The 122,785-nt window shown below is 53.8% G+C and overlaps 3 protein-coding genes, 1 long non-coding RNA gene and 1 pseudogene across 4 annotated transcripts in view; 3 read left to right on the top strand and 2 right to left on the bottom strand.

Annotated features, from left to right (window-relative positions):
- The first annotated feature begins 17,108 nt into the window (after window positions 1-17,108).
- On the top strand, window positions 17,109-24,873 carry LOC122172589 (serine protease 27-like). The gene is made up of 6 exons (XM_065590978.1): window positions 17,109-17,157; window positions 17,702-17,728; window positions 19,512-19,674; window positions 19,965-20,236; window positions 23,276-23,445; window positions 23,911-24,873. Exons 1-6 carry the CDS (start codon window positions 17,109-17,111, stop codon window positions 24,190-24,192), a joined length of 963 nt encoding a protein of 320 aa, XP_065447050.1. The 3' UTR covers window positions 24,193-24,873.
- Window positions 24,874-34,787: 9,914 nt separating this feature from the next.
- Window positions 34,788-100,114, bottom strand: LOC101946103 (prostasin-like). Its single transcript, XM_065590977.1, has 12 exons — window positions 99,533-100,114; window positions 97,288-97,314; window positions 46,825-46,969; window positions 46,307-46,515; window positions 45,389-45,540; window positions 44,190-44,413; window positions 39,760-39,764; window positions 38,263-38,473; window positions 37,799-37,825; window positions 36,846-37,117; window positions 36,180-36,349; window positions 34,788-35,504 (listed from the first exon to the last, which is right to left on the bottom strand). Exons 1-12 carry the CDS (start codon window positions 99,597-99,599, stop codon window positions 35,241-35,243), a joined length of 1,773 nt encoding a protein of 590 aa, XP_065447049.1. The 5' UTR covers window positions 99,600-100,114; the 3' UTR covers window positions 34,788-35,240.
- On the top strand, window positions 57,819-61,766 carry LOC112058853 (serine protease 33-like; annotated as a pseudogene).
- Window positions 71,728-79,645, bottom strand: LOC135982848 (uncharacterized). The gene is made up of 3 exons (XR_010600343.1): window positions 79,398-79,645; window positions 73,782-79,179; window positions 71,728-73,628 (listed from the first exon to the last, which is right to left on the bottom strand). It is a non-coding gene; the product is annotated as an uncharacterized LOC135982848 (long non-coding RNA).
- A 20,081-nt stretch (window positions 100,115-120,195) lies between the features above and the next one.
- The window catches only part of LOC101946388 (RING finger protein 112-like), an 8,207-nt gene continuing 5,617 nt past the window's right edge, over window positions 120,196-122,785 (top strand). Inside the window, exons 1-4 of the mRNA XM_005314086.3 lie at window positions 120,196-120,414; window positions 121,014-121,151; window positions 121,484-121,588; window positions 121,808-121,858. Of these exons, the coding sequence (XP_005314143.2) occupies window positions 120,217-120,414; window positions 121,014-121,151; window positions 121,484-121,588; window positions 121,808-121,858 (492 nt within the window). The 5' untranslated portion in view covers window positions 120,196-120,216. The remainder of the gene's footprint in view (window positions 120,415-121,013; window positions 121,152-121,483; window positions 121,589-121,807; window positions 121,859-122,785) is intronic.

Here is a 122,785-nt window from a genome sequence, read left to right as displayed (position 1 = left end):
GAACTATCCCTCCCCATTCAGCAGCATGATTATTGGGTAAGATCTGAGTTATAGATTGTTAGCTATCAAGGTAACCCCTGCTTGTCTTAAAGGCATATTTCAGTTTACCAATCATACAGCATCCTTAAATGGTTTTTCCCCTGCTTGAAATTCTGGTGGTAATGTACTCTGCAAAGCCATGTCCATAGTTAACTGTAAAATCCTAACCAAGTCCTCTTCATCTAGCTGAAATGATCTTACTACTGTTTCTAAATGGGCTGCATGGGCTGCCACTGAATCTCCTTTTTTCACTGGGCCTACCATCTTTGAAAGGGCACCTAGGGTGTTGGCATTTGTTACCACTGCTACTGGAGAGGCATCACTATCTGATCCTGAAGGTTCCAATTGGAAAGTTGATTTTCTTTCTTGCTCTGAAAATTCGAATTCTTCCTTCTTTAAGGTCTCAGTGGGGTGCGCCTGTTCCTCCTCCTTGAAAGGAGCTGGTGTCTCCCAAGTTTGGACAGCTGCCACAGAAGACAATTTAGGTGGTGAATCCAGTTTTAACCTTGTAAACTCCCTTTTGTCTGGGGTAGGCACCCTCACCTTTTTGAAGACATAGCATTGGCGGGTCTCCCTGTGGGCATTCTGTTCTTGGCCTCCTGATTTAAGATGGGCCTATGGGAATCAGAATGAAGTAAGTAGTATATACCTCAATAGCATTCATCACCATGTATTTTTGACAGGTTTCCGCGCCCCATTTAGGGCTTATGTCCCACTCTCCAACCCCATTTCCATTGGCATTGAAGTTTGGCCCTGTTGGCCATTTTGAAAAAAATGTTTGAATAGGGGATTTTTGTTTTTAAAGGGTTAGTTTGAAAGAATAGATGCAAGGGCTAGTTTGAAAAGTGTGTGTGTGTGTGGGGGGAGACTCCTTATCTCTGGTAAAAAAAAAAAAACTAACTTTTTTTACATAAGCTAATTTTTTCTTGTGTTTTTTGTGTAAATCCAAACTTTAAAAAGCAATCTTGTTAATTTTTTTGTTAATTTTGTTTTTTTATTAACACATCTGTAAACTCCCCTCAATGGCCAATTTTCATATTCTTACCCAGTTGCTGTTTTGGTACTTTAGAAACACTGTTTTTAAAAGGATAGGCTAGTATCTTAAGCCTTTTTAGTTCACTAAACTTCTACAAAATATCCCTAAGAGGGGCCTTGTTTTGTTACAGCTCCGTCAATACTGCTTTTTCATGTTGAGCTTTTTAAACAAAAAACAAACAAACATAATGCTTCGAATAGGTCTCACTGCATACAGAATAGCCTTTAAAAAAGGTCATGTTATGTTACATCTTAGTCAATGCTGTATTTTCATGTTAAATGTTAAAAAAAGCCTTTATATAACGAAACACTGCATGTTTAGCAAGTGTTAAAAGTATGGGGGAACAGTCGAGGGGTGAGGGTATTCGTCAGATAGGCTATCTCTGAGCGTCATGCAGTCACAAAGTGACAGTTTTTGTCTTTTACAATCAAGTAAATGGAATAAAATACTTGTTATAACTTTCACAAAGTATCGTTCAATGCAATCTCACCATTTGTTAAAACTTTAACAGCATTTAAAAAGTCAGGAAAGAAGTCTGTATGAAAAAACAAGCAAACTGAAGGGGTGACCCCTAGAGCCTTGCTAAGGCAGACTATAGTGCAAGGATCACTGGCTAGCCTAACTAGTCTGTTTTTAAAATATAGAGAAAGCCACAGCTCCAGCCTGTGCTGTATTATTTTAATAAAATCTATGGACCCAAAACAAACTCAGGAGCTTGTACCTGTGTCTCAGCACACGGGTGGCAAACATTTAAAAACAAAGACATTCTGATAATGCGACAGAAAAATTCATACTTAAATCTAAAAGCCCTAAGAAAAGGAAAGCTTAAGATAACTTTCACATGGATTTGTTAAAAAGTGGGGAGGAAAATAAACTTCTCTTTGTTTCACTGGATTACAGAATAAGGGGAATATAAACTGGCTGTTACTAAGGTTCTGTGGTTTTCACTCCGGGGTGTTTTCTGCGTGCTCATTTTTTAAAAATTGAAACACACATGTAAACATGTTAAATTAAAGGCTCTGTCTTCATACAGGCTTGTCTTTTAAAGTGTTTATTCCTTTACAAAACGTAATATCACTTTCACTTGTATTTGTTAAAAAGCAGGCGAAGAAGCAGCCTTCTTCTCTCTGATCCACTGGCTTACACAGGTTGTTTTTGCTGACAGTGGCTTTGCTGCAAAAGAATGTTGTTTCAAAGTGTCCTTACTAAAAGACGACCAGTGCTAGTCTAAAACATGGGGGGGGGGGGGGGGGAGGACTTTTGTATCACTATAAATTACTTTTATAAACAGGTTTTCTGTTTTTTTAACCCTGGTTTGTTTCTGCATGCTCACTTTTTATTGAAACACATGCAAACGGGCTAAATGAAAAATTGTTTCTTCAAATAGACTTGTTTTTCAAAGTGGTCTTTTTTAATCCACTAACTTAAAAAGGCTGCTTCAGATTGTTCTCACTAAAAACATAGGGAAAAGCTTTTAAAAACATTTCCTTAGTAAGGGTTTGTGGGTTTAGGCCTGGGGTGCTTCTGTATGCTCTTTTATTTATTGAAACATATGCACAAGTGCTAAATGAAGGGATGTGTCTTCACATAGGGTTGTCTTTTAAAGTGTTTATCCCTTTACAAGCCTTTCACCTCTATTTGTCAAAAACTTTAACAAATCACTTTTATAAACTAACTGGCTGTGGTTTTAACCCTGAGGTAATTTCTTTTTTTTATTTTACATTGTTAATAAGATTAGTTACAAAGCAATGTCTTCTTCACATAACAAAAGGAAACGTTTATTTCAACAAACTTTGTTTTAGAAGCAGGCCTAGGGCTTTCTTGTTATGTTCTGTCCTTATCTCTGATCCACTGACTCACAGACACTGTTTTTGCTAACAGTAGCTTTGCTGAAAAAGCATGCTGCTTCAACTTATCCTTATTAAAAAAATGACCCACGTAAGTCTAAAACATAGGAGAAAACTTTTTTATCTCTATAATTTACTTTTATAAGCAGGTTCTCTGTGTTTTTAACCCTGGGGTGTTTCTGCATGATAATTTTTTATTGAAACACGTGTAAAAGTGCTAACTAAAGAAATGTGGCTTCAGGTAGGCTTGTTTTTTAAAGTGTTTATTCCTTTACAAAACTTAATATAACATTCACTTGTGTTTGTTAACAAGTGGGGGAACAAGCAATCTTCTTCTCTCTGATCCACTGGTTTACAGAATAAGGGGAATATAAACTGGCTGTTACTAAAGCCCTGTGGTTTTAAACCTGGGGTGTTTCTGCATACTCTATTTTATTGAAACACATATGTAAAAATGTTAAATCTTCTTCTCTATGATCCACTGGCTTACAAAGGCTGTTTTTGCTGAAAAACCACGCTGCTTCAAATTGTGCTTACTAAAAAATGACCCATGTTAGTCTAAAACATAGGGGGAAACTTTTTTATCACTATAATTTACTTTTATAAACAGGTTCTCTGTGTTTTTAATCCTGGAATGTTTCCGCATGCTCACTTTTTATTGAAACATGCAAAAGTGCTAAATGAAGGAACGTGTCTTCAGATAGGCTTGTCTTTTAAAGTGTTTATAAAGCAGAGCTTTTCACTGGCTTGCTGTTGTGTGGCATCGCTGTGTTGCTGTTCCCCAGCTGCCCTGCCCCAGAGGTGGCTGCATCTCATTGCCAAGTGAGCCATCCCTTTGTGGTGTTATGTGTGGCTGTTCTCCAGGTGCACCACTCCAGACATGTCTGCTTCCACGTGCCAGGCAAGCCATCCATGTATGGCACTGCTGTGTGTCTGTTCCAAACTGCAGTGGGGTGATAGATGGAACGCATATCCATATTTTGGCCCCAGACCACCTTGCAATGGAGTATATTGACAGAAATGGCTACTTTTTTATGGTATTGCAAGTGCTGTTGGATCACCGGGGTTATTTCATTGACATGGGCTGGTCTGGGAAGGTGCATGATGCACGCATCTTCAGGAACACAGGTTTGTATAGAAAGCTGCAAGCCGGGACTTTCTTTCCAGACCAGATTACCACCAATGGGGATGTGGAAATGCCAATAGTGATCCTGGGAGACCCAGCCTACCTCTTACTCCTGTGGCTCAAAGCCATACACCAGCCACCTTGCTGTCAGCAGCAAGGAGCATTTCAACGACAGGTTCAGCAGGTGCAGAATGACTGTTGCGTGTGCCTTTGGTCGTTTGAAGGGTCGCTGGCGTTGCCTACTCAGGTGGCTAGCCCTCAGTAAGGACAATAGACCCACGGTCATAGCTGCTTGGTGTGGGCTTCATAATATGTGTGAAGCAAAGGAGGAAATGTTTCTGCAGGAGTGGCGCGTGAAGGTGCACGACTTGCCTGCTGATTTTGAGCAACCAGATACCAGGCCTATAAGAAGAGAGAAACCTTGGGGGGTGGGGGGCACTAGTTGGCTCAGAGAGGCCTTGAAGGAGCATTTTAATACTGAGCCACAGTAATGTGTGTTCCTGTAGGGTGCTGAGCCTGGCATTGTTTGTTTGCACCGTACTATGACCCTTGTAAGAATTACTGTGTGTGCCTGACTATAATGATGCCCATGCACCTAATGCTATTGTCTGTGAATGTTAGCAGCCACCACCCTGTGATGGAGAATAATAAAGATAAAATCTACTTACGGAAACTGAATTTAATTCCACACTCATGCAAACCTACCTATGTAGTGTTGAGGTAAACTTCATAAACACAGGGGAAAGTATCTTTAAAGGGGAAAGGACAAGGAATTCACAAGCACATATACCACTGAGGCTCTCACAGGTGGATGTATGTGTGGCTGTTTAATCTCCCATGGGCTGGAGTGCTGGGGTATAGCTGTGGCCCCAGAAGATACATGGAATAGGGGGGGCAGGGGGACAGTGTAGGGATGTCCTGGAATGCAGTTCTGTATGGGCTGCAGCAGGAGTTGAGCATGGACGTGTTCAGCTTGAAGTTGAATCGGAGACGGCAGCATGTCTGTTTGCTCCCTGAGCAGTGCTGTCATCTCTTGCTGCCCGTTTCTGCTCTCCTGACTATCCCTTTGCATTTTGTGATTGATTGCCACCCTCCATGCCCTCTGCTCAGCCTCCAACGCATCAGAGGCTTGCAGAACCTCCTGGAACACGTCTTCCTTTCAGAGCCATAACAAGGAATTTTTGTGCTTGAGGTAAGGGCTGGCTCCAGGCTCTTCATCAGCAATTCAGCGGTGGGTCCTTGAGTCCCTCTCAGAGAAAAGGACCCACCGCGGAATTGCCGCCAAAGAATGAATGAAGACTCAGGGCCCCATCGCCAAATTGCCACCAAAGAAGTGGCAGCTTTTTTTGGTTTTCCTCCACCCTGCTCGGGCAGTACAGCTGCACCCCTTCGCTTTGCGCACCCGAGGCAAGTGCCTCACCTTTGTTACAGCACTGCTTCCTTTGTCCTCTTCTTCCTCCTCTTCCTCCTTATCTGGCCGAGCCGCTCTGCCGACGTGCATGAAGAGACCCTCAAGGCCACCTCTGCAGCTGCTAAAGCAGCAATGGACAGAGCAACTATTGTCAGTGCACTTACACCCCTTGATCCAAACAACTTTCTCACTCTCCTTCGGGACTCAGAGCGTGGTGGCAGCGCCAGCCATGGGGAGTACGGCCTGGGGGGAGGAGGGGGGAGTTGGGATGTGGGGGTAGCATTGGGTTATCAGTACAAGCACATAGGGCTATTGTACTGAATATTGGCACTATTTTCCACAGGCAGTGGTGATTGTAGCGGATAACTCACGCCTGAGGGAAACCGAGGCTGCACGAAGCAGCCCCTGCATGCATCTTGCTGCACACCGGGTCCACATGCTACTAGCCTGTATGCTGCAATGGGGCCTGCCCAGTGGCATGGCAACATGTCCTACCCGGGGGGAAGAAACAAGGCAGCCCTCTGTAGACGGGCAGACTCACCCCTGCGGCACCTCCTGCTGGTCTCTTCTGGGAATTAGCTCATCCCAGCTCCAGAGCACCCTCTGCAGGCCAGTGATCCACCTGTCCTCTGGCCCCCCATGTCCCTCCCTGGACCCCGGTGCACTTTTATCTGGGATGTTGCCCCCTGGCAGTACACCCCTCAGTACTAGGGTCTCCCCTCCCACTTTCCCTACCTCACCTCAGAAGAAGGCCACTGCTAGTCACCAACTAGCCCCCGCTCCCTGGGGCAGACTGCAGTAAAGGCCACTCATCACAGGCAAGGTTGGGTTTGGACCTGCTGCCTTGGCCTAGCCCTGGGCTGCCCTCTGTAACCCCCGGTACCCCCTTGGCCTCCTACTAGGCCACAGTCTGGGGCTATCCAGGCTGGAGCTCCCCAGCCCTGCTCCAGGCAGGTACCCTGTGTCTAGCTCCCTGCAGCCAGGCCCTTCTCTCTCTGTATGCAAAGAGAGACTCTGAGCTCCTGGCTCCCAGCCTTTCTATACAGGCCAGCTGTGGCCTGATTGGGGCATGGCCCAGCTGTGGCTACTTCTCCAATCAGCCCAGCTTTTAGAGTTGCAGCCCTCTGCCAGGGCTGTTTTACGCCCTTCCAGGCAGGAGTGGGATAACCACCCCACTACATCCTCCCAAGAAACCTTTGGCAGAGCACTGCAGATTACTTCCAGGAGAGTTCCCTAGCAACCTCTATGGAGGATTCACGGAACATCCCGGGGCACATAAACAAACTATTCTGCAGGGTTCCCCTCTACTGACCTTTACTGGGGAATGAGACACAGATGGTGAGTGTACCTCTATTGGTTATTTCCTCATTAGCCTAATTAACAAAGTAGTAAATGAACAGAAGTGTCCCTGCAATATTGAAGCAAACTGAGTACTTACCAGATGTTCCCTCCCCTGCATCAGACTTGCCAGAGCTGCACTGCTGGGAGTGGCTAGACTGCTCGGGACTTAGGATCTCCCTGTTGCCTGTCCCTCCTCCTCCTCCTTTTCCTCGTCGAGCACATTGTCCTCAGGGTTCACTCCAGGCCCCCGAAGTATCCAGGGGGTGCTTGACGATAGGGATGGGGTCGCCGCCAAGGATAGCACGCAGTTCCTAGTAGAAGCAATACGTATGTAGCTCCACACCGGAATGATGGTTGGCCTCCCTTGCCTTCTGGTGTGCCTGCTGCTGCTCCTTGATTTTTACGCGCCACTGCTATGCGTCCCTACCGAGCCCTTCTCCGCCATGCCCCGAGCAATCTGGCCATAGATGCCAAAGCTCCTGTGGCTGGAGCAGAGCTGTGATTGCACAGACCCAGGCCGATCCACCCCCTCCTGTGTAACCCAGGCAGGAGCACATTTCCCGCATGGAGCCGGCGTGCTCAGCGGGGCAGCAGCTAGGGGAGTCTCCACACCGAGCAAACAGGTGCATGCCAGTGTACCTGGCCCCCCGGCAGCAGAGTTCAAAACCGTGACCAGAGTTGTCACAGTGGGGCATTATGGGATATCTCCTGGAGGCCACTTAGGTTGACATAAGCAACGCAGTGTCTACACTGACACTGCATTGCCCTAAGAAAACCTAACCGCTACACCTCTTGCCGAGGTGGTTTTATTAGGTCGGCATAAGCCGCCTTACATTGACCTAACTCTGTAGTGTAGACTAGGGCTAGCTTGAATTTCCAGTCATTGAATCTTGTTAGGCCTTTGTCTGCTAGAGTGAAGAGCCCATTATCAAATATTTGTTCCTACAGACTGGGATCAAGTCACCCTGTAACCTCTTCCCCACCAGACCAGGGACAATCTAAACCCAACACAGGAAGCTTTGGGTTCCTAGGAAGGGGAACGCATGCTGCAGGAGGAGAGCAAGCCACAGAGGGCAGCTGAATGCCAGGAATTACTCTGGCCTACACCCAAACAACTCTTCAGAGCAGTGAGGAAACTGAGGCAGGGAACTGCATGGAGCTGTGTTTGTGCCTTTGTCTCGTTCCATGTACCTCTGGCCCTGCCTCAGTCAAGAGCAACTTGTTTCAGAATGCTGTGCCACGTCTGTCTGCGTGTCTGTCTGCTTCCCATGACCCTAAGGAGTTAAACTGGAAACTCACAGTGTCCACACAGAGGGGGCACCAGCAGAAAGTGGGTTTAAGCTACAGGGGAGTTTGAGAGCTCAGTATTGGCCCCAGGGGCTGGGCAGTGGGACTGCTGGCTCTCAGCTAGACAGAGGCTCTGCCCCCTGAGGTGCACCTGGACTCTGTTCAACCACAGGAGGATTAAAGCACATGGTGCCTGGTGTCTTGAGACCCTCAGCATCACAGCAATATTTAATGGTGGAAGAGCAAACCTCTTCCTTTATCTCCACTTACTCGTCACATTGCATGTGCGGGACATTGCATCACCCGTCTGGGGATTGACAAGGTTATAATAATAATAATAATTAATGGAGATATCCCATCTCCTAGAACTGGAAGGGACCTTCATTGAGTCTAGCCCCCTGCCTTCACTAGCAGGACCAAGTACTGATTTTGCCCTAGACCCCCAAGTGGCCCCCTCAAGGATTGAACTCACAGCCCTGGGTTTAGCAAGCCAATGCTCAAACCACTGAGCTATCTGTCCCTCTGTTTATGTTACAGAATCATTCCCTGGGCAACATGCCGTGCCCAGGCCTATTCGTGTGGACTCTAATCTCTACGGTCTGGTTTATCTTGTCCGTTGTCCCCAGCGTCAGAGTGTTGCTGCTTATCTTGGCTAGCACAGACACCCTGGCTCCAGCACGCTGCTTGGGGCAATCTCCTACTTACAACTCACCCTCCCAGTCACCTTCCCTGACACGGCCACTAAGGCAAGTTCCTTATGGCTTATACCCAGGGGCGGGATCCTTCCCTCCCATCGATTGCCTGCTCCCCAGGGGGCAGAATGGTGCCCTCCAGTTGATTTCCCCCCCCACCCCCCCAAGGGATCAAGATTGTCCCCTCCTGTTGATTAGGGTTACCATATTTTGTGCCTCCAAATGGAGGACACTCCACGGCCCCCGGCCCCGCCCCCAGCCCCGCCCAACCCCGCCCCCTCCCCAAAGTCTCCGCCCCCTCCCCTGCTTCCCGCGAATATTTGATTCGCGGGAAGCCTGAAGCAGGTAAGGGGGGTGTGGGGGGAGGAGGCGCGGCCCAGGCTGGCCCCCCGGCGTTTCCAGCCTGGGTCAGCTCAGGCCCTGGGGTGCCGGCCCCGGCCGACCACCCCCGGCCCGCCCAGCACTGCCGGCCCCCGGCGGCCCGGCGCACCCCCCGGCTCCCGGCTCCCCGCCGGCCCGGCTCCCCGCGGGCCCGGCCGACCCGGCTCCCCGCCGGCCCGGCTCCCCGCGGGCCCGGCCGGCCCGGCTCCCCGCCGGCCCGGCTCCCCGCCGGCCCGGCTGACTGGCTCCCCGCCGGCCCGGCTCCCCGCCGGCCTGGCTCCCCCGGCTCCCCGCCGGCCTGGCTCCCCCGGCTCCCCGCCGGCCTGGCTCCCCCGGCTCCCCGCCGGCCCGGCTGACTGGCTCCCCGCGGGCCCGGCTGACCTCCCGATTTTCCCGGACATGCCCGGCTTTTGGGGATTTCCCCCCGGACGGGGATTTGAGCCCCCAAAAGCCGGACATGTCCGGGAAAATCCGGACGTATGGTAACCCTACTGTTGATTCTCCATGGCTGTGAACCTCTCTGAGAGGCTCTTCTTTCAGGGTAAGCCATGCAGCTTCACCACTGCCTTAAACTGAACCTCTGGGCCTTCAGCACCCCTGCTTCCCACCATGACCTCCGTTCAGGGAGCCCCACTGAGAGAGACCCCTGAGGGAGACATGGCCACCCCTCAGGGATTAATGCCCCTCGCCCAGCATTCGCAGCGACGCTCACCCAGCAGTGTCAAACCAGTCAGGTTTGTTCGTTAGCGGGCACACAGCACAGGACGTCCTTAGGCTGGCCTAGAGGAATGAAGGTGGAAGCTCTGTCCATTCTGGTTAGCCCAGAGCCCAGCCAAGTTCAGGTCAACCCCTTGGTTAAAGCTCTGTCTGTCCGTCTCGCTGTCTGACCTCCTCCACCGGACTGCAGGTGAGAGCCCGGACTCCTTCCAGCAGCCAGTTCTTATCCGCACCACACACCTCCCCGCCCTTTGGAAGAGAAGAAATCCTTTCGTTGCCAGTGCACCAAAGTTAGGAGCCTGCTTAAAAAACAAGAGAAATTGGAATTGTTCATTTTTGATTGTATTCGAATCCTGGTGGGATGATTGACATGATAGTAACGTTAAAGTCTACTGGGGAAAGATCAAGTGGGCAAAAGGGGAGGGGCAGTGTATAGTCACTGATTACTTAGAAGAAAATTATCTTGAATGTTTATGGATCAAGGTCCTAACAGATAAGAGGACAAGATAGGGTACTAGTTGGTGTCTGTTACCAACTGTCACATCACACTAGGGAACAGGACGACTGCTTCCTTATGGACCTATCTACAACGTATAGGGAAAACCCCTGTGTGATCATGGGGGATTTCAGTGTGCGTGGCATATGTCACAGAGTCTCCGGGCGATGCTCTGGAACTTCTTCCTACGAAGCCAGTCAGGATTCTGGGGGAGCCTCCTCTCTCTGAGCAGATTGTCTCCAGGGCAAGAAGTTTACACAGCTTCCACCTTCCTGGCTCTGACCTCAGAGCATTCAGCCTCCCCTTCCACACCGTGTGCTTCATGCAAAACAGTAGAACTCACATACAACGTAACGAGGGGAAATTTCCACTTTGTCACATCTCTCCCCCTTACACGACTGAACTGAGCCGGTGACCTGGGGAAGTTCAGGCCCCCCTCTCCGGGACAAAGCATCAGCTATAACATTTGCACTCCCCTGAACGTGGACCACTTCCATCTCATGCTGCTGGAGGGACAGACTCCACCTCGGGGGCTTGGCATTGGCCCCTTTCATCTGGTGCAGCCACGGCAGGGTGAGTGGTCCTGGGGCACAGTGAAGCGCCACCCAGATAGATCTGTCTGCAGCCGTTTAGGACCCCAGGCACCTGGCCAGGCACGCCTTCTCCATGGCTGCATAGCTCTGCTCCCGGGATAGCAGCTTCCTGCTCGGGTACATGACAGGGTGTTTCTCCCCCTTTGCGTTGGCCTGCCTCAGCACCGCGCCCAGCCCTGTGTGTGGAACGTCGGGGAACACCATAAAGGGCTTGTCAAAGTCTGGGCTTCCCAGCACTGGGCCCTTGACCAGAGCCTCCTTCAGCGTGCAGAGAGCCCTCTGGCACGGCCCAGTCCAGACCAGCTTGTCTGGCTTCCCCTTCCTGCATAGCTCCGTGATGGGAGCGGACACAGAGCTAAAGTGGGGCACAAACCTCCGGTAGTGTCCCGCCATCCCGATAAAGGTCTGGGCCTGTTTCTGAGTCTGGGGAGCAGCCAGTCTCTGATCGCCCCCACCTTGGCTGGCTCTGGCTTTAGGCGGCTGCTCCCCACCTTGTGGCCCAGGTACGACACCTTGGCCATCCTCACCTTGCATGTCCCAGTTTTTACAGTCAGCCCTGCATCCAGGAGGCAACTCAGCCCCCTCTTCACCTGGGACACCTGGTCCTCCCAGGTCCGGCTAATGGCACAAATATCAGCAATAGATGCTAGGGTAAAATTCTCCATCCCCCTCAGTAACTGATCCACCTGGTGGTGGTAGGTGACCAGCACCTCCTTGAGGCCGAAACATAGGACCAGGGACTTGTACAGCCCCAGAGGGGTGACAAAAGCAGTTTTCAACCTGGCTTCTGGATCCAAAGGCACCTGCCAGTAGCCTTTGGTGAAATCCCTGGTCATGGGATACACAGTCCTCCCCAACTTGTCTAGGATCTCAACAGGCCTAGGTATGGGCAGGCACCAGACATGGTGATGGCATTGATTGGCCACAGAGAATTGTATAGACCCATCTTTCCTGGGGACCAGCAACACAGGAGAGGCCCCTAGGGACTGGCAGATGGCTGGATCACCCCTAAAGGCAGCATGTCTCTGACCTCTCCCTCCAGGGCCTGTGCTGCGTTCCCCGTTACTGTGAATGGGGAACACCTGATGGGAGGGCTGTCTCAGTTAGTGAGCCCAGGCCGGTTGGAAAACAGCTGTTGGTATGAATGCAGCGTCTCTCTGATCTCTACCTGTTGGGCAGGGGTTAGCTGATCAGAGAGGGGAGTTGATTCCAGCAAGGGGTCTGCTCCTGGCTCAGGGAAGAGACCCACCAGGGAAGAGACCCACTTGTTAGCACAGAAATCAGTGACTTTCAGCCAAGTCCATCTTTGAGGGAGGGGAGCCCAGCGTCAGGGCTCTGGTCCTCCCCCTGAGCCCCAAGCCAGCCGAGACTGACTCGCTTCCAGCTCCCTGGTCCCTGCCCTGCCTGTTTTCTCCTCCTCCAGCCTTTGTCTCACTTCCCAGGCCAAGAGTCACCTGGTAGCATCCCCCTCCTGGGTCTCAGGTTATGAAGGGGCAGCCATAACATCCATGCAGGCAGCTGGAGCAACCCCCACAAAAGTCACACACCCTTATTCCCACCACCTAGACATTGGTGCAATACAAAGGGAAACTGAGGCACCCACCGCATTCATGCCAAACAGTAAGACTCACATACAACATGACAAGGGAAAATCTCCACTTCGTCACAACGTACGCTGGAGGTCTCCCACCACAAGGACTAAAACATCCTCGGAATGTCTAAATACAATAGAAGACAGTTTCCTAACTCAGAAAGTGTTGTGGCCAGCACAAGGGAAGTCTGTGTTAGATCTTGTCCTAACAGATGAAGATGAGCTAATCACAGAACTAAAAGTTAATGGTTGCTTAGGTACAAGTGATGATGTACAAGCAGAAGAAAGTCCAGAGCAGTGACAGATATATACTTAGTGCTTTAACAGGGCCAACTTCACAAAGCTAAAAACAATTCTGAGACCTATCAACTGAGAGGAAGGATATAATCAGAAAAATGTGAATGATAATTGAGAGTTGTTTAAGAACGCCTTACTTGAACCCCCAAAAGCCACAATCCCACAATTGAGGAAGAAGATCGTGCTGGTTAAGAAACTGACCTGGTTTAGAGGGGAAGTGAAGGCAACTGTAAAACATTTAAAAAAATCTAGCAAGTGGAAGAAAGAGGAAGTTGATAGTAATGAATATAAATCATTTTATTTAGAAGTTAGGAATTGTGGAAAATTGATAAGGGAAGCGTAGGGGCATAAGAAGAAATCTATGCCCACCAGAGTTAAGGACAATAAGGAGTTTTTAAAATGTATTCGGAACAAAAAGAATCCTGACCATGGTGTTGGCCCATTACTAGATAAAAACGGTAGAATTATCAATCATACTGCAGAATAGCCTGAAATAGTCCATAAATATTTCCGTTCTGTATTTGGGGGGGGAAACAGATGATATAGGATACGTCTGCACTACCCGCCAGATCAGCGGGTAGTGTTCGATGTATCGGGGATTGATTTATCATGTCTCGTCTGGACACGATAAATCGATCCGGTAATCGACGCCCGTACTCCACCTCGGCAGGAGGAGTAAGCGGCGTCGACGGGGGGAACCGCGGCGGTCGACTCGCTGCCGTGAGGACAGCCAGGTAAGTCGAACTAAGACACTTCAGCTACGTGAATAGCGTAGCTGAAGTTGCATACCTTAATTCAAACCCCCCTGCTAGTGTAGCCCAGGCCTCTGTCTCATGCTATGGGAATCATAACACTCTTTCCATTCCTCTAGTGTCTCTGAGGAATGCTAAACAGAAACTACAAAAGTCAGACACTTTAAAATCAGCAGGTCCAGATAACTTGCGTCCAAGAGTTTTAAAAGAGCTGGCGGAGGACCTTGCTGGACCATTAATGCTGCTTTTTAATAAGTCTTGGAGCACTGGGGAAGTTCCAAAAGCCTGGAAGACAGCTCAGGTGGTGCTAATTTTAAACAGGGTAAGTGGGATGATGCAGGTAAGTATAGGCCTGTCAGCCTGACCTCAACCTGGGCAAGATCATGGAGTGGCTGATATGGAACTTGATTAATCAAGTACTAAAGGAGAGTAATAGAATTAATGCAAATCAACATGGGCTTATGGAAAACAGATTCTGTCAAACTAACGATGTCTTCGTTTGAATGCAGCGTTGTTGTAGCTATGTTGGTCATAGGATATTAGAGAGGCAAGGTGGGAGAGTTAATGTGTTTTCTTGGACCAACATCTGTAGGTGAGAGAGACAAACTTTTAAGCATACACAGGTCTGGGAACAGGGTGACCAGACAGCAAATGTGAAAAATAGGGGACTGGGGTGGGGCGTAATAGGAGCCGATATCAGAAATAGACCCAAAAATCGGGACTGTCCCTATAAAATTGGGACATCTGGTCATGCTATCTGGGAAACTACCTCAGAGTGTCACTGCTAAATACAAGGTGGAACAGTTTGTTTAACATAATTAGTTAACACATATTTCAAGGTGAAGAGGCCTGTTAAGACTGGTTCAGTCATTGGAAGGTAAGGAGGGGGTATGGAGTGAGGGGGGGTTGTTAGTGGGTTACAGATTGTTGTAATGAGCCATAAATCCAGAGTCTTAAAATCATAACTTTGCTAGGCCCTAAAAATCACGGACTGAACAGAGAGACTGAATTTAGGGCTTATTACAACAATCTGTATCCCACCACCCCCCTCAGGTGATTACTCTCCCTTTCCTCCCTGTGACTGGAGGGGTGTTCACGAACCTCTTTACCTTGAATGGCCCCTCGAAATACGTGTTAACTACTTATACTAAACGGTTCAGCCCGGTATTTAGCAGTGACACTTTGATAAAGTTTCCCAGACCTGAAGAAGAGCTCTGTGTCAGTTGGAAAGCTTGTCTCTCTCCCCAGCAGAAGCTGGTGCAATAAAAGATATTCCCTCCACCACCTCGTCTCTCTAACTTTTTTGATGAGATTCCAAGTTTCAAAGGTAATACAGTTAACATAATATCTGCAAACTCCTGCAAGGCGTATCAATTGGCACCACGCGCTATTATGGTTAAAAAAACTAGGGCGATATAAAATGATCATGGTCCACATTAAATTAGGGTTACCATATTTCAGCAAGCAAAAAAGAGGATGGGAGGAGCCCCGCCCTAGCCCCGCCCCTGCCCCTCCCACTTCCCGCCCCCCCAGAACCCCCAACCCTCCCCCCGTTCCTTGTCCCCTGACTGCCCCCTCCTGGGACCCCTGCCCCTAACTGCCCCCCAGGACTCCACCCCCTATCTAAGCCTCCCTGCCTCTTGTCCCCTGACTGCCCCAACCCTTATCCACACCCCCACCCCCAGACAGACCCCTGGGACTCCCACGCCCCATCCAACCACTCCCCACCCCCTGACAGCCCCCCCCAGAACTCCCAACCCATCTAAACCCCTCTGCTCCCTGACCCCTGACTGCTCCGATCCCTCTCCCCACTCCTGCCCCCTGACAGCTCCCCCCCAGAACTCCCAGCCCCCCACCCCCCCCGCTCCTTGTCCCCTAACTGTCCCCTCCTAAGACCCCCCCCAACTGCCCCCCAGGACCCTACCCCCTACCTGTACCCTGACTGCCCAAAACTTTCTCCACTCCCCCCAAAAAGCCCCCCCCCGAACTCCCGACCCCCCCCCGTTTCTTGACTGCCCCCTCCAGAACCTCCCTGCCCCTTCTCCTGCCCCCTCGCCCCCTTACCCTGCTGCTCAGACCAGGGTGTTGGGCTCTGTGCGAGCCGGACACGTGGCTAAGCTCCCCAGCGCAACACACAACCCGGTCGCTGCCCCTGCACAGTGCTGCCGGACCGGGACACTGGGCTGCAGGGGAGGAGGAGCTGCCGGCTCAGAATGCAGGGAGGGGGGGTAGGGAGGCGGAGCTCCTCTACAGCTGCTCCGGAGTCCAGCCCGGGACTTTCCTGCAGCCCTCCCAGCCGCTCGCTCTGCTCTGTCTGGGGGGGGAATCCCGGACATTTTGAGTGATTTACAAATTCCCCCCGGACGCTATTTTTAGCACAAAAAGGAGGACATGTCCGGGTAAATCCGGACGAATGGTAACCCTAATTTAATGTTTTTGATCAATGAGCTGGAAGAAAACATAAAATTATCCCCTGTGACCCAAAGAGCTAATGCAATCCTGGGGGGCATAAAAGGCAGAATCCGAAGTAGGAGCAGAGACTTTATTTACCTCAATATTTGGCACTGGTGCGACCGCTGCTGGAATCCTGTGTCCAGCCCTTACGTCCACCAGTCAGAAAGGATGTTGATAAATTGGAGAGGGGTCGGAGAAGAGCCTTGGGAATGATTAAAGGATTGGACAACCTGCCTTAAAGCGATACTCAAAGAGTTCAATCTTTGTAGCTTAAGAAAGAGATGGTTCAGGAGTGACTTGATCCCAGTCTGGAAATACCATGGGAAACAAATATTTAATAATGGGCTCTTCTGTCTAGCACAGAAAGGTCTAACAGAATCCAATGGCTGGATGCTGAAGCTAGACAAATTCGGACTGGAAATAAGGTGTAATTTTTTCACAGTGAGAGTAAATAACCAGTGGAACAATTAACCAAAGATTGGGGTGTATTTTCCATCACTGACAATTTTTGCATCAATTCTCTGGCCTGTGTTATACCAGGGGTCAAACTAGATTATTACAGTGGTGCCTTCTCACATTAGCATCTATGACCCTCTTGGCAAAATCACTTGCTAATGATACACACAGGGCCGGCTCCAGGGTTTTGGCCGCCCCAAGCAGCCAAAACCAAAACAAACAAACAAAAGCCGCGATCGCGATCTAAAAAAAGCCGCGATCGCGATCTGCTGCGGCAATTCGGCGGGAGGTCCTTCGCTCCCAGGCGGAGTGAGGGACCATCCGCCAAATTGCCGCCGAATACCTGGACCCGAATACCGCCCTCTCCGGAGCGGCCGCCCCAAGCACCTGCTTGAGAAGCTGGTGCCTGGAGCCGGCCCTGGATACACAGAAGTGAAAATCACCCCATATTAACCTTGGCCATTGTACTTTTATGTGTGGGACAATTCCAGACAGCAGAATGATAAGGGTCACACCCTGTTTGTGTGCTGAATTTCCTTGAGTGTTTCCTTGAGTGGCTCATTGTGGGACCGGTCACATCTGTTCTCTGTAGATGTGGGGAGGGCAGAGGCAGGAGCTGGTGTCTATAAAAACCTGCCCAGGTGAGTTCAATCCCCAGCTTGTCTTTGGTCGGAGCGATGGAGGCAGCTGGGTTTGGCCAAGACCGGACCAGGAGAGGCTGGATCCTGGGGCATCTCTGCTCCCTCCTGGCCACGGCACTGCTGGCTTCGAGCCTGGTGCAGGGTGAGTGTGGGGTGGAGTGGAGATGGAAGACTGGACCCTGCCTCCCTGGGGGGTGGGGAGAGAGAGATGGGCTTACAGGAAAGAGAATTGGGCTAGTGAATAACAGGGGGATCCAACCCCTTCACCCTTCATAGATGCCCCTCCCCATCTAGCCCCTAGTTCTACATTCACTCCTGAGCCACCCCTTTCAGATCAATGGGGGTTGTTAACTCTGGAACCTACAGATGGCAAGCTGAATAGTGACTCTTCTAAGATTTTTAACTGTTGCTAAGGCTACCAGGGCTGTTTCAGGAGAGTGTGTGAAGCTACTGGCACCCATCCCCCCAGGCACATCATGCCAGACCCCAACAATGGCACCCCTGACATCCTAATATCTTTCCCTTCTCTTTCTTCACTCCCTAGGTGCCCAGGGCAGTCAGAATCAAACAGGTAAGACACACAGCAAAATGCCAGTCTCACCTAGCCTGGGCATGTGGAATGAGAATGAGGCTGGGAGCCAGGAATACTTGGTCCTATCCCAGCTGTGGGAGGGAAGTGGGGTCTAGTGGGTTAGAGCAGGAGGGATAAGATGGTGTCATTGGGGTTAGGGACGGGGGTTAAAGTTATTATATTGTTAAGGATATAATGAGGTCAGGGCATTATAGCATGAGGGTTATCATGGGGGTGAGGGTCTGAGTTGAAATGCGGGGTTTCTTTCTTTCTTTCTTTCTCACACAGTGGCAGAATGAAGACAGGATGAGTTAAAGTTCTACCAAGATGGCTTTTATTAACTTAATGGACCTATGTAAAGAATATTTTGATCTTTAATTGCCCTGGGGCTATGCCCAGGAATTGCAAGGGAATCCAGATTTTTCTGCCTCTCCGAATTAGCCTTGTGATTTCAGTGGGATGCAGGTTTCTCTTTTTCAATTTCTCGTCCCCCTTTATACCCCCTGAGCCCTAGCCCTGATGATAACCCTATACCCATGATAACCCTTAACCTAATCTCCATGGCAGTCTCAACCCCATAATAAGAATGCTCTTTCTTCACGCCCTAAGTGCTTGTGATACAGACACGCCCAAACTCACCCAGCCGCATGCTGGCAGGGGTGTTATATCTGTACCCGACCACGTACAATGAAAGGGGCACATTGGGTCTCTGCGATTGAGTTGATTGCTGTGGTTATTGCGAGCTGTTTGTGTGGGGAATTAATTTATAGCTTGGTCATGTAGGACGCTGGGTTCCAAATCTGATGGGGCGTCTGAAAACTGGACGCCCGTGGAGACAGCCTCTGTTTACTGTCTGGACGAGATGCAGGCTGGAGATTCACAAAGACAAATGACCCCCCAGAGAGTGCTCGGAAGAGCCCCCCACACCCCGGGCTAAGAGGCAGTAGCTTGTGTCTGGATAAGAGAAGAAGATGGTCCATGTGGTTACCCATTACAGGAGGGGGGTCCCAACTTTATGGGCTGGACAAGGGCTGGAAGAACTAAGCGTGGGGTGAGAAACACCTTAGTGGACAGGACAGTACTTTGCTAACAGGTACAGGCTGTAGACTGTGTTTTATGTTTTTCTTATAGCTTCATGTTTCCACATCCTGTTCCTTGGCTTTATTTTGATTCTCTGTTAAATCAACTTTGGCTTGGTTTTGCTATAGACACGTCCAAGTGGTGGGTGCTAAGGAGAGGGTTGAACTGAGGGGAAGCAGGGTGCTGGGGAACGCTGTTTCCACGGAGGCAGCAGATCGGTGCTCATTGCAGGTGGGCAGAGATGGGACTGGGCACTGGAGTGTAATGGAGTTGGGTGTGTGAATTGCCTCCTGCAGAGGGATAGAGCAGGGCTTACAGAGCACCTGGGATGCCAGAAGCTAGTGACTGGGAGAGTTGCCCGGGTAGGCACTGGCAAGGCTCCCCTCCTCACCCCCTCTCCCCCCATTGGGAGCAGGGGGTAATGGTGCAATCCAGACAGTGCGGGTCACCCTGAAACGTGTCACAGTGCACGTGGGAGTTGGAATGACACAGGTAAGGTGCTCAGAGTAAAACACCAGTGTTCCCTGCCCTGGATATGTGGAACCAGAGTATGGCTGGGAACCAAAACTCCTGGTTCTATCCCAGGCTCTGGGAGGGGAACAGTTGCACTCTTATAGACAGGTAACACTTATAATAATTTATACTCTCCCCACTTTAGCTCCCTTGCCCAGGGATAATGCAGTTTCCCTCTTTTCTTCCCCAGGCTGTGGCAAGCCGTTGGTCTCAGGGCGCATCTTGAATGGCCAAAATGCCAAGGACGGGGCCTGGCCCTGGCAGGTCAGCGTGCAGATGTCTGGCTCCCACATCTGCGGCGGTACACTCATCTCTGAGAGCTGGGTGGTGTCAGCAGCTCAGTGCTTCAGGACGTGAGTACCCCAGGCAGGGCAGAGACAGTGACTGCAGCTGCTCTGGAAAAATTCCCTTTCCCTTTTCACTGGCTTCCTGTTGCACATCATCGCTGTGTGACTGTTCCCCAGGCGCTCCACCCCAAAGATCACTGAATCTCAGCACTGGGCAAGCCATCCCCATGTGGCGTAATGTGTGGCTGTTTCCCAGCTGCCCTTCCCCAGAGATGGCTGCATTTCAGCACCACACAAGCCATCCCCCTGTGGTATCACTATGCGGCAGTTCCACAACAATGTTTTCCTGCATCCAGGCCTGTGATCAATTCAGTGTATCGGGTGCAGCTGGGTGAAACACGCATTTTCGATCAGACCCGCAACCAGACATTCTCAGCGGTGAAGCGGATCATCCTCCATCCCAGTTATGACAGTGACACAGCCCAGGCTGACATCGCGCTGGTGGAGCTGGAGAATCCGATTTCGCTCACAGCCACCATCAGCCCCGTGTGTCTGCTTGATGCCTCCGTCCGTGTGCCAGCTGGGAAGTCCTGTTGGGTGACTGGCTGGGGAAAACGTTTACCACAAGGTAAGTAAGACTTGTAGCTGTTAGAGAGGGGAAGGGCAGGGGAAGAACCCAGAAGTGGGTGAAGGTTACGGGCGGGGTGATTGCAGATTCATATGTGCACAGATGAACTGAGAGTTATACATTTATAGAATCATTGAATTGTAGGACTGGAAGGGACCTCGAGGGGTCATCTAGTCCAGTCCCCTGCACTCATGGCACGACTAAGTATTATTCGGGCACCATTACAGTTAGATGGATATGCAGCCATTGTTACACAGTTACATGGTGGGATGCGATACAGCTCTATAAAATCATGACTGGTGTGGAGAAAATGAATAAGGAAGTGTTATTCACCCCTTCACATAACACAAGAACCTATTCAATTAACAGGCAGAAGGTTTAAAACAAACATAAGGAAGTATTTAGTCATACAACACATAGTCAATCTATGGAACTCATTGCCAGAGGATGTTGTGCAGTCCAAAAGTATAACTGGGTTCCAAAAATAATTAGATAAGTTCATGGAGGATAGGTCCATCTGTGGCTATTAGCCAAGATGGTCAGGGATGCAACCCCATGCTCTGGGTGTCCCTAAACCTCTGACTGCAAGACAGTGGGACTGGACAACAGGGCATGGATCACTCAAAATTGCTCTGTTCTGTTCATTCCCTCTGAAGCATCTGGCACCGGCCATTGTCGGATAGATGGACCATTGGTCTGACCCAGTACGGCAATTCTTAGGCTCATGGTTATACAGCCACAGCTGTATGGTTACGGAGTGATGTTGTTATACAGGCATGGTTCTATTGTTTTACAGTTATATGATTGAACAGTTACATGGTTTTGCAGGTACAGTTGTACAGTTATACAATTATATTGTTATGTGGTCACAGTTCTATCTAATGATATAGGTACAGTTATACCGTATATGATTATACAGACACAGTTATATGGTTAAACAGTCATATAGTTATAAAGGTGCAGCTATATTGCCACAGTTATACCTTAAACAGGTCCAATTAGACAATTACACAAAACCAACGAGGAGTCCTTGTGGCACCTTAGAGACTAACAAATGTATTTGGGCATAAGCTTTCGTGGGCTAGAACCCACTTCATCAGATGCACGGAGAGAAAAATACAGTAGAGAGGTATAAATACACAGCACATGAAAAGATGGGAGTTGCCTTACGAAGTGGGGGGTCAATGCTAATGAGGCCAATTCAATCAAGGTAGATGTAGCCCATTCCCAACAGTTGACAAGAAGGGGTGAGTATCAACAGAGGGAAAATCACTTTTTGTAGTGACCCAGCCACTCCCAGTCTTTATTCAGGCCTAATTTGATGGTGTCAAACTTGCAAATTAATTCCAGTTCTGCAGTTTCGCATTGAAGTCTGGTTTTGAAGGTTTTTTGTTGAAGAATGGCCATTTTTAAGTCTGTTATTGAGTGTCCAGGGAGATTGAAGTGTTCTCCTACTGGTTTTTGAACGTTACAATTCTTGATGTTTGATTTGTGTCCATTTATTCTTTTGCATAGAGACTGTCCGGTTTGGCCAATGTCCATGAAACTGCAGAACTTAGCTTAAAACCCGGAATTTTGCACAACTGTGAAAATCTAAATCGAAACAAAAATCTTAAAACTCAGCATTGATATTATCTATCAAAATGACTTAAAAAAATAAGATTTCAGTTCTGCCAAGCCTGGTTATAATCACTTGCATTTCTGCAGGCACCGTTTTACAGTTAGACACTGGCGTAACTGCAACGCTATAGTTATACACACAGTTACGCCCCTTTTTAGGTGTGATGTTCAGATGAAATCTAGTTATTGCAGTACCTCAGGCTGTATGGAGTCTCTTATTTTACTTTAAACTTGTGTCAGCCCATGTTGCCTTATCTCATTTCCGAGCAGGTTTCATCTAAACTTAAATTAGCCATTCCCGGGGTCTACACAAAGATGGTTTGGCTTCAGTCTGGTGTGCAGGTGTGTATTTGAGCAATGTCGCCATCTAGTGGCTGCATGGGGGATTCAATTCCTGGCACAAGGAATGGATGTTCATATCTGGGGGGTGGGTAAGCGTGTATGTGTGTACGCATGCATGTGCCCTGATACGGGTTTCAAACCACTCCTATTGGTGTAGTTGGCACCCGTATATTTACCGATGCCTGCTCTAGACCAACAGGAAGCAGTGTCAGAGGCGGCCCATCAGCTGTCACCCAGCATTATCAAATCACACACCTAGCTGTATCCTCACGGCCATGTGTGTAGCCCTGACCTGGAACTGAGCAGTATCTGCGCAGAGATTTAAACCCATGGAACCAAACCAGGGCAAACTGTGTAGACAAAGCTCAACATTTTCAAACGCACCCTACAGACCTGACTGCCAAAGGGGTTTAAGCGCCTAACGGTGCAGACGGGCTCCTACGGGGGTATTCAAACGTCGCTGTGCAGGTTAAGTGGCGTTGACACTCTGTTAGACTTAGATTCCGAAGTGCCAGCTGCTGTAGGTGCCTCGGAGCTTTTCAATACCCCACTGGGCACCTTCCCGTTCCCAATAGGTGCCCAAACCCCTTTGACAATCTGTCCCCAAGTATCTATAATAAGACCTAGGCTTCTGAATCAGTTTGGGCCTGCAAAACTGAGCGGAGCAACCCCCTGCATCACCAGGGGCTGAAGCCAAAGCCTGATCAAATTAGCTTCCCAGGGCCCCCTGTGGCGTGGGGCCCCAGGCAACGTCCCCGCTTGCTACCCTCTAAAGCCGGCCCTGGCTTTTACAGGCAGGAAAACAGTTGTTGTGGCACAACTGGGCTGTGGAGTTTTTATAACATGGGGTGAGGGGGGGCGCTCAGAAAGCAAAAGTTTGCATTAGGCCCCCACTCCCCTTCCAATGGTGGGGATAGAACCCAGGAGCCCTGGCTCCCAGCTGCCTTGTTCTAACACACTGGATGCTGTTCCCCTACCAGAGCTGGGAACTTTGTATGGATCTTTAATGTGACCGCTTTTTACGTGCCTTCCACTCCTTCCCCCTGAGTCACTCCGCCCTCGGGCCTTTCATTCCAGTGAGTTCTTCCCTATCGGCGACGCTGCAGGAGGTCGAGGTGCTCACCGTAGACTCCACGGCCTGCAACAGTCACTACCGTAAAGCATTAAAAAAGCCGGCGGGTTACAGCCCCATCAAAGACGACATGTTGTGTGCCGGGGACATGAAAGGCTATAAAGGCTTTGCTCCGGTGAGATTCCCTGACTGAGATCTGGAGACCTCCCTTTGGGCCGGATGCAGCACAGATCCCAAATGAGATAAGGGCCATCACTGCTCTTGGCCCATTGTCCCTGATGACTCGGTGTTGTGTGTCGGGGGGACCCACCAAACAGTGGGCCTGGATGGGGGGCCTGAGCCCTGAGTTCATTCCCCAGAGTTTAGACAGGGCACCTCTTGGCTTGAGGATGAGCCATAGAGTATAAAGTCAGTGGGGTCCATCAGCCCGTTCAGTCGACCTACTGTATAACCCAGCCCACAACTGCACCCAGTTACCCCTTCACTGAGCCCCAAGGTTTGGGTCTGGGTAAAGCATCTCCCATAAAGGCAGCTAGTGGGGATGTGAAATTATTGAGAGATGGAGAGAATCCACCGCTGATCTTGTGGATGCTGGAGGCTGGACTCCACCCTCAAACCCTGTTTCTTTCCCTGTCTCTAGGGTGATGGCGGGGGACCCCTGGTGTGTCAGGAGAACGGGACCTGGTACCTTGGTGGGATTGTGAGCTGGTTACTGACGACGACAGTGAACGGGGTAACCAATGTTGCCGCCGGTTACCCTGGGGTCTACAACCGCCCAAATGCCCACAATGAGTGGATACAAAAGAATGTGCCTGGTGTGACTTTCACGGTGGTGAAATTATCTCCAAACAGTGCCCATTCCTCTGTCGTCATCATCCACAGGGTCCTTCCCCTCACTGTGCTTCTGTGGCTGACCCTGTGACCCCTCTTAGATTGGGTCCCCATCCCACACCAGCACTCCCTCGCCCTTTGTGCACATAGACCATCTCACCTGTGACACTAGGCCTGGGTATTCACACCCTACACACTATTGTGATAATCTTTGTGCAAAATACCCCTTATGAGATATCATTTGAGAACTAATAACTATGTAATCATATCCTTGTGTGAAGTACGTATGCGATGGGTGCTAAGAATTATGGACATATGCTGGATGGTACCTAAAGTATGTTCATACCAGGTGTATTAGGGGGAGTTGTTAAACAGATTGTTCCTAAGGGAAGGACTGTGTATTTACCTCAGTTTACCCAAAAGCAGCACACAGACCTGTCAAACTAACAAGGGTGGAGGCAAAGCTCACACTGACAAGTGGGGAGAAGACAGCCTGGTGTTTATACCCAGCAGGAGAGAGATGCTCCGTCTGAGTTTTACTTTTCTGAAGGATCCATTTCAAAGATTTATTGGTCTGAACCTTGTGTGATAATCAACTCAGTTAACGGATTGGGTACAATCCGCTGCATTAGAAGAGGGTATGGAGAGAAGTCTTTTCTGAAAGCTAATGACCCCCTGGTGCTTAATATCATTTTGAAATGTATGTCTAAACACTATCTAAGAAATATGGATATTTAATGATACTATGCTTTAAAGTCTGTGGCTAAACTGGGAGAAAGTTTCCCTCCCACATGTGGGGGGAGGCGGTTATGTACCTGTCTCCTATATAAATTAAGCCTGGCAGAATCAAAACAATGGAAGCCCCATTTACACACAGGGGGACGGGAAGCCCCCAGGAAGGAAGAAAAGCCTGGGGCCGTCGTGCCTCTTGAAACAAGCTCGTCAAACTTTGGGAGATATCAGCCAAGAGAGAAGCCATTTTGGCCTCCATCACTACACTCACAGAGAAGGGAACAGAGCCCTTGCACGCTGAGAAAGATGGGTCCTTCAACCAAGGGGTGGGGTGGGGTGGGGTGGGGGGTGGGGGTTTGAAGGCTCTGGAAATGAATATAGATGAGAAACCTACTTAGGCAAAGATCTTTCCCTTAGGCAGACAAGGGAAACCAGCCCCTTGTGCTTCTGTGGTAGGTCCTGACTGAGGGAAAGCCAGCCACGGCTGGGAAGAAGGAAAACCGGTGAGGGAAACCTGTCACGCTGCCTGGAGTGGTTCACAGCCATGAGTGCCAGACTCAGGGCAGACTGTCAAAAAGGCAGGGCCGGGACCCCAAACGGATTATAGGTTCTATCATTCGATTTCTCCAATCGAGTAGCAAATATGACCACGGAGTGAGGGATGGTCCCGTTGGACATGCCATGGGTGTAGCCTGAGTGCCCCCACTTAGCATCCAGGAGCCCCTCGAATCCACTGGCTGTGAATCCCAACCCCGGCTCAATGTCTGTCAGCACAGACGTATCCCCCGTCCCGTCTCCGCACCCCACTCCCAGTTGCTGTCCTTGGACAGTGCAGCCCCAGAGTTCAGAGGTGCATCTGCAGAGTGCACCTCCCACCCTGGGTGGAAGGCAGGAGGCAGTAAGGAGGCACCTTTCATAGGGAAACTGAGTCCTATTCCCTCTGCATACAAACCATTGAAAAAAAACCCTGCTTCGTCACATGGGCAGCAGGGGAACGGCTGCGCGGCACCATGCAGCTGGGTTGACCAAGAGCAGGAAGTCAGTGAGGGGGCTGAGGCCACAGACAGATCTCAACACCAGTCAAGTACGGGCAACCTGGGGCCCCCCACTTGGGTTACTCACCCATCAAAGCAGTGAGCGGCTGACACCACCCATTGGGCTCAGCTGAGGGATTTTGTGCAGCTGTGGACTCCATTTTTGCACTGCACAAACCGGGGGAGCCATGTTAACATGGGGCAAGGCTGACATCTCCCCCTGCTCTAACCACTAGACCCCACTCCCCTCCCAGAACCAGGGACGGAACCCAGGAGCCCCGAGTCTTTCCCTGGCTGGTCTCAATTCTCCTCAGCACCTGTGCAGGGAACAGAAATAGGGCTGCAGTGCACGCCTCGTCCACTGTTCCCATACCTCCTCCCATAGTCTCCACCCCAGCCGGCCATGGGCACTGGACAGAGGGCCCGGCCCAGCTACCTCCAGGAAAACGCGGCTACCTCCCGGGAAAACCTGGGCAGGTGGCCACCCGATTGGGGATGGTCTCACAGGGCAGGCCCAAGTCACAGCACTGATTTCTCCTCCCCACGGGAACGGCCCGGCCAGGACCAGATCTCAGCTAAGCCGCGTCGGCAAGGTGATCACAATGGTCCTGTCTGGCTTGAGAATCGACGTGTCTGTGTCTGGACTTTTGGATATGGCCCCGGGCGGCCTCCCAGAGATCACAGAAAGACAATTGCAGCAAAGCGCAGGCCTGGCTCCTAGCCCCAATTTCTCCTCCGAAGGGAAACAGCTCGGACCTCAGAGAAACCACCCGGGGCCAACGTGAGGAAACAAGCCAGAAACATCCTGCTGCCGATTCGGCTGCGAACCTCTGGGCCTCACGGCGGAGGGGAGGAGACCCAGGGGAGAGCAGTTGTTCCAAGCAGCTCCCCACTATACCTGCCCCTCTCCCCTCTTCTGCCCACATGCCCTGCCCCGGCAAACTCCCTGCAATCTCTCTCCTACTTTCCTTTTCACTCCACCTCTCTCTTCGCTGAAGTTTAAGCCCAGATGCCAAGGATCCCCCGTTCCTCTCCTCCCTTCCCCAGCAGGGATCAGCCGCAGAGCGGGCTGGGAGGAGGGAGAGGCACACACACAACCAGGCTGGGGAGGAGGGAAAGTTAAAGGAAAATAAAAGCAGGTGGCGTTTGCTTTTCCTGCCCATTCACAATATTCCAGTGTCAACAGGAGGAAACTGACACTCAAACAGTCGGAGGAGGGGGATGGACCTGGAGCAGGAAAGCAGCAATCAGGCTGCAGAATGCAAGGGAGGGAGCCACCTCTTAGCTGGGGAGGAAGATGGACTCGCACTTGACAAGGCTGGAGTAGCTGAAAACTTTTATTTAGGGAAAAGGGACGTGATTTTTTTCCCTGTGGATCCAAGTAGCTCCCGGGCCGTCTCTCAAGCTGGCAGCATGTTAAAGGAGGGAGAGGTCTAAGCAGTGCAGAGTTGAGTGGGATTCGAAAGGTCCCTTCGAGAACGCAGCACCTTCTTCCTCCCCTGTGGGAAAGACCTTTGAAAATGGCCTTAAATAATCCAAACCAAGAGCCACTGTTCAAATGAGACTGGGCTGGTTATGGCTCCAGCCCCACTGCTGAAGCACTGTTGAAACTGCGCGCTGAGTTATACCCAGTACAATCCCACTGAGCCGTGCGTGGCAACCAGGGGTGTCAATCAGGCAGAAAAAAAGCCTGGTGCCTGAATCTAATTATTTTCTTATTAAACTGCACATCTCAAGAACCTCTTTACTTGTCAGGATTAGCGGGAGATGCTCTATTCTAGAGAGAACAAAAGGCCATTTGGGGTTGATGGCCCAGAGCAGTGGCAGGCCAGGGCCTGGATGGGGGCTGGACTCCACCATTGGTATCAGCTATTTCTTTTTTGTCATTCAAATGGATTTGGGGTCATGGCTGACATCCCAGCCCTCATGTAAAACGCTTCCCAGTGGCCTTTTGACAGGCCCACCGAGCAGAGGTATCTCACTGCCAAGGCCCTATCCCAGGAGGGGAGGAGAGGGGAGGCTGCAGGGTGATCTCCCACCTCCATGCAGCCAGTGGCCAATGCTTGCCACTGCCACGCTGGAGCCCCCACCTTTATTTATTGACAAAATTTGCAGAATTTTAGAATATTGTGCACAGAATTTAATTTTTTGGCGCTGAATTTCCTCAGGAATATGGGGTGCTGGGCAGTTGGGGGGGCTGTGACAGGGGCGCTGAGCAGTTGGGGGGGTCTGTGGTGGGGAGATCGCTGGGCAGTGCGGGGGCTGTGACGGGCACTGGGCAGTGGGGGGCTGTGAGAGGGCGCTGGGCAGTGCGGAGGGGCTGGGGGGAAGATTGCTTGGCATAGGGATCTGTAGTGGAGATCTCTGGGTGAGGGGCCACTGGGCATGGGGGTTGCTGGGTATAAGGGGGTGGGGCGTATTGGGCAAGGGGGCAGTGTAGAGGGCACACTTGCAGCGCAGGGCTGGGTTTGGGGGCGCAGGTGGGAGGGAAGTGCAGGGTTAGGGGTGAATGCAGCACAATGAAACTGATTTTAATAAAGTGCACGTGGCAAGTTTTCCAATCCGGTCAGCTTCTGTTTGTGTTGCTAAGAGCAAGTCGGGGCTAGGGGCACCAGTTCAATAATACCACATAGGGCCCCATAAATCCTAAGGGCGGCTCTGTGGCCAGTCCTATTCCAGTGCCCCAGCCCAGCAGCGAGGCGACAGTCCTGCCTCGGGGCTTGGCTACACTTGAAATGCTGCAGGGGGGTCTCTCATCAGCGTAGTTAATCCACCTCCCCGAGAGGCCGTAGCTGGGGCGAAGGGAGAATTCACCCACTGACCTAGAGCTGGCGACACCCGGGATTAGGTCAGTTTAACTTGCCCGGGGGTGTATGTGGATTTTTCACACCCTTGAGTGACATAGTGATACAGACCGAATTTCCCAGCACAGGCCAGGGGGGTGTCTCTAGCCTGCCCTGAGAGCAAACAGCCCTTTCCCACACACGGGGTAACAATGTGGCATTCAGGGGAAACTGAGGCACAGCTAGAGACCATAAAAATATTTCAGAAAATTCCCACTTTCTCAGGAGTCAGTGCTGGGCCTGGCACGATGGGGACCCAGGTTTTGATCGGGGAGGAGGTCTGTGCCCAGGGGCCCTGATCTTGGTCAGTGTCTGTACAGCACCTGACACAACGAGGTCCCCAATCTTGGTCGAGGGAGTCTGTGCAGCACCCGGCGTGATGGGCAGTGCCCGCACTCTGCCATCCCACAGCTAATACCAAGCCGCGGAGCCCAGGGGAGGCTGTTGCCGTGGCAGGACTGGCCCTAGTTGCAGGCGGCACCAGCTGCTGCGGGATAGGTCGCGGTTGCTGCTGGGAGGAGTCAGAATTTGCAACGCCGATTTATTGACGATTTTCAGAGCACAAGTCCCGAGATCAGAGTGGCTGTGGGGCCCTTCCCCGTCGGCTTCCCAGTCACCCCGGGGGGCGCTGCAGAGCTGCAGGAAAGGCTGGATGAAACCCCCCTCCCCTCCCCACCCCATCCCTGTAGCACCCCTGTGCTTCCATCCACCAGCCTCTCCCAGCTGCGTCCCGCAGACCCCAGCAAAGTGGGGCCCACACCCAGTGCTAAGGGGGGTCTATACACACCCCGGCTGGCGGGGGGCTGCCAGCTCTGCTCTCTCTGCCGCTCATGCTTAGGAGGGGGGGTTCTGCTCCCATGTTATCTGGGCCGGGGGGTTGGCACGGGTGGGAGCCCCAATGGGGCAGGTCACAGGGCCGTCAGCAGGAGCCCAGCAAGGACCAGTACAGCCAGAGCCGGCACTAGGCATGAGCAGACTAAGCCATTGCTGAGGGACCCCAGTGGGGTAGTACTGGCACTGGGTACAGCAGGAGAGACGATCGAGAGGCCAGCGTCACCCGTGACATTCTGGATCCAGTTGACATAGACTGGGACCCGGACGTACACCCCTGGTGGGACGGGTGTGGAGACTGTGCACTTAATCCCCCAGCTGACGATCCCAGCCAAGAGGAAGTTGCCATTCCTTGGACAGACCAGAGGCCCCCCAGAGTCACCCTGGGCTGAGAGAGGGACATTATGGTCAGAGAGGCTGCCTTCCCACAAAGAGGCTCCTGTTTTTCCTCTACCAGATGCAGAGATAGAACCCAGGAGTCCGGACTCCCAGCCACCCCTGCGCTAACCCACCAGACCCCACTCCCCTCCAGGAGCTGGGGAGAGAACCCAGGAGTCCTGGCTCCCAGCCCCCCCTGCTCTAACCCACCAGCCCCCACTCCCCTCCCAGAGCCCGGGGCAGAACCCAGGAGTCCTGGCTCCCAGCCCCCCCTGCTCTAACCCACAAGACCCCATTCCCCTCCCAGAGCTGGGGATAAAACCCATTCCTCTCCCATGCCATGTCCTGCTGCAGTGCCGGGGCAGAGCTACCGCCCTTGTTAGATTTGTTTTCTCTGGCATTAAGCTCAGGTTAAGTTTAACGCTCTCAGTTCGGTGGGGCCAGAGCTCAGAGAGTTTCCCCCCATTCTGTGGTGACTTGTGAGATTCCCAGAATGCACTGCTGCTTGGAGAGCTGCTTTCTCCATCAATGAGACGTGGAGGAAGATCAAATTAAAACATGACCCATGTGGGCCTTTTTTGAGAGCGGAGGAGGAAGGGCCAATATTTGCAAACAGAACAACGTGCCAGATAATTTCAAGCAGCCCCAGTGCTGCCCCCTAAGCCAAATAGCCCCCCTTGCAGCTATCGCGATTGACTTCAGACCCAGCACACAGCATGTCATCTTGGATCCGACGTTTGCAGTCCCGAAAGTGTTCTCTGCAGGTTGACGAGTTGATGAGAGGAACCCGCAACTCCTGAAGTGTCCGGGGCGGCGGAAGCATATCTGGAATGAGAGAGCTGGGGATGGAGCCACTGAGAGGATGGGGGAGCTGGAAAGGACGGGGACGGGCTGGGGAAAATCTCTCCCAGTCAAACGGACTGGCCGAGCGTGTGAGCAACATTGCCTTCTGGGGCTGCAACTCACAGTGCACATAAATTTCACAGTCAGGGGAAAGTCTTTGTGTGTGTGTGTGTGTGTGTGTGTGTGTGTGTGTGTGTAGTGCGGCCCCCTGCTGAAGAGGACTGGGGCAGTGTGTGTGTGCACTGCTGGAGGGGATCAAGGCAGTGTGTGTGTGTGTATGTGTGTGTGTGTGTATGTGTGTGTGTGCAGTGCTGCCCCCTGCTGGAGGGGATTGCGACTCTGTGTGTGTATGTGTGTGTGTGTGTGTGCGCGCGCGGTTTCCCTCTTGTGGCTACACAGCCCTGTGTGTTCAGAGCTCCGGGGAAGGGCTCTCAGACTCTGGGGGCATTAGCCACCCCTTGGGATAGGGGCTGAATGCCAGCCCCTCCCAATCACCCATTAGATCCATCACATTCCCATCCCCCCTCACCTCCACAGCCCCATCCGATGAGGCCCCAGCCCGTGACCCAGCACTGTTCTCTTGCTGGGAACTGGGTGGAGGGTTTGGGGCAGAGCCAGCTCGACCCCCCAGCACCTTGGAAAGTCGGGGCCTCTGATCTCAGTATACCAGGCCCCATGTGCTTTAATCCTTTGGCTGAACACAGCCCAGGTGCGGCCTCGGCGAGGTCCCCCAGGTGCCCCTTTGTGTGAGTTTGGAGTTTGAGCATTTTAAAAAAATGTATTGATTTAAATGTTCACAGCTGTGGAAAATGATGAGGTGGGTCTGACAATGGGGGGGGGGGGGTCAGACAATAATTATTTCATTACATTGAAATGAATTGAACGCGAAAGCTTTAGAACACAACTTGTCAGCATCCCTTGTTAAACGACACAAAGTCAGGAGCCTTAAAGCAAAGTCTAACAGGTTGTCAAGCGGCCTTTTTCCTCACTGCGGCTGGCTGCACATTTCAACTGTTACTGATGGGAATATTTCAGGGGGTGGGCGGGTGTGTACATGGTGCTTGTGTGTATGCGCAGTGAAGTCTGACTTGTCGGACATGACCCGGGCGGCATCCCAGAGATCACAGAAAGGGGATTGCAGCAAGGAGCAGGCCGGGTTCATAGTGCCGAGTTCTCCTCCAAAGGGAAACAGCTCGGACATCAGATAAACCACCCGGGGGCCAAAATGGGGAAACGGGTGTAAACATTCTGCTGCGGATTCGACTGCAAATCTTGGTCCTCGTGGTGGAGGGGAGGCGAGACAAGGGCCCGGATCAGAAGTGCAGGGGGCTTCTCAGCAGAGAGCCACAGCGTTGGGGGGACCCCAAGGGTCATCTAGTCCCACCCCTGCCGAGATGCAGGATTTGTTGTGTCTGAACCACCCAGGACAGATGGTTACGCAGCCTCGTTCTGACACCCTCCAGTGAAGGAGCCTCCAGACCCTCCCAAGGCATCCTGGGAGTCGGTCCGGTCCATTGTCCGGCTGTTCTCACCCAGCGACTCACCCAGCCGGGGTCCGGCCCAAATCACCCCCATCTTCCAGCTACAGGCTAAACTGGGCTGTCCCGACCCAGGGCCCACGTGGGGCTGGCCCAGGGGGTGGGGGGGCGGTGCTCCCAGCTGGCCTGGCTGCTGGGGCTGGTGCATGTTACAAGCGAAGAGGGACCAAAGCATCCCGTCTAGAGAGAGTCACAGACATCTAAGGGGGGGGGGAACCTGGGGGGGACAAATCTGTCCCTGGGGGGGAATAGACTGGAGGGGGAGATCCTGCCCCCCCTCCCGGGGGGGGGGATGGTAGTTCCCCCCCCCCCTTTGTTACCTGCCCCCAGCTCGCTCTGTCTAAGCGGAATTGTCTCCGGCAGAAAGGAGAGTAAAACTTCGGCTGGTTTCTCTGTCCTCCTGCCCGCAGCCGGCTCGGACCCCGCAGGAGACGGGCTCCCAGGCGTGGGAGGGGCGGAGCCCGAGGGGAGGCTGTTAATAGCCACTGGGTTCTCTCAGGCACTCCGGGAGAAGAGGAAAGTCTGGTGGGCTGGAAGCCAGGACTCCTGGGTTCTATTTCTAGCTTTGGGAGGGGAGTGGGTTAGAGTAGGGGGGGTAGGGAGCCAGGACTCCTGGGTTCTGTCCCCAGCTTTGGGAGGGGAGGGGGTTAGAGTAGGGGGATAGGGAGCCAGGACTCCTGGGTTCTATTTCTAGCTTTGGGAGGGGAGTGGGTTAGAGTAGGGGGATAGGGAGCCAGGACTCCTGGGTTCTATTTCTAGCTTTGGGAGGGGAGTGGGTTAGAGTAGGGGGGTAGGGAGCCAGGACTCCTGGGTTCTATTTCTAGCTTTGGGAGGGGAGTGGGTTAGAGTAGGGGGATAGGGAGCCAGGACTCCTGGGTTCTATTAATAGCTTTGGGAGGGGAGGGGGTTAGAGTAGGGAGATAGGGAGCCAGGACTCCTGGGTTCTATTTCTAGCTTTGGGAGGGGAGTGGGTTAGAGTAGGGGGATAGGGAGCCAGGACTCCTGGGTTCTATTTCTAGCTTTGGGAGGGGAGTGGGTTAGAGTAGGGGGATAGGGAGCCAGGACTCCTGGGTTCTATTTCTAGCTTTGGGAGGGGAGGGGGTTAGAGTAGGGGGGGTAGGGAGCCAGGACTCCTGGGTTCTGTCCCCAGCTTTGGGAGGGGTGTCCCAGAGCTCCGTGGTGCTTTTTCTTTCATAAAATGGAGGTAACATTGATCATCAACACATTTTGCACTCTGTGGGATTTCTTTCCCCTGCCGAAACAGCTCACAGCTGATAACAAGTGTCCCCGAAATCTTTCATCCCTTCTCCTGAAGTGTGTGTGTGGGGGGAGCTCTCTGCTGCCATCTAGCGATAGAAGTGAAGAGCCAGCGGGTGATGAGTTCAGGGATCAACTGCTTGCACCAGATAACCCTTTTCAGGGGATCCTTTTTCAGTGCATGTCATGATCTTAACATGACTGGACACGTCAGGGTTGCAAAAACCTTAGCCAAGCGAAGGGCAAATTTCCGTTGGGTGGCTGTAGAAAACGAAGGCAGGAGATGTGATGCTGCTTGTGAAAAAGATCTCCCCTAGGACAGACAGAGCTAGGATGCGGTGGTAACTTGTTGGGGCACTGATGGGGCGTGTTGCACCTGACGTGGTTTAGGCTTTGCCTGAGACAGAATCTAGCAGCAAACGTTGGCTGGTCGCTATGGACACCTTCACAAACTGCCCCCGAGGAAATCCAGAGGTTGGGACAGTAGCCGGGGTCCCAGGGAATGAATCCTTCACCAGGTCCGGGCTCCCAGGTGAGTTATGCACAGACCATGGGTGGAGATTTGAATCCAAAGTGTTTCAACCAGTTGGTGAGATTCTAGGGATCCACCATCAGGGTGGATCTAACTCTCAGGGTCGTTCAGCTCCGGATCAGGCTTCCCAGGGAGGTTGTGGGATCCCCATCACTGGAGGCTTTTAAGAGCAAGTTGGACGCACCCCTGTCAGGGCCGGTCTAGATTTACTTGGTCCTGCTTCTGCACAAGAGGCTGCACTAAGTGGCCTCTCGAGGTCCCTTCCAGCCCCACGACTCTCTGGTTCTCTGTAAGGTCACGTGGGGAAACTGTTAGAAGTGGGGCCTGTTCGGGTCCCACAATGCTAGGGGAAGGAAGGGTGAGAGCTCAAAGTTGGATAAACCTTGGGGGTGGGGGCCTCCACAGCACTGACCTGAGTAAACAAAGTGGTGCATAGGATAGAGTTGGGTCCCAGGACTAACCCCAAAGCTACCCAAAGGACCATTTGAGGGCACATCGGGGGGAGGGCAGGATTTCAGCTTGGCAGCCCCCCGAGTCTGAGAACGTCGCTGTGGAAGCTGAGGCTGGAAGGGTTGTGACACTGATGACTCCCCCAGTGGAACAGACGGGGCAGGGACTGGCCCAGGCGGAAGCTCTCGCAGACACAATAGGCGTTCCTCAGGGGCCCATTGAACCCAGCCGGGAACCTGGGAGCAGAGTTTGATGCAAAACCATTTTATTTTTGACCACATGTGATGGGGGTGCAGCATCCATATATGCAGTTACACACAGGGGCCACTGTGGAGCTGTAGGAGGGGCTACCTATAAACCCTGCCCCACCTAGACCGCCCATCTCCCAGCGAGCCAGTCCCAAACATCCTTGTTCTGCATGTCCAAGCGCTGCCCCATAGAGGTGCTTGGAGCAGTGCCCCTCCTCTCCAAGCAATCAGCTCAGGCTCTCTGCAGACTCAGGTAGCATTGCTCTCAGTCACACTCAGGGCAGCTCTCCCTTCTCACTGCAATTGGGTCAGGCTCTCTGCAGACTCAGGCATTGCTGATAGGTCTCAGATCCTCTCCCATCTCCATCTCACACTGCCCCAAGACAGTGGAGGGTTTCACTGCTGGGTGAATGGAGGAGGGAGGGATGGGGGGGCATCCCGATGGAAGGGGGGTCACAGTGACATCAAGAGAGTAGTGAAGAGAAGCGTGTAGGTGCTGAAGGAGGATCTGGCACCATTTATTCCAGAGGTGCTGTTCTCCATGGTGGTGGCTTGGCCCCCGGAGACCACGTGCCCCCATATCCATTCACCATAGGCCACTGTCCGGACATAGACACTGGGACGATTGGGCTGGCCACAGCCATCCCCCCAACTCACAATCCCCATCAGGAACCAGGTCCCATTGTGGTCACAGGCCAGCGGCCCCCCAGAGTCACCCTAGAGGAGCAGAGAAATTGGGATTAGTGAGGGCCTTCCCCCTTGTCCCCATTCCAAAGCATCCACAATCCAGCCCCTTAGGGCTATAGGCATATGGGCCACCCTATGCCTCTATCCCCATATATTTTGTCCACACCAACCTGAGAAGTGAAAGGAACATGGTATGCTTTTCCCACACGCTTTCCCTGAAGGAGGCATTGGTGGTAGAGGTGATATCCCCCACTACGTTCACAGGTGCTGGGGTGGCTGTGTTCTTCCTCTCCTGCCCTACACAGAGACCACTGGCAGGGCTCCCCAGAGCAGTGGGGCTGGGAGTTAACACCCTACATATTGATGCATAGAATATTTTCCCATCTCAGAGCGACTGGCTTAGGCTCTCTGCAGACTCAGGCAGGCCTCAGTTACCCGCTAGTCACATTGTCCCTCTTTTCTACCCAACCACAAAGGTTCTACTATTACTTTAATAAAAAATAAAAGCTGGGGCTCTGCCCTAATCACAGGACTCCAGGAGCTGGGGCCTAGGCATGGCGCTGTGACTCCACCTGCCAACTCGAAGGGAGCTGGGTCCAGAGCTCTGTGGCTGCAGCAGCCGTTCTACTCACTGCAGGCCCTAGATGGCAACAGGAGCCACGCTGGGGCTCTTGTGCATCCCGCCGACCCAGAGCCCTCTCTCACCTGGCAGGAGTCCCTCTGCCCTTCAGCGTAGCCGGCACAGATCATATCGGGTTTGACGGGATCCCTGCCGATGTTCGGGGCTGGGTTGATGTTGTAGAGGGTGTTGCAGGCTGCAGTGTCGATCAGCTGGACCTGAACCTCCTGCAGCGCCTTGGGGGGCGGGAGAGAGACTGTGGGGGGGGAGAGAACCAGGGTACTAGATCCATCACCTCCTGCAACCCACCCCCGTGCCTGACAATTTCCTATCCCCATCTATCTCCCCCACCCACTCTCCTCCCCTCTAGCCATCCTCCACTCCATCCCCTCCCCATGTCCCATTCCCGTCACCTCCATGCATCCATTCCCCACCTCCACCCAGCTTCCAGAGCCGCACCAATCCCCATAGGACCCAGTCTGTGCCGTGCTGCCCCTAGAGGGGGGGTTCCACTGCAGGATTCAAATCAGGGACCATCTGTATCTAAAACACAAGGTTCCCACCTGAGATCAATAGATTAGCTGTCTCACAGATGACTCTGAGGGATACAGCCAATCGGCGGTAGCCAGCTGGCAGGGGGCAGCAGAGAGCTGGGCGGGGATTATTTCAAGATGCAACAGGAATCACAGGGCTCCAGGAGCACGGGGCTTGAGGAGTGGAGTGATAGCATCTCCCCCGGGGGATGGTCTTACTCTCAGAGGCTATTCTCCCCCAACCGGTGACCCAGCACGTGTGGTTGCCAGGGAAGGAGTCGGAAGGGCCCGGCAAGCAGACGGGGAGGATTTCATTGGTGTATCGCACTGGCTCCGTGAGCTGCACTAGGGCAATGTCGGCTGAATGGGTCCCCCTGTTGTAATTGGGGTGGACGATGATCTGGCGCACAGGGGATGAAAGCCGGCTTGGGGAGGGGTTGAACAGCTGGTGCTCCCCAAGGTTCACACGATAGGCAGACTGGGGGAAAGCCCTGGGGAGCAGAGGGAAAGCAACGATCAGTGGGGGAAACTGGATTGCAAACATGGGCAAAAATGCAGTTGGGTCCAGGGAACACAGAGGGAACACCTGACGATGAGAGGCGGCCACCTCTCGGGCAGGGCAGCTGGGGGAAAACTACCCACGATGCTGCACAGGGATGGTCCACCCGATTCTGAGATGCAGCCACCTCTGGGGTGGGGCAGCTGGGGAACAGCCTCACAGTGATGCCATCCAGGGATGGTTTGCCTGGCATAGATCCAGGCAGGGTGCCTGTCTGTGCAGCACCGGTCCCTTCCCGCCCCAGTTACTCACAATTGGAAGCAGTGAGCAGCTGACACAACCCACTGGGCTGAGACGAGGGACCCGCCGCAAAAGTGGTGTCTATTGTACTGGATGCTGACCTGCCACGGCCACCGGCCCCTTGGGGCGTCCCCTCCCCCCACAATCCGGCCAGAGATTCTGAGCTGGCCGCACCCTGGAGGAGAAAAGCATTGACATGGGATGAGCAAACAACAAGGTGTCCTGACTCAAAGATCCTGCCCTGCTCTAACCCACTAGATGCCACTCTCCTCCCACACCTGGGGTTAGAACCCAGGAGTCCTGGCTCCCAGCCTCATTCTCATGGCATATGTCCAGGGCAGGGAAGGCTGGAGTTCTGTGGTGGGTGTCTTACCTGTCTGATTCCAACTCCCCTGAGCACCTAGGGAATGAAGAAAGAGACGGGAAAGATATCAATATGTGTCGTGGGGGTGGGGGGCTTTATTCACAGGAATTGCTGGGACCTCAGAAGCTGTGTGCAGGAGAATGAGTGCCAGTAGCTCCACCCATAATTCCCAAGCTCCGCCCATTGCCCCAGAGCAGCCCTGCCATCCTCAGCGCCAGCCACAATTCTCAGCAGTGTTTCTATTTGACTTACCACCAGCAGGTGCAAGAATCAATACTCCCCATTGATCGGAGTGGGGCAGCTCAGGACTGAATGCACCAATCCAGATTGGATGGGCCGGGGGATCTATGAAGGGCCAAGGGGTTGGATCCCCCTGTTATTCACTAGCTCAATTCCCTCTCCCACAACCCGTATCTCGCTCCCCTCCCCCCAGGAGTTAGGGGCTGGTCCCTACATCCCCACCCCACACTCACCCTGCAACAGGGTCATCACCAGCAGTGCTAGGGCCAGTGGGGAGCGGAGATGCCCCATGGTTCAGCCTTCCCCAGGCCTGTCTTGGCTGCATGCAGCTGCCTCCACTGCTCCGACCAAAGCCCAACTGGGGAATGCAAGTGGTGGGGCAGGTTTTTATGGACACCTGTGTGCCCCTCCCTGCATCTATAGAGAATAATGGAGACTGATTTCCTGATCATTCAAGCAAGGAAATAAGTGTTGTTAAATTCAACGTGCTGAACAGGTTGTGACCGCTTTCATTCTGCTCTGCCTGATGGCACCCTAGTATGGGAATCCTGGAAAACCAAACGAAAACATGTGATGGCCCAGGTCACTGAATGGTGATTTTCGCTTCCCTATGTTATTGCCAACTGAGTGTGCTCAGAAGAGAGTGACAAAGATAGCACCTAGGTCAGTGATGTGGTTATCGTGGGGTAAAGGTTATCATGGAGTTAGGGTTAAGGGTATCATGGGGTTAAGAGTATCGTGGGGTTAAGGTGAAGGATAGCATGGGGCTTGGGGTTAAGGTTATTATGGTGTTAAGGTTAAGGGTATCATGGGAGTTGTGGTTGAGTTTATAGTGGGGTTTAGGTTTAAGTGTCATTTTCCACCCTGTTTTTCGGACCCTGTCGCCCTTCTCTTGGCATCACTCCAGTGACGATTTGGGGATTTGCCCCATCCAGCTCGGGAATTCCAGCTGATCGTGTAAAGTCGGTATTATGAAATTGTTGGGCTGTGGAGCCTTCATGTGGAATCCACCATTTCTTGACCGGGGAGGGCTGGGTCAGCAAGGCTAGGAACAATGGTCACTCGTTCGACCTTAAATGGTCACCCATTCAGGCGGACACACCTTGGAAATGTTGTCCTCTGAGACTTCCAAGATCTACCTCTCTGACTCTTCTGCAGGGAGTGGGAAGCAAAATATTGACCATGGAGGAACAAAGAAACCAGGTGTTGGGATGGGAGGGAAGGATCACAGAAGCAGGATGTGACACGCTACACCCTAGGGGAGGGCCCTGTAACCCCCAGATTCATCATTTGTATATAATTGTGATATTGCCTACAAAGCAGGCCTTGTAAGCTGTCATGGGAAAGGTTAGGATCTGCTGAAACCCACTCTTCCATCCAAATGCATCATTAATGCATATGAAGTTATGAGAATTGTGTTGGAGGATTGTCACGAAAATATGCTGTGAACTGGGGAATCGCCCAGATACTAACTCCCCAAACACAATCACCAGGGGGAGAACCAACGCCCGGGCAGGTGTCGAACAACCGTCAACAGCCATTGTCCAGCAAGGGAGCGACAATGCAATGACTCGCCTTCATAAGGCCACACCAGGGGAATTGCTCAATCTTGCCTGGGGACTCAGAAATGCCCACCAGACATGCCTGGACTTGTGTTCTCCAAGCAAATGGACTGAGGGTATAAAACTGAACACGGGGGCCCCACCCTTTGCCTTTTTCCTGCCCCCCACCTATGCTGCAAGGAATGAGGACACTCAGAAGACCGAAGACTCCAACAAAAAGAGATTGTCCCAGGTTTCAAGGATGAAACCTGTGTACTATGAACTGCAATATCCAGTGGGGTGAGAAAAAACGGCTTAGTCTAGATGTTGACCAGTCTAATAGGGTTGAGAGTTTAGACTGCGTACTTACATTTTAGTTTATTTTGGTAACTAACTCTGATTTTTTGCCTGTCACTTATAATCACCTAAAATCTCTCTTTTGTAGTCAATAAACGTGTTTTACTGTTCATCTTTACCAGGGAGTTTGCCTGAAGTGTTTGGTAAACCTGCTCAGGTTTACAAAGGCTGGTGTCTATCCACTTTCCATTGAGGAAGATATATTCCTGAGGTGCAAGACTGGGAGCTTGGGGGATTTGGCTGGTGCCTTTCTCTGTGTGATTCATGAGTGGGTCTGGGAGCATTCATGCAATGCAGCTGAGTGTGGGGGCTCACCATGCTAGTGGCTGAGTGATCACAGCCCTGGAGGGGTTTGCTGCTTGGCACTGGCAAAGCCTTGTGAGAGACAGCCCAGGCTGGAGAGTTAAGGGGCCACAGCGGTCCCACAGTCCCAGACTGCACCCCAGGGATCCCATCACACAGAAGGAGGGCAGAGATGGGGAGGAGAGGAGAGGAGATGGGCATGCTTTGATAGCCAGGAGGGGATTCCTGTTCAACTGTGGACCAGCCAAGGTGAGAGAAAGCTAGCTGAGTGGAAAAAAAACCATCGTGACTTGGAAGAAAAGCCAGGAGCTGCGGGGAAAGGATATGGGGCACCCCACGGTACTGTGTCCAAAGCCAAAGCACTGCACACTCCCCAGCAGTGAGGAACCCGAGCCAGGGAAATGCACGTAGGTGGGCTGGATATTTTGTCTAGAGCTGTGTGTTTCTTGTGCTCGTGAGCACAGCTGAGTGACAGTGTTTGGAGGACTAGGTTATTTGCTGAAATATGTAGTTTGGAGTCTACTAAAGCTATTCTCAAATTCAGATTGAATTGGGCAAATAGTTTCAGATGAAAAAACTTGGAAAAGTGGAACCGGTTCTTTGACACATTCCCAACAAAACATTTTCTCTTTTCATTTCAAAGCAGTGCTTTATTTTGAAATTTAGCTAGATTTGTATTTTTTAAGAAAATCTAAATAAACAGGGATAAAGAAAGAAATCCCATATTTCAACCCTGACAATACCCCTTGCTCTAACCTCCATGATAACCTTCACCCAATGATACCCTTAACCCTCACCCCATTATAACCTTAGCCCTATGATAACGTTAACTCTTATCCCTAACACTGATGATCCCACCTTATCCCCTCTGTTCTAACCCACAATCCCCACTCCCCTCCCACAGTTGCAATTGGACCCAGGAGTTCTGACTGAGTCTCGTTTTCACTGTGCATGCCATGGGCAGGTAAGGATTTTGGCTGGCGCTGAGCATAGCAGGACTGTTCTGGGATAATGGGCGGAGCTTGGAAATTATGGGTGGAGCTACTGTCACTCATTCCCCTCCACACACGTTCTCAGGGCCCAGCAATGCCTGCGGATATCCCGCCCCCTCACACACACACACACACACACACACACATATTAATATCTGTGCCTTTTCTTTCTTCACTCCCTAGGTCAGAGGTTCTCAAACTGGGGGTTGGGACCCCTCAGGGAGTCGTGAGGTCAAGGGGGATCACGAGCTGTCAACCTTCACCTCAAACCCCGCTTGCCTCCAGCATTTATAATGGTGTTAAATATATTAAAAAGTGTGTTTAATTTATAAGGGGGTTGCACTCAGAGCTTGCTGTGTGAAAGGGATCACCAGTAAAAAAGTTTGAGACCCACTGCCCTAGGTGCTCAGGGGAGTTGGAATCAGACAGGCAAGATACCCACCACAAAACTCCAGCCTCACCTGTCCTGGACATGTGTCATGAGAAAGAGACTGGGTGTCAGGACTCCTGGGTTCAACCCCTGGATCTGGGACAAGAGTGGGAGCTAGTGGGTTAAAACAGGGGGGGCCGGGAATCAGGATTCTGGGTTCTTTGTTCATCCCATTGTCATGTTGTCAGGTGCCTACTGACAGGGCAAACCAAAAAACAGGGCAGACACTCCAAACTGGTGATATGTTCTGAGTAATTTCACCAAACCAGTAACAAATGTGACCGACTCACCATGGAGTCACAGACAGTCCCCTTGCACTCTCCAATCTCTCTTGCCACCCAGACAAACTGGATATAGTGATAAATGGTCAGAAAAATCATACCACATTCAGGTTGGTTGCAGTCCCAAGACACCAGTCACTTACCCCAAATCAGTTGGTGCCTTAGATCCTAAACCAAAGACAACACCGGTAGCCAATCCTTGTTAGGGAGGTGATTATCCACCATTCTCTTGCTGTTTCCTTTGACTACCCTAGTTTTACTACTGCGGGTTACTTGTTGCAAAATACTCCTGGTGCAGTCAGCATCCCACCACTGCCACCACCTGTCACAGAGCCACGGGATCCTTTCTACGGCCCCATCTTTGGAACTCTAGGATGAACCACTTCAATGTGCCCAACCCTCTTGGGGTCTCACTCTTCCTCCAGGGTAAGTCAGGTGGCTTCATCCCCCTCGACTGAACCTCTGGGGCTCCAGCCCTCCTGCTTCACACTGGGAGCTCTGCTTAGCATGTCCGACTGAGCCAGATGCCTGACAGAGACGTATCCATGCTGCAGGGACCAACGCACCTCACCCAGCATTTGCAGCGACACTCACACAGCGCTGTCAAAACCGTCGGGTTAGTCACCTGCCACACAGCACAGGGGGAGGGAGGGTCCTTTGTGGAGCACAGAGAACTGAAGGCTAATGCATGGCCCATTCTGGGCAGCCCAGAGCCCAGGCAAGCGGCAGTGAACCCCATGTTTGAAGCTCTGTCTCTCCATCTGACCTCCTGGGTCCCCAGGTGAGAGCCCCGACTCCTTCCAGCACCCAACGCTTATCCCCCACAGCCAGTCCTGTGTTCTGGAGCTGGGGGGTGCTTCTCATCTTCCCTGCTGAGAGGTGAGGAAATCCATCTCCTGCCGGGGCGCAGGTTGCCAGGTGTCAACGGCTGGTGCTTGGATTTGCCGTCATCTTCATGGATTCTCCACCAACGTGGGGTCGGCCCGTCCTTTTCCAGTGCCCCGGCCCGGCTCAGACAGCGAGGTGACGGTCACAGCTAAGGACCTGTCTACACTTGAAATGCTGCAGCCGTGGTGCTGTAGCGCTTCAGTGATGCTGCGCCCGACGGCGGTGGGAGGGGTTCTCCTGTCAGTGTAGTTAATCCCCCCCCCCCCCCAGGGGCGGTAGCTAGGTCGATGGGAGAACTCAGTTTAACAGCATTGCTCCGGGGGTGGGGGTTGGGGAAGGATTTTTCACACCCCTGAGGGACATAGTGAAACCGATCGAATTTCCCAGTGTCTCTAGCCTTCCCTGAGAGCAAACAGTCCTTTCCCACACATGGGGTAACAATGCAGCATGCAGGGGAAACTGAGGCACAGCTAAGGAGCATAAAAAATATTACAGGACATTCCCACTTTGTCACACTTGGTCTGGGGAGTCAATGCCATGCCTGGCATGATGGGAACCCAGATTTCAGTTTGGGGGGATCTATGCAGCGCCCAGCATGATGGCAGGGGGGGGGGAGGACGGGACTGACCTCAGTCGACTAAGTTTGTCTGTGCCGTGCCCGGCATGACAGGGGGCCACGTCTCATTTGAGGGGGGTCTGAATGGGGCCAGGCACAACAATAACCTGGATCTTGGTCAGGGTCTGTGCAGCACCTGGCACAATGGGGGCCTCAGTCCTGGCTGGGGAGGGATCTGTGCAGCACACAGCCCCTAAGCTCTGCCATCCCACAGCTAACACCAAGCCGCGGAGCCCGTGGGAGGCTGTGGCAGTGGCAGGACGGGACCTAGCGGGAGGTGGCACCAGCTGCTGCGTGGCTGCTGCCGGGAGGAGACCGAATTTGCAAAACCGATTTATTGACGATTTTCAGAGCACGCGTCCCGGGATCAAAGCAGCTGTGGGGCCCGTCCCCGTCAGCTTCCCAGTCGCCCCCAGGGGGCGCTGCAGGGCTGCAGGAAGGGCTGGATATAACCCCCCACCCCTGCGCTCCCCATTCCCATAGCGCCCCTGTGCTTCCATCCACCATCCTCTCCCAACCGCGTCCCAGAGATCCCAGCAACGTGGGGCCCACACCCGGTGCCAAGGGGGGTCTATAGACACCCCGGCTGGCGGCTCCAATCCCCTTGCAGCTTATGCCCAGATAGAGAAGCCCCTGCCCAGAGGGGGGTGAGACACCATCTTAGTGGGGGAAGGGGTGGCTGTGCCGGGTGAGCTGGAGGGAGCATCTGTGCCTGGGGGTGGCATTGATGGAGCCCCCAGGGGGCAGGTCACAGGGCTGTCAGGAGGAGCCCAGCAAGCAGCGGTATGACAGGAGAGAAGGCGGAAGGGTTGGCGCCACCAGTGACCTCCTGGATCCAGTTGGCATAGAACGAGACCTGGATGTACACCCCGGGACTGGGGGTTGAGGAGTCCGTGCAGTTAGCCCCCCAGCTGACGATCCCAGCCAAGAGGAAGTTGCCATTCCTTGGACAGACCAGAGGCCCCCCAGAGTCTCCCTAGGGGAGAGAGAAGGACATTACAGTCAGCCAGGGCCGGCTTCAGCCTTTTTTTGCTGCTCCAAGCGGCGAAGAAAAAAGAAAAGAAAAAACAAACAAAGAAACACCCGATTGAGCTGTCGCTGAAGTGCCGCCAAAGAGGAACTGAAGGGCCCGCAGCCGAAGACCCGGACGTGCCACCCCAATAATGGATGGAGTGCCGCCCCTTTCTATTGGCTGCCCCAGGCACCTGCTTCCTTCGCTGGTGACTGGAGCCGGCCCTGCCATCAGCAAGGTTCACTCCTTTGCCTCCCTTCCCACAAAGAGGCTCCTGTTTTTCCTCTATCAGAGCAGGGAGAGAACCCAGGAGTCCTGGCTCCCAGCCCCCCCTGCTCTCACCCACCGGACCCCACTTCTCTCCCTGAGCCAGCGATAGAACCCAGGAGTTCTGGCTCCCAGCCGCCCTGCTCTAACCACCAGCCCCCACTTCTCTCCCTGAGCCAGGGATAGAACCCAGGAGTCCTGGCTCCCAGCCGCCCTGCTCTAACCCACCAGCCCCCACTCCTCTCCCAGAGCCGGGGAGAGAACCCAGGAGTCCTGGCTCCCAGCCACCACCACCCAGCTCTAACCACTAAACCCCACTCTCTTCTTATGACATGTCCTCCTTCCGTGCTGGGGTAGACCTACCACCGTCACTCGATCTGTTTTCTCTGGTGTTAAGCTCAGGTTAAGGCAGACCCGTCCCAGTTCAGCAGGGTCAGCGCTCGGAGAGTTCCTCTCTCATCCTACAGAGCCTTTTGAGGTCTCCCAGTATGCACTGCTGCTGGGAGAGCCACTTTCATCGGCAAGGAGACGCAGGAGAAGATCAAATTAAAACATCACCCACCTGGGCCTTTTGGGGGAGCGGGGGAGGAAGGGCCAATGTTTGCAAACAGAACAGTGGGCCAGATAATTTCAACCGGCCCAAGCATTGCCCTCACAAGCCAAGTAGCCCACCTCGCAGCTATCGCGACTGACTCCTAGGGACCCAGCGCACAGCATGTCCTCTTCGATCCCAAGGCTGCATTCCCCATAGTGTTCTCTGCAGGTCGACACATCGACGAGAGGAACCTGCACCTCCTGGAGTGTCTGGGGCAGCGGAAGCGTATCTGGAATGAGAGAGCTGGAGATGGAGCCACTGGGAGGCCGAGGGAGCTGGAAAGGACGGGGCCGTGCTGGGAAAAATCTCTCCCAATGCAACGTACTGGCCAGGCGTGTGAACAATGTCGCCATCTAGGGGCTGCAACTCACAGTGCACATAAACATCAGAGTCTTTGTGTGTGTGTGTGTGTGTGTGTGTGTGTATGTGTGTGTGTGTGTGTGTACAATGATGGTGGGGATTGGAGCTGTGTGTGTATGTGTGTGTACAGTGATGGTGGGGATCGGAGCTGTGTGTGTGTGTGTGTGTGTGTGTGTGTGTGTGTGTGTGTGTGTGTGTGTGTGTGCAGTGATGGAGGGGATTGGAGTTGTGTGTGTATGTGTGTGTACAGTGATGGTGGGGATCGGAGCTCTGTGTGTGTGTGTGTGTGTATGTGTGTGTGTGTGAGTGTGTGCAGTGATGGAGGGGATCGGAGCTGTCTGTGTGTGTGTGTGTGTGTGTGCAGTGATGGAGGGGATTGGAGCTGTGTGTGCGTGCGGGCGCGTGTGTGTGTGTGTGCAGTGCTGCCCCCTGCTGGAGGGGATCACGGCTTTGTCTGTGTGTGTGTGTGTGTGTGTGCGGTTTCCCTCTTGTAGCTACACAGCCCTGTGTGTTCAGAGCTCCGGGGAAGGGCTCTCAGACTCTGGAGGCATTAGCCAGCCCTTGGGATCGGGGCTGAATAGCAGCCCCCCCCCAATCACCCATTAGACCCATCACACTCCTATCCCCCCCCTCACCTTCACACTCTGACCCAGTGCGGCCCCACCCAGTGACCCAGCACACTGCCCCTGTCAGCTGCACCAGGGCGATGTCGGCGATGTTCGTGCTCTCGTTGTAGTCGGGGTGGACGACGATGCGACTCACGGGGGACGAGATCCGGGTGGGGGAGGGGTTGGAGAGCTGGTACTCCCCCAGGTTCATGCGATAGGCGGAGTCAGGGAGAGAGCTGGGAGAGGAGGGCAGAAAATACCGATCAAGGGAGGAAGATATGCTGAGAACATAGACAAAAATGCAGCCACTTCTGGGGCAGAGCAACTGGGGAACAGCCACACAGCAACGTTGCAAGGGGCTGGCTCACCTGGCACTGAGATGCAGCCAGCTCTGGGGTGGGGCAGTTGGGGAACAACTGCAGAGTGATACCACATGGGGATGGCTTGACCAGGAACAGGAAATCAGTGAGGGGGCTGAGGCCACTGCCAGATGTCACTGCAAGCCAAGTAAGGGCAGCCTGGGATCCCCTTCCAGGGTTACTCACCGATTGAAGCAGTGAGCGGCTGACACCACCCACTGGGCGGAGATGAGGGATCCTCCACAGACGTGGGCTCCATCTTCCTGCACACTGACCTGCCAGGGCCAGTTACCCTTCTTGGCATCCTGCCCCCCCATGATACGGCTGAACCCTGCACAAACCAGGGGAGCCACGTTAACATGGGACAAGTGCACATCCCTTGTCCAGAACCCGGCATAGACCCCAGAAGTCCTGACTCCCAGCCCAGCCCCCTCTAATTACCAGGGATAGAACCCTGCCCCCAATTGTTCTAAACACTAGACCCCTCTCCCCTCCCAGAGCGGGGGAGCAAACCCAAGTCCTGGCTCCCAGCATCCTTCTCATACCACATGCCCAGGGCAGGGAAGGCTGGAGTTCTGTGGTGGGTGTCTTACCTGACTGATTCCAACTCCCCTGAGCACCTAGGGAATGAAGAAAGAGACGGGAAAGATATCAATATGTGTCGTGGGGGTGGGGCTTTATTCACAGGCATTGCTGAGACCTCAGAAGCTGTGTGCAGGCAAATGAGCGCCAGTAGCTCCACCCATAATTCCCAAGCTCCGCCCATTGCCCCAGAGCAGCCCTGCCATCCTCAGCGCCAGCCACAATTCTCAGCAGTGTTTCTATTTGATTTACCACCAGCAGGTGCAAGAATCAACACTCCCCATTGATCGGAGAGGGGCAGCTCAGGACTGAATTCACAAATCCAGATTGGATGGGCCGGGGGATCTATGAAGGGCCAAGGGGTTGGATCCCCCTGTTATTCACTAGCCCAATTCCCTCCCCCACAACCCGTATCTCGCTCCCTTCCCCCCGGGAGTTAGGGGCTGGTCCCTACATCCCCACCCCACACTCACCCTGCAGCAGGGTCATCGCCAGCAGTGCTAGGGCCAGTGGGGAGCGGAGACGCTCCATGGTTCAGCCTTCCCCAGGCCTGTCGTGGCTGCATGCAGCTGCCTCTATTGCTCCGACCAAAGCCCGACTGCAAGTGGTGGGGCAGGTTTTTATGGGTACCTGTGTGCCCCTCCCTGCATCTATAGAGAATACTGGAGACTGATTTCCTGATCATTCAAACAAGGAAATAAGTGTTGTTAAATTCAACGTGCTGAACAGGTTGTGACCACTTTCATTCTGCTCTGCCTGATGGCACCCCAGTACGGGCTTCCTGGAAAACCAGACGGAAACATGTGATGGCCCAAGTCACTGCGTGGAGGCCTACAGTGATTTTCACTTCCCCATGTTATTGCCAATTGAGTTTGACAAGCAGAGAGTGACAAAGACAGTACCTAGGTCGGAGATGTGCTTTTTGTGGGGTAAAGATTATCATTGGGTTAGGGTTATCATGGATTTTAGGGTATTATGGGGTTAAGGTGAAAGTTATCATGGGGTCATGGTTAAGGGTATCATGCGAGTGGGGGTTGAGGTCACAGTGGGATTTAGGTTTAAGTGAAATTTTCCACCCTGTTTTTCGGACCCTGTCGCCCTTCTCTTGGCATGACTCCAGTGACGATTTGGGGATCTGCCCCATCCAGCTCGGGAATTCCAGCTGATCGTGTAAAGTCGGTATTATGAAATTGTTGGGCTGTGGAGCCTTCGTGTGGAATCCACCATTTCTTGATCGGGGAGGGCTGGGTCAGCAAGACTAGGGAGAATGTTCATTTGTTAGACCTTAAATGGCCACCCATTCAGGCAGACACACCTTGGAAATCTGGGATTGGCAGGATCCACCCCTCCAATTCCTCCGCAAGCAGGGGGAAGCAAAAACTCAACCAGGGAGGAGCAAAGACACCAGGTGCTGGGATGGAGACACATTAACTGGAGAGAAGACACACAGAAGCAGGAAACATTGGGCAAAAGCCAGGCAAAGACAGGAAGGATGGAGAGGAGATGGGCGTGCTTTGATAGCTGGGTGGGGATTCTTGTTTAACTGTGGACCAGACAAAGTCAGAGAAAGCTAGCTGAGTGGGAAAAACATCATGACTTGGAAGAAAAGCCACGAGCTGCGGGGAAAGGATATGGGGCACCCCACGGTACTGTGTCCAAAGCCAAAGCACTGCACACTCCCCAGCAGTGAGGAACCCGAGCCAGGGAAATGCACGTAGGTGGGCTGGATATTTTGTCTAGAGCTGTGTGTTTCTTGTGCTCGTGAGCACAGCCGAGGGACATCATTTGGAGGTATCGTTTATTCCCTGAAATATGTAGTTTGGGGTCGACCAAAACTTCACAGATTCAGATTGAATTCGCCAAATAGTTTCAGATGAAAAAAAAATTCAGAGAAGTGGAACTGTTTCTTGGACATATTCCAAATGAACCATTTGCACTTTTCACTTCGAAGCAACACTTCCTTTTGAAATTTAGCTAGATTTATATATTTTTAAAAAATCTTAATAAAGAGGGGATTGAGAAAGAAAGAAAGAAAGAAAATTGGAAATGAAACTAAAGGAAAACTGGACAATCACAGCCCTGGTTTAAGTCGGGGTCTGTGTATTGCCTGGCATGACGGGAGCCCTGATCTCGGCTGTGGTCTGTGCAGCACCTGGCACGACAATGGCAGCCCCGATCGCACTCAGGGTCTATTCAGCTTCTGTCACGATGTCTCCCCCCAACCCCAATCTCAGTTGGTTCTACTCTTTCACTGCTCCTTTGATTAATGAAATGTCTGCCTATAAGGAATGTCGCACCGCTACTTCGATCAGTAACGGTTATCCCTCTGCAGGTACTGTAACCATAGGCACATACTCCTTGGGTGTCCAGGGCTGGAGCACCCACGGGGAAAAATTAGTGGGTGCTTTGCACCCACCGGCAGCCAAGCTCCCCTCACTCCCTGCCCCACCTCCTCCTCCCCCGTGAGCACGCCGCGTCCCCGCTCCTCAGCCTACCTCCTAGCGCTTCCCACCCGGCAGCTGTCTGGCGGCATTAGACGAGGGAGTAGCTGGAGCAGGAGCAGCAAGGAGAGCCCAAGGCCTGTAGCAGCACCTCTCTCCTTTCCTCCAGGCCAGAGGGCTACAGGAGGGTGGCGTGGAAAGTCGGAATCTGGTCAAAGGAAACCACCCTGGCCTCTGGAGAAAGAGGTTTACTGTTTCCTGACTGACCAAGGCAAGGGCTACTCCAGAGCAGTTAGGAAGGTGCTAGAAGCAATTAGGTCAGGCAGACTCCACCAGACACCTGGAACCAATAAAGAACTGATTAGAAGCAATCAAAGGAAACAGCCAGTCAGGTCACCTGAAGCCCATTTAGAACCGGCTGGGACTCGTTTAAAAGGAAGCCCCTTCAGCGAGTCTGGTTGGTAGGAGCTGGGAGTAAGGAGGTGTGTTGTGGGAAGACCGGGAGAAGGAAGGTGCACAGGAAAAGCCGTGGGAGAACAAGCGTGGTCAGGTACCAAGGAGGGTGCTAGGAGGGGCCGTTTGGGGAAGTAACCCAGGGAAGAGCTATAGCTCCGGTAGTACAAGAAAAATACCTGTTGCCACTGCCAATCAGGGTCCCTGGGCTGGAACCCAGAGAAGAGGGTGGGCCCGGGTTCCCCCCAACCATTCACACACACACCCATACACACACACACGCTCCCTGAGAAGGAAGGCAGGGACTAAAGGGGGTTCTTACACCGAACCCGTTGACTGGCCGATGATGAAGGTGGCTCGGTAAGCTGTAACCCTTGCCTCTAGGAGGGGAGAGAGGCTACACTGAGGGTCACAGCAAACCTGTGAGGCAAGCCCTAACTGCCTAGAAGCACAAGACCCCCCGAGGCAGAGCCGGTGGTCTGCCACAGTTGTTTATCACTGCTTGTGTCCACTGCTGCCTTACAGGGGGTTGTTTCAAGCACTTTGCTATAGTCTGTCAGCAAGAGATCCACGAGCTTATGGTTCTGTGGTTTCCTGTTATGCATCTTGTGCCGGCATCTTACCAGGCTGTGCAAGTTCAGGCCCCTGTATCCTGCTTGCGCTTACAGTGTACCAGACAGATCTGATGTCTGATAGAGACTCCCACAAGCCCCCAGCTCCCACCCTACCCATCCCCACAGCACCCATGTGCTTCCTTCCACCGCCCTCTCCCAGCCGTGTCCCACGGATGCCAGCAATGTGTGGCCCAAACCCACTGCCAAGGGCGGGTCTATGGACACCCCAGCTGGGGTGGAGCCGCTGGCTCTGATCTCCCTTCAGATTTATTAACCACAGAACAATAGGTTGTACGTGATTATAAGTGAAAAGCGTAGAGATCAAAGTTGGATACTGAAGAAATCAAAATAAATTCCCTGTCTGGATTCTGCAAACTAACCAGGATTTAAATCAAGCAGCGTCTCACCCTGACAGGTGGTACAAACAGAGGAACCACTCTTCCCCAGGTCAAAGTCTTTGTCCTCCAGCTGTCGAGTTCAGGAGAGAGAGGCCAGGTGATGATGTCACTCCCGTACTTTTATAGTTTCTTCCAGCTTACTGGAAACATCCCTTTGCTGTGACGTGGGAATGAGACAGTTCCCATTGCTCAAGCGGCCTCCATTGTATACGGTCTATGGGACAGTGGCTTGTTTCCTTGATGGGTGTGGATGAGCCATTAACACTGTCTGACTCTCTGTGGCTACTTCATTGTTGTACCCGCAAGGCTGGTTGTGGGTGCCTCCAACCTCACCAGATATTTCAGTAACATACACAGCAGTATTTCATAACCTCACATAACGTGCAGGCTGGGGGGAACTGGCAGGAGCTGCGCTATTGATGGTTCATGAGTAGCTGGGAGAAGCACTCATGTCACTCACCTGGCTGTGTGCCCACCTGTGGATGGCTGTGTAAGTGCAGTGTCTGCCAGAGGTTTGTAGCTTGATATCGGCATCACAGTGTGAGAGGCGCTCCTGGTTGGTGTGTTTGGGAGGGCTCCGTGGCTCCACAGTCCAGTTTGCACTCCAGGGACCAAGTCATAGGGGGTCGCTATTGTCTTTCCATGTTTAACACCCTCCCACCCGTGCCCTCTCGCCGGGGGGCTCTGCTCTCCGACTCCTATCCCCCAGCCCTGTCTGTCACCAAGGAAAGAAGGAAGCAGAGAACAGCGGCCCCCTTCCTCACCCTCCAGCAGGGGCAGCGCTAGCAGCAATATGGCCACGGGGAACCCACACACCCCATCATGCTGTCGTCCAAGGAGCAGCCTCCCCAGATGCTATCAGCAGAGGAAGACTGGACTCGGTGCAGCTCCCCGGCCTGGAAATGCTTCAGGACTGCTCGGGAATGAAGGTAACAGGCCAGCATTTATAGGCATCGCCGTGCTGGCGGGGCTATGAAATGCCAGAAATAGTGAAGTTTGCCACTCCTCACCCCCCATGCCGCGAGATAAGCAGTGTCAAAGTCCTTTAAAAAACCCATCTCGGACTGTTTCTGGCCCCTCACACACCTGTCTTGTTCCCCAGCCCCACCTCGGCTGGGAATCACTGAGGGAGCAACTGATTTCGGGGAAAGCAGAACTGAAAGGAATCCAAGCTGATCTGGTGAAGCTGGGGGCACATGGGCAGTCACTGAACTGCTCCCTCGTGAGGCCAATGGGTGGGTCTGATTGTCACGTCCTGGAACAATTAGATCCACTGTGGCAACTCTAACAATGGACTAAAGGAAACAGCAACGAGCACCCTCTGATCAATCCAGTATCCAGGCACCCACTTGGGCGCTCTTCTTATGGTAAAAGAGGGACTTGTTCGTCTTCAGCTGAATCCCTGTGCCAAGAGACACAGACTGGTGTTGCATCTTTTTGACCCAAGTGGCTAGTCAAAATTCAGGGCCCTCAGGTCATCCTGGATGGACAGAGAAATTGCTGGAGTCTGCTCTTCTCTTTGCTGCCATCTTGTTTACTTGCAAGGAACCTATGAGTCCTGCTTCTCCAAACCCAGGAGAACCAAGAACGGAAGGAGTTTTCTTAGCTTCCAGCCTCTGCAGCCTCTTTAGCCAGCAGAACCCCAAACTCTCGGTCCAACTTTTCCAATGGTCACACTGTGCTCCCACACTCCTGCCTCTGCTGCTCTCTCTGCTCTCCTCTGTTCTATCTTTTGTCTCTCCTCAGCTCCCATATGATCTCTCTGCCCCCGCTCCTTCCTAAACCAATCCTCAGTCAAAAGCTCCTGGGAAAGTTCACACCCACCCTTTGTCTGAGGTGGGGCTGTGAAGAAGTAGAAACTTTCTGTCATATATTTGAGGCTGGTGCTGGCCTCAGTTTCCCTCTCTGTTTCCTTCTCATGCATTGTTACCCAGGGGATGCAAAGGGGTTAAAAGCCACTCTTGGTGCAGAACAGGAAACATAGGATGTGTGGGTGATGTAACTGCCTGGGGTGGGGTAACTAGGTCATTACAGGACTGGCTGAAACCGACCCCTATCAGTGGAGGGTTGGTCAAGACAACGGGAGCCCCAAGGACTGAACAAATGACACTGATCCATGGGGCTCTCCGGCAGGTGGAGAGTGTGGACTCAGCAGGGTCCAATGTACAAGGATCATTGAGCCCATGTGGCCAACCCCAAAGAAAAAGGGGGACTAAAGGAAAAGGGGGACCCTTTTTCTTTGGGGTTGGGGGCACTGAAGAGGTTACTCCAAAGGTCTGTATCAAAGCCTGGGTGCAGCACTGATCCTGTGACCCCAGGACAGGAGCCTATACCGACTGCTATCTAAATGGAAGGGTGAGTTCAAGCCCGACAACCTCAATGGGGTTTTAACTCAACCCGTAACAAGGTTTCACTCCGCTCAGAAGGCTATCTGTCGCTCCCACCAGTACAGTCTTTGGCCAAGCTGACAGAGGCCTGATAGACAACACGATGGTTTTCTTTCTCTACGACACCTCTGAGCCATTCCAAAATTTCTGGGAATCTTCTAGGCCCCAATGGCCGGAAACCCACTGTTACGTTGCACTCCATATTCTTTATGGAAATATACTTATGAATATGAATATGACATAACTGGAATACGCTTTATGCAAAATGTGTCATGAGACATGTCATTGGAAAGGTTATAATTTGCGGAATGTGTTCGTCCTATTTGTATGCATGTATCAGTCCTATATTGGAAGTTAGAAATATGAAGTATAAATCTAAGTTATGAATATAGTTATGCCAAGCAAGGGCCATTAATGGTACTTTGGAAACTTGATGACTCTTAAGCAAGAAACAATTGGATGTAAATGGATTTGTTTTCCTGTAATTCTGTGGGACGCCTGTGAGGAGGAGGGGAGATGGGCATCCTTGTGAAGACGTGTCTGTGTCACCTCATGCTGGAATCCATCTTGGATTTTATATTTTTCCACAAGGCAGGGGGAAAGTTTAAACGAAGAGACAAAGGATTCCTGCCTTTTTCCAAATCTATATAAGGGTGTGAAGCAGGACAGAGAGGAGTTGGGAGGATACCCCTGCTTACCACCCAAGATGTCTGCTGGAACTGACAGAGATGGAACGGGGGAAGGCTTGGGTCTGGACTAGAAATGAGTCTAGTCTGTGAAAGAAGCTTATTGGAACATCTGTGAGGGTGAGATATTACATGTAACCAGTTTCTTAGTGTATTAAGCTTAGCCTTGCCTGTTCTGTTTTATTTTGCTTAATAATCTACTTTGTTCTGTCTGTTACAGTAATTCCTCGCTTAACGCTGCAGTGAGATATCAGGGGAAAGGTTATGATCTGCTAAAAGTCATTTCTCTATCCATACATGCATATCATTAACGCATATGAAGTTATGGGAATTGTGTTGTATGGTCGTCACTAAAACATGCTGTAAATTGGGGAATCAGCCAGATATTAGCTCCCCAGAGGCAACAGCAAGGAAAGTAACCAGTGCCAGGCAAGGTGTCAAAACAACCATCAACACCCATTGTCCAGCAAGGGAGCTACAATTCAATGACTCACCTGCATGAGGCCCCACCAGGGAATTCCTCAACCTTGTCTGGAGACTCAGCAATGCCCCCAGACATGCCTGGACTTGTGTTCTACAAGCACATGGATTCAGGGTGTTAGAGGGCTTATCCTTCACCCTCCCACTTCTCTGGTCCTTCTTGCGTGAACAGAGACCAGAAACATCCGAAGTCTGGAGATGCAAACAATTCAATGTTTATTGGGGTTAGCTTCCAGCAAGCATGAATCCAATTTCCTTTTTTCCTTGTTTTTCCAACTTACTTCCTGTTTACCCCTAATTTATATAGTAAAATTCTTAGCAATACCTTAACCAATCTTTTTACTAAAACGTAACTAGCCAATTAGAAGCAAGAGGAAGTTCAAGGACAGGGTAGACCCATTACTAAATGAAGAGGGGGAAACAATTACAGAAAATGTGGAAATGGCAGAAGTGCTAAATGGCTTCTTTGTTTGGGGTGGAGGGATAGCTCAGTGGTTTGAGCATTGGCCTGCTAAACCCAGGGTTGTGAGTTCAATCCTTGAGGGGGCCACTTGGGGATCTGGAGCAAAATCAGTACTTGGTCCTGCTAGTGAAGGCAGGGGGCTGGACTCAATGACCTTTCAAGGTCCCTTCCAGTTCTAGGAGATGGGATATCTCCATTATTTCTTTCAGTTTTCACCAAGAAGGTTGCCATAGAGAATGCCAGTGAAAATGGGCTAGGTTCAGATACTAAAATAGGGAAAGAACAAGTTAAAAGATACTTAGACAAGTTAGATGTCTTCAGGTCAGCAGGGCCTGATGAAATGCATCCTAGAATACTCAAGGAACTGGCTGAGGAGATATCTGAGCCATTAGATATTATCTTTGAAAAGTCATGGAAGACAGGGGAGATTCCAGAATCATAGAATAGAATATCTGGGTTGGAAGGGACCTCAGGAGGTCATGTAGTCCACGCCCCTGCTCAAAGCAGGACCCATCCCCAGACAGATTTTTGCCCCAGATCCCTAAGTGGCCCCCTCAAGGATTGAACTCATAACACTGGGTTTAGCAGGCCAATACTCAAACCACTGAGCTACCCCAATATAACACAGTACTTAAGAGCCAAAAAATCTCACCATGTTATAGGTAAGACCGTGTTATATCGGGGTAGAGAGAGGAACCGCTCCCCGCCCCAGCTCACCTCTGCTCTGCCTCCGCCTTCTTCCTGAGCGCGCCACTTCTGCTCCGCTTCTCCCTCCCTCCCTCCCTCCCTTCCAGGCTTGCCGTGCCAATCAGCTGTTTGGCCCGGCAAGCCTGGGGGGGGGGGGAGAAGCGGAGCAGCAGCGGCGCACTCAGGGGAGGAGGCAGAGATGAGCTGGAGCGGGGAGTGGTTCCTCTGCACCCCCCATTACTTGCTGTGGTCCTCCCCGGGGCCCCCCGCACCCCAGCTCACCTCCGTTCCGCCTCCTCCCATGAGCACACCACAGCTCCGCTTCTCCTCCCCCCCCCATGCTTGTCACGCCAAACAGCTGATTGGCACAGCAAGCCCGGGAGGGAGGAGAAGCGGAGCTGCGGTGTGCTCGTGGGAGGAGGTGGAGCAGAGGTGAGCTGGGGCAGGGGGGCTCTGGGGAGGGCCGCAGCAAGTAACCGGCGGGAGCAGAGGAATCGCTTGCGGTAACACGAATTCGGATATAACGAAGTAAAGCAGCCCCGTCCCCCGGAGCGCTGCTTTACCACATTATATCCGAATTCACGTTATATCGGACCACATTATATCGGGGTAGAGATGTATCTAAAAGGTTGTTACAAAGAGGTGGGAGAAAAATTGTTCTTCTCAACCTCTGATGATAGGACAAGAAGCAACGGGCTTAAATTGCAGCAAGGGAGGTTTAGGTTGGACATTAGGGAAAACTTCTAAACTGTCAGGGTGGTTAAGCACTGGAATAAATTGCCCAGGGAGGTTGTGGAATCTCCATCATTGGAGATTTTTAAGAGCAGGTTAAACAAACACCTGTCAGGGATGTTATAGATGGCGCTGGTCCTGCCAAGGGTGCAGGGGACTGGACATGATGACCTTTTGAGGTCCCTTCCAGTTCTATGATTCTATAATCCTAACATATTGTAACATGATTATCTAATCAATTATATCCCACCAGCAAAATTCATTATACAGCAGACAGAAACAATCAAAGCACCAGACAGAGGCCATACAGATAAACAATAGAGAAGTGGGGACCACAAAGACAAAACAATAAAGAAATGAGGGTTTCACAACTACCAAACAGAAAGCTATCAAACTAAGTTTTCTTTAAATCTTCTAGGCTCTTCCCTTTATCAGGAGGTGATAGATCGGATCACTTTTTGATGTGTTTCATAGTTTGAAGGCCAACCGAGATCAGGATCCCTGTCACACCGGGCCCTGCACAGACCCCCCTGACTGAGATCCAGGCCCCCCTGACTGAGATCGGGTACCCGTTGTGCCGGATGCTGCAGAGACTGACTGCGTTTGCGGCTGGGATACGTCAGCCAGGGCTGTGCGGGGGTGGGGGCGAGAGGGTGTGAAGTTTTGGGGGATGGGGCACAAGTGAAGGAGCCATGGCAGGGTAAAGGAAAAAAGCCGCTCTGAGCTCAGTGGTGGTGGCGTATTTCAATAGCCCCCCCCGCCCATGTACCTCCCCTCCCTGCCTGCTACCCCCTGCCACCAAACTGCTGCGTGGGCAGGAAATCTCTCTGGTGCCCCCGGCTGCTGAAGGCCAATAAGCGAGAGCAGCATGGGAGGCTGCTCTCTGCGATACCTGCCTGGGGAAAATGCGGTGCAGGCAGGTTCCTGGAAGTGGAGGGGAGCAGGGGGGAGGTACTGAAGAACAAGCCGGCCAGGGGTTTCCTGACCCCAGAGCACTGGCCAGCCGTGGGCACCGAGCACCGGACAGAAGGCCCAGCCCGGCTACCTCCAGCAAAGGGACAGTCCTGGGAAAACCTGGGCAGGTGGTCCACTGACTGGGGATGGTTCCACAGAGCAGGCTTGAGTTTCAGCACTGATTTCTCCTCCCAACGGGTACGGTCTGGCAAGGACCAGATCTCGGTTAAGCCATGCACGGAGTGGAGGGGGAGAAGAGGGTCTATGAGCTTCTGCTTTCACTTTCCTGTATTTCAGAGAACTTGGGGACCGGAGATACGGGCTCAGACGTGTTGTGGCTTCTTGATGCACACGGCTGTCTGCTTTGCTGGCTGGAGGCTGAGCTGGGCCGTCCCGACCCAGAGTTCCTGTGGGGCTGGATCATGGGAGGCCTCTGCTCCCCGCTGGCCGCGCTGCTGCTGCTGGTGCTCCCGTCCCCAGTGCATGGTAAGAAGGACCAAGGGATCCAGAGAGATGCAGAGCCATGGGGAATGGAGCAGAGGGGACAAATCTGCCCTAGGCAGGGGGGATAGACTGGATGGGATGATCCTGCCCCAGTGGACTGGCTCTGACCCTTTCCCAGAGCCTGGGTTTGCGGGTTTGTAGGTCTGGGGACATGTGAGGAAAACGGATCCTGTGCAGAGAGGGGCAGAAATGACAGTGCTGGTCCCCAGGCCCTGATGTGCAGAAAGGGACCCTGATCCCCACCCCCCAGACACCCCCTGCAGGGGCCGGCATGACCCCAACCACTCTGACTCACTCCCACAGGGGCCACAGCCCCCAGCCCCCCTCCCATTTCTTCTGTCCCAATCTCCTGCCCTGAGGCTTGTCTGGGTGGAAAGAGCACATGTGGTTCTGAAAGCTGGGAGCAGCCTTTGTTCGTCTCATGTCGATGTTCACTCTGAAACCTACTGACATGGTAGCCACCTACGATTTGGGATGCAGTATGGGGATTATGGGAGGAGCTATTGGACAGTGTTTGGGGCTTGTATTCCAGCCCTATTCTGTACTTTCCAGCCTCCAATCCTCATTCGGACCCTAATGCTGCTCTTGTCCCCATGGCCCCGACACTGTAATGTCTCCCCAATATTTCTGTTCCCTCCACAGGTGCTGAGGAGAGTCAAGACCAGCCAGGAAAAGACTCAGGACTCCTGGGTTCCAGCCTTAGTTCTGGGGGGGAGAGAGGTGCACCTTGTCCTGTGTTAACACGGCTCCCTGGTTTGTGCAGTGTTCAGCCGTATCATCGGGGGGCAGGATGCACAGGAGGGTCGATGGCCCTGGCACGTCAGTGTGGAGGAATATTACCACCACGTCTGTGGAGGATCCCTCGTCTCAGCCCAGGGGGTGGTGTCAGCTGCTCACTGCTTCGATCCGTGAGTAACCCTGGAAGGGGATCCCAGGCTGCCCTTACTTGGCTTGCAGTGACATCTGGCTGTGGCCGTCAGCCCCCTTAATGTCTTCCAGCTCTTGGTTAAACCATCGCCATGGTGCAGTGTGGCTGTTCCCCTGCTGCCCCCACCCCAGAGATGGCTGCATCTTAGTGCTGGGCGAGGCATCGCGTTGCTGTGTGACTGCTCCCCAGCCTCTCTGCCCCAGAAGTGGCTGCATTTTTGTCTATGTTCACAGTCTATCTTCCCCCCCTTGATTGGTCTTTTCCGCCCCCTCTCCCAGCTATCTCCCTGACTCTGCGTATCGCATGAACCTGTGAGAGTACCAGCTCTATAACCCCTTCTTCACCCGGACTTCGTTCCCCGTGAGTCACATCGTCATCCACCCTGACTACAACCAGAGCACGTTCTTCGCCGACATCGCCCTGGTGCAGCTAATGAAACCGGTCAACTTCACGGACACCATCCGCCCCATCTCCCTGCCGGGCCCCTCCACCCAGTTCCCAGCAGGGGGAAAGTGCTGGGTCACTGACTGGGGCAGCATCAGATGGGGCTGTGGAGGTGAGGGTGGGGTTAGGAGCTTGGTGGGGCTAAGGGGGTGACTGTGGGGGACTGGTGTTCAGCCCCTATCCCTGGGGGTGTCTAATGGCTCCAGAATTTGTGAGCCCTTCCCCTGAGCTCTGAACACACAGGGGTGTGTAGCCACAAGGGAAACCACACGCGCGCGCACACACACACACACACACACACTGCTCCGTCCTCTCCAGCACTGCGCGCACACACACACCTGATCCCTGCACACACACACACACATACACACACTGCCCTGATCCCCTGCAGCACTGCACACACACTGCCCAAGACCTCTCCAGCCGGGGCCAGCACTATACACACACACACACACACACACACACACACACACAGCCCCCATCTTCTCCAGCACTGCACGCACTCACACATACCTGATCCCTGCACACACACACACACTGCCCCGTCCTCTCCAGCACTGCGCGCACACACACACACCTGATCCCTGCACACACACACACACATACACACACTGCCCTGATCCCCTCCGGCACTCTGCACACACACTGCCCTGGTCCTCTCCAGCAGGGGGCCGCACCACACACACACACACACACACACACACACACACACACACACACAAAGATTCTCCCCTGACTGTGACGTTTATGTGCACTGTGAGTTGTAGCCCCTAGATGGCGACATTGTTCACACACTCGGCCAGTCCGTTAGATTGGGAGAGATTTTTCCCAGCACGGCCCCGTCCTTTCCAGCTCCCTCGGCCTCCCAGTGGCTCCATCCCCGGCTCTCTCATTCCAGATACATGGAAGCCGCCCAAGACCCTTCACGTTCCCCTCATCACTGTGTCGACCTGTAAAGAAAATGTCTCAAAATGCAAATATCAGATCCAAGATGACATGCTGTGCGCGGGGTCCGGAGGTGACTGTACTGGCCCCTGTGAGGTGGGCTACTTGGCTTAGGGGGGGCAGCACTGGGGCTCCTAGAAATTATCTGGCACATTGTTCTGTTTGCAAATATTGGCCCTTCCTCCCCCGCTCTCAAAAAAGGCCCACGTGGGTCATGTTTTAATTTGATCTTCCTCCACGTCTCGTTGACGAAGAAAGCAGCTCTCCCAGCAGCAGTGCATTCTGGGAGATCTCACAAGTCACTCTAGGATGGGGGGAAACTCTCTGAGCTCTGGCCCCACCGAACTGAGAGGGTTAAACTTAACTTGAGCTTAATGCCAGAGAAAACAAATCTAACAAGGGCGGTAGCTCTGCCCCGGCACTGCAGCAGGACATGGCATGGGAGGGAAATGGGTTTTATCCCCAGCTCCGGGAGGGGAGTGGGGTCTGGTGAGATAGAGTAGGGAGGGGCTGGGAGCCAGGACTCCTGGCTTCTCTCCCCGGCTCCGGGAGGGGAATGGGATCTTGTGGGTTAGAGCAGGGGGGGCTGGGAGCCAGGACTCCTGGGTTCTCTCCCGGCTCCGGGAGGGGAATGGGGTCTTCTGGGTTAGAGCGGGGAGGGGGAGCCAGGACTCCTGGGTTCTCTCCCTGTATCTGGTAGAGGAAAAAGAGGAGCCTCTTTGTTCGAAGGGAGGCTGTCTGACCGTAATGTCCCTCTCTCTCGACTTAGGGTGACTCTGGGGAGCCTCTGCTCTGTGCAAGCAATGGCAGCTTTGTCTTGGCTGGGATCGCCAACTGGGAGATTAACTGCACAGCCTTCCCACCCCCCCACCCAGGGGTGCACGTCCGGGTCCCAGTCTATGTCAACTGGATCCAGAATGTCACGGGTGACGCTGGCCTCTCGATCGTCTCTCCTGCCGTACCCAGGGCCGGTACTACCCCACTGGGGTCCCGAAGCAATGGCTTAGTCTGCTCATGCCTAGCGCTGGCTCTGGCTGTACTGGTCCTTGCTCGGCTCCTGCTGACGGCCCTGTGACCTGCCCCATTGGGGCTCCCACCCATGCCAACCCCCCGGCCCAGATAACATGGGAGCAGAACCCCCCCTCCTGAGCATGAGTGGCAGAGAGAGCAGAGCTGGCAGCCCCCCGCCAGCCGAGGTGTCTATAGACCCCCCTTAGCACTGGGTGTGGGCCCCACGTTGCTGGGGTCTGTGGGACGTGGCTGGGAGAGGCTGGTGGATGGAAGCACGGGGGTGCTATGGGGAGGTGAGGGCAGAGGGTGGTGGGTTATATCCAGCCTTTCCTACAGCTCTGTAGCAACCCCGGGGTGACTGGGAAGCCGACGGGGAAGGGCCCCACAGCTGCTCTGATCTCGGGACTTGTGCTCTGAAAATCGTCAATAAATCGGTTTTGCAAATTCTGTCTCCTCCCGGCAGCAACCGTGACCTATCCCGCAGCAGCTGGTGCCGCCTGCAACTAGGGCCAGTCCTGCCACGGCAACAGCCTCCCATGGGCTTGGCAGCTTGGTATCAGCGGTGGCATGGCAGAGTGCGGGCGCTGTAGGGTGACCAGATGTCCTGGTTTTAAAGGGACAGTTTCGTTCTTTGGGATTTTTTCTTCTATAGGTGCCTATTACCCCCCAACCCCTGTCCAGTTTTTTCACAGTTGCTATCTGGTCACACCCGCCCCCCCTTGAGCGAGATTGGGGCCCCCGTTGTGTCAGGTGCTGTACAGACACTGACCAAGATCAGGACCCCTGGGCACAGACACGCCCCCCCCCCCAACTGAGCTCAGTCCCTGCATCGTGCTGGGCACTGCACAGACCTTCTCCCCGACCAAAATCTGGATCCCCATCGTGCCAGGCACAGCACTGACTCCCCAGAGCAAGTGTGACAAAGTGGGAATTTTCTGTACTATTTGTATGGTCCCTAGCTGTGCCTCAGTTTCCCCTGCATGCTGCATTGTTACCCCCTGTGTGGGTGGGAAAGGACTGTTTGCTCTCAGGGCAGGCTGGAGACACCCCCCTGGCCTGTGCTGGGAAATTCGGTCGGTATCACTGTCACTCAGGGGGGTGAAAAATCCACATACATCCCCGGGCAAGTTAAACTGACCTAACCCCACTAGGTCAGTATGTGAATTCTCCCTTCACTTCAGCTAGGGCCTCTCAGGGAGGTGGATTAACTACGCAGATGAGAGACCCTCTGAAGCATTTCAAGTGTAGATATGTGTGATGCGTGACTGTTGCCTCGCTGCTGGGATTCGGCACTGGAATAGGACAGGCCGACCCCATCTCAGTTGAAAATCCACTAAGATGATGCAAAACCAACCACTAGACCATGGTCACCTGGCAACCAGCGCCCCAGAGAGAGGTGGATTTCCCCACCTCTCAGCAGGGAAACTGAGAAGCAACCCCCACCTCTGGAACAAAGGACTAGGGAGGGGTGAGGTGGGGGATAAGAGTTGGGTGCTGGAAGGAGTTGGGGCTCTCACCTGGGGACTGACCCCCCAGGAACTCAGATTGGGGTTCACTGCAGCTTGGCTGGTCTCTGGGCTGACCAGAATGGGCCGTGCTTTAATCTTCAGTTCTCTGTGCTCCCTAAAGGACCCCGTCCACTGTGTGCCCGGTGACTGACAAACCAAACATAAGAACGGCCATACTGGGTCAGGCCAAAGGTTCATTGGCCAATATCCTGTCTGCCAACAGTGGACAGTGCCAGGTGCCCCAGAGGGAATGAACAGAACAGGGAATCATCAAGTGATCCATCCCCTGTCGCCCATTCCCAGCGTCTGGCGAACAGAGGCTAGGGACACCATCCCTGCCCATCCTGGCTAATAGCCATTGATGGACCTATCCTTCATGAATTTATCTAGTTCTTTTTTGAACCCTGTTATGGTCTTGGCCTTCACAATGTCCTCAGGCAAGGAGTTCCACAGGTTGACAGTGCGTTCTGTGAAAAACCCAAGTGTTTTGCTGAAGGGGGTCATCCTAGACACTGTTCCAAAGCTGGGGCCGTAGCACCGATCCTGCGGCTCTGTGACAGATGGTGGCAGCGGTGGGATACTGAATACACTAGGCGTATTGTGACCTGCAGCAGTAAAACTAGAGTAGTCAAAGGAAACAGAAAGAGAATGATGTATAATCAGCTCCCTAAGTAGAAAATTGCCGAATTGTGCAGGGAGGGAGAGGTGAGCTGGGGTGGGGTGGGTGAACACTGGGAATCTCAACAAGGCTCCAGGCGTTATCTTTGGTGTACGATCCAGGGCACCAATTGAGCTGGGGTTAGTGACTGGTGTCCTGGGACTGCAACCAGCCTGACTGTGGTGTGATTTTTGGGACCATTCATCATGAAGTCCAATTTGTCTGGGCAGAAGATAGACTGGAGAGTCTAAGGGGCCTGTCTGTGACTCTATGTTGAAACTGTCACATTTGTTACTGGCTTGGTGAAATTATACAACAGACCACCACTTTGGGGTGTCTGCCCTGTTTTTGACAGTCTGCCCTGAGATATGCACTCACAGTCATGAACCACACTGGACTGCATGACAAGGGGATGAGCAAAGAACCCAGGAGTCCTGGCTCCCAACCCCTTTTCTCTAGCCCACTAGATCTCATTTACCCTCCCAGAGCTGGGGATAGAACCCAGGAGTCCTAGATGCCAGCCCCCCCCTTCTCTAACCACTAGACCCCACTCTCACTCCCCTGTTAGCAAGGTACTCTCTCTCTCTTTCTCTGCTCGATTAAAGAGCCCTTTAATACCCAATCTTTTCTCTCCATTAAGGCACTTCAACACTTCCATGAAGTCACCTTTCAATCTTCTTTTGATAAGCTAAACAGGTTGAGCTCTTTCAATCGCTCACTAGAAGGCATTTTTCTCCAGCCCTCAGAACCTTTGGTGGCTCTTTGCTGCCCCAGCTCCAATTTCACAACATCTTTTTCAAAGGAGGACACCAAAACTGGATGCAGTATTCCAATATCAGTCTCACTGATGCTGTGTCACCTCCTGTGACGCTATTGACATAATCTGTAACTGTACAGATCACCGTTGTGACCACTGTTATATATTTGCAGCCAATATTGTATAAAGGTTGTCGTGGAAGGGGTCTATGGAGAGGTTCTGATTGGCTGATTAGAATTATGCTATTTGTATATGTGTATCAGTTTTGTAGTTGACGTTCTGAATATTGGCTCTATACTGTCTGTATTTCAAGCTTGTGCTATGCTTCCGGGGAACACCCCAGACAAGTTGGTGTTAGTTCTGCCTAGCCTGCTTGATGGCCCTCTAAGGACCATGAGCTATACAATTGACCCATTGAGAGAAGGCAGATACACCTTGTGACTCGGCAAGGCATGCAGGGACCTGCCTATGGACAGAACTCTAAGGTTTTTCTATGCCACATGCTGGATAGAGTGTCCTTGGGACAAAGAAAGCAAAGACCACACGGCAAGAGACTATAAAAGGCTGATGCCTCGTCTCCATCTTGTCTTCAATCCTGCTTCATAGCTCTGGAGGGACTTTGCTATAAAAGGAAGCTCTATACAAAGGACTGAATGACCCATCCCAGCTGTGGATGTACTCCAGAGACTTGATTTGAACCTGCAGTTTATTCTATCAGTGCTACAAGCCTGAACCAAGAACTTTGCCATTATTGTATGCAGGGCTGGCTTTAGGAAGTGCGGGGCCCAATTTGAACATTTTAGGCGGGGCCCCGACAGGGATGATTAAAAAAAAACACGTAAACCCCCCCCCCTTCATTTCTTCCATGTATTATTTATTTTCCATAACTATATAAATAAAATTAAAATTATATATTACATACATTGCTAGCCGGAGGCAGGGCAGGGGCTGACTGGAGGTAGGGTCTGCCTGGAGGCAGGGCAAGGCGTGTGGGGCTGGCTGCGGGCAGGGGGTGTGGGGCTGGCTGGATACAGGGGCTGGCTGCAGGCAGGGCAGGGGGTGCAGCAGGGGCTGGCTGCAGACAGGGGGTGCAGGGCTGGTGTGGGCAGGGGGTGCAGCAGGGGCTGGCTGCAGGCAGGGGGTGCAGCAGGGGCTGGCTGTGGGCAGGGGGTGCGGGTCTGGCTGGAGACAGGGGCTGGCTGCAGGCAGGGTAGGGGGTGCGGGGCTGGTGGGGGCAGGGGGTGCAGCAGGGGCTGGCTGCAGGCAGGGGCTGGCTGGAGATGGGCTGGTGGGGGCAGGGGGTGCAGGGCTGGAGGCAGGGCAGGGGGTGCAGCAGGGGCTGGCTGCAGGCAGGGCAGGGGCCCCCCTGCTTCTACCACCTTGGCCCTTTAAATAGCTGCCGGAGCCCTGGGGAAGCTGTGGGGCTCTCGTGGCTATTTAGAGGACCGAGGCAGCAGAGGGAGCTGGAGCCCCAGCACTTTAAATAGCCCCCGGAGCCCCCTGCTACCCCAGGGCTCTGGTCCAAGCACTAGACTCCTCCCCATAAGCACCATAGCTCCCCCTTCTCCTCCACTGGTACATAAAACTACAAGTCCCAGAATCCCTTGCTTCCGCCATCCCACCTCCTGAAGGGGCAGCCAATGGGCCGGAGCCGTTTGCTGATTGGCAGGTGTGCGGGCCAGTGGGGCGAGCCCATGCCCGGCGTGCAGTGGCAGTAGGCGATGGCGGCGCGGGGCTGGGAGCGGGCGCTGCGGCTCGTGCTGTGCGCGCTGGGGCTGGCGCTCTCCGTGTACGCGCTGCACGTGGAGAGCTCGCGGGAGCGGGACCCCGGGTACCGGGCCATGTGCGACCTGAGCCCCTCCGTCAGCTGCTCCAAGGTCTTCACCTCCAGGTGAGCGGGGGACCGGCCCCATTGCAACCCCTCGCCCCATGGCATGACTCCCCCTTCCCCCATTGCAACCCCTGACACCATGGCATGACTCCCCTGTGCCAAGCACCCTTCAGAGCTTCCTGTGATAAACTGCGAACTTTGGACAATAGCGGGGTGCTAGGAAGGGTCACCCCCTTGTGTTGCTGTGACGATGCGGTTTTGGCGGAACCCAACTGAGAGCGCCAACTCAGGACAAATTGCTAAAACAGGGCAGTTACAGCCCAAGGCTGGGGTTTTTCCACCTCTAAGGCAAACCAAACCAGCCAGACTAGGAGGACTTCGGTCTCATCCCACTGGCTAACCGCAAGTCTCACAAGCAATCTCCTTAGACACTCCAGTTTCCCAGTATAACCACCAGGGCCACACGTTATGGGGACAAATGGTTATGAAAACCAATACCCCAGTAAAAGAAAAAGGTTCTCCTGATCCCAAAGGACCAAGCCCCAGACCCAGGTCAATATACAAGTCAGATCTTATCCACAAATCACGCTGCTGCCGATCCTTTAGAATCTAAAATCTAAAGGTTTATTCATAAAAGGAAAAAGATCGAGATGAGAGTTAGAATTGGTTAAATGGAATCAATGACACACAGTAATGGCAAAGTTCTTGGTTCAGGCTTGCAGCAGCGATGGAATAAACTGCAGGTTCAAATCAAGTCTCTGGAATACATCCCCCACTGGGATGGGTCCTCAGTCCTTTGTTCAGAGCTTCAGTTTGTAGCAAAGTTCCTCCAGAGGTATGAAGCAGGATTGAAAACAAGATGGAGATGAGGCATCAGCCTTATATAGTCTTTTCCAGGTGTAAGAACACCTCTTTGTTCTTACTGTGGAAAATTACAGCAAAATGGAGTCTGGAGTCACATGGGCCAGTCCCTGCATACTTTGCTGAGTTACAAGGCGTATCTGTCTTCTCTCAATGGGTCCATTGTATAGCTGATGGTCCTTAATGGGCCATCAAGCAGGCTAGGCAGAGCTAATCTCAGCTTGTCTGGGATGTCACCCAGAAACATAGCATAAGTTTGCCATACAGACAGTATAGAGCCAATATTCATAACTTCAACTACAAAACTGATACACACATATAGACAGCATGATCATAACCAGTAAACCATAACCTTGTCCTAGACACCCCATTTGACCCCCTTTATACAAGATTTGGTGCCACTACAGGACCTTGGTTGCAACAATGATCTATACGGTCCCAGTTTATGTCAATAACGTCACAGTTGCCCCGGAGTAGCCTGGGTCAGAGCCCAGTGGGAGGCCTGGGCTCCCCCACCATCTGCTGCGCCCTTCCCCCCAAAAGGGCCGAAACCCTGACCACTAGGCAACATCCCCATGAGCGAAGGCCATCACGAGGCATCCATCTTCCAAAGTTTGCAGAGGATGCAGGAGCAGAAAGGGGAGAGAGGATGAGGGTGGCTCTTGGGAAGAGGGAGAGAGGGAGCCTTATGGGAATCTGTTTACTGCCATCAACCCAAAGATCAGATCATTGATGCCTAGAATCTTCCCTGACATGTTGTAATTGATTACTTTGCATTTATCGACATTGAATTTCATCTGCCTTTTTGTTGCCCAGTCACTCAGTTTGGTGAGATCCCTTTGTCACACTTTGCACTCTCTTTTGGACTTAACTAACTTGAGTTGGTTTGTATCAGCTGCAAATGTTGCCACCTCACTGTTTACCCCTTTTTCCAGATCACTTAGGAGTATGTTGAACAGAACTGGTCCCAGTACAGAGCCCCGGGGGACACCTCTCTCCATTCTGAAAACTGACCACTTAGTCAGACCCTTTCTTTCTTGCCTTTGAACCAGTTACATATCCCAGAGAGGACCTTCCATCTTATCCCATTTTGCTTCAGAGCCAAGGGAGGGCCCTTCTCAAATGTTTTCTGAAAATCTAAGTACACTATATCCACGGGATCACCTTTATCTACATGCTTGTTGACTCCCTCAAAGAATTCTAGTAGATTCGTGAGGCATGATTTCCCTTTACAAAAACCATGTTCACTCTTCCCCAACAAATTATGTTTATCTCTGTGTCTAATAATTGTGCTCTTTATAATTTCACCCAATTTGCCTGGTACTGAAGTTAGCCTTAGTGGCCTGTAATTGCCAGGAGCATCTCTGGAGCCTTTTTTATGCATTGGTGTCATATTAGCTCTCCTCCAGGCATCTGGTGTGGAAGCTGATTTAAAGGACAGGTGACTTATTGCTGTTTAATTTATCAATTTGTTCCAAAACCAGTAAGGATACTGGTCCTTACTGAATAGTCAAGTCATGATCACTGGCCCCAGAGCAACCACGGACATCCAGTCCAGTGATCAGTTCATCTTTATCCAACACAAGGAGGCCCACAATAGAGTCACTCCTAGTTGGGCACAAAACTTTGTATTAGAAAAGTATCTATAATTTTTTAAAATGGCCAAGGACGATTTACTCCTGGCTACGTGAGACCGCCCCTGTCTGTCTCCCAGTAGGAAGTCCCCCGGGCTAACCTAATTTCTTCCCACAAGTCATAGACAAGTGCAAAAGGAGAAACATTTCCTGCTCTCTGGTTTGGATTCAGTGAATGGTGCCAGCCCCCCACCGGTTCATCTGCTGGGCTGGGTCAGTAGCAGCTTGATCCCTATCCATTCGAGGTCCGGGGTTCCCAATAACCAAGAACGTAAAACAGGTAACGATGTGTCTAATGCAGGGGCTCTCAAACTTCATTGCACTCCGACCCCCTTCTGACAACAAAAATTACTACACGACCGCAGGAGGGGGGACCGCAGCCTGAGCCCTCCCGACTCTGGGTGTGGGGGGAAAGCCAAAGCCCAAATCCCCCCACCCTGTGTGGGGAGGCCAAAATCGAAGCCCAAGGGCTTCAGCCCCAGACAAGGGGCTTGCAACCCGAGCTTGACTGCCTAGGACTGAGGCCGTCAGGCTTTGGCTTCCCCCTCAGTCAGGGGGGCTCGGACTTCGGCTTTGGCCCCAGACCCCAGCAAGTCTAAGCCAGCCCTGGTGACCCCATTACAAGGGGGTTGTAACTCACTTTGGGGTCCTGACCCACAGTTTGAGAACCACCTCCCTGCCCACCACTTTTTGTACCCTCTCTCCCCTACCTCAGTAGGCTGTAACCAGCGACATACCCATCGTCCCCCCGGGTTTCCCCATTTCCCCTCCCCAGGGAGAATTTCCATCTCCTCTTCCTTATTGCCCAGATTCCGCTGCCAAGAGCAGTGTTGCTTCCCTTCACGAGTGATATCCTGCAGGGCACATACACCACAGCACAGCATTCCCCTGCGTCCACACTGGTGTTCCTGGCTTACGGATAACCCATCCTGCAGTGAGAGACTCCATCTCCCGTGTCCCTTTCTTCCCTCCATTGCACGGTGCTGGGGGAGAAGGAGAACATGTCCCGAGGGCTGAGGCCCCATGGGATTGCTGGCGTTGCAGCATGCTCTCCAGGAACCCTCAAGTCTCTGCAGCATCAGAACAGCAGAGCCTGGATTGGAGCAAGGGAAAGGCCTGTTTTCCACAGAATCCTGCCCTCAGGCCTGAAGCATTTAGAGCAGAAATCCCTGGGGGAGTTAATGTTGCTCTAAAAAGAGCTGCCAAGCGGGGAGTGAAGCTTCTTGACAACAGCACACAAAGGGATCTGTTTGTTGAGCTGCATAAAGCCCTGCACTGATTCTCGGAGAGGATTCCCCCGAGCAGTTGGGGGAGGCAGGACCTTATTCCTTACCTCCCGTGACAGGGCCGTGTGAGAGCTTGTAGGAAGCCAGAGGCAGCTTTCTAGAGGGTTAATTCAGAAAGTCCCTGTGGAACCTAGGGTCTGTGGCCTACGGCAGGAAGGAGCCCGGTGGTGGTTGGAGAGACTCTAGGAGGAATGCTATGGGATGGCGCTCTGATCTCCTCTTCACTCTGCTTCTTCCCACCCCCACCATTAGGGTAAGTCCATCACCTTCTCCTTACTGCCTGTGGGCTGGAAAGCAGAGATGGCAGGAGAGAGGTTGCCCATTCAGCCCACGCACAGGGGGATCCATTGCAGCTCATGTCCTCCTGCTTGTCCCAGCCCAGAGCAATGCCTGTCACCGAGCCTGGACTCTGTGATTGCATTAGTCGCCAACAGGGGAGTGTGGTAGGCGAGAACACAACATGTCTACAAAACTTTTTTTGGACTGCTGAGGTGGGGGGAGAGGCCAGATTCCATCTGGCACTTTAGGACTCTGAGGACGCTCTGGGATCTGGAGAGAGGTCTCTGGAGCCTCAGGAGGTGCAGGTTTGGAGACATGTGGCACCTACCTAGTGCAAAGTAACCTGCCGTGCTCTCCCCCCCCCCCCCAAGAGCCAGGGTAACAGGCAACACTGCCCCTAGTTCCTTGGCCACATGTACTGTGTGCTTTTTCTGGTGGCTCGTCCAGAAAAGGAGGACAAGAGCTCACTATTGCTACCATCTGAGGTAGTTGCTGGGTTGAGATCAGCTGGTAGGAGGAGGCAACAGCCCCAGAGTCTGGGACTTCAAACCCCTAGAGCGACCTCTTACCTTTAAAATAGCTGTGTATCGGGGGGGGGGGGGTGTCTATAAAGTTAAGCCTGATAGTAAAGAGACCCCTTTTCAACCCTTCACCACACAAGAGAGACGGCAGCATTGGTCATTAACTATTTATTTCTCCTCTCCTGGCTCCCAAACGACTTCTCCTCCCTACTGCCGCCAGCCACCTTCGCGTTCTCCCTCTTCTCGCCCCGGCTCTGCTCACTGGATTGCAGCAGCTCAGCGGATGGTCCAGCTTTACTCCTTCACTTCCATTCTTCTTCCCTTCTTCGGGGGGCTGCATTCGCCATTGAGCAGCTGATGGGAATCCCTGAGTGCTCGGCCTAGGCCAGGGGTCTCCAACACACGGCCTGCAGGGCTATTTCTCTAGGTAAGCGGCTCCAGGCCACAGGCCAATGCCATCCTGCACCCCACCCCCCTGCCTAGAGCCCCCTACTGCACCCCAACCCCCTACCTCACCTCTCCCTCCCCCTGCCAAGCCCCCTGCCTGCACCCCAACCCTCTGCCACACCTCGCACTCCCGCCTGCACCCCACACCCCAACCCCGTGCCTGCACCCCAACCCTCTGCCACACCTCGCACTCCTGCCTGCACCCCACACCCCAACCCCCTGCCACACCTTGCACTCCCGCCTGCACCCCACATCCCAACCCCCTGCCCTGAGCCCCCTGCCTGCACCCCAACCCCCCTACCTCACCCCTCCAACTCCCTGCCCTGAGCCCCCTGCCTGCACCCCAACCCCCTACCTCACCCCTCCAACTCCCTGCCCTGAGCCCCCTGCCTGCACCCCAACCCCCTGCTGCACCCCAACTCTCTGCCCTCAGCCTCCAGCCACATCCTACATCCTTCCTGCACCCCAGCCTCCTGCCCTGAGCCCCCTGTCTGAACCCCAACCCTCTACCACATCCCACACTCCCTCCTGCACCCCAACTCCCTACCCTGAGCCCCCTGCTGCACCCCATACCCCAACCCCCTGCCCAGAGCCCCCTACTGCACCCACTGCCTCATCCCTCCAACTCCCTGCCCTGAGCCCCTGCCACACCCCTCCAGCCCCCTCTGGGGGCAGGGCTGGGGGCAGCGAGGGGGGGTATGTCAGTGATGTGGCCCTCAGGCCAATGAGCTAGTCCTCATGCAGCCCTCGTGGTCATGTGAGTTTGAGACCCCTGGTCTAGGCTCACAGGCCCAGCAGCTAAAGCCAAGCCCCACTGAGAGCAGGGGGAGATTAGCCTGGATTGGCAGGAGTTGAGGCTTGGCCCATGGGGACCCGGCACTGCCGCTGCTGCCACCTTCATGGTGAATCTTCCAACGCCTCACCAAAGGGCTCTTCCCCATTCTGCAAACTGGCCTCACGGGCTGACTGTCTAGGGAACAGAAACCCTTTGTTAGAGCCGGAGAGTCTCTTGCCACGGCTCCCTGAGGGTCACAGTCAAACACCTGCGAGTCTCTAGGGGGCTCTCAAGCAGTTCCCTGCTCAGGCACTTGGCACCCACTAGCCATGGTCTCTGACAGCGGCATTGCCAAGGGGAGCTCAGCAGATGGTCTCTTCTATGGCTTCCTGAGTGGGAGGGAGGTTAGGCCTTAAATGACAAGACCAGTGTCAGAGTCAGGGCTCCTGGGTTCTCTGACTTTGGAAGTGGCTGGAGTCTAGTGGTTGGAGCTGGACTGGTATCAGTCCCACGCTTCCTTCCTGCCTCTGTCAGGGACGTCGTGTGTGACCTTGCAGCCAGGTGCTTTCTATCCCTATGCCCCAGCGAACAGGGATAATACTGACCCCCCTCAGAGGGGCTGGCAGGGGTCACTAGCGTCATGACTCAAGTTGGAACGAGTTGTGCTCTTCGTAGTGAAGGGCCCAGATTCAGTCCCCATGGATGCCCAGGGTGGCTGTATTGTGGCCATGGTTTGACTCACCTAGCATTACAGGCTGTTTAGCCCAGTCCTGGCCAGGCGTGGTGCATCTGCTCCTGGCCCTCTCATCACACACAAGAACATGGCCCACCAGGGACAATCTATCAGCTCCCATCTGGTGTTCAGCTCCAGGATGGATGGGGAGCCCTAGCCGGACCATAGAAAGACAGGGGGGGTGTTCTTTGGTGGAAACTGCTGGACCTCCACCCCCATGCTAAGGGCTTCAAAAGTGGTGCCTGACCCCAGGTAAACAAAGTAGCCGAGTTGAGGCCAGGGTGGGACTGATCCTAAGAGAAGAGCAGATTTCTCCTCTGCTCTAGGGAGATTCCCCTAGGAAAAGCAGCTGGGGTGGGGCGATACAAGCACTACCCCTCAGCCCATGAATAGCGGGCAACTGGGACTTTGGGAGCCAAGGGACTGGTATATCTTGCTGGAGATCAGAAAGGGGCATTGGAGAAATTGTACAAAAGTGAACATCACGGCTGGGTCAAGGGCAGCCAGACCTACTGGCCAGAGCCAGAGTCCACACTCACATGACAGGAGAGGAGAGTCAGCCAGGTCAGGATACTGGAAGATCAGCAGCAAAAGACAAACGTGCGATCACCACCACAACTCAGATGCCAGGAAATCAAGCCAGGGGAGCGGCAGCAGAACCAGGCAACGCACGGTCCAGAACCGGGAGCAGGCCTGGTGTTCAGTCAGCTTCGTGTTCCTGCTGCTGTCTTACGCAGGGCCAGGGAGCCAGTGAGCTTTCCTGGGACTCCTCCAATAGGACCTCAGGAGTGGAGCCTCAAACTGGGGCTGAACTTCATGGGTCCGAGGGAAGCAATTTTCAGCAGGCTTCCAGGTGGAGGGTTGGAGCGTGGCTGCTCCCATGAACCCTGCAGACCCGGGTTGGAGACCCCTGGGTCGTGACAGTGAGTGATCTCTCCCCGCTCAAACCTCCTGCAGCAGGAAACCGTCTCCAGGATCCTGGACACCGCCTCTGAGAATAAAAGGAGGATATCAGGATGAGAAATAGGGCTCTGTACCAGGGCTGGGATCCAGGGACAGGGAAAGCTCCCAGCCAGGCTATGCATCGGGGATGCCATTTCTCCCCCAAGAGACCCACATGCCCCAAGCAGTAAATGGCTCTTACCTCCATGAGGGACTGGGGTCTTCCATCTAAGCCTCTTTGAGAGCCGGCATTGCTGGGACGAGGTGACCTGTCCCCACTGCTCCCTGACGTGGCTCAGCTACAGGAAGCGCCCGTCCTGGAGGCTGTGCCAGATCCCAGGGCCTGGAAGACAGCTGGAAGGAGGCTCCTATTCCGGTCACACCCAGAGACCCCATAGAAGGGCCAAGGGGAGAATAAAGGGCAGGAGGTGAAGCTAGCCCTGAGCCTCTGTCCCACCCCCACCTCCTCAAAAGTGGAGCTTTCCGAGCTCCAGTAGGGCTGTGGCCCTGACACAAGGGCTTTTCTGCACCATATGGGGCAGGGAGAGCTCTGCCTGGGCGCAGCGGGAATGCAGGGGGGTAGACCGAGGGGAGTGGGTGCAAAGGAAAGAGGTCCTGCCCCATATGAAGGAATTTGGGGGGCAGAGGGAAGAACCCTGCTCCACAGAGAGGGGAGAGAGTTTCTGTGAGTGCCTGGGGGCTCCATTTCCCCTTCTCGCTCTCCCAATCAGAGGGAGGCCACTCCAGCTGGCCCAGTCTGGTCCTGACCAGAGTCTGCAGGGTAGCAGTGGGCCCACAGTAGGGCTGGGCGGTTTTGTCGGGGTTGGGACTCACCAGCATGGCACCTCCTCGCTCTGGGAATTAGCTCAGTCCATGGGGAACGCCCTCTGCTGGCAGCATCCCATCCGTCTCTTGTCCTCCATTGGCATCTGGAGCCGCGTTGCTCACCGCTTGACACTGCCCTTCAGGCCACTGCCCCTCCAGCAGTGCCCACTAGTCCATCCTCACCCCATTCCAGGGGCGGGGGTTAGCAACAGTCCTTGCACCTGCCTCGGTGGCCAACCGCAACCCCCAAAGTCTAGCCCCTTGTCTCAAGGGCCGGTTACAATTTGTCTCGGCCACCGGATGGCCAGATGCAGTACTGCCCAGCCCGAGATGCTGGTCTCCTGTTCTGGAGACAGACCTTCCCCCATGAAATTCTGGGACAGACTACCTGCTGCTCTCCTGGGCAGCCATTATATAGGGCCTAGCCTAGCCCTGATTGGCTCTCAGTAGGCCCTTCCCTGATTGGCTGACGGCTTGCACAGCCATTCTGGCCTAGTAGTTCCCTCTCACATGGGGGTGGGGCAGCCATCCCACCACAAACCCTCCCCCTTAAAAAATGCTCACGGGGGAGGGGAGGAAAGGGGTCCCTATCGCCCCAGCTTCCTTCGTAGTGGGGCCTGCAGGGCATCCCTTTCCTCTCGCCGGCCCTCCAAAGTCTGGAGCCAGCTGCTTCCCACCTGTAGGGTCTGGGTTCCCACTGTAGAACGCCCTGGTCCTTAGTGGGATCCTACTTCTCTTTGGGTTCCCACATGGGCCCTCCTGGCTCCTATGTGGGTTCCCTCATCTCTCTAGGGGCCTCTGTCTTCACCACCTCTTCTCTGTGGCTGGTCTCTGACCGAGCCCTTGTCTCAGACACTCCCCCTTTCTGCCTCAGGGGGCAGTGCCTCTTTAAATGTCCCCATTGGTGGCAGTAGAAGCACTTTCTGGGTCTTCCCCCTGCCACATCCCTACTCCTGCTTGTTTGGGCCCTAGCCCTTCCTTCTGGGCTGGCCCGGGCCTTGGGAGTCCTGTAGGGGCACTCTCTCTTCAGGTGCCCTGGCTCCCCACAGACCCAACAAGCTGGGGGCCCCCCTGTTACTCTCACAGGGGGTGCCTTTTCTGGGTGGGGCCTCTCTGCCCCCTCCCAGGAGGGACACTCCCTCCTTTAGTGTCCCTGTCACCTACAGGCGAAGCAGTTCAGCGTTCCTGGCCTCTCGCCCTCGGTGCCGGATCTCTTGTTTGGTTTGGATGCCGACCTCCACAGCAGCCAGAACAACTCCCTCTGCTGTTCGGCAGGCCGAGCCACCCAGGCCCTCCAATAGAAGTCTCTTTTCTCCACCATTTTGGTCTCTCCATGTGGCACAATCTGCCTAGTCCGCTTGACTATGTCCTTCTTCAGGCCACTTCCCTCCAGCAGTGCCCCCTAATCCATCCTCATCTCCTTCCGGCGGGGACGGGGGAAGCAGGTTAGCAACAGTCCTTGCACCTGCCTCAGTGGCCAACCAAAACCCCTAAAGTCTAGCCCCTTGTCTCAAGGGCTGGTTGCAGTTTGACTCAGCCACCGCATGGCCAGCTGTAGTACAAGCGGGAACGGGGGGACCCAGGCCCACCAACTACCCTGGGTCCCCACCCAGGGATCCTCTAGTGGCAGTCTCCCTGCTCTCCCCTTGTCCAACTGTCCCTGGGCCACTTCCCCTCCAGGCCCTTTCTGTCAGGGCCCGCAGTCTGGCAGGTCTTGGGCCGGAGCTGTAGTATGCTCCCTTGAGCCTGCCCAGCACTGCTCTTTCAGAGATGCTGGTCTCCTGCTCTGAGGACAGGCCTTCTCCCATGAAGGTCTGGGGGATACTGCCTGCTGCTTGCCTGGGCAGCCTTTATATAGGGCCTAGCTTAGCCCTGATTGGCTGGCTCTAATCTCGGCCCTGATTGGCTCTCAGTTGGCCCTTCTCTGATTGGCTACAAGCCTCTGCAGCTGCTCTGGCCTACTCTAGTGCCCTCTTGCATGGGGGTGGAGCAGCTGCCCCACCTCAGCGATCAGCTGTCGCAACCAGGCTGTGGCCTGGGCTGCGGGGCGGGCTCCAGGCACCAGCGGAGGAAGCACACGCCTGGGGCGGCATTCCGTCCATTCTTGGGGCAGCACAGGCCGGGCGACTTTTTTGTTTTTTGCACTTCAGCAGTTCGGGCAGCGGCAGTACGAGCGTTGTTGTTGGGTTTTTTTCTGCTTCGGCAGTTCGGGTGGCAGCAGTCCAAGTGGTTGGGGGGTTTTTTTGGTTTTCTTTTTGCTCACTTTGGCAGTCTGAGCGTTGTTGTATTTTTTTTTTGCTTGGGGCAGCAAAAATGGTAGAGCCGGCGCTGCTGGGCTGAGGTCGCTCAAGTGGTCAGTCCCTCATCACACTGTATCGGGGGTGGCTCAGGCCTGGGCGGGGCCCAAGCACCCCACAAACAACCAGACTTCAAGGGCGGGCCCTGGCCTGGGTGGAACCCTGGCAGCCAGCAAACAGACAGACTTGACAGGGCTGGCTCTAGCCTGGGCGGGGCCCCGGTGACCAGCCAACAAACAGTTCCTGTCCTGGGCTAGAGCCTCCTTGCACCGTGTAGGGGGTCAGCCACCCGGGGTGGGGTGGCAGGGGGACGCGGTCCCACCCTCCTCCCCCGCGTCCCAGCCCAAGGCGCTGGCAGGGGCAGGATTGGTTGCCCCTGCGTCGGCGGGGATCCAGCCGCAACACGCCGACTGAGCCGCGCCGGGCTCTGCAGCCAGCAGCTCCCGGGCTGCCCCTGGGCTACTTCCTGCCTCCCCGGGGTTTGGTACCTGCGGCCTCCAGGCCTCTTCCGGCTCCTTGGGGTAAACCGCAGCGGGTACTCCGGGCCAGTCCTCGTCCGTGTCTGGGGTTAGGGTTAGGGGACTCTGGAGAACAGGCCAAGTGTCCTCCTCTGTTGCAGGCTGTCCCCCAACTGTGGTGAAGGGCCGGCCTTTTATATTTCCGACCCCACGCCCCGGTCCTTATGGCGAGGGGGGCGGGGCGATATAGGCTCCGCCCTCCAAGGGGCGTGTAGAGGGGCCCTCGCTCTCCTGCTCGGAGGGAGGCCGCTCAGTTGCCACAGAGTCTACCAGAGGCCCCGGTGGCCAGCCAACAGGTGACGGGGGTGGGGCGATATAGGCTCTGCCATCCAAGGGGCGTGTAGAGGGGCCCTCGCTCTCCTGCTCGGAGGGAGGCCGCTCAGTTGAAACAGAGTCTACCAGAGGCCCCGGTGGCCAGCCAACAGGCAAGGGGGGTGGGGCGATATAGGCTCTGCCCTCCAAGGGGTGTGTAGAGGGGCCCTCGCTCTCCTGCTCGGAGGGAGGCCGCTCAGTCTCACTACACTCCCCGTTTAGAGGGAGCAGGAGTTGCTGGTGGCCTTGGAGGCAGAATTCCTGCAGCGCCTCCGGCACTTGGCGCAAGTGCCGGATGATGTGAAGTTGCTTCATTATTTTGGCCGTGACGACCTCGTGCTGCAAGGGAACGAGGACCTGTCAGAGACTCAGATGCCCCCGTGGAATCGGGGAATTAAGGGCCCCTGGGACCAGCAGCAATTCCACCCAGCACCCACGCACCTCTGAGGGATGGAGTCCCCCTCCTGACCCCCAGAATGGAGTCTTGTTTTCCTTTCAAGGGACCTCCAGTGCCAACAACCTCCTTGTAGGGGGAGCTCCTGCCACCTCCCACCCAGTGCCCCTGACAGCTGTTCCACCTCCAATCCACAGCTCAAGTTCTCCGACCCCTCTCCTCCACCCCCACCCAGGTTGGGCAGGGAGGGGGCTCTAGTGGGGGGGCGGAGGGATTCTGGCAGCAGTGAAGTGGGATGTGGGGAGCTTGAGACCTTTCCCCAAGTTATCCCAGCCACTGAGGCTGAAGCCGCAGGATGGCAGCCCTGGTGAATGGGGCAGATCAGCAGCCCCTGCTGACTGAATCCTCCCGTTCTCTCTAGAGCGAGTCCAGCCCTGCCGGCAGCAGGACGAGCTTCCCCCACCCATGTGCCTCAGAACTGCCCGGTCAGTCGCCATCACCCCTCAGTCCTTGGCCTCCCAGGCTGCCAGTGACGGGAACAACTCTGGGTGGTGGCCCGGGTGACAGGAGAGGCTCGCAGAGGGCACGTAGAGGACTCTGCTGCCCTTCCCAAGAACAGAAGTCCATGCTGAGGCAATGCTTGTCATTCATTAGCCTTGCTAACGAGCTGGGCTGGAACTGCTCCGGGGACAACCTCCTCCCTCCTGCTCATGGAGGTGAATTCATCTCCCTTCCCAGGAGCACCTGCTCTCACTCTCATTCCCCACCGGTGGCCTTGCTGCCAGGCCGGCGAATGGCCAGAGGATGGGAATGAGGCCTGGGCCCCGCCCCAATCTCCAGAGTCTAATGCAGCTGCTCACCTTGCTCCCCATCAGCTGCTCGGTTTGCCCCAGGAGGGAGTAAGTGAGGAGCAGCCCAGCCTGGCTGACACGCAGCAGGGGGTCGTGCATGGCCAGCACTGCTGTCTGCAGGAAGAAGCTTCTCTGCCCCTCTGAGAAGAATTTGCCAAAAACCTGAAACCAACCAGATGTGAGGCTTCAACAGATTGCCCCGAACCAGGCTCCAAATCCTGGCCTAGAACGGCAACTCCGTCGCGTGGCTCCAGGAGGCAGCTACCTGCCCTGCAGAGCTGTGCCATGCCCTGGCAGAGTGTCCTTACCTCCCCCACCCTGGCGGTGTTCTTGTAGCCGAGGAGCTGGCTGTCCTCGTGCCAGTCCCAGCACCAAAGGTCTTCGACCTCACGGATGGTCAGCTCTGGGAAAGAGAGAGACACATACACATTGGTCATTCTGGTTGCAGGACTTGTGTCCTTCCAATCCCATTGGTGGCTGCACGGTGGGCAGAGCCCAACAGAACTGCGGGGGTGGTGGAGAACACAGAAAGAGAGAGAGAGAGAGTGATCCGCCAGCCGGGGTCACTCGGAGAGGAATTGTCTGGGGTCCCAGTCTGACTCGTCTAGCTGGGTTCCTTACCCCTCTGGCGCAGCAGGAGCTGGTAGAGCCGGTAAACCCCCTCCCTGGCCTGCCGGCTGATGTCCTCGTCTGGGTCACTGATGGACAGAGCCAGCTGGGCCACGTGGTGGCCCATCCTGGGGAATTCGGCTGAGTTCTAATGGAAGGGAGAGGGAGAGGGGACTCCATCAGCATTTTCCTGTCAGCTCCCAGTCCCTGCCTGGGCCAGGACTCTCCTTCCCCTCAGCCCCTCTGCAGGAGATGCTAGAGGATAGGAGCTAGAGCTGGATCCTTAGTTATCTCTGCCCGCAAGGGAGCCTGGAGAACAGAGATGTGGGCAGGGCCCTCCAGGAGGATTTGCTTCCCCAGCTGCTCCAGGATGACAGGAAGGCAAGAACCTGGAGCCTGCTCCCCTTACAAGCGAGAGTCGCCACTTAACCAGGACAAGAAGAACTTGACCCAAGCCAGGCTCATTCTCTGCTCTGACTCTGCCTCCCCAAGAGGATCACTCCTAGCCCACAGCCCCTGCAGCAGCAGATCCTCCAGCCCGTTGGAACCGGCCCCCCTACGCCTGCAGTCAGGAAGCTGAGCTCAGAGGCCACTTACGTCAAAGGCAGGGAGGGAGATGACGGACGTGAGCAGGGCCGCGCTGCTCCTGATGGCCCTGGCTCTCTCTCGTGGCACCCTGGACACGGTCCAGTAGTTAATGTGCTGTGGGGAAAGGAGGCAGCTCAGGATTGATGAGGGGGTGCATGTGTAGTGCTAATGCCCCCCCCCATCCCAAGGGGGCTGAGACATTGCATGCGGTGGGGGTGGAATATCTGATTCATTGACCGCAGAGTTTTAGAAGGGGACTCTTGCCCCCAGGACGATGCTTGTATCCTGCAGGTCACAGCTTGTCATTGTCTCTCTAGATTGGGACAATGCTCGGTGTCAGGGCTGGTCCCATCCTCCCTGAACTGCTGATTCCTGAACAGCTCCCCAGGAAGGAGACAGAGCCCTCCCCCCTCCCTGGTTCTCAAGTCCTTGGCTGGGTGAAGGGACTGAGTGTGAGCACAATCCACCCAGGAATCTCGGGGCCCGTCAGAGACAAGGGCTGATTCTCTGGGGCCCTCCTGTTTCTCTGGGAATGAGGCTGTGGCTCTTCTCTGAGGACCATCTTCTGGATCTCCCAGGAGGGGTTCAGACTCTCACTCCCCAAGCCAGCCGGGGGCCCTGTGCTTAGTGCTCGACACAACCAGGCAGAGCTCTGGCTTGAAGTCCCAGCTCCTTCCTCTGTCCTTCAAGGAGGAAGGGCCTGGCCCTTCATTGCACTGACTGCCCTGACCAAGGACGGCCACTGGGGGCCCAGCTAGGAGGACAGACTGGAAAATGGATCTAAGAGTTAAGGTAAAATTGCCCCCACCCCATCATCGGGCTCACCTCCAAGATGTAGTGGAGCTTGTCCGTGTCTGGGGTCTTTTCCAGCAGGTTCCCCAGCATGGCGTCCAGGAGGTCTGGTATGACCCTATGCAGATCCTGCAAAGCAAGGGAGAGCCATGGGTCAGAGTTAGGGAAACTGGGGCTACACCTGCCACAGGATGGGAAGAGGGGTCTCTGGGAAGCACTGGTGAGACCCCCAAACACATATCCTGGCCTCTCTCATTCACATCCCACTGCAGGCAATTAGCAAGGATTCGGACAGGATAACAGCTGGCTGATCTACCTGGACTTGGTTGGTGTCCGTCTGCGTGCCCAGGGTGAACACGGCGTGCAGGGTGACTCGGAGGAGGTGGGTCTCCAGCTCCGGCTCCAGGGCAGGTGTCATGGTGCTGGCAAGAGAGAGGAGCCGGTATTAGACTGTGCAGTGCGGGGGTGGGACTGGCACCAACACGGACGTGAAACTGCAGGGAAATAGGCAGCGGCTGGCGAGAATGGAAACTGAGGCACCGAGCCAGGGAATGATAAGGCCGAGGTTTCCCAGGCCGACAGTGGCAGGGCAGGAATGGCGCCTGTTCCCTGGACCCTGCTGCCCCTCCTGTATCTGATCCTGGGAGTCAGCCTCTCCCCAAAGCCATTGCAATGTGACTGGAGTGCAAAGAACAGAGCAGCCAGGAGTGGGAGTGACCCTTCCCCGCACCTCTGCCAGAGGAGCCCCCCTTGGGAGGTGAGCTGGGAGTGGGAGGGGCAGTGACTCCCAGCCACGGGCCTGAGCAGCACCGGGGTTTGGGGAACCGGGCGGGAGGGTCTCGGTACCTGAGGTTGGCCACAGCAACGAGGGAGTTGGCCAGGACGGCGTCGGGTGGAGAGTTAGGAGGAAGCTCCTCAATGAGCTCCTGTGAGACGCAAAGGAGACAAAGGAGCGTGTGAGATTCGGGCCTCACGGACACTCCCCAAGGAGGAGATTACACAGCCAGCAGGATCCCCCCAGCTGCCTCCCGCTCCTCCGATTCCTGCCCACTAGTTCTCCCGTCTCCTCTCCCCAATCTTCAGCCCCAGCAATCCCTGCCGTCAGCTGCCCTCCAGCACCAGCCATCCCCCAACCGTCGGCCCGGGGAGACCCCTGCCCCTCCCATGTCTCTGTCCACCCACCAGCTGCCGGGCGCCGTGTCTCACTCACCACAATCCTCTCCACCACAGCCGCCTTCGAGCAGTGTGGCTCCAATGTGTCGTCCCCTCTCTGCTGGGCAGCGAGGCACGCGGGGTAGATGGCGTGCAGGAACTCGAGCTGCTGCGCCTCGTCCTGTGCCCACCAGGAGTGGGGTTAGGGGAGAGAGAGCCAGTTAGCCAGGGACCTCCCTGCCCCAGCCACACCAGCTGCAGGACTTAGGCCTGAATGGGGGATAGTGGGGACCTGCCTATTGTTCAAATCACCCACGACTCCTCCATAATCAGGGTCAGGAACTGGGACAGTGCCTGTCGGGGGAGGAGACCCCGGCTGGTGTGTGACAAACACCCCCATCTTGGGGGTCCCAGATCATGAAGGAGAAGGGTCCCGATTAGGGCCAAGACCTTCTGCAGAGGGTCAGGATGCTGGGAAGGAGCAGGACAATCTCAGTTCCAGCACAGCTGGGGAACGTTTGTACCTTTTCTCGGGCATGGAGCTGCTCTCGGATGTTCATGAGAGCAGCCTCCTCTGTGACCAAGTCTACCCGTTGTTCTTTCTCCTCGTCGTCCTCGGAGTCCCTGGCGGACGCTGCACCAGGGAGAGAAGGGGACAAGGTGACTCCTGCTGCCACTCGGGGGAAGGACAGGGGCATGGTGGGACAATGTGTCCCCTTCCCACCTCCGGGACATAGGGCAGATTGGGCCCCACACTCCCCCCTCTCAGTGATGGCATCAGCCCCCAACTCCTTCAGGAGCCCATAGCAAAGAGACCCTCCCCACTGTCCTGGACTCCCTTGGAGGTGCCTCCCCCCACCCCCGCCCAATGGAGCACCAAGGACCAAAGTGGCAGCATCTAGTGTCCGTGGGGTTCACATGGCTCAGGCCAGACACCTGGGCTGGAGACCCGCCCCCATAGCACTGCTCGAGGGCCTGGGCCCAGGGTGTTCACAGCCCCCTCCTCACCCCTCCCCGAGCCCAGCCTGGCTCCTCACCTGGAACAAAGCAGACGCGTCCGTCGGCCAGGCTGCTGTCCGAGTCGCAGGCGCTGCTGCTGTCGGATGGGGAGCGGCCCGAGCTGCTGGGGCTGGCAGAGGAATCCTCCACCTCCTGCCCTGGGGAGGCTGGACGGTCCTCACTGACCGAGCAGGGCGATGCCTCCTGTTGGAAGTTGGGGCTGGGCGCCTGGGGCCGCTGCTGCCCACACAACAACAAGCCCCAGAGCCACCCTGCCCGGTTCCGCCCCTGGGCTGGGTCCTGCCTGCCCAGCCGCAGCCTGGCCCAGCTCCATTTTGGCCTGGGAGGTGATGCTCCCACCTCGGCGCCTGTGCCGGGAGTGGGTTTCCTCCGCCAGAAGGCTGGGCGCTTCCACCTCCTGGCACGGCCGGAAGCTTCTTCCCCTCCAGCGGGGACGGAGGGGCTGCTTCGCTCCTGGGGAAGATGGTGGCTGCTTCCCTCAGGCTCTGGGGCCACCCGCAGAGCCTTCTTCCCGAACATCCTCAGGAGCCTGGCCATCCTGGAACCCAGCGGGGAGCAGGCGTGAGTCTGGGGTCAAGGCAGCCGCTCACTAACCAGCCTGTTTGGTCCCCCCCATCCCTGCCCCAGCCGGAGCAGCTCCTGCTCCCCCCACAGGGGTACAGGGAGGGCAAGCTACCCCCACTGGCAGGAGTTCATTGCATGATCTGCTCCCCCTCATCGCTCCCCCTCGTCATCGCTGGGGCTGAAAGAACTGGGGAGTCTCGTCCTTTTCGAGCACTGGGGTCAGTCACAAAGAAACTGGTCACTTTGGACAAGCAGCTCCCTCCTGTGACCCCAGACCACACTCACACCCCCCCACCTCCTACCCAGGCTAGAGAAGGAACAGAACCCAGGCAGGGCCGGCTTTAGGCCGATTCGCCCGATTCCCCAGAATTCCCTAAGAGGGCCCCGCGCACTCACCCTGGCGGCAGTCGTCTTCGGGGGCCCTGCTCCCCTGGCCAGAGCGCCGGCCGGAGTGCGGCAGCCCCGTGACCCAGGCTGGAGCGCGGCAGCCCTGTGACCCCGTGACCCCGGCTGGAGCTCCGGCGGAGCGCGCCCAGCCCTGCAGTCCCGCTCTCCTGGCTGGAGCTCCGGCCAGACCATGGCAGCTCCGCGACCCCGGCTGCAGCTCCGGCCAGAACATGGCTGCCCCACGGCCCTGCGACCCTGGCTGCAGCTCCGGCCAGGCCCACGGCCCCGCAGCTCCACGACCCCGGCCGGACCATCGGCCGGACCACGGCAAGCCCCCTGGCCCTGCATTCCTGGCCAGAGCGCCATCCGGAGCGCGGCAGCCCCGCGGGGCCACCTCCCCCAGCCAGCAATCCGAAGTGCCGCCCCAGGAATTGGGCCCCGCACTTGCTAAAGCCGGCCCTGAACCCAGGAGTCCGGACTTCTCCTGGTAAACCATTCCCCACTTCAAAGTCCCTAGGCATAGCAAGGCCAGGGCCCCCTCGGTTCCCATTGATTTCCATGCTCAGCAGCTCACCGGGTCTGGCCCAGCTCACAGACTCTCAGCCTGGGGAACAGTCTCCCACAAGGGAAGGGCTGGGAGCCCTATTGCTGGGACCTTGCCAAACACACTGGAGACGGCTCTGGAGAAGCCCCTTCCCAGTCCTAGAGCGAGGGGGTCCTGGGGGCTGTTTGCAAATCCAATCTCCTTTGGGAGAGATTCTCTCCCCCTCTTTCTGCCTCTCCCCAGACAGACAGGGGACGCCCCCGACGAACCCTAATGCCACTCACTTGCTCTGGTGACGGAGCGATGGATGGAGGATGTTCAGGGTCGTCCCTCGCCCTTCTCCTCAATCTCCAAGCCCAAGGCAGGCTGGAGAGGGTGGTGGTGAGCTGAGGAGTTCCCCTGCCCAGGAAGCAGGCAGGGTGATGGCACGGGGCGATCGGCTGGCTGTGAAAACAAGAGTCTGTCTTATTGTCAAGGGACGGAGAAACTCGGCCAGCAGCAGGGGGTGCAGAACACCGCCCTAGTGCGGGGGTGACAGCGTGTCCGGGATCCTGACATCCCAGCACTTTACACACCTTCCCGGCCATTGAAGGTGGGAGTGCACTGCCCAGGAGGAGGAGGGTTTGGCTCTGGGGTTTCACTTCAGCCCAGTCTAGAGAGAGGGGCCCAGCCATGGACTTTGGCTCAAGAAGACCAAGTCTCCAATTTGTTAAGGGCGTTTTGAATTCCAATCCTGTGCTCCAAAGTGCTTGGTGTCATTTGCAAATTGTAGAAGCATGCTCTCCACTCCATTTTCCAAATCCTGAAGGAAAATATTGAATACTACCGGCCCCCGGACTGATCCCTGCCGGACCCACTAGGTACACCCTCTCCGTTGGACAGCCAGACATGGAGAAGGGCTCTTGGAGTCTGGGCTTTCAACCAGCTCTGCACTCACATTTCACTGATTACATCTAGACCGCATTTCCCTCGTTCGCTTGTGAGAATGTCCCATGGGACTGTGTCAAAAGCCGTAGAAACACCAAGAGAGATCACATCTACTGTTTACCCATCTCCACTAGGCCTATAACCCTGCCAAAGAAGGAGCTAGGATTGGTTTGGAATGATCTGTTCTTGACAAGTCCATGCTCACTAGTAGGGTTACCATATTTTAATTTTTAAAAAGGAGGACACTCCATGGGGCCCTGCCCCAACTCCGCCCCTTCCCCGCCCCCAGCCCCGCCCCAACTCTGCCCCCTCCCCTGAACGCTCCGCTCCCTGCTCCTCCCCCTCCCCTGCTTCCCGCGAATCAAATGTTCGTGGGAAGCCTGAAACAGGGAGGCAGCAGATAGGCTGGGGCGGGGTGCGGCGCAGCTCAGTCCGGCCCCCCTGGCCGAGCGGCTCCCTCTGGCGACCGACCGGCCCAGGCCAAGAGGCTCTGGCCCCGGCGTCTCCCGCCCGCGCCCCCGGCCCCCAGCCAAGCACCATGCCGGCCCCCCGGCCAAGTGCTCCCGCCCCCGGCCGAGCACCGCACCGGTCCCCCGCCCAGCACCGCGCCGGCCCCCGGCCAAGTGCCCCTGCCGGCCCCCAGCCAAGTGCCCGCGCCGGCCCCTGGCCCGGCCCCCGGCTCGGGCCCCCGGCCGAGCACCGCACCGGCCCACGGCCAAGTGCCCGCGCCCCCGGCCCACGGTCCAGCACCGCGCCAGCCCCCGCCCAGCACCGTGCCAGCTCCCGGCCCAGCACCCGGCCGAGCACCGCACCGGCCCCCGGCCCCGCACCGCACCAGCCCCCGGAGCAGCACCATGCCAGCCCCTGGCCGAGCACCGCGCCGGCCCCCAGCCAAGTGCCCGCGCTGGCCCCCGGCCGAGCACCGCACAGCCCCCGGCCCAGCACCGCACCAGCCCCCGGCCGAGCACCGCACCGGTCCCTGGCCCAGCACCGTGCCGGCCCCGGCCCTCGGCCCAGCACCACGCTGGCCCCCGGCACGCACCACCGGCCCAGCACCGCGCCGGCCCCTGGCCCCGCGCCCCCGGCACGGCCCCCGGCCGAGCACCGCGTCGGCCCCGAACCCCGGCTCAGCACCGCTCTGGCCCCCGGCCGAGCACTGTGCCGGCCCCCGGCGAAGTGCCCGCACCGCCGGCCCAGCATCGCGCCGGCCCCCGGCCCAGCATTGCGCTGGCCCCCAGCCCCGCGCCCCCGGCATGGCCCCCGGCCCAGCACCACGCCGGCCCCCGCCCAGCACCGTGCCGGCCCCGGCCCCTGGCCCAGCACCGCGCCGGCCCCCGCCCAGCACCGCTCCGGCCCCGGCTCCCGGCCCAGCACCGCGCCGGCCCCGGCCCCCGGCTCAGCACCGTGCTGGCCCCAGCCCCCGGCTAAGCACCACACCGGCCCCTGGCCTGGCCCCCGGCCCAGCACCGCGCCAGTCCCCGGCGAAGTGCCCGCACCGCCGGCCCAGCATCGCGCTGGCCCCCGGTCCCGCATCCCCGGCCCAGCACCGCGCCGGCCCCCGCCCAGCACCGTGCCGGCGCCAGCCCCCGGCCAAGCACTGCGCCGGCCCTTGCCCCCGGCCGAGCACCGCAGCGGCCCCCGGCCCCGCACCGCACCGGCCCCCGGCCCAGCACCGCACCAGCCCCCGGCCGAGCACCGCGCCGGCCCCCGGACCAGCACCGCGCCGGCCCCCGCCCAGCACCGCGCCGGCCCCGGCCCCCGGCCCAGCACCGCGCTGGCCCCGGCCCTCAGCCCAGCACCGCGCTGGCCCCTGCGCCCGGCCCAGCACTGTGCTGGCCCCCGGCCAAGTGCCCGCACCACCGGCCCAGCACCGCGCCGGCCCCCGGCCGAGCACCGCGTCGGCCCTGAACCCCGGCTCAGCACCGCACCGGCCCCGGCCCCCGGCCCAGCACCACACCGGCCCCAGCCCCCGGCCCAGCACCGCGCCGGCCCCCGGCCGAGCACTGTGCCGGCCCCCAGCCCGGCCCCCGGCCCAGCACCGCGCTGGCCCCCGCCCAGCACCGTGCCGCCCCCCCCCCCCCCTTGGCTCCTCTGGCCGTGCTGCCCCCCCCCCTTTGCGTGCAGGAGGTCAGCGCCGGCCGGGCAGGCCAAGCTTCAGAGCGGAGCGTGGGCCCCGCCCGCTGGCGCCATGGTAACCCCTGTCTAAGGCGCCACTTTTGGAAAATGTGCTGAGGGGAAGTGGCTGCTTCCCCTGTATCCCCCTTAGATACGCTACTGGTGGGGATCACTGCCGGGGCACTATTTCAGCCCCACATTTTTGGGTGGACCTCCCACCGTGGGAGCTGCAGAGCACTCCCCCGCGACACACAAACACACACACCCTGGTGCTGGGAGGGGAACAGGGGAAAGGACAAAAGAAGCAAGAGAAGAAGAGAAAGGAGGGAGGGCTGGAGGAAACGGGAAACAAAACGGACAAACCCCAATGTCCCCAGTGATTCTAAGGGACAAAATCCCAGGTGTGGAATAAAATTCTGCCTCCTCAAGCTCGTGTTTTCCATGCCTAGAATTCAACTCCCACCCGATGGATCAGACTGAACAGGTTTCACACCTGGAGGAGGCTCTTACCTTCTACACAGGGACGTCTGCTTTCTAGTACAATCACGAAAAGGGAAGGAGAAAACTCGACAGAGGTTCCTCCTGCCGCTCACGTACGTGAACCCGAATGTTCTCTCAGTCCTCAAAGAGAGACCTCGAGACAGAGACGTGCTGAAGCAAAGCCCCAGGGGTCTCTGAGCTTTCCCGGGCCCCTCGCCTCTGTCCTGCCTGGCTGATGTCAGCATCTCTCTGTGAGGTCACCACCTTTGACCAATAGTCTGAGGTCCTGCAAAAGGCCTTTGTGATGTCACTGCCACGCCCCTCCCTTGCTGTGCTAATGTCCTGCCCCTGGCCAGGCACCTGGGAGCTTTGAGCTACTCCCTGTGGATCACCCCACTCAAGGCGTGTTCATTCTAGGAAGCAAGCCGACTAGACAGTAAAACCTCAGACGCTGCTCCCAATGCTACACTCCGTTTTTCAAAAATTAGTAGACTTGATGGCCAGAAGAGACCATTAGAGCATCTAATCTGACCCCCTGCATGTCACAGGCCTCCTGTATGACACCATAGCTACTTTGGGGGCAAACACATTCCAGAAAGGCATCTAGTCTTCATTCAATGACAGCAAGAGAGGGCGAATCCACCACTTTCCTTGGTAGCTTGTTCCTGTGGTGAATCATTCTCGCTGTTGAATATCTGTGCTTTATTTGTCATATGAATTTGTCTCTTTTCACCTTCCAGCCACTGGGTCTTGTTCTGCCTTTCTCTGCTCGATTAAAGAGCCCTTTAATAGCCAATCTTTTCTCTCCATTAAGGCACTTCAACACTTCAATGAAGTCACCTTTCAATCTTCTTTTGATAAGAAGGGAGGCTGAGGGTTCTCACCAGAGAGCCCAAAGGATGGCTCCTCCGGCCGTGCCATTCCGCCCCCGCGGCCCCCCCCCATGGCTCCTCCGGCCATGCCTTTCCGCCCCGTGCCCCCCCCTTGGCTCCTCTGGCTGTGCTGCCCCCCCCCCTTTGCATGCAGGAGGTCACGGCAGGCCAAGCTTCAGAGCGGAGCGTGGGCCCCGCCCGCTGGCGCCATGGTAACCCCTGACTAAGGCGCCGCTTTTGGAAAATGTGCTGAGGGGAAGTGGCTGCTTCCCCTGCACCGCTCCTAGCTACGCTACTGGTGGGGATCACTGCCGGGGCACTATTTCAGCCCCACATTTTTGGGTGGACCTCCCACCGTGGGAGCTGCAGAGCACTCCCCCGCGACACACAAACACACACACCCTGGTGCTGGGAGGGGAACAGGGGAAAGGACAAAAGAAGCAAGAGAAGAAGAGAAAGGAGGGAGGGTTGGAGGAAAAAGGGAAACAAAAAGGACAAACCCCAATGTCCCCAGTGATTCTAAGGGACAAAATCCCAGGTGTGGAATAAAATTCTGCCTCCTCAAGCTCGTGTTTTCCATGCCTAGAATTCAACTCCCACCCGATGGATCAGACTGAACAGGTTTCACACCTGGAGGAGGCTCTTACCTTCTACACAGGGACGTCTGCTTTCTAGTACAATCACGAAAAGGGAAGGAGAAAACTCGACAGAGGTTCCTCCTGCCGCTCACGTACGTGAACCCGAATGTTCTCTCAGTCCTCAAAGAGAGACCTCGAGACAGAGACGTGCTGAAGCAAAGCCCCAGGGGTCTCTGAGCTTTCCCGGGCCACTCGCCTCTGTCCTGCCTGGCTGATGTCAGCATCTCTCTGTGAGGTCACCACCTTTGACCAATAGTCTGAGGTCCTGCAAAAGGCCTTTGTGATGTCACTGCCACGCCCCTCCCTTGCGGTGCTAATGTCCTGCCCCTGGCCAGGCACCTGGGAGCTTTGAGCTACTCCCTGTGGATCACCCCACTCAAGGCGTGTTCATTTTAGGAAGCAAGCCGGCTAGACAGTAAAACCTCAGACGCTGCTCCCAATGCTACACTCCGTTTTTCAGAAATTAGTAGACTTGATGGCCAGAAGAGACCATTAGAGCATCTAATCTGACCCCCAGCATGTCACAGGCCTCCTGTATGACACCATAGCCACTTTGGGGGCAAACACATTCCAGAAAGGCATCTAGTCTTCATTAAATGTCATCAAGAGAGGGCGAATCCACCACTTTCCTTGGTAGTTTGTTCCTGTGGTGAATCATTCTCGCTGTTGAATATTTGTGCTTTATTTGTAATACGAATTTGTCTCTTTTCACCTTCCAGCCACTGGGTCTTGTTCTGCCTGTCTGATAGGGTGTTTCTCCCCCAATGGTTACTTCTCCCAGTGTTTGTCCAGCCCATAATGCTCGGATTCACCATTTGTTAGATCCACCACTTCCCCGTAATGAATAACCACATGGGCTGATCTTCTGCTCTTATCCAGTCACAAGCTAATGCATCTTAGCCCAGGCGGTCCCCTCTGCTGAGCGCTCTCCAGGAGTTCATTTGTCTCTGTGAATCTCCAGCCTGCGTCATCGGGACAGTACTCAAAGGTTGTCTCCATGGGTGTCCGGTCTTCAGATGCCCCATCAGATGTGGAACACAACAGCCTACGTTACCTAGCTCTGAAATTGTTCCCCACACAAACATATCGCAACGTCCATGACAATAAGCTGGACCTCAGAGACCCCACGCGCCCCTTTCAGGGTACATGATCTGACACAGATATAACACCCCTGCCATCACGAGGCTGGGAGAGTTTGGGCATGTCTGTCACAAGTGCTTAGGGAGTGAAGAAAGAGCATGTAGGGCTGGGATTATTATGGGGGTGAGGCTTCCAGGGAGGTTAGGTTAAGGTTATCATGGGAGGGATTAGGGATACAGTTAGCATGGGGTAAAGGTCATCATAGGTAAAGGGAGGTGCTATCAAGGGAGAACAGAAACTGAAAAGAGAGAACCCTGCGTCCCGTTGAAATCCGAGGGCTCATTCTGGGAAGCAGAATGCAATGAGGCTGGAATCACCTGGGTTCCCTTGTAATTCATGGGCACAGCCCCTTAAAGGTAAAAGTGTTATTTGCATAGGCCAGTTAAATTAACACAAACCATCTTGGTAAAACGTTAACTCATCCTGTCTTTGTTCTGCCAGTAGGTGGGAAAGAAAGAAAGAAAGAAAGAAAGAAAGAAAGAAAGAAAGAAAGAAAGAAAGAAAGAAAGAAAGAAAGAAAGAAAGAAAGAGAAATGCCACATTTCAATCCAGAACCTCACCCCCTTGAGAACCTTCAGCCAATGATACTCTTAACCTTGACCCCATTATAACCTTAGCCCTATGACAACCTTAAGTCTTGTCCCTAACCCCAATGATACCACCTTATCCCATCTCACTTCCCTCCCACAGCTGGGATAGGACCATAGGCGTGCACACGGGGTGTGCCGGGTGTGCCCAGGCACACCCTAATGCCCATGGGCCGGATCCGGCCCCTCAGGGCTTTGGATCCGGCCCGCGGGATTTGCCCCCTGTGGTGCCACAGGCCCCGCCCTGCTCTCAGAAGCGGCCGGCACGGCACCACGTCCCTGGGGCCCGGGAGGGGGGGGGGGGGGACAGAGGACTCTGTGTGTTGCTCCAGGCACCACCCCCCGCAGCTCCCATTGGCCGGCAACAGGGAACCGTGACCAATGGGAGCTTCATGGGAGGTACCTGGAGGCGTGGCAAGGGCAGCGTGCGGAGCCCTGTTCCCCTTCCCCCCAGGGGCTGCGCAGGGACGTGGTGAGTGGCGCGGCGCGGCATGGGGCCAGGGCAGGTAGATAGGCAGGGAGCGCGCCGCTGCAGGTAAGCGGAGCCAGGCTGGAGCCCGAAACCCTCCTGCCTCCTTCCCCACAACTCCCTGCTTTGAGCCCCCTGCCACACCCCACACCCCTCCTGCATTCCAACCCCCTGCCCTGAGCCCCCTGCCTGCACCCCACACCCCAACCCCCTGCCCTGAACCCCCCTGCCCCCTGCCCCCCAACTCCCTGCCCTGAGCCCCCTGCCTGCACCCCACACCCCTCCTGCATCCCAACCCCCTGACCGAGCCCCCTCCTGCACTCTGCATCCCTCCTGCACCCCAACCCCCTGCCCTGAGCCCCCTCATACAGCCCGCACCCCTCCTCTGCCCCAATCTCTTGCCGTGAGCCTCTTCCTGCACACCGCACCCCCTCCCATACCCTGCACTCCCTCCCACACCCCAACCTTTATGATGTTCGCCTTTAAAAAAAAATTTCCCTGGGTGCACACCCTAATGAAATGTGCTGCACATGCCTATGGATAGGACCCAGGATTCCTGGCTGCCAATCTCATTCCCATTGCACGTTCCCAGGGCAGATGTGGAATTTTGGCTGGCGTGAGGACAGCAGGGCTGTCCTGGGGCAGTGGGTGGAGTCTGGGGAATTGTGGGTGGAGCTACTGACACTCATTCCCCTCCACACACTTTGTCAGGTCCCAGGAATTCCTCTGGATGTCCCCACCCTCATCTGCCCCTGCACACTCAGTAATATCTTCCTCTTCTCTTATTTTGCTCCCCAGGTGCTCAGGGGAGTTGGAAGCAGACAGGTAAGACACCCACCGCAAAACTCCAGCCTTACCTGCCCTGGAGACATGGCATGAGAATGAGGCTGGAAGCCAGGACTCCTGGGTTCTCTCCCCAGCTCTGGGAGAGGAGTGGGGGCTAGGGGGTTAGAGCAGGTGTTTTGGGGAGTCAGGATGCTGGGTTCTTTGCTCATGCCATTGTCATGCAGTCCAGTGTGGTTCATGACTGTGAGTGCCTATCTCAGGGCAGACTGTCAAAAACAGGGCAGACACCCCAGAGTGGTGGTATGTTGTATAATTTCACCAAGCCAGTAACAAATGTGACAGTCTCACCATGGGGTCACAGACAGGCCCCTTAGCCTCTCCAGTCTATCTTGCCACCCAGACAAACTGCACTTCATGATGAATGGTCCCAAAAATCCCACCACAGTCCCAGGACACCAGTCACTAACCCCAGCTCAATTGGTGCCCCAGACCCTACACTAAAGACAGCATCTTTAGCCAGTCCTGTAATATACGAGCTAAAGGTTTATTTACTGTGGAAGAGGAAGAAGAGAGTTATTGACTGGCTAAAGCAAGTAACCACGCACACACCAGTCAGTTACCAGCTAACACCTGAGCGTGTGTCCCAGGGCAGCCACCCCCTCCTTACCCTGGGCAACAATTTGGTATCAGGTTCCCTGTACAACTGGCATCCGGGGCCTTTCCCCAATGACCCTTCTCTGGGTTCTCCTGTGAAATCAGCTGCACCTTGTTGAGCTCCCCGGCACCCACCGTTTTATTCCTGCACAGTTTGGCAATATTCTTCTTAGAGAGCTGGTTATACACCAGTCTCTTCCTGTTTCCTTTGACTACCCTAGTTTAACTGCTGCAGGTCACAATACTCCTAGTGCATTCAGCATCCCACCGCTGCCACCATCTGTCACAGAGCCACAGGATCGGTGCTACGGCCCCAGCTTTGGAACTGTCTCTAGGAGGATCCCCTTCAGCAAAATACTTGGGTTTGTTAGTCACCTGGCACACAGCACATGGGGTTCTTTGGGGAGCACAGATAAACCATGGCCCATTCTGGTCAGCCCAGAGGCCCAGCCGTGCTGTAGTGAACCCCATGTTCAAGCTCTGTCTGACACCCTGGGTCAGTCCCCAGGTGTGAACCCTGACTCTCTCCAGCACTCAACCCTTATCCCCCCCCCACCCTTCCCCAGTCCTTTGTTCTGGAGCTGGGGGGTTCTTCTCGGCTTCCCTGCTGAGAGGTGGGGAAATCCATCTCCCGCTGGGGCGCTGGCCACCAGGTATCAATGGCTGGTGGTTGGATTTTCCATCATCTTCATGGATTCTCCACTGACATGGGGTTGGCCCGTCCTTTTCCAGTGCCCTGGCCAGGCTCAGACAGCGAGGCGACAGTCACGCCTCAGGGCTTGTCTACACTTGAAATGCTGCAGGGGGTCTCTCATCAGTGTAGTTAATCCACTTCCCCGAGAGCCCATAGCTGGGGCGAAGGGAGAATTCACCCACTGACCTAGAGCTGGCGACGCCCGGGGTTAGGTCAGTTTAACTTGCCCGGGGGTGTGTGTGGATTTTTCACACTGCTGAGTGACCTAGTGATACTGACCGAATTTCCCAGCGCAGGGGAGGGTGGTGTCTCTAGCCTGCCCTGAGAGCAAACAGTCCTTTCCCACACACGGGGAAACAATGCGGCATGCAGGGGAAACTGAGGTACAGCTAGGGACTGTAAAAATATTTCAGAAAATTCCCACTCAGTCTGGGAAGTCAGAGCTGTGCCTGGCACGATGGGGACCCAGGTTTTGGTCGGGGAGAAGGTCTGTGCAGTGCCAAGCATGATGCAGGGACTGAGCTCAGTTGGGGGGGGGGCGTGTCTGTGCCCAGGGGCCCTGATCTTGGTCAGTGGCTGTACAGCGCCTGACACAACGGGGGCCCCAATCTCGGTGGGGGGCGGGCTGCACAGCCCCCAGCGCGATGGGCAGTGCCCACACTCCGCTATCCCACCGCTAATACCAAGCAGTGGAGCCAGTGGGAGGCGGTGACGGTGGCAGGACTGGCCCGAGCGGGAGCCGGCACCAGCTGCTGTGGGGCAGGTCGCAGCTGCTGCTGGGAGGAGACAGAATTTGCAAAGCCGATTTATTGATGATTTTCGGAGCACAACCGGTGGGATCAAAGCGGCTGTGGGGCCCTTCCCCACTGGCATCCCAATCACCCCGGGGCGGGAGGTATTGCAAAGTTGCAGGAAGGGCTGGATATGACCCCTTTTCCCCTGCGCTCCCCACTCCCCATAGCTACCCCCTCAGCTTCCATCCACCACCCTCTCCCAGCCATGTCCCACAGGCCCCAGCAATGTGGGGCCCAGACCTGGTGCCAAGGGGGGTCTATACACACCCCGGCTGGCGGGGGGTTCCCATGTGACCTGGAGGTGCATCTGTTCCAGGGGGTTGGCATGGGTGGGAGCCCCAATGGGGCAGGTCACAGGGCTGTCAGCAGGAGCCCAGCAAGGAGTGGTGCAGCCAGAGCCAGCGCTAGGCATGAGCAGACTAAGCTATTGCTGAGGGACCCCAGTGGGGTAGTACCGGGACTGAGTACAGCAGGAGAGACGATCGAGAGGCCAGCGTCACCCGTGACATTCTGGATCCAGTTGACATAGACTGGGACCTGGACGTACACCCTTGGGAGTGGGGGTGGGGAGTCTCTGCCCCAGCTGATGATCCCAGTCAGGACGAAGCTGCCATTCCTTGGACAGACCAGAGGCCCCCCGGAGTCAAACTAGGTTGAGAGAGAGGGACACTAGGGTCAATGAGGTCGGCCCCTTTGCCTCCCTTCCCACAAAGTGGCTCCTGTTTTTCCTCTCTCAGAGCCAGAGAGAGAACCCAGGAGTTCTGGCCCCCAGCCCTCCTGCTTTAACCCACTAGACCCCACTCCTCTCCCAGAACCAGGGAGAGAACCCAGGAGTTCTGGCTCCCAGCCCCCCCTGCTCTAACCCACCAGACCCCACTCCCCTCCCAGAACCAGGGAGAGAACCCAGGAGTTCTGGCCCCCAGCCCTCCTGCTTTAACCCACTAGACCCCACTCCTCTCCCAGAACCAGGGAGAGAACCCAGGAGTCCTGGCTCCCAGCCCCCCTGCTCTAACCCACTAGACCCCACTCCCCTCCCGGAGCTGGGGATAAAACCCAGTTCCCTCCCATGCCATGTCCTGCTGCAGTGCTGGGAGCAGAGCTACTGCCCTTGTTAGATTTGTTTTCTCTGAGATTAAGCTCAGGTTAAGTTTAACCCTCTCAGTTCGGTGGGGCCAGAGCTCAGAGAGTTCCCCCCACCATCCTAGGGTGACTTGTCAGATCTCCCAGAATGCACTGCTGCTGAGAGAGCTGCTTTCTCCATCAATGAGATGCCGTGGAAGATCAAATTAAAACATCACCCACGCGGGCCTTTTTTGAGAGGAAAGGCCAATGTTTGCAAACAGAACAATGTGCCAGATAATTTCAAGCAGCCCCAGTACTGCCCCCCTAAGCCAAGTAGCCCACCTTGCAGGGGCCATTAGGGTCACCCCTGGACCCAGCGCACAGCATGTCATCTTGGATCCAGTGGCTCTGTTCCCCAAAGTTCTCTCTGCAGGTCGACACATTGACGAGAGGAACCTGCACCTCCTGAAGCGTCCGGGGTGGCTGAAGAGTATCTGGAATGAGAGAGCCGGGGATGAAGCCCTGTGGGAGGCCAAGGGAGCTGGAAAGGATGGCAACGTGCTGGGAAAAATCTCTCCGAGTGTAACATGGTGGCTGGGCATGTGAGCAACGTCACCATCAAGGACTGCAGATCAGAGTGCACATAAACGTCACAGTCAGGGGAGATTGTGTGTGAGCGCGTGCAGTGCTGCCCCCTGATGGAGAGGACCGGGCAGTGTGTGTGTCTGTTTATGTGTGTGCATGTGCACACAGGGTTTCCCTTGTAGCTACACAGCCCTGAGTGTTCAGAGCTCAGAGGAAGGGCTCTCAGATCACCCCCAATCACCCATTAGACCCACCAAGCTCCCATCCCCACTCACCTTTACACTCCGACCCGTTTTTGCCCCAACCAGTAACCCAGCACTTTTCCCCTGCTGGGAACTGGGTGGAGGGGCCAAGCAGGGAGATGGGACGGATGGTGTCCGTGAAATTGACAGGTTCCGTCAGCTGCACCAGGGCGATGTCGGCGAAGAACGTGCTCTGGTTGTAGTTGGGGTGCCTGAAGATGCCATTCACAGGGGACGAGATCCGGGTGGGGGAGGGGTTGGAGAGCTGGTACTCCCCCAGGTTCATGCGATACGCAGAGTCAGGGAGAAAGCTGGGAGAGGAGGGGCAGAAAATACTGATCAAGGGGGGGAAGATAGACTGTGAACAGAGACAAAAATGCAGCCACTTCTGGGGCAGAGAGGCTGAACAACAACCATACAGCAACGCGATGCCCCACTGCACCATGGGGATAGTTTAACCAAGAGCAGGGGGTCAGTGATGGAGCTGAGGCCACAGCCAGATGTCACTGCAAGCCAAGTAAGGGCAGCCTGGGATCCCCTTCCAGGGTTACTCACCGATTGAAGCAGTGAGCGGCTGACACCACCCACTGGGCGGAGATGAGGGATCCTCCGCAGATGTGGTGGTATTCAGATTTTTCATTATCATATTCCTGCACACTGACCTGCCAGGGCCATTGACCCTCCTGGGCATCCTGCCCCCCGATGATACGGCTGAACACTGCACAAACCAGGGAGCCATGTTAACACAGGACAAGGTGCACCTCTCCCTCCCAGAACTAAGGCTAGAACCCAGGAGTCCTGAGTCTTTACCTGGCTGGTCTTGACTCTCCTCAGCACCTGTGAAGGGAACAGAAATGTTGGGGAGACATTACAGCATCGGGGCCATGGGGACAAGAGCAGCATTAGGATCCGATTGAAGGCAGGAGGGTGGAAGGTGCAGAACTACTAACTGTGGTATGTATCATTTCAATCAGCTTCTGTACCAGACGACTGGGGATAGCTCACATGACGCCGATTTTTAAAAAGGGCTCCAGAGGTGATCCCGGCAATTACAGGCTGGTAAGCCTGACTTCAGTACTGGGCAAACTGGCTGAAACTATAATAAAGAACAATATTGTCAGACACATAGATTAACTTAATTTGTTGAGGAAGAGTCAACATGGTTTTATTAAAGGAAAATCATGCCTCACCAATCTACTAGAATTCTTTGAGGGGGTCAACAAGCATGTGGACCAAGGGGATCCAGTGGATATAGTGTACTTAGATTTTCAGAAAGCCTTTGACAAGGTCCCTCACCAAAGGCTCTTAAGCATATTAAGCTGCAATGGGATAAGAGGGAAGGTCCTCTCAATGATTGGTAACTGGTTAAAAGGTAAGAAACAAAGAGTAGGTATAAATGGTCAGTTTTCATGGAGAGTGGTAAATAGTGGTGTCCCCCAGGGGTCTGTTCTAGGACCAGTCCTATTCAACATATTCATAAATGATCTGGAAAAAGGGGTAAACAGTGAGGTGGCAAAATTTGCAGATGATACACAATTATTAAAGATAGTTAAGTCCCAGGCAGACTGCGAAGAGCTACAAAAGGATCTCTCAAAACTGGGTAACTGGGCAACAAAATGGCAGATGAAATTCACTGTTGATAAATGCAAAGTAATGCACATTGGAAAACATAATCCCAACTATAGATATAAGATGATGGGGTCTAAATTAGCTGTTACCACTCAAGAAAGAGATCTTGGAGTCATTGTGCATAGTTCTCTGAAAACAGCCACTCAATGTGCAGCGGCAGTCAAAAAAGCGAACAGAATGCTGGGAATCATTAAGAAAGGGATAGAGAATAAGACAGAAAATATCATATTGCCTCTATATAAATCCTTGGTACGCCCACATCTTGAATACTGTGTGCAGATGTGGTCGCCCCATGTCAAAAAACATATTGGAATTGGAAAAGGTTCAGAAAAGAGCAATAAAAATGATGAGGGGTCTGGAACGGCTTCCATATGAGGAGAGATTAATAAGACTGGGACTCTTCAGCTTGGAAAAGAGACGGCTAAGGGGAGATATGATTGAGGTCTATAAAATTATGACTGGTGTGGAGAAAATAGATAAGGAAGTGTTGTTTACTACTGCTTGTAACACAAGAACTAGGGGTTGAAATTTATAGGCAGCAGGTTTAAAACAAATAAAAGGCAGTATTTCTTCAGACAACACACAGTCAACCTGTGGAACTCCTTGCCAGAGGATGTTCTGAAGGCCAAGACCACAACAGGGTTCAAAAAAAGAACTAGATAAATTCATGTAGGATAGGTCCATCAATGGCTATTAGCCAGGCTGGACAGGGATGGTGTCCCTAGCCTCTGTTCGCCAGAAGCTGGGAATGGGTGACAGGGGATGGATCACTGGATGATTCCCTGTTCTGTTCACTCCCTCTGGGGCACCTGGCACTGGCCACTGTTGGAAGAGAGGACACTGGGCTAGATGGACCTTTGGCCTGACCCAGTCTGGCCATTCTTATATACTTATGTTCTTATAGGGCTGGAATACAAGCCCCACCACTGTCCCATAGCTCCTCCCATAATCCCCCTACCGCCCCCCAAATTGTAGGTGGCTACCATATGTCAGTAGGTTTCAGAGTGAACATCGACATGAGACAAGCGAGGGCTGCTCTCCGCTCTCTCAGGGCCACATGTGCTCCTTCCACCCAGCCAAGCCTGAGGGCAGGAGATTGGGGCATAACAAATGGGAGGGGGGCTGGAGGCTGTGGGTCCTGTGGGGGCTAGTCAGAGGGGTGGGAGGGGTCAAGCTGGGGATGTCTGCGGGGGTGGGGATCAGGGTCCCTTCATGCACAGCAGGGCCTGGGGACCGGCACTGTCATTTCTGCCCCTCTCTGGGCAGGATCTGTTTTCCTCACATCCCCCGAGACCCACAAACCCACGAACCCAGGCGCTGGGAAAGCGTCAGAGCCAGTCCCCGGGGCAGGATCTGGATCTGATCTGCCCCTTCTGGTCTGTTCCCCGTGGCTCTGCAGGGCTCTGGTTCCCTTGCTCCCTCTTACCCTGCGCTGGGGACGGCAGCACCACCAGCAGGAGCAGTGCGGCCAGCGGGGAGCAGAGTCCCGCCATGATCCACCCCCACAGGAGCTCTGGGTCGGCGTGGCCCAGCTCAGCCTCCAGTGAGCGGAGCAGGAAGCCCCGGCTTCGAGGCAGGGGGTTATAAACCCAGCTGGAGCCGCCTCCGTGGGTGTGGGGGCTGAGTTTGGCCGGACCCCCTGCCAGATGTGCTGATGCTGAGGAAGCCAAGGCACCTCGGACTCTGGTTCTCCAGCTGTCTGGCTCAGAGCCCAGCGGTTACATTTCTGATTCACAGGAATGTGAAAGCAGAAGCTCATGGACCCTCATCTCCACCCCCTTTCCCATTGTGAGACACGCCCATTCACTGCCTGGCTCTCCTCTGCACGGAATCTCTTTTCCTCACATCCCCCAGACCTACAAACCCACGAGTCCAGGCCCTGGGAAAGGGACCGAGCCAGTCCACTGGGTCAGGCTTGTCCCCTCTGGTCTGTTCCCCCCCTGGGGGCAGGATTGTCCTCTTCTCTGTTCCCTCCGGGGGAAGTTTGGCTGGTGGGGGTGGGGGTTCCTTTGACAACCCATCTGATATTTAAATTACTTCTCCCTGCTTGGCTTACAGGCAGTCAAACTGGTAGCGGCAACATGGAAGCTCCCAACCTGCTTTCCAGCCAGCTCTCCTGTCTCTGGCTGGTTTCAGCAAGTGGCCGGCTGGCAGATGCTTGTCCAAGGCTGTTCTTAAAAGCCTTCAATGACAGATATATTCCACAACCTCCCTCGAAAGCCTATTCCAAACACCTTAACTACCCTTAGAGTTAGGAAGCTCTTCCTAATATCTAATGTAGCTCTCCCTTCAGTCTCCTCAAGATTAAACAAGGTCAGTTTTTTTAACCTGTCCATGTAGGTCAGGTTTTCTGAACCTTTGATCATTTTTCTTGTTCTCCTCTGGACTCTCGAATTTGTTCACATCTTTCCTAAAGCGTGGTGTCCAGAATTCAGCACAGTATGTCACCTGAGACTTCACCATAGAGTGGGCAAATGACCTCCCATGTCTTACTGACGACACTGCTTTTAATACAGCCCCAAAAGATATTAGCCTTTTTTGCAACAGCATCCCCTTGTTGACTCATATTCAATTTGCAAAAAGAAGAACAGGAGGACTTGTGGCACCTTAGAGACTAACAAATTTATTAGAGCATAAGCTTTCGTGGACTACAGCCCACTTCTTCGGATGCATAGAATTAATGGACACAAATCTGACATCAGGAATCAAAATACTCAAAAACCAGTGGGAGAACACTTTAACCTGTCTGGTCATTCAGTGACAGACCTGCGGGTGGCTATATTACAACAGAAAAACTTCAAAAACAGACTCCAAAGAGAGACTGCAGAGCTAGAATTGATATGGAAACTAGACACAATCAACTCCGGTTTGAATAAGGACTGGGAATGGCTGAGCCATTACAAACATTGACTCTATCTCCCCTTGTAAGTATTCTCACACTTCTTATCAAACTGTCTGTACTGAGCTAGCTTGATTATCACTTCAAAAGTTTTTTTTCTCTTAACTAATTGGCCTCTCAGAGTTGGTAAGACAACTCCCACCTGTTTATGCTCTCTGTATGTGTGTATATATATCTCCTCAATATATGTTCCATTCTATGCATCCGAAGAAGTGGGCTGTAGTCCACGAAAGCTTATGCTCTAATAAATGTGTTAGTCTCTAAGGTGCCACAAGTACTCCTGTTCTTCTTTTTGCGGATACAGACTAACACGGCTGTTACTCTGAAACATATTCAATTTGAGATCTGCTATAGCCCCCAGGTCCTTTCCAGCAAAACAAACACCCAGCCAGTGATTCCCCATTTTGTAGTTGTGCATTTGATTTTTCCTTCCTACTTTGCGCTCGTCTTTCTTGAATTTCCTTTCATTGATTTCAGACGAACTCTCCAACTTGTCAAGGTCTTTTCGAATTCTGATCCTGGACTCTGATTCATCACTAGGCTTGGAAGGATCAGATTGTTACCAGTAAATGTCAATTTCACTGCATCAACCCAAACCAATGAATATTTCCATCAGCAATCATCAAAATTTACCAATAGGAAACATAAGAAAAATGTATCAGAGGGGTAGCCGTGTTAGTCTGGATCTGTAAAAAGCAACAAAGAGTCCCGTGGCACCTTATAGACTAACAGACGTAGTGGAGCATAAGCGTTCGTGGGTGAATACCCACTTCGTCGGATGCAATTGAGTATTCACCCACGAACGCTTATGCTCCACTACGTCTGTTAGTCTATAAGGTGCCACAGGAGACTCTGTCGCTTTTTACATAAGAAAAATGCTGCTTGAAAACTTAGAGTCAAAATCCAATGATTTAGACTTGTGAATTAGGCTTGTTACGAACGGGCTAGTGAATGGAGAGGTCTGATTTGAGGTTTACTTTGTATATTTTCACGTGTGGTGTTCACATTTTGTGTCCTTGTGGTTATAAAGCTTAGACGCTTTGGATTGCATTTGCTATCAGTAAAATAATTGCCTGACCCCTCCCCCCCCGGACCCACACACACACATTTCCTGCAACTGAACAAAATTAAATAGGTAAAAATAGAAAAAATGCTTAAAAATAAATATTGTTATCTGTCAAAATTATCAACAAAATAAAAATTCAATTCTACTGAGCCTATTCCTACCCAGGCCGGGCAGACACCAGGTCTGTAGCCATCGTTTGGCTGACTTACAGTTACAATTGATACAGTCGATTATCTAAGCCATTGTATTGTCCAGCATGGCCATGCCCTGCTCTCAGATCCGGCTTCCACCAGGTCAGGGGCTGGCATCTGAGCCTTGACTGACCATCCAGCCGTGAATTTTGGTTTCCTGGAAGTCAGTGGCTGGGGCATAAAAGCCTGTGCATGAGGAATTGTGAGAGATAAAACAGTGTCCAGTAGGTTGGCGTTGGCACCCCGGTTGCTGCCCCTTGCCACCCTGAAATGGCAGGCTGGGTTCTCCTCTTCTGCCAGGGTTATTGGATGAGCGCTGGGCATCGCACGATGTGTCACATTTCTTTTAAAGCTCTGAGCTCCAGGAGTCAGGTGATCACTGATATTCTCAAGGGGTCAGTTATTCGTCTTTGTGGTGCCAGATTAAAACTTGACATGAAGGCTCAGAAAACCAGAAGCTGCGTTTGCCCCTTTTCCCCACCTCTGACCCCCCCGAAAATCAGTAGGGTTCTGGCCATTGGCACCTAGAACATTCCCGGGACTTTTGGAATGCCCTGGATGTGGCGTTCAAACGCGGTCACCTTACAGACAGGATCACTGCTGCACCCTGGCTTTGATAGAGACTTTGGAGGAACCGCTTCAGGGCACCTGACCTTCAAGGGATCCCCCTCTTCCTTCAGGGTCAGCCGTGTGGCTGCAATGGTCCATTGTCCAACTCCGGCAGACCCCGGCTGAGTTCACACGCTCTGCCTGCCGGAGATCCCTGGGGGATCAGTGTCAGTTGTTCAGTCCTTAGGGCTCCATTGTCTTGGCCAACCCTCCATTGACACGGGTCTGTTTCAGCCAGTCCTATAACAACCCAGCCACCCTACCCTGGTTATGTCACCCAAGCACCCTATGTTTCCTTCTTTGCCCTTAAAATGGCTTTTAAACTTTTTCCACTCCTAGGTAGCAATGCACCATAGAAAGGGAAACTGAGGCACACATCAGCATCCTAAAAATAGGACAGGAGATTCCTACTTCATCACAGCCCCACCTCATTCAAAAGGTCGGTGTGAACCTGCCAGGAGCTATTGGCTGAGGATTGGTTTAGGTGGGGGTAGGGGTGGGGGAAGAGAGATCACACAGGAGCTGAGGAGAGATGAAAGACAGAACAGAGGAGAGCAGAGAGAGCGGCAGAGGCAGGAGCCTGTGAGCAGTGTGACGCCAGGAAAAGCTACACCGAGAGTTTGGGGCTGTGCTGGCTAAAGGAGCTGGGGAGGGGAGCTGAAAGCTAAAAAAACTGCTCCTTTCATTCTCAGCTCCTCCTGGGTTTGGAGAAGCAGGACTTTGTATGCTCCGTGTGTAACCACCAGGAAGCTTACATAGATCCCTGGGGCTCTGTGTGCGTGTAGCTCAGAGGAACCATGCTGGTTTGGGGAAGGATTGCAGGCGTTTTGCTCGGAGGATGGGTGTGACACTTGCTTTGTCTCTTTGAACCCCTTCTTGATCTAGGTCAGTTTCAACCAGTCCCTTAATGACCCTATTCATTCCTCCCAGACAGAACGGTGACAAACACCCCCCTGTGCCACTTGGTCTCCCCTGAGAGCAAACTGGAGCCTGTTTTCCCCTGGGGAAAAGTGAGGCTTCCTAAAAATATTACAGAAAATCCCCACTTTGTCTGTCCCCATGTCCCCTGTCTAGCGAATCCTACTTAGTTGATGGTGAGTCCTTCTGTCATAAAACAGTTTTATTGTCCTTGAGTCACATAATCAGGGTAACAACACTTTATTCCTCCTGACCCCAAAACAGAGAAACTGGGAATCCCACACCAGCCAGATAACAAAAGCACGGGTCTGACAACCACCAATCAAGTGTTAACACTGCAAGGACCTTTGTCTGAATGTGTATAAAAGATCTGTAAAATGTGTGTAAGACAGAGTTTTTGTACTAAGGTGCAAAGCTCTCTTTTCTTCTGCAGAATAAAGCAACTCTTCCTTATCCCTGTCTGGCTGTTATTGGCTCTCAGCTAGGTGGACCCGATATTTCGGTAACAATACTGAAATCAGGCGATCAGGGGCTGTTCGGTAGGGGATCTGATCTATCACCTCCAAAGAAAGGGAAGAGCCTAGAAGATGTAATGTGAATGGCACTGGCCACAGTCAGAAGACAGGATACTGGGCTAGATGGACCACTGGTCTGATCCAGTATGGCCGTTCTTATGGTTAAACAGCCACAGCTGTATGATTACTCAATTATGATTACAGGCATGACTGTTCAATTGTACATGTATATGATTATACAGCCATAGTTATCGGGTTGTACAGTTATATAGTTATGCAGATACAGTTTTACAGTTGTACATCCACAGTTCTATGGTTATACGGACACAATTGTACAATTACATGGTTATAGAGCTTCAGTTATATGGTGATATCGTTATACAGGTTCAGTTGTACATTTACATGGTTATACAGCTGTACAGTTATACAGTTACTTGGGAGAATTCATAGAGTGATCTGTCCCCTGTCATCCAGTCCCAACTTCTGGCAGTCAGAGGGTTAGCAACACCAAAAGTTTGGGGGTTCATCCCTGACCATCTTGGCTAATTGCCATTGATGGACCTATCCTCCATCAACCTTTTTTGAACCCAGTTATACATTTGACCCTCACAACATTCCCTGGCAGCGAGTTCCACAAGTTGACTCTGCGTTGTGCAAAGAAGTACTTCCTTTGGTTTGTCTTAAGCCTTCTCCCTATCAATTACATTGGGTGGACCCTGTAGTGGACTCGTGGTTGTGCCTCCCCCTCTGGGTTGGAGGGAGGCCACACTGCCTCACTACGTCACTGGGCTCATGGCCTAGTATCAGGGGGAATCAGCCTTTTGTACTTCCGCCCCCCCCCTCAACTTTGGGAGGGGCCAAGCCCAGCCCGACTGTAACTTTTGCTTGTGTTAAACCTGCTGCCTGTTAATTTCATTGAGTGACCCCTGGTTTTTCTATTATATGAAGGGGTAAATAACACTTCCTGATTCACTTTCTCCACACCAGTCATGATTTTATAGGAACACATCCTCACCTTACATCTGTAATTGTCTAATGATACAACCACACAACTGTGGCTTTATAACTAACAGTGTAACCACCAGCAAGTTATTTTTAGCTGGTACTGCATACTGGAAAGACTCCCTACCGGCCGCCCCCAGCCCCTCCATGGAGCTGCTGCGTCTCTGTGTACGCTCTTCCCCTCCCCACCCCTATACATATATACATGCTGGGAGGGGCAGCGGGGAAAGGAGCAGAATGCTGGCAGCTCCTCCAGCTGCCGTAGCACCCCCAGCCCTCCTGTCCCCAGGTAATGTGGGATGGGGAGGGGTGGGGAAGAGCAGGGGGGTCCCGGGTTGGGGTTGGGGCGGAGTCATATGGGGAGGTCACGTGCCCCCCCATGTTAGCCGGTGTGCCTTCCCCTCCCGTACTGCTAAGAATTTTTATTCACTTGCACCACTGGTAACCACGGCTGTATAACCGTGTAACTCTCAGTCCATCTGCATACATAGGAGGCTGCTATCACTCAGCCCATAACCTTCACCCAGTGCTGGGTCCTTCCACTCCCCTTCCTCTCTAACAGCTACGAGTCTGCCTCACCTTGTGGATGAATGTTCCCCCAACCAGTCACCCAACAGGGCTTCCCAGCAGGCACATGGACAGAGGCGTCGAGCAGACACACGGGGCTGATGGCTGCCGTGAATGCAATTGGCTTTTACAGCTCCACCAGGGCGATGTCGGCCTGGACTGTGACATTGTTGTAACTGGGATGGAGGATGACCCACTTCACCACTGAGAATGGCTGGTTGCGGGTCTGATCGAAAATCTGGTTTTCACCAAGCTGCACCCGATATGCTGAATTGACCACAGGCCTGGACGTAAGAAAATCCCATTAGGGAACAGCCTCAGATGGATGGCGCACACAACACTGAGTTGCAGCCAGCTCTGGGGCAGGGAAGCTGTGGAATGGCCAAGCAGTAAAGCCAGTGAAAAGGGAGAGAGAATCTGTTCAGAGCAGCTGCAGTCACTGTCTCTGCCCTGCCTGGGGTACTCACGGCGTGAAGCACTGAGCTGCTGACACCACCCAGCTCTCAGAGATGAGGGCACCGCCGCAGATGTGGGAGCCATTTCTCTGCACGCTGACCTGCCAGGGCCAGGCCCTGTCCTGTGCAGCCTGACCATTGAAGATGCCCCCTGAGACCAACTGCTTGCCACAGCCTGGGAAGAAAAGAGGGAAACTGCATTATCCCTGGGCAAGGGAGCTAAAGGGGGAGAGTGTAAATAGTTATACGTGTTACCTGATGACGGGAGAGCAACTCATTCCCCTCCCCAAGCCTGGGAAAGAACCCAGGAGTCCTGGCTCCCCGCTGCATTCTTTTTTCATGAATCCGGGGCAGGTAACACTGCCATTTTCTTGTGGGCATCTTACATGGGATTCCAACTCCCACAAACACTGTGACACTTTTCAGGGTGACCTGCTGTGTTTGGGTTGCACCATTACCTCCTGCAATGAGCAGGAGGGTGCCCTGTCTGTGCCCATCAGAGAAACTCTCCCAGCCACCAGCTGCTGGTATCACAGGCACTCCACAAGCCCTGCTCTATCTTCTGCAAACAGCAATTTACACACCTGACTCAGTTACACGCCAGTGCCCAGTCCCCTGTCTTCTGCGTACCCTCAATGCACAGCAATCCGCTGCCTCTGCGGAAACAGTTCTCCACAACTTGCTGTTTTCACCTCAGTTCAATCCTCTCCTTATTATTGGGCACTTCGATGTTTTGACAGAATATACCCCTGGATCCTCTATTGTAATAATCTCTGTATAAAGTTTGCCATGCAAAGTATCCTTTGAAAACTCATAATTTGCAGGTCATTACTGTCTTGGTAAAATATGTGAGGCCACATTGTATGTGAAGTTATAAAATTCCCCTCTATAATGATACTAAAGCATGTTCCAGGTCTGGGGATTGGCTGAACCAGTTCCTCAGAGACAAAGGGCAAGCTGATGCGTCAGCCAGGTGTCAGCAAGGCCAATGGGCCATTGCCTGCTTAATGGCCATTCTTTGTCAGGAAAAGGGGCAGGGGTGAAAAATCTACATCTTAGCAGAGAAACAGCCTGGAGTTGCCATCCACACAGACTGCCTGTTGTCCTTCTCCCAGCGTGAACTGCTTCTGAAAAGGGGACAGGACTATAAAAAGAAGGGGCAGACACCCCAAGGCACCCTTTCCCCCTGCCTCTCTCTCTCTCAGTCCATTGATTCACTGCAGATGAAGGGACAAAGGAAGTAGCTGTTAAACAGAAGCAGGGGTCCTCGCCTAAGAAGTTTGGCCAGTAAGACAGTTGAGAGCATGTGGTAAGAAAAACTTTCCTTTGAATTTAACATAGTCTGTTCAATTAGGCATTGGTTGTGTTTTATCTTTATTTTTCTTGTAACCATTTCTGACTTTTATGTCTCTTTACTTGTACTCACTTAAAATCTCTCTTTGTAGGTAATAAATGTGTTTTATCTTATCCAGTGTGTTCACACTGAAGTGTCTGGGTAACTCCATTTAGGTAACAAGTTGTGTGCATATCTTTCTCTTAAAGGAATAACAAGACTCAATATATTTTCATCGTCCAGGAGAGAGCCGGGCAGTACAGGACATACATTTCTGGGGTGGAATCTAGGACTGGGGGTGTATTGGGGTCACCATATGATAATCTTTGAAGCTGGTAAGAGCCAGAGTGTGGCTGGCTGGCTGGCTGGCTGGAACACACACAGACATAGCTGGGAGTGACTCACATGCTGAACACTGTCTGTGAGCAGTCCAGACTGGAGGCTACAGTGACAAGACATTGTAATGGGCACCCCAGAGAAGAGGGCAGGGGTGACACAGCTACGCATTGGTCTGGATTGTACCCTGGGTACGTCACAGATGTGTCTATAGTAAAACCAAACTGAAGTTGATTTAACAGGGGTTGAGGGAGAGATTCAAAATAAAGGTGAGGAACAGGATGTGCAAACATAAGGTTACAGGTGAAAGAAAAACATAAAACACAGTCTACAGCCTGTACCTGTTAGCAAGGTACTGTCCTGTCTGATAAGGTGTTACTCACCCTATGGTTAGTTCTTTAAACGCTTGTCTAGTCCATGAAGCTGGGATCCACTGTTCATCAGACTCCCCCACCCCATAATGGATAACCACGGGGACCAATCTTTTGCATTCTCCAGGGGTTCATTTGTCTTTGTGAATCTCCAATCTGCATCTTTTCCAGGCAGTAATCAGAGGCTGTTTCCATGGGTGCCCAGTTTTCAGACTCCCCATCAGATTTGGAACAAAACATCCTATGTCACCTAGCTCTAAACTCATTCCCCACACAAACCACAAACTACAATCAGATGGACCTCAGAGACCCCACATGCCCCTTTCATTGTACATGGTCAGGCACAGATATAATACTCCTAACAGCACAGGGCTGGGTGAGTTTGGGCATGTCTACATCACAAGTGCTTCGGGAGTGACGAAAGAGTGGGCAGAGCTGGGATTATTATGGGGTTGACGCTATCTTGGAAGTTAGTTTAAGGTTCTCATGAAATTAGGGATACAGTTATCATTGGGTTAAGATTAAGGTTATGATGGGGTTAAGGTCATCATGCGTATAGGGTTACCATCAAGGATAGGGGATGAGGTGCTATCAAGGGAGAATAGAAACTGAAAAAGGAGAACCCAGCATCCCACTGAAATCAGAGGGCTCATTCTGGGAGGCAGAATACAATGAGGCTGGAAACACCTGAGCTCCTTTGCAATTTATGGGCCCAGCCCAAGGACGCTTAAAAGTAAAAGTATTATTTACATAGGCCTTAAAAGTAAAAGTATTATTTACATAGGCCAATCAAATTAACACAAGCCGTCTTGTGGAAACTTTAACCCTAACTTCCAGGATAAATTTTGTTATAACCCCAATGATAACCTTCATCCAATAACCTTAACCTTAAGCCAATTATAACCTTAATCCCAAAATAACCTTAACCCTTATCCCTAACTCCAATGATATCACTTTATCCCTCCCCCCCCCGCCTTCTCTAACATACTAGATGCCACTCAATTCTCAGAGCTGGAAATCGGACCCAGGATTCCTAGCTTCATTCTCATTACACATGGCATGGGCAGGTAAAGCTGGCATTTTGCGGTGGGTGTCTTACCTGCCTGATTCCGACTCCCCTGAGCACCTAGGGAGTGAAGAAAGAGAAGACAAAGATATTAATCAGGGGGGTGTTATACACAGTCATTTCACAGTGTATCTGGGGGAATGGCTGCCAGTAGCTCAAACCACAGTTCCCACGCTCCACCCACTCTCCTGTAATAGCCCTGCTATCCTCAGCAACAGTAAAACATCTTAGCAGAGTCACTATTCAACTCACCATTTATAGGTTCCAGAGTTAACATTCCCCATTGATCTGAGTAGGATGGCTCAGGACTGAATGCAGAAATCAGGGCTAGGTGGGCTGGGGTATATATGAAGGATGAAGGTGTTGGATCCCCCTGTTATTCGTTAGCCCAATTCCCTCTCCCACAAGCCCATCTCTCTCTCCCCTCCCCATGGCAGGTAGGGTTCAGTCTCCCATCTCCACTCCACCCCAAACTCACTCTGCACCAGGCTCGCTGACAGCAGTGCTATGGCCAGCAGGGAGCAGAGACGTCCCATGACGCAGCCTCTCCTGGTGCTGTCTTGGCCAAACCCAGATGCCTCCATTGTTCCGACCAAAGCCTGGCTGGGGAACAAATGCACTAAGGCAGGATTTTATAGACAAGGCTCCTGCCTCCACCCTCCCCAGATCTACAGATAACAGATGTGACTGATCCCACAATGAGACACTTAAGTGCTGTTTATCTAGCAGGCAAACAGGGTGCCAGCATTCTCATTCTACTCTGCCTGGAATTTCCCGCTATAGGTGTCCTGTAAAATCAAACAAAAACAAGAAAAGGGGAGGTGCATGGTGATTTTCACTTCCCTGTTTTCTTAGCAGCTGAATGTGTAAAGGACGGCTAGCCAAGGACATAAAGGTACCATGGCGTTGAGATTATCAATGTGGTTCAGTGAAGATTATCCTGGGGTTAATGTTATAATGGACATTAGGATTAAGGTGGTTCATCGATTCTAAGGTAAGAAGGCACCACTGAGATCATCTAGTCTTATCTCCTGTATAACACAGGCCAGAGACCTGCCCCCCAAATAGCTCCTAGAGCAGAACTTTTAGAAACACATTCAGTCTTGAATTAAAAATTGTCAGTGATGGAAAATCCAATCCTTGGTAAATTGTTCCAGTGGTTAGTTACTCTCGCTGTTAAAAGGTTACACCTTAATTCCAGTCTGAATTTCTCTAACTTTCAATTGCAGTGATTGGATCGTGTTAGACCTTTCTGTCCTAGACAGAAGAATCCATTATTAAATATTTGTTCCCCATGTAGGAATTTATAGACTGTAATCAAGATATGCCTTAACTGTCTCTTTCTTAAGATACAGACATAGATTGAGCTCCTTGACTCTATCTCTCTAAGGCTGGTTGACTAATCATTTAATCATTCCCATAGCTCTTCTCTGACCCCCCCCCCTCCAATTGATCAATATCCTTCTTAAATTATTGGTGCCAGCACTGGACACGGGTTTCCAGCAGTGGACACACCAGTGCCAAATACAGAGATAAAATAACCTTTCTGCTCCTGTGACAGGTTCGGTCACAGAGATCCCCTTGGGACTGTCACCTGATGTTCTGAAATTACCTCTGAGCCCATTTTCCCTGCCAGCCTGAGCTTCCAGAACCCTGTTTTGTTGCTCCAGACACGCTAGCCTGCTGCACCACAGACCCAGGATCTGGGCCATGCCCCAAAGCTGCAGACTTTAACTAAAACAGTTCAGCAGGTTACCTGTCTCCAGCGCACAGACATGGAGCTCCAAACCCCAAATCAATCCATTTTACCCTGTATAAAGCTTATACAAGGTAAATTCAAAAATTGTCCACCCTCTATTTCACTGACAGAGAGATATGCAATCTGTTTGCCTCCCCTCCCAGGTATTAATCACTTACTCTGGGTTTATTAATAAACAAAAGTGATTTTATTAAATATAAAAAGTAGGATTTAAGTGGGTTCAAGTAATAACAGACAGAACAAAGTAAGTCACAAAGCAAAAAACACACAAGTCTAAGCCTAATACATTAAGAAACTGTTACAGGTAATATCTCACCCTCAAAGATGTTCCAATAAGCTTCTTTCACAGACTAGACTCCTTCCTAGTCTGGGCCCAATCCTTTCCCCTGGTACCATCTTTGTTAGTTCCAGCAGACATCTCAGGTGGTAAGCAGGGGTTTTCTCATGACTGGCAGACTCCTTTGTCCTGCTTCATCCCCTTTTATAGCTTTGACACAAGGTGGGAGTCTTCTGTCTGTGCTTGGCCCCCACACCTTCCTCTCAATGGAAAAGTACAAGGATTAAGATGGATTCTAGTATCACGTGACATGGTCACATGTCTCTGAGACCTCATTCCCCATTACCCATGGGCTGGCCCACATGTACACAGGAAGGCTTTCAGGTAAATAAGGCCATTTGCAACCAATTGTCTGGGTCAATGGGAGCCTTCAAATTTCTAAACCACCATTAATGGCCCACACTTTCCATAATTACAATAGGGCCTCAGAGTTATATTTCATATTTCTCTCTTCAGATACAAGAATGATACATGCATACAAATAGGATGAATATATTCAGTAGGTTATAACCTTTGTAATGATACCTTACAAGAGACCTTTTGCGTAAAGCATATTCCAGTGACATCATATTCACAGTCATAAGCATATTTTCATAAAGCATATGGAGTGCAACTTCACAGCTCCTACTCAAGTTTCCCCTGCTTATGTATCCCAGGATCACATTAGCTGTTTTGGCCACAGTGTCGCACTGGGCTTTATGTTCAGCTGATTATCTACCACAACCCCCAAATCTTTTTCAGAATCTCTGCTTCCCAGGAACGTGTCCCCTACCCTGTAAGTACGGCTGACATTCGTTGTTCCTAGATTGATACATTTACCTTTAGCCATACTAAAACACACCCAGTTTACCATAGGATCCACATCACTCAGTGTGAGTGACATGTCCTCTTTCTTATTTACCACTCCCTCAATTTTGGGGTCATTTGCAAACTTTATCAATGATTTTATGTTTTCTTCCAGGTCATTGACAAAAATGTTAATAAAAGGTTGATAAATGCAAAATAATGCACATAGGAAAGCATAATCCCAACTATACATACAAGATGATAGGATCAAAATGAGCTGTTACCACTCAAGAAAGAGATTGCAGCGTCATTGTGGAGAGTTCTCTGAAAACATCCACTCTATGTGTCGCAACAGACAAAAATGCTAACAGAATGTTAGGAACCATTAGGAACGGGACAGATAACACAGCAGAAAATTTCAGAATGCCACCATATAAATCCATGGCACGCCAACTCCTTGAATGTTGTGTGCAGCTCTGGTCACCCCCTCTCAAAAAAGATCTATTAGAATTGGAAAAGGTACAGAGAAGGGCAGCAAAAATGATTAGGGGTATGGAATGGCTTCCACACGAGGAGAGCTTAAAAAGACGGGGACTTTTCAGCATAGAAAAGAGACAACTAAGAGGGCATATGATAGAGGTCTATAAAATCAGGTATGGTGTGGAGAAAGTGAATGGGGAAGTGTTATTTACTCTTGCACGTAACCCAAGATTTGGGGCCACCTGATAAAATCAATAGGCAGAAAGTTTAAACCAAACAAAGGAAGTACTTCTTCTCACAAAGTACACAACTCATTTGCAGGGGACGTTGCGAAGGCCAAAAATATAAATGGGTTCAAAAAGAATTAGATTAATTGTTGGCATATAGGTCCATCAATGGCTACTAGCCAGGATAGTCAGAGCCCCTAAACCTCTGATTGCCAGGAGCTGAGAGTGGATGAGAGGGACTGGATCATGTGATAACTGCCCTGCCCTGTTCATTCCCTCTGAAGCACCTGGCACTGACCACTGTCAGAAGTCAAGAAAGTGGGCTAGGTGGACCATTGGTCTGACCCAATATGACTGTTACTATGATCTTGTGTTCTTAGCATAGGGCCAAAAACAGACCCTTGAGGGATCCCACCTGAACCAGAGAATCAACATCCCCCATTGATCTGAATGGGGCAACTCAGGATTGAATGCACAAATTCATCCTGGAAGGCTAGGGGGATCTATGAAGGCCAAGGGTTTGGATCCCCTTTTATTCACTAGCCCTATTCCTTCCCCCACAACCCGTATATCATTCCCCTCCCCCTGGGAGGTACAGGCTGGTTCCTACACACACACCCCACCACCACTCTCACCCTGCAGCAGGGTCATCGCCAGCAGTGCTTGGGCCAATGAGGAACAGAGACACCCCGTGGTTCAGCCTTCCCCAGGCCTGTCTTGGACAAATGAGGCTGCCCCATTGCTCCAATCAAAACTCGGCTGGACAATAAAAGTGGGAGGTTTTCATGGGCACCTGTCTGCCCCTCCCTGGATCTTTTATTCTCTAATAATGGGGACTGATTTCCTGGGAACCCAATCAAGGAAATAAGTGCTGCTAAATTCAAAGTGCTGAAGAGGGTGTGACCGCTTTCATTCTGCTCTGCCTGATGTCACCCCAGTACAGGCTTCATTGAAAACCAAATAAAAACCAGCCATGGTCCGGGTCATTGTGTGGAGGCCTATGGTGATTTTCACTTCCCCATTTTATTGCCAACTCAATGTGCCAAGAAGAGAAAGTCAAAGATAGTATCCAGGTCAGGGGTGTAATTATCAGGTGGTTATGAGTACAATGGGGTTAAGGACACCATGGGGACTGGGGTTAAGGTTATGGAGATCAGGCTAAGGGAATCATGGGGGTTGGGGTGGAGGTTATCATATGGTGTCTTGGGGGTTGGTATTGCAGTTTTCTTTCTTTCTTTCTCAATCCCCTTTTTAATTATGGTTTTTTAAAAAAATCAAATCTTGCTAAATTTCAGAATAAAACACTGTTTCAAAGTCCAAATGTTTTGTTTGGAATATGTCAAAGAAACGGTTCCACTTTTCTTAATTTATATTTCACCTGAAACTATTTGCCGAATTCCGTCGGAATTTGTCAATTGTTTTGGTCAACCCCAAACTGCATATTTCAGCGAATAAACTCTTCCTCCAAAAGATGTCACTCAGCTGTGCTGACTAGCACAAGAAATACACAGCTCTAGACAAAATAGCCAGCACACCTAAGTGCATCTTGTGGTCAGACGTCACCGGTGTGGTGCTCTGCTCTGCCCAATGTTGATAACTGTTCGACTGCGTGCGTGTGTTCCCTCTGTGTGCTGCCCCAGCTCTGCACAGGTGGCTGGCACAGCAGACTCCGAGAGAACCCCAATGACCACAGACTCCGATAAGGCACAAAGGCACCCGACCAGGTTTATTGCCAAATGAAACACAATCTCTAGCTCTCCGGATCAGATGTCTACAGTTCTGCTAGTACATATGTGCTCCCAGACAATGGACCGGCTCAGTCAGTGGTGGGACTCTCCACTGCCCCCTAGGCTGGACAAAAACAGCCCCTCAGAGGTACATCTTTATACACAGGTACAAACAGTTACACATCACTCCTGACGTATTGAGGTACAACCCCTCTATGTGTCAAGGTGCCGCCTATTACCTTGCACATGTTGGTTCGATCAAAACAACTCTGTCCATCATATTATCCTTTTGATGTTGTTTTCAGGATGGGTCAGCCTGTTCCTTGTTATCTGCGGATAATGTGCTAGTACCATCCTGGCATGTGTTTACATCACTTGTTCCCAGTACCTTTTAGGTGTGTGTATTTTTGCAGCATCAGCCCTCTTCATGCCAGATTCTGTGAGCAGGGCCTGCCTCTGGCTCACCGCTTAACTTTGCTTTATGTTAGCAAGGACTTGACCATTACTTTAGCTCAGGCCTTAGGCCTCATACCAGGCTTCTGATGCAAGGGTTTATGGTTCAGGGCCTTATTTTACCACACATCCCCCTGGCTCAGGTTCCTCACTGCTGGGGAGAGTGCTCTGGGTTTGAACAGGGTCATGCCGCAGAGCTGGGGATAGATTGGATGCAGCATTCAAAAGCTACCATGTTACAGATGAAGAGACAAACGTCCAAACAGGCAGTGCTGGTCAGTTGAATATAAGGCACTTTGCAGATTCAGCAAAAAAAAATTCTTTCTCTGCTTAGATTGCAAGAGCTCATTTGGGATCTTTGCTGTGCCCGTCCCAATGGGGATCTCAGTTGGCAGTTGTTTATTGCCTGTCACAATGGCTCCCCGATCTCAATTGGGGTCTGTGCAGCACCCGGCACAACAGGGGCCCCTCACTGAAACCTGCTGGGGTTTTTGGCTGGCCCTGTCTCAACAGCAAAAGAAAGAGGATGGGCCAAAGAAAAAGCAGGATCCTGAGACTGACAGTCCCCAGGGCCAATGCAGAGAGGCCAGTGCTCCAAGTCAGCCTGATTGACAGGGAAGGCAGGACAATGAGGCAGTCAGGAGCCGGGGTGGCCCTCCTCTTTGTGAGCTGGGCAGAGCTAAGGGGAGCAGAGAGCAGCCGAGGAGAGCAAGGGGGGTCCTAGCAGAGGACCCAGTGCAGGGAGATGTTGCCAGACAAGAGGCCTTGCAGGTCAGACTCGGATGGGGGGGGTGCTGGGAAAAAGGGTCCTGCCACCTAGTGCCTGAGGGCATGTGACCACCACCAGAGCAGGTGTCTGACCCACGGTGTCATCACAGCATAGCCAGGACCTGGGTAGGAGGCCTGGGATGGGTGAGGAACAGACTGTGACCTTTCCTGACATACCAGCAGTATATGTTTAGGGGGGGGGGATAGCTCAGTGGTTTGAGCATTGGTCTGCTAAACCCAGCGTTGTGAGTTCAATCCTTGAAGTGGCCACTTAGGGGTCTGGGGCAAAAATCAGTACTTGGTCCTGCTAGTGAAGGTGGGGGGCTAGACTCCATGACCTTTCAGGGTCCCTTCTAGCTCTATGAGATGGTATGTCTCCATATATTATGTATGTGGTGTCACCATGCCTACAGGGTGGGGCTTCTTGTTTCCTTTAACCTTTCCCAGTTTTTCCTGAGTTTTCTTATAGTTGCTGTTTAATAAATTGTATTAGGTTTTAACTGATTGCAGCGATCAGTGGGTCAGGAAAGCATCCAGTGTGGAGAGAGCACCCCTGAGTGGGAATACCTGGCCTGGTCCCTGTCCTGAGTGATCACGACATGATTGGGGGTGGGTCAAGCACCGCAGGAGCCCTGGGCCCAGCCTTGTCGGAGAGGGGAAGGGGAGTTCGCGAGGTGCAGGCTTCTGGGTAATGGGAGTTGGAGCGAGGACTCGGCGCCTTTTGCTAAATGATTCCACCAGGGCCGTGCAAAAAGCAGGAAAGTTCCCCACAATCGCAGGACCATTCCTCTGCTTACACAATTGTCCCCTCTGGAAAGGGCAGAAGGGAAAGGAGCCAAGAGCCCTCAGCCGCACCCATGGCATCCAGTGATCAAACCCGGAGACTGAAAGACAAACTGAGTGGGGAGTGGCCAGCCCATTACACTGTGCAGAGAGAGACACTGAGAGCAAGGGAGGCAGAGGGAAAACATCAGAGACAAACAGAGAAGTAACCTCAGGATCTGCTCTTGAGTCTGTTCACCAGGGTGAGCTACGGGCTATAATAGCAGAGGGCTGCAGGTTGGGAGTGAGGGGCACCGGCAGAGCTGGGGGGCAGGGCAGGGATGGGCTAGCAGGGGCTGCGGGTCTGGAGTGAGGGGCACCGGCAGAGCTGCGGGGGGGAGGCAGGGCTGGGCTAGCAGGGGCTGCGGGTCGGGAGTGAGGGGCACCGGCAGAGCTGGGGGGAGCCCAGGGCTGGGCTGGCAGGGGCTGCGGGTCGGGAGTGAGGGGCACCGGCAGAGCTGGGGAGAGGCAGGGCTGGGCTAGCAGGGGCTGCGGGTCGGGAGTGAGGGGCACCGGCAGAGCTGCGGGGGGGAGGCAGGGCTGGGCTAGCAGGGGCTGCGGGGCGGGAGTGAGGGGCACCAGCAGAGCTAAGATCCAGGGCTGAGGGTATCTCAGCAACAGGGTGCTCTGAGATGTGCCAGGAGGCAGAGCAGGGCTGGCTCTGGCTGTCAGAGCTGCCAGGCTCGGTGCCCAGATCCACTCCGGTGACCTTCCTTCAATCCCCTTTCCCTGCCTGCGGCTAATGCCTGGTGGGTGCAGTTTGCTCTGGCTGGCAGTGCTTGGTCCAGGAGCCCTGGCGCCCTGTGAGCTGCAGGGGGCAGAGGGTTCAGGATGCCCAAGGCAGCCCCCCTGCAATAAGAACAGAAGCAACGGCAGCTGGCATTTCCCAGGCTAGTTGGACAGCTGGGCTGGCAAACACCAGGGGGCTCTGAGAGTCTCACCACACTGCTGAGCCCAGTCCTGTGTTTCCAGCCCGGCCAGAGAATGGGAGTGGCCAGCTCACAGCAGCTGAATAGAAACTTACCCTGCCAAGTGGTGGAAAACTAGGGATAGAACCCAGGAGTCCTGGAGCCCAGCCCCTCACCCCACCGCAATCTCCTCCCAGAGCCAGAACACAAGAGTCCTGGCTCCCAGCGCCCCTGCTCCCCAGTTCTAACCATCTCCCATCCCCCATCTTAGCGCTGGTGTTCCCATGTGCTAGGTCCTGAGCCAGTGAATCTCCCCAAGCCTGTGGGGTCGGAGGGATGGAAAGATTCTGGGAGCAGATCACCTGCTCCATCTGCTTGAACAACCCTGTCTCCATCGAGTGTGGCCACAACTGGGGCTGCCTGCAGCTGCTGGAAGAGACAGCGCCAGTGAGACCAGACAAGCCAGATAAGGGGAAAGGACCTTTCCCCTCTAGGGCATGCTGGATCAGATCCAACCCCAGGGTGGGGACTGGCTGGCTCAGAAGGGTGGGGAATGTGGCACAGACTCATAGGCTTGAAAGCCAGAAGGGACCATCATGATCATCTTGTTTGACCTCCTACATATCACTGGCCACAAAACCTTACCCACCCACTCCTGTAATAGACTCAGAACCTCTGTCTGAGTTTTGGAAGTCCTGAGATCATGATATAAAGACTTCAAGTTACAGAGAAACCACCATTTCCTCTAGTTCAAACCAGGAAGTGACCCCTACCCATGCTGCAGAGGCAGGTGAAAATCCCCAGTTTGAATTCATCTTTTTTAGACATGGGAGACCAGAAATGCACACAGCATTCCAGGTGAGGTCTCAGCAGTGCCTTGAATAATGGCAGTAACACTTCCCTGTCTCTACTGGAAATACCTCGCCTGATGCATCCTAGGATTGCATTAGCCTTTTTCATGGCCACATCACATTCATGACTCATAGTCATTCTGTGATCAACCAATACACCCAGGTCTTTCTCCTCCTCTGTCGCTTCCAACTCATACATCCCCAGCCTATAGCCAAAATTCTTCTTTTTAGTATCTAACTGCATGACTTTGCACTATTGAATTTCATCCCATTTCTATTACTCTAGTTTTCAAGGTCATCCAGATCGTCTTGTATGATATTCTGGTCCTCCTCTGTATTGGCAATACCACCCAACTGTGTGTCATCTGCAAATCTGAGTAGCACACTCCCACTTTTTGTGCCTAGATCACTAATGAAAATGTTAAATAAGATTGGTCCCAAGACCGAGCACTAAGGAACTCCATTAGTGATCTCCCTCCAGCCTGACAGTTCCCCTTTCAGTATGACCCGTTGTAGTCTCCCCTTTAACCAGTTCCTTATCCACCTTTCAATTCTCATCTTAATTCCTAACTTCTACAGTTTAACTAATTTCCCATGTGGCACTGTATCAACGTGGATCCTGGGGGTCTGTAGCAGACCCGAAGCACTGTCCCAGGGGAGCCTCTGGTACCTTTCTTCCCCAAAGTGATTTTGACCCAAACAGATTCTGTTTTATCCATTCCAGCCCTTCTAATTCCTTTCCACTCCACCTCGTCATGAACACACAATGCTACTCCACAACCTTTGCCTTTTTCCTTTCTTTCCTGTAATCCAGCCATGGCTGTACTGCCCCATGGTTCTGTTCTCCCGATAATATCTGGTTTCCAGTCCCACACCCGTAGTTCTACTTCCTCCATTTTGTCACCCGGCTCCTGGCGTTGCTGAGCAGACAACTCACTGCTTCCGCTTGGCTTTGCTCAGATTTCTCACCCGGGTAGGTTCAGTCGTTTTACTGCCAGTATCGGCCACCTGACTGTTAGTGTCGGTGCTCTTGGCACTGTAGTTCCTCTTGTCGTCCATTCTCCCGCCCTCTGTCCTTCCTTTCTCCACTGCTGGGCCCTGTCCTACTTGATTTGCCTCCCGCTCAGTGTGAGAATCGGGCCTGGAGATTCCAAGAGCATCTCCCAGGGTTCCTAGTTTAAAGCCCTTTTCATCAGCTGTGCCAACCTCCATCCCGGAAGTCTATCTCCCTCCGCACGCAGGTGGCATCCCTCCCATGAGACCAGTCCTCTGTCCGTGAGCGCCTCCCAGTGGTCGAACATCCCCAAGCCCTCCTTAGCCCCACTGCCTGAGCCATCTGTTGATCATCAGCATCTTGTCTCCCCTTCACTCTCCTCCTCCAGGGACAGGTAGAATCCCATTGAAGATCCCCTGAACCTCCATTCCTTGAAGGGTATTCACCATGCAGACACAGTCTCCCTTAATGCATCCCAACAAGAATGTAGGGGTCTTTCCCCTGCAGGGAGTGCTGGCTCTGATCCAGCCCCAGGGCAGGGGGACTGCCTTGATCAGGGGGGTGGGAATGGTGCATAGGTTTCTGATCCATGGGCAGGGACTGGCTGGCTCAGGGGTGGGGTCCGAGCTCTGACCCTGCTCTGTCCCCGCAGCAGGGGCCGGGAGCTCAGATGGAGCAGGGGCGCCCAGTGCAGCTGGTGCGTCTGGACGAGGAAGGGGGCCTGACCCTGGACGAGGAGGCCCTGAGCCGCTGCCTGGAGCAGGGTGGGGTGGGGGACGCCCCCGTCTGCCTGGTGTCCATCATCGGGGAGCAGCGCCGGGGCAAATCCTTCCTGCTGAACTACCTGCTGCGCCGGCTCCAGAGCCCGGTGAGTGTGAACGGGAGCTGGAGTGAGCTGGGTGTGAACAGCCCCATCCTGCCCCCTGCTGGAGGGCTCAGAGCTGCACACGTGTCTGTGAGCGTTCTCTCTCCCCACCAACATGTCCAGTTCGCTGGAGCCATGGATGCACCCTACCCTGGAACATAGCATGTCTGCCTGTTTGATTGAGAGTGCTGTCTGTCTGTCTGGATCTGAGCATGTCTCTCTGTCTGCCTGTGTGTCTGTCTGGAATGCCGAGAGTCTGTCTGTCTCTCTCTGTCTAAGACAGCAGTGGGTCTGTTTGTCTGTCTATCAGACTCTGAGCCCATCACCATGTTTTCCTCCCTGCCCCACACTAGAACAATTAACCCCCATCCCCTTCGTAGGGCTTTCAGCGTGGGAGAGGGGAGTACCAATCACTCTCCTCCCCGACCCTGCACTGACCCCCCACTAGGGTGACCAGATGTCCTGATTTTACAGGGACAGTCCCGATTTTTGGGTCTTTTTCTTATATAGGCTCCTATTACCCCCCACCCCCGTCCCGATTTTTCACATTTGCTGTCTGGTCACCCTACCCCCCACGTTTCCCCACTCCCCCTCCTCCACAGGACGTGAGGGACGGGTCGTGGATGGGCCAGGAGGAGGAGCCCCTGGAGGGATTCGAGTGGCGAGTCGGTACCCAGAATGTCACCAAGGGGGTGTGGGCCTGGAGTCAGCCCTTCTGGGTCCCGGGAAAGGGAGGCAAGGTAAGGGTCAGGGGTGCAAAGAAGAGGGGAGGGAGTCATGTGGGTGCTGGAGATGGGAATAGGGGAAGAGGGCTGGGAACAGAGGGAATGGGGGATACAGGGAAGGATGGAGCGAATGGAGATGTGGGGCAGAAGGCCCAAGGGGAACCTGGTGCAGAGATGAAGGGGGCAATGGAGAAGAGACAGAAGGAGGGCGCTAACACTGGGAGGGTCCGGGGGCAGGCAAAGAATGAGATGCCAGGTCCCATCAGGGCTCAGCAGGGGTGTGGAGGGGCCGTGGGTGGCTGGACAAAGCCGGGAGCTGACCTGGGGCTCTCACTCTTGGCCCGCAGGTGGCCGTGCTGCTGGTCGACACCGAGGGCTCTATGAACATTGAAAGCAACAAGGAGACCAGCATCAAACTCTCCGCCATGTCCATGCTGCTCAGCTCCTACCAGGTTGGCGGGGTGGGGGGGCAGTGAGGGGTGCTGTGCTTCAGGGAGTGGGGTGGATTGCTTAGCAAGGGGCGCTCTCCCCTGGCACTCAGGGCTGTCCCCGATGCCCCATGCGGCGCTAGAGGGCGCTGTGCTCGGGGTGGGTGACGTGCTTGGGAAGTGGCCTGGGGCGGCCGTCACTGCTCGTTGCTGTAGCTCTGTCTGTCTCCTGGTTATCTGCAGATACTGAACATTGGCTGTCGGGTGAAGGACCCGGATCTCGAATATCTGGAGGTGAGGCCGGGCAGCGTAATGCGGAATGTGGCCGGGCCAGGTTCTCCCGTTAGCCCCACAGGGTTATTATCCCTCCCCATAGCTCCTGTGGGGAAACTGAGGCCCAGAGAGAGAAACTGATTCTCCCATGGTCACGTGGGTCTCTGGAGTCAGCACTGTCACCGCATGGCCCAGCCTGGCTCTCTGCTCCCAGGTGTCCGGCATTGGCCACTGGGCCAAAATAGGACCTCTCCCTCCCCTCCAGCCCAGCTCCACCCTCGGTGGGAAGCTGCTGGGGCCAGGGCCTGGGGCGGTCGCTCTGCCCCCCTGCTGTGCTTTGCTCTCCAGGCTCTTACCCAGCCCCAGCCCCACCGGTTCAAGCCCCTGGTAGTTGCACCCTTAGCGATGTCACTGCCGCCTGCGGTACGCGGCGTGTCCTGCCCCTGCACCGCGCCCTGGGGGGGATTCTCTGTGCGGGGGAGGGGTTGGCTCTGGGAGGGTTTTTATCTATTCACACTTCCCCTGGTCCAGTCACTGACAAAAACCTGGTTAATGCAGAGATACGGTAGCCGGGGGAGAGCTCGGGTAAAACCTGTGTGGCTGAGATCGTTCGCGGCGTGAGCAGAGCGGTCATGTCTCCGCTGGGGCTGTGGAAAGAGTGTTGGTAGGGCTGTCGGCCTGAGGCAATGGTGGTTTTGTGGGGTGGATCTTGGGAACCCATTGGGGAAAGAGACCTCACATCGAGATCACTGACCCACCTTCCCGCCCCCACCTCAACGGAGCGCCCTGGAGAGAAGGAGCAAGCCACAGTTCTGGCTCACAGTTCATAGGGCACAGAAAAGAGGGGTGCACCAATGGCCATCCCCCTGGTGCCAGACCCCCAAGCCCCACGACCTCCCCCCACCCTCTTGGCCCAGTGCAGCCTTCTTCTCCCTCTGCCCCATGGAA

The sequence above is a fragment of the Chrysemys picta genome, chromosome 4 (assembly GCF_011386835.1).
Source record: "Chrysemys picta bellii isolate R12L10 chromosome 4, ASM1138683v2, whole genome shotgun sequence".
NCBI lineage: Eukaryota > Metazoa > Chordata > Testudines > Emydidae > Chrysemys > Chrysemys picta.
This window is presented reverse-complemented; position numbering and strand designations above follow the sequence as displayed.

Bases quoted from the DNA above. Each gene is read 5' to 3' on its own strand.
- LOC101946103 (XM_065590977.1), bottom strand. From the start codon at position 99,599: ATGGCGGGACTCTGCTCCCCGCTGGCCGCACTGCTCCTGCTGGTGGTG. The intron at 46,970-97,287 runs GTAAAGACTCAG...TGGTTTGTGCAG, and splicing joins GGAGAGTCAAGACCAGCCAG to GGTTCAGCCGTATCATGGGG. The intron at 35,505-36,179 runs GTGAGAGAGGGC...CTGCTCCTCTAG, and splicing joins GGCAGAGGGACTCCTGCCAG to GGTGACTCTGGGGGGCCGCT.
- LOC122172589 (XM_065590978.1), top strand. From the start codon at position 17,109: ATGTGGGGAGGGCAGAGGCAGGAGCTGGTGTCTATAAAAACCTGCCCA. The intron at 19,675-19,964 runs GTGAGTACCCCA...TCCTGCATCCAG, and splicing joins GCAGCTCAGTGCTTCAGGAC to GCCTGTGATCAATTCAGTGT. The intron at 20,237-23,275 runs GTAAGTAAGACT...CTTTCATTCCAG, and splicing joins GGGAAAACGTTTACCACAAG to TGAGTTCTTCCCTATCGGCG.